This window comes from Triticum urartu, chromosome 2A (genome assembly GCF_056163025.1).
Source record: "Triticum urartu cultivar PI428250 chromosome 2A, HENAU_Tu73, whole genome shotgun sequence".
NCBI classification, from domain to species: domain Eukaryota; kingdom Viridiplantae; phylum Streptophyta; class Magnoliopsida; order Poales; family Poaceae; genus Triticum; species Triticum urartu.
The window spans coordinates 564,252,835-564,385,581 of NC_141874.1; the positions used below are offsets into that span (position 1 = coordinate 564,252,835).

General features: G+C 45.1%; 7 protein-coding genes and 3 pseudogenes across 13 annotated transcripts; 8 read left to right on the forward strand and 2 right to left on the reverse strand.

Annotated features, from left to right (window-relative positions):
- Positions 1-33,929: 33,929 nt before the first annotated feature.
- LOC147985922 (uncharacterized) lies at positions 33,930-35,162 on the reverse strand. The gene is made up of 3 exons (XM_087539960.1): positions 35,042-35,162; positions 34,677-34,964; positions 33,930-34,598 (listed from the first exon to the last, which is right to left on the reverse strand). The coding sequence occupies exons 1-3, from the start codon at positions 35,046-35,048 to the stop codon at positions 34,435-34,437; spliced, it is 459 nt and encodes a 152-aa protein (XP_087396086.1). The 5' UTR covers positions 35,049-35,162; the 3' UTR covers positions 33,930-34,434.
- Positions 35,163-39,498: 4,336 nt separating this feature from the next.
- Positions 39,499-43,626, forward strand: LOC125538761 (uncharacterized). 6 transcript variants are annotated; one of them, XR_015616946.1, is made up of 7 exons: positions 39,499-39,841; positions 39,968-40,308; positions 40,584-40,852; positions 40,957-40,996; positions 41,275-41,434; positions 42,228-43,026; positions 43,205-43,626. XR_015616946.1 is itself a non-coding variant. In XM_087544371.1 (4 exons), the coding sequence occupies exons 1-4, from the start codon at positions 40,248-40,250 to the stop codon at positions 41,346-41,348; spliced, it is 444 nt and encodes a 147-aa protein (XP_087400497.1). In that variant the 5' UTR covers positions 39,861-40,247; the 3' UTR covers positions 41,349-41,791. The 6 variants fall into 6 exon arrangements, 1 of the variants encoding a protein (XP_087400497.1); XR_015616947.1 differs by having other exon boundaries at positions 40,050-40,308; XR_015616945.1 differs by lacking the exon at positions 39,499-39,841 and having other exon boundaries at positions 39,861-40,308; positions 40,944-40,996.
- A 5,367-nt stretch (positions 43,627-48,993) lies between these two features.
- LOC125538756 (F-box/FBD/LRR-repeat protein At5g22660) lies at positions 48,994-51,401 on the forward strand. Of its 2 annotated transcripts, XM_048702045.2 has the most exons (3): positions 48,995-50,043; positions 50,131-50,277; positions 50,803-51,401. In XM_048702045.2, exons 1-3 carry the CDS (start codon positions 49,138-49,140, stop codon positions 51,130-51,132), a joined length of 1,383 nt encoding a protein of 460 aa, XP_048558002.1. In that variant the 5' UTR covers positions 48,995-49,137; the 3' UTR covers positions 51,133-51,401. The 2 variants fall into 2 exon arrangements, with proteins under 2 accessions (XP_048558000.1, XP_048558002.1); XM_048702043.2 differs by having other exon boundaries at positions 48,994-50,277.
- A 6,663-nt stretch (positions 51,402-58,064) lies between these two features.
- On the forward strand, positions 58,065-60,868 carry LOC125538759 (F-box protein At4g22280-like). Its single transcript, XM_048702047.2, has 5 exons — positions 58,065-58,359; positions 58,448-58,698; positions 58,785-59,714; positions 59,917-60,066; positions 60,236-60,868. The coding sequence occupies exons 2-5, from the start codon at positions 58,648-58,650 to the stop codon at positions 60,629-60,631; spliced, it is 1,527 nt and encodes a 508-aa protein (XP_048558004.2). The 5' UTR covers positions 58,065-58,359; positions 58,448-58,647; the 3' UTR covers positions 60,632-60,868.
- A 1,689-nt stretch (positions 60,869-62,557) lies between these two features.
- On the forward strand, positions 62,558-65,333 carry LOC147985923 (uncharacterized). Its single transcript, XM_087541799.1, has 2 exons — positions 62,558-63,537; positions 64,934-65,333. Exons 1-2 carry the CDS (start codon positions 62,558-62,560, stop codon positions 65,331-65,333), a joined length of 1,380 nt encoding a protein of 459 aa, XP_087397925.1.
- On the forward strand, positions 63,035-63,150 carry LOC125528923 (small nucleolar RNA Z247; annotated as a pseudogene).
- A 36,370-nt stretch (positions 65,334-101,703) lies between the features above and the next one.
- On the forward strand, positions 101,704-103,493 carry LOC147985924 (luminal-binding protein 8-like; annotated as a pseudogene).
- Positions 103,494-104,932: 1,439 nt separating this feature from the next.
- LOC147985925 (acyl-CoA-binding domain-containing protein 4-like) lies at positions 104,933-108,910 on the reverse strand. The gene is made up of 6 exons (XM_087544372.1): positions 108,393-108,910; positions 106,470-106,575; positions 106,265-106,368; positions 105,896-105,987; positions 105,724-105,821; positions 104,933-105,381 (listed from the first exon to the last, which is right to left on the reverse strand). Exons 1-6 carry the CDS (start codon positions 108,791-108,793, stop codon positions 105,214-105,216), a joined length of 969 nt encoding a protein of 322 aa, XP_087400498.1. The 5' UTR covers positions 108,794-108,910; the 3' UTR covers positions 104,933-105,213.
- Positions 108,911-109,621: 711 nt separating this feature from the next.
- On the forward strand, positions 109,622-111,162 carry LOC147985926 (uncharacterized; annotated as a pseudogene).
- A 761-nt stretch (positions 111,163-111,923) lies between these two features.
- Positions 111,924-112,790, forward strand: LOC147985927 (uncharacterized). Its single transcript, XM_087541800.1, has 2 exons — positions 111,924-112,530; positions 112,732-112,790. The coding sequence occupies exons 1-2, from the start codon at positions 111,924-111,926 to the stop codon at positions 112,788-112,790; spliced, it is 666 nt and encodes a 221-aa protein (XP_087397926.1).
- Positions 112,791-132,747: the final 19,957 nt, after the last annotated feature.

The window sequence follows — 132,747 nt, forward strand, 5'->3', positions numbered from 1 at the left end:
TAAACTTTCTGAGAGTATACAAAACTAGACTTTGACCAATGCTAATACGCGGACTTAAATAAAAACAGAGGGAGTACACATTTGTTTTCTTAGTTTGTACTGAATTAATCATTTGTTGTAATTGTGAAATAAATATATTAGGCTACTGACTTTGAATGTAATGGTCTATACAATTCAATAGTTACAATCACCGTTGAATTCCAAGATGTATACGAGGTCTATAGTACTTCACAATATGCTCAAACTCACATAATCCCAATTAAATGAGAATCTAAATGCATTTCATAGTTATTACTTTGTAGGATGCAACAAAACCAACCATAACTCTACACCAGCCATTATAAAAAGCAACATTTTGAACACATCCCAATGTGTGAATGAAACATGTAGAGAGAGCTTGCGAAGATGGATCAGATAGGGCGGGAAAGATTGTGTATGTGGACAAGAGAGTAGGAGACAAACCTAACGAGAGAGAGAGAGAGAGACACACACACACAGAGAGAGAGAGAGAGGAAGAAGTTAGGTCTGTGAGATAGATGAAGACATGTAATATACGTGAGATGTGTGTGCATCCGGATTCTGTAGACGTGGAAGGAGAAGAGACAACAGGTTTGATGAGAGAACTGGAAAAACATGGACGAGAGGGGAAGGATCTCGTGGGTTGGGGGATTGATAATTTTGTGCGGGAGAGAGAGGGGGAGGAGTCAGTCAGCCGTCATCACATCATCCTGCTTCCAAATGGCCCCGCATTCTCTAGTGCAGTGTGGTCGCCGGTCTTCGATCTCCTCGATGCCCTCTTTGAAGGTTGAGGTCTTGTGCATGCTGAGGTGTAGAGAAGCACAAGTGAGAGTGGTCGCCATATAGCCTTGGATGGGGATGAATTGTGTGCTCGGGGGAGGGGGAGTGTGTGTGCGGTGTGTGTGTGTCAAGTATTGAGAGAAATCAAACCTATGGAGAGAAATGTGTGTGTATGTGACGGAAAGCTACATGCTAAATAGGGTTTTCACGAAGAGATTGTGCGTGCGAGATAGAGAGCGATGTGCGGGCCATGAGGTGGGCAGGGGCCGGGTGAGGGTGTCAAAATGTGTGTGTTGATGCATGTGTTACATGCGATCGTGTGAGGGACGACGAATCAAGAGAGATGGTTTTTGTGTTACGGATGCTCCTCTCTCTCTCACACACACACACACAATCACAAATAGAAGACCATTCTCTCATGTATACACAACGTATCGGCATCTATCTATGTCTCACTCATGCATGATCATTTGCATATTCACACCTCTCTATGTCTCTATCACACGCACACCGTCTCCACATTGCCCTACCGCCACAACACACATATGGACGCATACACACGTTCTCTCTCAGTCACACACACAAAATAAGTATTAAAAAAACTAGGGCGCACCTAAAACGTCCAAATCCAAATAAAGACAAACTGGAGCTAAATTCAAATATATGGAAATATTGTAGCATCAAGAACTTTTCCAGGAAAAAAAGCTGAGTAATATTCGAGGATTGTTTTCACACACACAAAAAGGTTCGGTGGGTGCCCTTCGAGCGCGACACGGTGACGGACCGTTCGATCGACCGCGCGGCCGTGGTTCATGCGCTTGCATAGGATTCCGTATCATGGCTGTGGTAACTAATATAAGCAATGCCTCAGTCTAATGTTTACGTGTACCAGTACGGTTTTATTTTAAGTTTGACCAACCCTATATAAAACTAAACTAAGCTCCCATATGCGCACTCATCAATATGCCGCCGCCGTTGCGCATGCCGGCTCCCGCCTGCTTCGGCCATCCATTTCTCGCCCATCACCGCCGTGTCGCCGCCATCCTATACCATGAAGCCGAAGGCTCGCTCGCTCACGTCGTCTGCAGTCCCTCCTCGTGATGCCGCCGCGCTGCCAAGCACGCGAGCAGCTAGTGGAGCCGCGTCTATGCAGGCAGCATACGAAGAGGAGGACAAGCGCGTGCTCCAGCACGCCGGCGAGGAGGAACTAGTGTGTCATTGTCGTCTCCGCCTGCGCAGAGGAGGCGCGCATGGTGGCTGTCACGGCGGAAGCCGGTCGCGCCCGCGCCGAGCCCGCAAGCTGGGTGCGGACGCAGAATCTACCTTCGACACCTTGAATGCCACGTTGATCCTGCAATCTGAAGGAGCAATTTGGGTCAGTCGACTCTTACGAGCCGTTGGATGCAACATGGCTAGAAGGGCTTCTTCAACCTCCAAAATTTATGCACTGTTCATCTTCTTAGCCCGCCACACACCTAACCGCCTGCCACCGCCGCCCCGCCCTCCCCTGAACCTCCTGCTACCGCTATGCTCCCCTCACCCCCGCCATCCGTTTAACCCCGGGCATGATCCATTTTTTTCGGCGAACTACATTCCACACCCAACACTCATAAGATAGATCATGGGCACCCTGCCACCCTAATATAGATACTGGGGTAGCTTCTCTGCTGTCTTCTTCCTTCACTCCATTGAACTTCTTTGACAAATCGACTGACCCAAATTATACTACTAGTACGAACGTATTAAGTACAATAGGAACACGAAGATACGAGCAGTATTACCAACTGCAAGAAGAATAGTAGTAAGACATAGTACTAGTACTACTGTATTTACTAAAGAGTTCAAATAACGAGAAAGAACATAAAGTTCAATTAACGAGAAAGAACATAAACATAGTTCTATCGGGGGCTCAGCACAACACACCCTTGAAATAAAACTAAGCAACTAGTCCGTTTGACACTATAGTAGAACCAGAATGAGCGACGACACTGCCACCTTACTCGGAGTCCGAGTCCACGTCCTCGACTTTGTCCTCGTCCCTCTTCCTCTTCCTCTTCACCGTCGCTTCTTTGCTTGAACCGGACACTGGGCTCTGCTTCTTCATCCAACCCTTGTAGATATTTAAACAAAGGTAGGCATCCATTGCTGCATATAGTATGTGATCTTCATCTATTATCTTCGACTCCCATACATGATGAAACTCATGGTCAGGTTTCTTCAGTTTAGCGTATGAAGGATCAATCCTGGCTGCTGCCAGGTTCAGAATTGAAGGCAGAGAGGAGGACACCAGGCTTGCCTTCTAGAGATCGAAGGGCTAGCCTACAATGAGGCCTATCTGACCCAGGGCATCCCTGTCGTTCCTAAAGTCTACAGTAATGAATTTCACTCTTTCGTCCTTGAGGAAGTTCTTAAAATCCTGGCACTCAATGTCGGCATGGCATATGTGGTAGACCAAGCACACGTTATGTACGCAAACTTGGATCATGGCGGGCTTCTTCTTCTCTGCCTCCTTTAGATTCTTCTCCCTTTCCAGGACTGTGGTGTACTCAACATCTAGCCCATCGACCCACTCATCATTTGAGTTTTCGATCATGCTTCTGAAGCGAGCAAGGCATCCTTTCACCGTCGTGGATACACGGGTGTAGATGACGATGAACTCATCGCCGGTGATGGCTCTAACCTGGTACTCAGCGGCGACCATGGAGATTTGGGAGGCCATGGATTTTGGAGGGTTAGGAGAAGTTGAACTGGTGTAATGTGAAAGGACGGGACGACTGGGAGCGAACTATTGTAATGTAGAAGACGGGGACGAGTAGGGCGTGCGAACGGCGTGGGGTTGTTGGCTTGCCTGGTGGATAAACGGCTCAAGCCCCCAAAGAGTTCTAGAGTACAATGCGGGACCCACTACATGTCATGTCTACTAGACGCATATCATAGGCCTGGCGGTATAGTTTCTACCTGTTTGCACGCCATTCCGGCGCGTGGATGTAACTTCACTTAATTCTCTCAACCATTGCGCCTCCCATGAACTTCACCTCCCTCGCGCGGTCATGCCCTTTGAGACTTCGACCGGCTATAAATGAGCAATTTTTTGCCTACTCCGCATGCATGATACTCCCTCTGGTCTTTTTTACTTCCATCAACCGTTTGCAAAGTTTTTGACCAAATTTATACTAAAAATACCAATATCTACAATACTGATTATAATGAGTATAAAAACTACGTTTTATAATGAGTATAAAAATATTGATTTGACATTGTGAATGTTGATGTACATTTTTCTATAAGTTTGGTCAAAGTAGAGGTACATTGACTTCAGACAAAACTTAAATGCACAATGCAGACTAGTTCCTCCGTCCAGGTGCGTGCCATGTCCTATCTAGTCATCACAACAAGGTTAGCTATTAGATTATCACTACCTCCCTCCCCCTAAAGGGCTCGATTCAAAATTTTCACCTACTCTTACCAAGATAGAGGCGGTGGAATAGTTTTTGTAGTGGTTTCTAGAGTCTGGACTCCATCTTCAGGAACCTTCGCCGCCGCCGGCAAGAATGCAAGAGATGAACCAGAAAGAAAATGAGGCTGGAATGGGTAGTTCTGTATTTTATACAGTGGCAGAGGTGGGTAAATATCTGCCATACAGTACCTCCGGTGGCAAGGCCATGTCTCTATGCACACACATCTCAGTCGTTGGTTCCAAGTAGATCGAACGGCTCACATTGTCTAGAGGCAGACATACCATCACCACCAACTGAGATTTTTATAGGAGTGGTCATGCATGCATGTGGTGTAATTAATGCATCGGTTTACACAAATTTTTGAGAAAAATGAGGGTACTAATTAAGTACTTTTGCAAACTACGGAATTAATTCCACCATTCATCATCTACCTTGGTTGAAGAGATTTTGAAATTAAGCCCTATAAACCGGAAAGGAGGGAGTACCACATTACCACCACTATGGCCAACCTTAATCATCGCATGCAATAATTTAGTGCACCTTGAATCTAAACGCCTGCTTGACTCTCCTTCTCCCTCCAGCAGTCCCACCACTCCACACTGTGTGGAAAAAATATGCATGCATGACTCTCCTCCCCCGCGCTCGTCCAATCCGTTGTAACCAGCAATATTTCCACCCCTTCCCTCACCCGTAATTTACTCCAGCAAATATGCCCACGTAGCTGCTTCAGTTACTTAACTGTAGGTGCATTGGGTCACTGACATGTGGGCCCAACAGGCATCTGGCCCACATGTCAGTGACACAACTGGACCTGCAGTTAAGTTAGTGAAGCTTAGTCCATATATTACGTAGGTGTGCCATTGCTCGCTATAAATACTGCGCCTCCCACGGCATTCGGAAGAACGATCACGTTCATCGCTATCTCCTCCACCTCCCTCTCACGTCGACCACCATGGCATCCCCCTCCCAAGCCCTAGGTGCCCCTCGCTACACCGCGCGAACGGTCACGCGTCGCCCTTCCGTTCCTCGCCGCCACTAGTCGAGGAGGACGCGTCATCGTTCCATTCCTCGCCGCCACTAGTCGAGGAGGACGCGTCGGCGTTCCGCTCCTCGCCGCGACGCGTCGAGGTGGACGCGTCGGCATTCCCAATCTTGCCAGCACACGCGTCGGAGGACACGTCGGCTCCCCGCTACGAGGAGGACGCCGCGCCACCCGCCGAGCCCCCAGCCTTGAGGAGCTTTGGAAAGAAATGGATGTCGCCTTGTGGGAGGCTTTGCCTCCGGTAGAGCGCGCCGAAATAGAGGCAGAGAAGAAGGCCGAGGAAGAGAAGCATGCCACGGGGCAAGCTGCCTGGCAGGCCTATGTCGCGTTCGAGAGAGTCAGGCAATTGGCTCTTTGGCGGAAGGCTCGTGCGAGGGCCGTGAGGGTGGTGGAGGACGCCCGTGCCAAAGCCCTGAGTGCAGTCGGGCCCAAGCGCCTCATCTACACTTGGCGGTGGACCGGGTGCACACTTCCAGCGAGGAGGAGTACCTGTTGGCGTCGGATCACCACACCGGTGAGATCGCGCTCGCCTGCCGGCAAGCCACCAATCAGCACCTCACGAGTTGCGAGGCTGAGCAAGAGGTGTTGTGTCAGTGCGCTGGGAAATGGCCGCACACCAGGGCACTCGTGGCGCGCTGCAAGCGCTCCTGCGAGCGTCGTGGCTTTTATTAGGAATATAATTTAGTTTCGTATAAGGCGATCTCATTAGTTTTGGGACACAAATGATAAATCCCGAACGTTCGGGAATTATTAGCGTCCTTAATTAAGTATGTAAAAGGAAATTTTTGGAAACCTTGTGTATCCGTACACATTTTGTAAGTACGTGCATATGTCACATGCACTAACATTTTATCAGTTAAATCTTTGGTCAAAATTTAGCACAAATTACAATGGTGACGAATAAACCAGGACGAAGGTACTAGTAGTAGTTTAGAAGCCCAAATAAATGAGTAAGCCGCCTTAATGTTACTCTCCACTGTGACTAGTCTTATGGGAAAAGCCTAGGAAGATACGGCTTATTTTTTTAAGCTGCCAAAAGAACTGGCCCTGGGAGTGGTAGCTAGGGATACTAGGAGTAGTTGGGTTTTGTGATATGATGGCTTTACTGCCGTGCCACGAGCGGGGTGAGACTCGCGTGCAACGCCGCCCTCTACACTAGTACTACATCGGTCGTGGTTTATTAGCCCCCCATTGAATTTGACTGAATATTTAACTGACAAAATGTTAGTGCATGTCAACAAAAACTATATCGTTGGATTCATATTTGAACATAGTTTTCAATGATATAATTTTAGGTGACATGCATCAGCATTTATCGTACTATATATAATGTTAGTTCAATTTTTGGTCGTACTAATCTATAGTAAGGTGCCCGTGCGTTGCACGAAACAATGTGCATTGATCGGGGAGTTGTTTATTTTGACAAAGGATGTGGGGGTCATCTCATGTGTAACGGGTATCGATAGGTTTCTTCGAATATTATTTCATCTCTAGAGCTCACAAACATCCGGGTGAAATAGATAAAAAAAAACTATCTTTTGCAAACAGAAGCATTCAACTATTCAACCTGCATCCAAAACTTGTGAAGAAATAACACTTATTGTGCTTTACAAGAAATGATCTTTAAGAATTAGTTTTTGAGTATCGATTGTTATACATGTTGGCTATAGATGACATGGCACTTTCTTATAGTCAACAGTTGGCTATACTATTAAGTATTAACCATGCCCTTATACACCTAGACGGAGGGATTAAATCAGGATGACTTGGAAGGGGGCAGAGGAGATGTAAGAAATGGTTCATCATAAGTCTTTCACCAGTACTATAGTAAAAATTTCATACATGGAAGATTCTAGACTAAACCATAAATGGATACACTTTTTCATGCGCGATACTCCAATAGAGCAAGATCATGCATCGAAGTCTCCACATGCTTAGACAGCAGATTACATTGAGCGAAGACTAATAATCAACATTTAACTTGGTAATGCATATGTCCAGGTGAACCTCCTTGGACTCCCCGTGCACCGCGTTGGGGGCCAAATCATACCATGCATCTTCCATGTCCACAACGGCGGGAAGGTCCCAGCTCGGCACAGTCCTAGTCAGCTTGATGTAGCCAGTGTCGCTGCCCATGTACCTCCGAGGGGTAGTAACAGTGAGCATGCACCCGTACATCGGCCTCGTGTCAGTGTCAGCGGCGTCTCCCCTGACGCACACTACAGAGACGGGGCGGCGGCCTGCACGGGCCTCGCCGGTGCCCACGATCAAGATGAAGATGATGTTGTCCTCCTCCAAGACTAGCAGGCAGTGGTGATCCTCCAGCGACTCCGGCACGGTGAACGGGTAGCATGTCTCGTACTTGATGTTCTTCACCGCGGGCCAGTAGTGATAGACGGACGACTGCGTGAGGTGATGCACGAGGTCCATCGGCGAGCCCCAAAATGGCATCGGGCACTCATAACAGTAGACGAAGGGCTCTTGGAGGCATCGACCAGGCCGTCCATGAAACGGGAGTGGCTGTAGGGGACGGTGCGCCAGTTGAATATATGAGCAAGTTACTACGAGATTTAGTCTGAATAAGCACAAAATAAATCCTGACGGCTATAACAGAGATTAAACTAATCATGTGGACTAGCATAGTAGATGAACAGATCGAATCTAGGACACAGACTAGAAACATGAATTCTACCACGATTTCGAACAGGAAGGACAGAAACACATACGGTACAACGGGAGCAGCACCGTTGGCGTTGAGGTTGTCGCCCATGTCATTGAGGAAGAGGTTGCTGAGGTCGGGGAAGAAGTCGTCGTTGCCAGCAATCGCGAGAGTGCGCTCCCCAAATTTCAACAGTGCCCGCCGAATGGAGCGTAGATGGTACTCCTCCCTAGTCTCTATCTCTACTCTTATCTCTATCTCTACTACTCTTCTTTATTTCTTATAATATACTAGTAGCTGTCAAATCGAGTAGTACTGCACCGCCTGCTGCACGACCGATTGAACACGCCTCCTCGCCTCCATCAAACCCCTCGGTTAAACCCGCATGCATACCGAGAAACCTACTCTGTCCCGCGGGAGGAAATTTGTCGGTTGCCATTGGAGAATAATAGAGTCACGTCCAATCCATTTGAGTTAATTGCGTGTATGATTCTCCCTCTATAAAAAGTTAATTGCATCCTTAATCTTGTATTCTAAGTACTCTGTGGGTTCCACTGTCAGTACAATGTACATTACTTGCAGGGTGGCTACAGATTCGTACAGAAAGTTAGAAAGAAACGAATCCATCCTTAATCTTGTATTCTAAGTACTCTGTGGTTCCACTCCCACTACAATAGCGAAAGAAGTATATATGAAAATATATAATAAGCTACAGTTTAGGACAAAATTCGAACTTAGGCCATCCCGCTGCAAGCATGCGGCCCAGACCAGTACACCAGGTGTTCGTTGCGGATGATGTAGGAGATAAATCTTTATAGCAATGAGCCCGTCCGTTGCAATGGATCCAAAATAGAATAATACATATTCACAAGTTTGAAAGAAAACAATTTAGTTTTGATATGCATATCACTAAAAATATCTTATGTTTCACTCCAAATATATTCTTTGGGCTGTTTTGATGAGGTAAGGGAGGAATGTGGTTGGTTTCAAGATACTAAGGGGTTTTGTGTAAACTGGAGCAGAGAAGTGGGTATTGCTGCAAAAGGCCACAACTTACATCACAGCCGTTAGATGCAGATCTAATGGTCTGAAATGGTGGATGGAAGACACACCATCATCACCAACTGAGTCTTTTACATATCAGGAGTATAAGTATAAGTAATATAGGAGTAGGAGTAGAGGAAAAACCGAGTTGGTGATGATGGTGTGCCTGCCATCTTATAGTATAGACCGTTCGATCTATATCTGACAGATAGAAAGCAAACTATGACAATTTTACAAAAGATACCCACACCTCTCTCCACATTTACAGAGAAGGCCTTAGCTCGTTCATCCTTATCTCCCACAACCTCATTGCCAAGCAATTAAAAAGGAAGTGTCTGAAACAATCTGGCATGGTGGCCGCTGCCGGCGCCATCCATCCCCATGCCTCCGCCCAGTCCGACCACCAGTCACCACCACGCCCACTCCTCCTCACCTTATTTATCATCTTTCTCGAGATATCATTTTTTCGATGAAATGGTCGAGATACCATGTTTTCGAGAAAATTCTCGAGATATCATTAGTTTTTACACATGGGATTACTCCTGCATGGGTCAATCACAACAGGTGTATTGTAAAAAATGCATCTTGATGTTCTATGCAATGCATGTGCATCTTGCTATTTGTTTGCATATAATTCCAAACACCACGTAGAGACGGTCTTTGACCAATTTACAACTATGTTAGTATCATTGTTAGTGGTCAGTTGGTGCAAGTTATAGCCCCGGGTGTTTTAACCTTTTTTAGTAATGATATCTGGCGATTGTTCGCCACGAGCTCAATCATGGCGAGTCCCACATAACCGTCAGATTTCCATCCGACGTGGCCTGTTTTTAAGCCATAGTATTTGACAAAACCGCCACCCTTACACACATAATGTAACTGCGTCGCGGTCGTTTGTGTAGGATCGAAAGTATGTCTAGAGGGGGGTGATTAGACTACTTGACCAAATAAAAATCTAGCCTTTTCCCAATTCTAAGTCTTGGCAGATTTTAACAACTTAGCACAAGTCAAGTAATCAACCTACACATGCAATTCTAAGAGTATAGCAGCAAAATGTAAAACAATTGCATATGAAGGTAAAGGGAGGAGTTTGGAGGGAGCAAACGCAATGTAGACACGAAGATTTTTGGTGTGGTTCTGATAGGTGGTGCTATCGTGCATCCACATTGATGGAGACTTCAACCCACGAAGGGTAACGGTTGCGCGAGTCCATGGAGGGCTCCACCCACGAAGGGTCCACGAAGAAGCAACCTTGTCTATCCCACCATGTCCATTGCCCATGAAGGACTTTCCTCACTAGGGTAGATCCTCATGAAGTAGGCGATCTCCTTGCCTGTACAAACTCCTTGGTTCAACTCCACAATCTTGTCGGAGGCTCCCAAGTGACACCTAGCCAATCTAGGAGACACCACTCTCCAAAAGGTAATAGATGGTATGTTGATGATGAACTCCTTGCTCTTGTGCTTCAAATGATAGTCTCCCCAACACTCAGCTCTCTCTCATAGGATTGGATTTGGTGGAAAGAGGGTTTGAGTGGAAAGCAACTTGGGGAAGGCTAGAGATCAAGATTTATGTGGTTGGAATGGAATATCTTGACCTCAACACAAGTGTAGGTGGTTCTCTCTCAGAAAATGTATGTTGGAAGTGTAGGCATGTTCTGATGGCTCTCTCCATAAATGAAGAGTGGGTGGAGGAGTATATATAGCCTCCACACAAAATCTAACCGTTACACACAAATCACCGAACTCGGTGGGACCGAATCAGGAAACTCGGTCAGACCGATTTAGTTCGAAATGTGAACGTTAGGATTTTCGATGGGACCGACATGTCAACTCGGTGGGACCAATTCCATTAGGGTTAGGGCATAACGTAATCTCGGTGAGACCGATTACACAAACTCGGTGGGACCGATTTTGGTAATAGGCAAACAGAGAGTTGGTCAGGCAAACTCGGTGGACTGATTTGCTCATCTCGGTTAGACCGAAACGTTACGAAGGGAAACCGAGAGTTTGCATTGCAATCTCGGTGGGATCGATCGCTCATCTCGGTTGGATCTAAACATTATGAAGGGAAACAGAGAGGTTGCAATCCCATCTCGGTGAGACCGAGATCCCTATCGGTGAGACCGAAATGACTAGTGTTTGTGGTAGTGGCTATGTCAAGTGAACTCGGTGGCGCCGGGTAGGAAATTTCGGTGGGGCCGAGTTTGACTTTTGGTTTGGGACATATGTGGATATGAGAAAGTAGTTGAGGGTTTTGGAGCATATCACTAAGCATTTTGAGCAAGTAACTCATTAAGCAACACCTCATCCCCTTTTAATAGTATTGGCTTTTCCTATGGACTCAATGTGATCTTGGATCACTAAAAGTAAAATGTAGAGTCTTGAGCTTGAGCCAACATGTGTTCTTAGTATTTTGAGGGGTCCACTTTCTAATCCATGCCATGCCAAACATTGAGCTTTCCTGACATGTTTATCTTGAGATAACATTAGCTCAATGGGCTATATGTTGTTAGGAATTACCAAAACCACCCAAGGATAGTTGCACTTTCAATCTCCCCCTTCTTGGTAATTGATGACAACATATAGATCAAAGCTTTGACAGATGATAATAAGATTGAAAAACATCATCGCTTTGAGAAGTATGTGATAAGCAAGAGCTCAATGGGCTAAATTTGTGCATTATTTAAAATTTTCTTTTGAATGCAAATGCACAATCGATTAGGATCATGGGTTACTCTTCCATGTCACATACATCTAGGTGGAGCCCTCAAAATGATAGAAATTAAAAGCATGCACTCATCACCAAGCAAGTGAATGATCATATATGGATATAAAAGATAGTATCATCTAAACAAGCATTAAGATAGCAAATGATCAATGACATGATCACACAGGTATCTCACACAAGGACATAAAGTATCTCACACAATAAAAAGTTCAACCAAAGGCAAAGACGCAAAACACTCTCTCGAAGCCTATGATCTATACATATTCCTCCCCCTTTGGCAACAAGTTACCAAAAAATTCAAATATGCATAGTGCTATGTGTAAGTGCATCTAGTGCCACCCCTAGTTGGTTTTGGAGTATTGACGACAAACCTAGTTGAGGGACTAATGTGTTTGTGAGAATTGCAGGATAACACGGGTAGAAGTCCCTCATTGATTCGGTTTTCCTACCAGAGATGACCCCTAAAAATGTACGAAGACATTGAAGTCAATGGTGGTATATGAAGATATTCACATTGAAGACTATGACAAGAGAAGACACCACGTGAAGCCTATGGAACTCGAAGACTTAGATTTTTCGTAGTTCTCTTTCATTTTGTGTTGAGTCATAGGAACCACCGTACTGTTAAGTGGGGTCCAAGAGAACCAGTCAGAATGACTGAAGTGATGCCTAATTAAAAAAAAACTTATGTCTTCGAGTGAGGACTATGAGAGCTAATCTTTTCCAGAGTCGGACAAGTCAGCTTTGCTTGTAGCCCAAGCAAAGTTGCCGTGTGAGTTTGAAATCTGACCATTGGAACACGTGTCAGTTCCTTAGTGACCCAAGGTCATTTCGGACAAATCAGGTCGGGTTGCCAAGTGGCTATAAATAGCCCACCCCCTACAACCATAAACGGTTGGCTGCTCAGATTCAGTGCACGGCTTTTGTCGTTTGAGAGCAACCCACCTCGAAGCCTTTGAGAGAGAATACCTAGCGAGGATAAAGCCCTAACCACCCAGAGCCAGAGAGAATTGGGCATCACTTAAGTCTTCTTGTCTGAGTGATCTGAAGACTTATTACACTTGAGGACTGTGCATCCTCCAGCCGGTTAGGCGTCACGTTCTGAGCATCCAAGAGACATTGTGGATTGCCGGTGAACGAAGTCTGTGAAGGTTTGGGAGTCTACCTTGAAGACTTACCAGAGTGATTGGGCGAGGTCTGTGTGACCTTAGCTCAAGGAGAATACGGTGAGGACTGGGTGTCCTGAGCTGCGTGTTTAGGACTGGGTGTCCGAGATTGTGTGTCCTAAGGTTTAAATACCTAGCCGCTCCAACCAGACGTACAGTTGTCACAGCAACTGGAACTGGTCCAACAAATCATTGTGTTCAACGAGTCATTGGTTTCATCTTCACTTCCCTTTACTTACTGTTACTCGTTGTGAAGTCATTGCATGTTTGCTCTATCTTTTGTCTTCACTGAGTGACTGTGTGTTCTGTTTGGCTTCACAATATCTTCCTACCTGATCCTTACTACACTGCAACTATTTGTCATTGTGCTTTCACTCTATTGGATACTTGACCATGGCTTGCCTAGTGTAGTGTACCTTCCGCTGCATAGTAATAGGCATATCTCTACTGTTTGTCTTCATAACTTCCACGTTTTGAAGACTTTCATAAAAATCGCCTATTCACCCCCCCCCTCTAGTCGATATAACGCACTTTCAATTGGTATCAGAGCAAGGTGCTCCCTTGTTCTGTGTGATTCGGTTTAACCACCTGGAGTTTTAACTATGTCGACTGCATGGATAATTAAAGTCTCCGCTGCGTGCCCCGTCTTCGATGGAACTGAATATCCCTACTGGAAGAATAAGATGCGCATGTATCTTGAAGCCATTGACGTCGACCGATGGTATGTCATCGAGAACGGTGTTCCCAAGGTTGGAGAAGGTGGCACTGCTGCTGATGTCAAGAAGTTCACTCAACTGGGCTCTACTGCCAAGAATATCATCTGTGGTCATCTGACCAAAGGACAGTATGGCCATGTGAGTGCCTTGAAGACATCCAAGCTGGTCTGGGTCTGGCTCTCCAAGGTCAATGAAGGCATCTCAACCCAGAGAGATCAGAGAATCAGTGTCCTTCGCAACCTCTTCAACCGCTTCAAGCGAAATGACAATGAGAATGTCCAGCACACATTTGATCGACTCACTGACATCACAAATGAGCTTCAAGCCCTCGGCGCCACTAAGATCACCAAACATGAAGTCGTCAAGACGCTGCTGAGATCACTTGATAGTTCATTTGACATCCTAGCCCTGATGATTCAAGAACATCCTGATTTCAAGACACTCGATCCGTCTGACATACTTGAGAGGCTCAACACACATGAGTTTCAGCTTTCTGAGAAAAGAGATATCTACGGTCCAAACTATGGGCGAACTCGTGCCTTGAAGGCAAAAGTTGTTTCCTCATCTGAAGAAGAATCTGACAGCAGTTCTGATGATCCTGAAGACATTGGAAGGGAACTTGCAATGCTTGTGAAGAAGTTCCAAAAATTCACCAAGAAGAAAGGCTTCAGAAAGTCTTCACGATCAAGCTCAAGGAATGATGAAGCTTCTGCTCATGACTACAAGAAGAAAACATGCCACAAGTGCAAGAAAACTGGACACTTCATCTCTGAGTGTCCATAGTGGGAAAATGAGAACAGAAAGAAGAAGAAGAGCAAGGAATATGACTCTGATGACAAGAAGAAGAAGAAATACTCAAAGTCTTCTTCCAAGTCTTCCTCAAAGTCTTCATCACACAAGAAGAGCTCATCTGGCAAGGCACGTGCGTTTGTTGGCAAGGAAATGGATTCAGAGGAGGAGTCCGCTTCTGAGGAGGCAGAGGTGGAGTCTGAGGAGGAGTCTGATTCTGGCATTGCAAGTCTGGCTACAGCATACGTCGCCAAGTCCATCTTCAACACTGAAGACAATGACTTCATCACCGACACTGATGCAAATAACAAGGACTACTCCGCTCCTACCTACTGCTTCATGGCACGCGGTGCCAAGGTAAACACATGCACTACTCACTATCAAACATCTAGTGACGATGACTCTGATTGTGGTTCGAAACCCAGCTACAAAACACTTGCTAAAATTGCAACTGAACAACAGAAAGCTATGGAACATATTCAAAAACTGTTAGACAGAAGCGATGATCTGTTGGGTGCTAAAATGACTCGATCTGAATCCTTAATTGAAGACATAAAAAATCTTCACGTTAAGTATCAGGAACTTGAGAGTCGTCATGATACTCTCTCAACAACTCATGAAAAGCTTTCCTATGATTATCTTCAAAGGAAGCAAGATCTTGAGAAATTGAGGGCGGCTCATGAAGATCTTCAAAAGGAAAACGAGTCACTTCGCACCAAACAGATCAGTTCCGCTCAGGAAGGATTTGAACCACCATGTCTTAAATGCATTGAGCGTGATAATGCTGCTTCTGTTGCTGAATGTTCTACTTCTGCTGCTGTTGCAATATCTTCAACTGTTGATGTGGTAACTAACCCCTCTGCTGAGGACACCACTGCTATTGCTGATGAGAATGCTAGGTTGAAGACATTGCTTGAAACAGGGATGTACAAAAGTCTTAAAGGGCATCAGACATTATGTGATGTCCTCAAGAAGCAGATTCTGAACCGAAACCCTAGGAAAGAGGGTGTTGGGTTCGTAAGGAAAATGAATGCTGATGGCTCTTACTGGAAACCTGAGCAGTACCCCAAAACCACATGGGTTGCTGCAAAGGAACCTTCAGCAGATCCATCCAATCTATCTGGCTTCACTTGTGCTAACCCCATTATCATTGATGAATCCTTTGATGCAAACTATAAACTGTTTAAGAATCAGAATGGTGAAGTGTTTGCCAGGTACATTGGTACTAACTGAAGGAATGGACCGCCTATGAAGAAGATCTGGGTTCCGAAAAGGTGTCTGGAAAATCTTCCTGTGAATGTCTTCATGACACCTCGCATAAAGAAGACAAACCTCAGACCAAAGGCTTCATACAGACAGAGGACTCACCTGAGTCGCACTAATGCAAATGTTTTGCAGGGAAACCATACTCAGGAATATGAATATGAGAGCGGTTCAGCAAACCGCCATGTTCATATGACCAAGAACTATTCTGCCTATTCTTATGAGTACTATTGTCCGCCTACTAGACTATTTGCTAGGGCTCCAAAGCCAAAATTCTCAGATGCTGCACTTAGACTTATTGCTTCGAAGCCACCCTTGAAGATGTGGGTGGCTAAGAAAGCTTAACTCTCTTTTGCAGGGAAAGGTCTCCAGCAGAAAACCAAAGTCTTCTGACGCTATTGCTAGGGACCTTAAACATCTTGTAGGACGCAAGATCAAATGCCCGAATGGCATTACTATGTACTTCGTTCCTGAATCGCATGCTACTCTCCCTATTAGTCCTAATCTGGATCTAAGTTTTCATAACCCACTGGTTCGTCAAATGTTTTTGCTTCACAATTCTCTTCGTGAAGCCTATCCCCCTAACTGCACTGTAGGGTACGACACCAGCGTCTTCAGAATGGATTATTGACAGTGGGTGTACAAATCACATGACCGGCAAAAGAAGCCTTCTTATGGACTCAACCTTACGTCCATACGACAAGAGCCACATCACATTTGCTGACACTGGCAAAAGTAAGGTATTGGGTCTAGGTAGAGTTGCAATCTCAAGGGATCAACACATGGATAAAGTCATGCTTGTTGAATCCCTTGGCTTCAACTTAATGTCTGTCTCAATGCTTTGCGATTTGAACATGATCGTAATATTTGGAAAATATCGTTGCCTGGTACTAATGGAATCTGACAAGTCTCTAGTGTTTGAAGGATATCGGAAAGATGATTTGTATGTGGTAGATTTCTCAGCAGGGCCACAGCTTGCAGTATGTCTTCTGGCAAAAGCTTCAGAATGCTGGCTTTGGCATCGGAGGCTTGGGCATGCTGGCATGAGGAACCTCCACACCCTTGCAAAGAAGAAGCATGTCATAGGCATCGAAGGCGTCAAGTTCAAGAAAGATCACCTATGCGGTGCCTGTGAAGCAGGGAAGATGACAAGGGCCAATGTAGGATCGAAAGTATGTCTAGAAGGGGGGTGATTACACTACTTGACCAAATAAAAGCTTAACCTTTTCCCAATTTTAGTTCTTGGCAGTTTTTAGCTATCTTAGGACAAGTCAAGCAATCATTACACGATTCAAGCAAGCATGCAAAGAGTATATTGGCAGCGGAAAGTAAAGCATGCAACTTGCAAGAATATAAAGGGAAGGGTTTGGAGAATTCAAACGCTATTGGAGACACGGATGTTTTTCCCGTGGTTCGGATAGGTGGTGCTATCCTACATCCACGTTGATGGAGACTTCAACCCACGAAGGGTAACGGTTGCGCGAGTCCACGGAGGGCTCCACCCATGAAGGGTCCACGAAGAAGCAACCTTGTCTATCCCACCATGGCCATCGCCCACGAAGGACTTGCCTCACTAGCGGTAGATCTTCACGAAGTAGGCGATCTCCTTGCCCTTACAAACTCCTTGGTTCAACTCCACAATCTTGTCGGAGGCTCCCAAGTGACACCTAGCCAATCTAGGAGACACCACTCTCCAAGAAGTAACAAATGGTGTGTTGATGATGAACTCCTTGCTCTTGTGCTTCAAATGATAGTCTCCCCAACACTCAACTCACTTTCATAGGATTTGGATCTGGTGGAAAGAAGATTTGAGTGGAAAGCAACTTGGGGAAGGCTAGAGATCAAGATTCATATGGTGTGAATGGAATATCTTGGTCTCAACACATGAGTAGGTGGTTCTCTCTCAGAACATATGAGTTGGAATGGTGTATGTGTTCTGATTGCTCTCTCTCATAAGTGAGGAGGAGGTGGAGGGGTATATATAGCCTCCACACAAAATCCAACCGTTACATACAATTTACCAATCTCAGTGGGACCGAATCAGAGAACTCGGTCTGACCGAAATAGTAAACCTAGTGACCGTTAGGAATTTCGGTGGGACTGACATGCAACTCGGTAGGACCGATTCGGTTAGGGTTTTGGGCATACCGTAATCTCGGTGAGACCGATTGCACAAACTCGGTGAGACCAAGTTTGGCAATAAGCTAACCAGAGAGTTGGTCAAGTAAACTCGGTGGGACCGACTCGCTCTTTCGGTGAGACCGAAAAGTTACAAGAAGGAAACAGAGAGTTTGCTTTGCATTCTCGGTGGGACCGATTCGCTCTTTTGGTGAGACCGAAAAGTTATGAAAGGGAAACAGAGAGTTTGCAAGCCCATCTCGGTGAGACCGAGATCCTTATCGGTAGGACTGAATTGCTAGGGTTTGGCAGTGGCAAATGACAAGTGAAACTCGGTGGCGCCGGATTGAAAGAATCGGTATGACCGAGTTTGGCTTAGTGTTTAGGTCATTTGTGGCTATGGAAAAGTGGTTGAGGATTTTGGAGCATATCACCAAGCACATAAAGCAAGAGGCTCATTAAGCAACACCTCATCCCTCCTTGATAGTATTGGCTTTTCCTAAAGACTCAATGTGATCTTGGATCACTAAAATATAAAATTAAGAGTCTTGGACTTTTGAGCTTGAGCCAATTCTTTGTCCTTAGCATTTTGAGGGTTCCACTTTCACATCCATGCCATGCCAATCATTGGGCTTTCCTGAAATAATCATCTTGAAATACCATTAGCTCAATGAACTATATGTTGTTATGAATTACCAAAACCACCTAGGGATAGTTGCACTTTCAATCTCCCCCTTTTTGGTAATTGATGACAACATATAGATCAAAGCTTCGACAAATGATAATAAGCATGAAATATATCGTCGCTTTGAGAAGTATGTGATAAGTAAGAGCTCCCCCTAAATTTGTGCATATTTAAAATTTGCTTTGGACTGCAAATGCACAAAGAATTAGAATTATGGGTTACTCTTCCATGTCACATACATCTTGGTGGAGCGCTCAAAAAATGATAAGATTGAAATACATGCACTCATCACCAAGAATAGTGAATGATCACAAAAGATAGATAGAATGATAATATTTAAGCAACCATTAAGCAAACATTAAGTGTAGGTTATGATCAAACACATGATCATCGATGTCTCACAGGCATAAGGACGTAGTATCTCACACACAAGCAAACAAAGTTCGAAAAACCACCAAATAAAACAAGAGAGAATAAAAGCAACACTCTCTCTCGAAGCCTATGATCTATACATTTTCTCCCCCTTTGGCAACAAGTTACCAAAAAGTTCCTAGAAAATGCATAGTGCTAAGTCGACGCTCAGGCTTGATCTTCAGGTGGTGGTGGAGTCCGGAGCACTCCAAGGACGAAGCCTTCGGTAGACGTGGTCGGAGTTGAGGCTGAAGTGGATGCTGGAGCTGGTGGAACTGAGGCTGTGGCTGGTGCAGACGTTGTAGCTCTAGTGTCAGCAACTGGCTGTGCAGACGACCTCGGACCTCGTGGCACCCTGGCAAAAGCATCAGTCGTGGTCCTGCCTCTCCTCTCATTCATGTCATCCTGGAGCTGCTCCACGGCAGTCTGTATCTCTGTCACCTTGATGTCCAAGTCATAGAACCTCTGTTCCATGATCCTCTCTAAGCTCGCCTGGTTCTGAGTCAGGGTGGCTATACTCTGCTCAATCCGCAGGGTGGACGCAATCAGGTAACCAAGCTGCTCTTGTTTGGTTTTCAGGAAGTAATCAGATGCCTCCGCTTGAGTAGGCATCCTGGCAGCTTTCTCCTTCTTCGCCTTCTCCTTCTGAGCTTGTGCATGGGCTGAAGATGGTTCATTCTCAGTCATAACAACTTGATTATCTTCAAAATCTGGACGGATGGGCAGGTGTTCCTTATCCAATAAATATACGCCCGTGCCCATCTTGGAGTTGATGAGCTCCTGAATCTGAGGGGCATATCCACAGCTCCTCTTCTGATCTGCCGCAGTCCTTTTGATTGTTTCCACTATGAGGCTCATGACTTTGAATTTCTGAGGCACGTCAAAGACATGAAGCAAATTGATCGCGTGACCTCTGATCATCTTGTGATCTCCAGACTTGGGCAGAAGGGTGTGCCTAAGGATCCAGTTGATCGTAGGCAATCCTGATAGCAGATAATGCACTGAGCCAAACTTGAACGTGTCAAGTGCTTCATTCGGAATCTCCTTGTACATGTTGGACATAGAGTTATGGTCCATCTTTTTCTTGGCATAAATGTCCAAGTCATCTGCTTGCTCTTCTGGGGCATTGATCAACCTTGCCCATTCCTCAACAGTTGATTGGTACCTTGTACCTTCTGACATCCAAGTGATCCTGCCATCCGGGTAGAAGTGTGCTGTGGAGTAGAATTGCATGATTAGCTCCTCGTTCCACTTTGTGAGCTTCTGCCCAACAAAGTCTGCCACTCCACACGCACTAAAGCTGTCATATACTCCAGGGTAGTGTTCCTCATTTTCCTTCATGTAGGTCCAGTCGACCCATCTCATGTCACACACAATTGGCTTCTTGTCAAGCAAAACAGTCTCATAGAAATCCTACTGCTCCTTGGTATGAAACCTGTAGTCCACTGCAGTCCTTCTCCTAGAAGCATACGGATCTGCTTCTCTCCACTTTCTCAGCCCTGAGTCTCTCCTGAGCTTCATATCCTCAGCCACAGGATGAGCATCGTTGTGGTCTGGGATCTTGGGCTTGAGCTTTCTAAGGACATTCTCTTCCTCTTCCTCTGCAACTTCAGGCACTGGGGCCTTGTTCTTCTCAGTGGCTGGGATGCTTCTTGTGTTTCTCTTTGGTGCACTCTTAGGCTTAGATGCAGCCTTGGGTGCTTCCTTGGGCTTGGATGCAGCTCCCCCTGACCTTATGGCATCTCCCATAAGTTTTGCTGCCTTGGGTGCTGGTGCAGCAGCCTCTTCTTCTTCCTCCTCATCTTCCATGATGGAGGCCTTCCCAAGCACTCTGGCTACAGTCTTCTTCACTCTTTCTTTCCTCTTTTTGCCCTCAGCAATGGGCTCAATGGGAGCAGGCTTCTCAGTTGAAGCTCTAGCCTTTGACATGGGCTGCCTGCCTGCTGGCCTTTTGATTTTCAGCCCTGGCTTTGTGCCTTGAGCTGGCTCAACTCTCTTTGATGTGGCCTCTTCCTCTGCCACATAGTCTTCATCTTCAGAATCAGACGTTCTCTTCTTCCTTTGCCTAGTGGCAGCTTTAGGCAGGTTGCTGGGTGTGCTCCTGCTGCCATCATCTGAGGAACTTGAGGGGCTAGTGCCCTCACTCAACTGTACTTCCTGCTCTGAGAGATTCTGGCTGTCACTTTGGTCTGACATGATGCAAACTGACTGCTGACCCTGTGAACAGATTATAGATGAGATAGAGTGGATGAGCATCACAAAATGCAGAGATTTTTGCAAAAGAACAATTCAAAAACTTAGTTTTAGTTTCCCACTGAAATCATCTCGGATCTACCGATTTTCAAACTCGGTGACACCGAAGCAGTTTTGGAACCTAAACTAGTGAACTCGGTCAGACCGAGTCACAGTTCGGTGGCACCGAGACTGCTAGGGTTTCACAGAGTTCCAAAATCGGTCACACTGATAAGTAATTCTCGGTCAAACCGAGTTTTACTTGTGCAATGGCATAAGCCAAATCGGTGGGACCGAGTTTTTCAACTCGGTGGGTCCGAGATGGTTTCGGCGGAAACCTAACCCTAAAATTTTCGAATTAAACCTAATCTACGAGTTCATTGACTGGATAGTAGTTTATCAAACGTGGCAAGAATCATGAATATCACAATGTGCTAGGAATCGGATTGGAGAATAGCACAAAGATCGAGTCCATACCCTAGTTCGGTGGAGACTCGCTACAGCGGCAACGGCGGGGCAGAATTCCCGTTGACGGCGACGGAGACCAGCGACTGGAGGCGGCTGGCGGCGAGGAGGAAGATCCGGAGACCCAGGAGGCAGAGCGAGCTATGCGCGGGCGAAGAGGTTTTGGAGAAATTTCCAAAATTTTGCCCGTCATTATATATAGCCCGACCCTGTCGGCGTGACCGAGTGGAACAACTCGGTGGCACCGAGATGCATAACTGCGAGCAGTTACTGCAACTCGGTGTGACCGAAAAGTTCAAATCGGTTGCACCGAGATCGAAAACCTAGATCAACTTAATGATCTCGGTAGGACCGAAAGTATGGAATCGGTCAGACCGAGAATCACAAAGAGGTTTTGGAAGTTTAAGTCTATGAAGAATCGGGGACTCCGAGCGCTCCTCACACAGAGTGGTTCGAATCTGACTTGATCAAATTTTGTGATGCAGCATGAATAGAGTTTGAGACGAGAGAAGCATAGATAGCTAGAGGAGGTACTTAGGCATTCTTGTCCATCCACTTGGCAAAAGAAGATAAAGCCAAACAATCAAAACAACAAGTGGATGTCCTCGAATGAGTAAAATATGCAACCAACATGCTCACACAATAAGATGGCAAATGAAATATGTGGCAAAGCATGCACAACCAATTCTAGCATCTATCAAGCAATTTGCGATGACTAGGTCATCTATATATGAGTATATTGACTTAGGAGTCAAGTGAGAACACTTGATCGTAGGTCATACTCATCGTTTAAGCTCAAGTGGGGTTACCACTTTTACATAAAGCATTGTTGTATTCACATCTTTAGAGTTGCTTTAGCTCACGTCTTAGAGTAAAGCTCCCCCTAGATGTGATATCCCCCCTAAGAGGGATGAACTAACCTTGGGTTTTGTCGATGATGACTTCATGTAGATGTTGAAGATGTGGATGCTCAATGTTGATGTAGATCACTTGGAGCTATCCATTTGAGTGAATTGCACTTTCAATACCTACATGGGTTAGTCCCACAAGGAACAAACAAGGATATCCATAGACATAGAGTGATGCACACACAAGATGATGTCCATGAAAACTTAAGATTACCTTGTCCCTTGTCTTACCAACAAGAGGGTTTGTGACTCCTTGAACTAGTGCATGGTGTGGAAGTTGATTGCACTTGTTCTTGCCAAAATGATGAGAGTGAAATATGTTGGCGGAGTCACCCTCAAGAACTCTCTAGTTCTTCTTCTTTTGGATCCACACCATCTTGATGGGAATCCTTGGAGTTGTAGTCGTACTTGATGAAGTGGAACTTGACGTGGTCTTGGGAATCCACTTGACTAAGGTCTTAGGAGCTTCTTCAAATGCATCAATCTCCTCTTGAAGCTTGTCCTTGCCTTTTTGCTTGTAGTCTTGTGGTGGAAGATCATCTTGAGCTTGTGTCCCCTTGAAAGAAGTATCATACTTCTCTTGTTGAGGAACAAACTTTGTCTTGGGGTATTGATCTTCTTCCCATTCAACTCCATTGGCATTGAACTTTCGTTCAAAACCAACACCTTGATTCTTCCGGTGCATCCCTTGCTTGCGCACAATTTCCTCGAATTGCTTACTTCCGGCAAGGCTTTTATATACTCCTTTCTCTATAATCCCCTTCAATAAGCTATTTTCTTGCTCAAGTGTAACTTGGCTAAGAGAATCATTAGTGGAATCAAGAGAACTACTAGAAGCAACAATATTGGATTTAGCATGATCATTGTTACTACTAGAGGAAGAATCTTTCTTGTTCTTGTTACTAGACTTGACTTGAGGCATGTAAGTGGATAATAGTAAACGCTTGGCAACGTAAGAAGAACTTTTCTTGCGGAGATCATCATTGATTGCTTTTAAAAACTCATGCTCTTGCTCAAGATTGAGCTTTTCAAAGCGTAATTTCTCATGAGCTCTTAAAAGCTCTCGATGATCTTCGAAGATAGTTTCATGAGCTAACTTAAGAGTGTTTAGTTCTTTAGTTAGAGCCTCAATCTTCTTCTTATCATTGTCATTCGTTTTATCTTGATTAGCATGATTAATTGATGTTTCATCATAGTACTCATCACTAGAGTTGTCAACAAGCAAGTCATCATCACCTAACAAGTCATCTTCATCACTATTGAAGTCAACATACTCGGGGTGTGTTACGTTAGGACCTTTGGTCATGAAGCATCTTCCAATTCCTTCATTTGGTGAGTCAAATATGTCATAGGAGTTGGTTGACACAAGTGCTAGACCGGCAACACCTTCATCTTGAGTATCTTCGGAGTCGGAGTGATAACTTCTCTCGGAGTGGCTGTCGGAGTCGGAGCCGGATACCCATTCACCAACATGAGCTTGATGTCTTCGTTTTGTGTAGCTCCTTGATGATTTTTCCTTCCTTTCCGAATCCTTGCTTCTCCATGAGTATCTTCGTTCATAATGATCATCTCTACTCCTTCTCTCTCTTGGTGGTGATTCTTTGCTTCTTCTTTTTGGAGAATCTTCTCTTCTCTTGTAGGGAGCCGTACACTCATTGGAATAGTGTTCGGGTCTTCCACAATTATAGCAGTTTCGCTCTCGACTAGAAGATCTTTTGTCATTGTAGGACCTTGACTTGAAGCTTCTATCTTTGCTTCTACTCTTGTAGAACTTGTTGAAGTTCTTCACCATTAATCTCAATTCTTCATTGAAGTTTTGTTTCTCACTTGATGATGTGGGGACTTCACATGAGGCTTTGTAGGCACCACTTGATTTCTTGTGAAGTTCCTCTTTATCCTTGAGTGACATCTCATGAGCAACAATTCTTCCAATCACTTCCGTCGGTTTTGAGATCTTTGTAATTGGGCATCATTTGAATCGATGTGCACACGGTATCATATTTCCCATCCAAGGCTCTTAGGATCTTCTTGATGATGAATCTATCGGTCATCTCTTCACTTCCTAAGCCGGCAATCTCATTTGTGATGAGAGCAAGCCTAGAGTACATTTCGGCGACACCTTCACCATCCTTCATCTTGAACTTGTCAAATTGACTTTGGAGCACATCCAACTTGGATTCCTTGACGGAGTCGGTACCTTCGTGCATATCAATCAAAGTGTCCCAAATTTCCTTTGCATTCTCAAGGCGGCTGATCTTGTTGAATTCTTCGGGGAACAATCCGTTGAAGAGAATATCACAAGCTTGAGCATTGTATTGCAACATCTTCAACTCATCCGCGGTAGCTTCACGGTTTGGTTCTCTCCCATCAAAGAACTCACCTTGCAAACCAACACAAACAATAGCCCATACGGCGGGGTTATGTCCAAGAATATGCATTTTCATTTTATGCTTCCAACTAGCAAAATTAGTGCCATCTAAGTAAGGACCTCTACGGTGATAATTTCCCTCGCTAGACGCCATACTCTCCTAGGTTGTGAAACCAAGGCTATGATCACCAAAAGCTATGGAGATCAAGGCAAATGGAGACCAAAGCTCTGATACCACTTGTAGGATCGAAAGTATGTCTAGAGGGGGGTGATTAGACTACTTGACCAAATAAAAGCTTAACCTTTTCCCAATTTTAGTTCTTGGCAGTTTTTAGCTATCTTAGGACAAGTCAAGCAATCATTACACGATTCAAGCAAGCATGCAAAGAGTATATTGGCAGCGGAAAGTAAAGCATGCAACTTGCAAGAATATAAAGGGAAGGGTTTGGAGAATTCAAACGCTATTGGAGACACGGATGTTTTTCCCGTGGCTCGGATAGGTGGTGCTATCCTACATCCACGTTGATGGAGACTTCAACCCACGAAGGGTAACGGTTGCGCGAGTCCACGGAGGGCTCCACCCATGAAGGGTCCACGAAGAAGCAACCTTGTCTATCCCACCATGGCCATCGCCCACGAAGGACTTGCCTCACTAGCGGTAGATCTTCACGAAGTAGGCGATCTCCTTGCCCTTACAAACTCCTTGGTTCAACTCCACAATCTTGTCGGAGGCTCCCAAGTGACACCTAGCCAATCTAGGAGACACCACTCTCCAAGAAGTAACAAATGGTGTGTTGATGATGAACTCCTTGCTCTTGTGCTTCAAATGATAGTCTCCCCAACACTCAACTCACTTTCATAGGATTTGGATCTGGTGGAAAGAAGATTTGAGTGGAAAGCAACTTGGGGAAGGCTAGAGATCAAGATTCATATGGTGTGAATGGAATATCTTGGTCTCAACACATGAGTAGGTGGTTCTCTCTCAGAACATATGAGTTGGAATGGTGTATGTGTTCTGATTGCTCTCTCTCATAAGTGAGGAGGAGGTGGAGGGGTATATATAGCCTCCACACAAAATCCAACCGTTACATACAATTTACCAATCTCGGTGGGACCGAATCAGAGAACTCGGTCTGACCGAAATAGTAAACCTAGTGACCGTTAGGAATTTCGGTGGGACTGACATGCAACTCGGTAGGACCGATTCGGTTAGGGTTTTGGGCATACCCTAATCTCGGTGAGACCGATTGCACAAACTCGGTGAGACCGAGTTTGGCAATAAGCTAACCAGAGAGTTGGTCAAGTAAACTCGGTGGGACCGACTCGCTCTTTCGGTGAGATCGAAAAGTTACAAGAAGGAAACAGAGAGTTTGCTTTGCATTCTCGGTGGGACCGATTCGCTCTTTCGGTGAGACCGAAAAGTTACGAAAGGGAAACAGAGAGTTTGCAAGCCCATCTCGGTGAGACCGAGATCCTTATCGGTAGGACCGAATTGCTAGGGTTTGGCAGTGGCAAATGACAAGTGAAACTCGGTGGCGCCGGATTGAAAGAATCGGTATGACCGAGTTTGGCTTAGTGTTTAGGTCATTTGTGGCTATGGAAAAGTGGTTGAGGATTTTGGAGCATATCACCAAGCACATAAAGCAAGAGGCTCATTAAGCAACACCTCATCCCTCCTTGATAGTATTGGCTTTTCCTAAAGACTCAATGTGATCTTGGATCACTAAAATATAAAATGAAGAGTCTTGGACTTTTGAGCTTGAGCCAATTCTTTGTCCTTAGCATTTTGAGGGTTCCACTTTCACATCCATGCCATGCCAATCATTGAGATTTCTTGAAATAATCATCTTGAAATACCATTAGCTCAATGAACTATATGTTGTTATGAATTACCAAAACCACCTAGGGATAGTTGCACTTTCAGCCAAACATCCCTCGAAGACAATCATGACCACTACTCGACCCATCGAACTGCTTCACATGGATCTTTTTGGTCCCACTCACTACTCAACTTTTACCACTACTGCTTGCCTCTATGGCTTTGTCATAGTTGATGATTACTCTAGATACACTTGGGTGCACATAATCCTTTACAAGACTGAAGTGCAGGATGTCTTCAGACGCTTCGCCAATCGAGCTATGAACAATTACGGCGCCAAGATAAAGCACATCAGAAGTGACAATGGCACTGAATTCAAGAACACTGGACTTGATACATATCTTGATACCTTGGGCATCACACATGAATTCTCAGCCCCGTACACGCCACAGCAGAATGGCGTCGTCGAACGCAAGAACAGAACACTCATTGAGATGGCCAGAACGATGCTAGATGAATACAAGACTCCAAGAAAATTCTGGCCTGAAGCCATTGACACTGCATGCCATACAATCAATCGTGTTTATCTTCACAAGCTTCTGAACAAGACATCTTATGAACTCCTAAGTGGCAAGAAGCCAAATGTTAGTTACTTCAGAGTATTTGGCGCAAGGTGCTGGATCAAGGACCCACACCACACCTCAAAGTTTGCACCAAAAGCACATGAGGGTTTTATGCTTGGATATGGAAAGGATTCGCACTCCTACAGAGTCTTCAATCTCTTTCATTACAAAGTGGTTGAAACAGTGGATGTGCGGTTCGATGAGACTAATGGTTCACAAAGAGAGCAACTGCCAAATGTGCTAGATGAAGTTCCATCCAGTGAATCAATCAAGCTAATGGGAACTAGAGAGATTATACCTTCTGAAGCTCATCCTGAAGAAGAACTTATCATCTCAGCATCTGATCCACATGAAGACAATGCTCAGCCTGAAGACATTCCTCCCAACAACAACACAGATCAGCAAGAGCAAAGTCTTCGCCCTGTACATCCTCGTGTTGCCAATGAAGTGCAGATTGAGAGAATAATTGACAGCATCAATGCACCTGGTCCACTCACTCGTTCAAGGGCAACTCAGCTGGCAAATTTCTGTTGGCACTTCGCATTTGTCTCAATTACAGAACCCAAGAAAGTTGAAGAAGCCTTCATGGAACCTGAATGGATTCAAGCTATGCAAGAAGAGCTTCAACAGTTTGAGCTAAAAAATGTATGGGAACTGGTTAAGCATCCTGATCCACGGAAGCACAATGTAATAGGCACCAAATGGATATACCGCAACAAGAAAGATGAGCATGGTTAAATTGTCAGAAAGAAAGCTCGTCTCGTTGCTCAAGGATATACTCAAGTGGAAGGCATTGATTTCGATGAAACATTTGCTCCTGTGGCTAGACTTGAAGCCATACGTATACTGCTGGCCTATGCAAATCATCATAACATACTTCTATATCAAATGGATGTGAAGAGTGCCTTTCTCAATGGCAAGACTGAAGAAGAAGTGTATGTTGCACAACCGCCTGGGTTTGAAGATCCAAAACATCCTGACATGGTATACAAGCTCAACAAGGCACTGTATGGCCTCAAACAAGCCCGTCGGGCCTGGTATGACACACTCAAATATTTCCTGAAGAGCAAAGGCTTCATACCTGGTTCCCTAGACCCCACTCTCTTCACGAAGACATATGATGGTGAACTGTTTGTGTGCCAAATATATGTGGATGACATTATCTTCGGCTGCACCAATCAGAAGTACAGTGAAGAGTTTGGCTATATGATGCAAGAGCAATATCAGATGTCTATGATGGGGGAGCTGAAGTTCTTCCTCGGTCTTCAAATACGACAACAACGCAACGGCATCTTCATATCTCAAGAGAAGTATCTCAAAGAGTGCCTGAAGAAGTTTGGTATGCAAGACTGCAAAGGCTTCACAACACCAATGCCAGCCAAACATCATCTGGGTCCCGACGACAATGGTAAAGAGTTCGATCAAAAGGTATACCGCTCCATGATTGGTTCTTTGCTTTATTTATGTGCATCTAGGCCAGATATTATGCTTAGTGTTTGCATGTGTGCTCGATTTCAAGCGGCACCAAAGGAGTCGCATCACTTAGCTGTGAAGCGAATTCTTCGATATTTGGCTCACACCCCAACTCTAGGATTATGGTATCCAAAGGGCTCAGAGTTTGATCTGGTTGGATTCTCGGATGCTGATTATGCTGGTGACAGGCACATGCCACTTTCTGGGACGATCACTTGTATGTTGGTCTTCAAAGAAGCAGAACTGTGTATCCCTCTCCACTGCTGAATCAAAATACATTGCTGCTGGATCTTGCTGCGCTCAGCTTCTGTGGATGAAGCAAACTCTCAAGGACTATGGCATTCATCTGAAGCAAGTGCCACTTTACTGCGACAACGAAAGCGCCATCAAGATTGCCAACAACCCAGTTCAGCACTCGAAGACAAAGCACATAGAAATTCATCATCACTTTCTCAGAGATCATGTTGTGAAGGAAGATATTGATATCATACACGTCAACACTGAAGAGCAATTGGCAGATATCTTCACCAAGCCCTTGGATGAGAAGAGATTTTGCAAGTTACGGTGTGAGCTAAATATCCTGGAATCCTCAAATGTCCTGTGATCAGGCACACATCCTAACACTTATGCATATTGATGACTTAGATGTGCAACGCACGAAGTAACGTATATCTTCAATCAATGAAGACATACATTCTAAGTGTGAATACATTAATGTGTAATTTGGTTTCGGAGCGCCACGATAATTGTGCGTCGTGTCTGGGTCTAATACTTCCTATACGGTGGGTAACGCCACCACCAAACGTTCTATTTTGAAGTGTTTCACTCATGGCGTTACCTTGCAATGTCTTCACATTTGGTTTGGCTTCAATCTCAACATGTCTTCATGATTATCTTCACTATGTTGATTGTATATATATATATACTAGTGTTCTGTCCTCTACAGCATTCACTTATAGCTATGTCTTCTTGTTTGAATCTTTTGAACTAAGTGAATGTGATCGGACCCTAACCTCTCTATGCTTTCTATCTCAAATTCTATCTCTCCAAGTCATATGCATTCTATTGAAACTATCGAATGTCTTCTCTACGCCCTTGACAGTAGAAGACACAGAGACAACCTTTAAGTCCATTTTCAATGCTCATTCATCCACATGAAATCCGAAGAAGTAGGAACGACCACCCGACAATCCAGGCGTGCGTGGGACGTGGAACAAACCCCAAAATTCCGCATGATGGCCACGTGTTACTCAGATGCGAATCACCAGAGGCACCTGTGTAATAGCGCAGTGCCGCCCCTGTACCTATAAATACACACTCACAGCAGTCATTATCTCTTCTTCCACCCTCGCACGAACCCTAGCGCCACCGCTAGCCCTCGACGACACCGGCGATGAAGCGCTTCGCTGCCGCAACCTCTCTGACGCCGTCTTCACGCCGATCGCGGACATCGTCCTCTCCGCCGTCGCCGTAGGTGTCCTCCGTCGCCAAGTTAGGGCACGGAAGATTAAACTGCTCGGCAGTCGATTCATTTCTCGTCTCGGTGAAAAGGCGTTGCCTCTTTACCGAGATGAAGAAGTCTGACAAGTTCGAGTGGACTCCAGAAGCTGATGCAGCATTGGCAGAGCTCAAAGCTCTGCTCTCCACCCAGCCGGTCCTCGCTGCTCCAATCAGCAAAGAGCCTCTGCTGCTTTACATTGCAGCCACAGGACAAGTTGTCAGTACAGTACTTACGGTCGAGCGGGAAGAAGAAGGAAAGGCCTTCAGAGTTCAGCGCCCAGTTTATTATGTGTCTGAAGTTTTGACCCCTTCAAAACAAAGATATCCTCATTACCAGAAGCTTGTATATGGGATTTATATGACCACGAAGAAGGTTGCACATTACTTCTCTAACCACTCCATTACAGTCGTCAGCGACGCCCCACTGTCAGAGATTCTGCACAACAGAGATGCAACCGGTTGAGTGGCTAAGTGGGCGATTGAACTCCTTCCCTTAGATATCAAGTTTGAAGCAAAGAAGGCTATCAAGTCCCAAGCAATCGCAGATTTTGTCGCCGAGTGGATTGAACAGCAGCTTCCGACTCAAGTTCACTCGGAGCACTGGACCATGTTCTTCGATGGATCTAAGATGCTGAATGGTTCCGGTGCTGGGGTAGTATTAGTCTCCCCCCGTGGAGATAAGCTCAGATACGATCTCCAGATTCACTTCGATTCCTCCAATAATGAAGCAGAATATGAAGCACTTTTGTATGGGTTGCGCATGGCCATTTCACTCGGCGTCCGTCGCCTCATGGTCTATGGCGACTCAGATTTGGTGGTTAATCAAGTGATGAAGGAGTGGGACGTCAGAAGTCCGGCAATGACTGGTTATTGCAATGCAGTGAGAAAGTTAGAAAAGAAATTCGAGGGGTTAGAGCTTCATCACATCCCCCGACTGAAAAATCAGGCGGCTGACGATTTGGCAAAGATAGGCTCCAAGAGAGAAGCCATTCCCAGCAACGTGTTCCTGGAGCACATCCACTCGCCGTCAGTCCAAGAAGATCATTTTACAGAAAAAGCCCCGCAGCCGAAAAGTGCCACAGATCCGACTGAAGTCGAAGTCCCTGCTGTGGTCGACCTGATCATGGAAGTCTTGGCAATCACTCCCGACTGGACGATACCATACATCGCGTATATCCTAAGGAAAGAACTCCCAGAGGACGAGGAAGAGGCTCGACAGATCGTCCGCCGATCCAAGGCCTTCACAGTCATAAAGGGACAGTTGTACAGAGAAAGCGCGACTGGAATCGGTCAGAAGTGCATAACACTAGAAGAGGGTCAAGTAATCCTTGATGATATCCACTCGGGGACCTGTGGTCACCATGCGTCTTCTCGGACCATTGTGGCTAAAGCATACCGAGCGGGATTTTACTGGCCAAAGGCAAATGAAATGGCAAAGGAGATAGTCGACAAGTGTGGAGGGTGCCAGTTCTACTCCAACATGTCACACAAACCTGCATCAGCCCTGAAGACCATTCCGCTCGTCTGGCCCTTTGCTGTTTGGGGACTGGACATGGTTGGTCCACTGAGAACAGGCAGGAGCGGTTTCACACATGTGCTTGTGGCAGTCGACAAGTTTACCAAATGGATTGAAGCTAAGCCTATCAAGAATCTTGATGCTTGCACTGCTATCAGTTTCGTCAGGGGGCTAACATTCAGATATGGAGTCCTGCATAGCATCATCACTAACAATGGGTCAAACTTTGATTCAGACAAGTTCAGAGCTTTTTGCGCCTCTCAAGGCACACGAGTCGACTACGCATCGGTCGCCCATCCCCAGTCGAATGGACAAGCTGAGAGAGCAAATGGTCTGATTCTCAAAGGACTAAAGCCTCGACTGATGCGTGATCTCAAGCACGCGGCAGGTGCTTGGGTCGACGAACTTCCGTCGGTTCTTTGGGGATTGAGGACCACCCCGAACCGGTCGACTGGAAGAACTCCATTCTTTCTGGTTTATGGAGCTGAAGCAGTTCTGCCGAGTGATCTTCTTCACAACGCACCCCGAGTCGAACTTTATACCGAAGATGAAGCAGAACAAGCCCGGCAAGACGCAGTCGACCTCCTAGAATAAGAGAGGGAGATGGCCATGATCAGATCGACCATTTATCAGCAAGACTTGCGTCGATTCCACGCCAGAAATGTGAAGAGTCGAGCCTTCCAAGAAGGAGATTTGGTCCTCCGAGTGGATCAACAGAAACCACACAAGCTTGCTCCTACTTGGGAAGGCCCCTTCATCGTCACCAGAGTCCTCCACAATGGAGTGTATCACCTCTACAATGTTGATCGCCAGATCGACGAACCGCGAGCTTGGAATGCGGAACTGCTCCGCCCCTTTTACACCTGAGTTCTCCCTCAGACGAGATGTAATAAGAAAAACCTCTACAGTTCATTTTTATCAAAGACAAGAGTGTTCTAATAATTGTTGTCACTTTTATTTGCATACGAAATCCCCCAGTGGGTGACTTAGCTGCGAATCCATTTCGCCTAAGTTTGTGAAAAAAAATCCTACCGAGTGGCGAGCCAGACTCCCACTCGGGGGCTTAGCTGCAGCCCAGTGCTCGCCTAAGTGTTCAAAAATCCTACCGAGTGGCGAGCCAGACTCCCACTCGGGGGCTTAGCTGCAGCCCAGTGATCGCCTAAGTGTTTAAAAATCCTACTGAGTGGCGAGCCAGACTCCCACTCGGGGGCTTAGCTGCAGCCCAGTGCTCGCCTAAGTGTTCAAAAATCCTACCGAGTGGCGAGCCAGACTCCCACTCGGGGGCTTAGCTGCAGTCCAGTACTCGCCTAAGTTTGAAAAAATCCTACCGAGTGGAGAGCAAACCTCCCACTCGGGGGCTTAGCTGCAGCCCAGTGCTCGCCTAAGTGTTCAAAAATCCTACCGAGTGAGAGCAAACCTCCCACTCGGGGGCTTAGCTGCAGCCCAGTGCTCGCCTAAGTTTGAAAAAATCCTACCGAGTGGCGAGCCAGACTCCCACTCGGGGGCTTAGCTGTAGTCCAGTACTCGCCTAAGTTTGAAAAAATCCTACCGAGTGGAGAGCAAACCTCCCACTCGGGGGCTTAGCTGCAGCCCAGTGCTCGCCTAAGTGTTCAAAAATCCTACCGAGTGGCGAGCCAGACTCCCACTCGGGGGCTTAGCTGCAGTCCAGTACTCGCCTAAGTTTGAAAAAATCCTACCGAGTGGAGAGCAAACCTCCCACTCAGGGGCTTAGCTGCAGCCCAGTGCTCGCCTAAGTGTTCAAAAATCCTACCGAGTGGCGAGCAAACCTCCCACTCGGGGGCTTAGCTGCAGCCCAGTGCTCGCCTAAGTGTTTAAAAATCCTACCGAGTGGCGAGCCAGACTCCCACTCGGGGGCTTAGCTGCAGCCCAGTGCTCACCTAAGTGTTCAAAAATCCTACTGAGTGGCGAGCAAACCTCCCACTCGGGGGCTTAGCTGCAGCCCAGTGCTCGCCTAAGTGTTTAAAAATCCTACCGAGTGGCGAGCCAGACTCCCACTCGGGGGCTTAGCTGCAGCCCAGCGCTCGCCTAAGTACAGGACACAACCCAATCCGCAAGGACGACGAGGCGCAAGTCGACTGCTACCTCCTCCTTCGGAGTTACGCCACAAATACAAGGGTATTCCGAGTGAAGATCAAGTTCCACTCGACGGATCAAACCATGAAGATATTCAACGAGAAATCAAGTTCGGATAAAGCCTAAAGGTCCCAGACCTCAGATCAAAGTACTCGAGCCCTCGGCTCGGCAGAGTTTAACGGTTACAAATCCACTCGTCATTCCGAGGCAAATTTAAAGTGAAGCATAAAAGTTTTTCATTCCTCGGGTGGAGGACTGGAAGGGGCGACGAACTCGTCCAAGTCGATCCCGTCTGCAATAGGAGTGGCAGCAGCGATGAAAGTCTCCATGAAGTCTTGAAAGCTGTGCTTCCTAGTATTGGCAACTTGGATGGCGGCCAGCTTTTCTTCTCGCGCCTCCTTGCAATGGACGCGGACCAGAGACAGAGCGACATCAGCACCACATCTAGCAGAAGATTTCTTCCATTCCGCCACTCGACCCGGGACTTCATTCAATCAAGCCATCAGAGACTCGAGGTCGTTCTGAAGCGTCGTCCCAGGCCAGAGTGATGTGTCGATCTACGACACCGCAACCTTCAGTCGAGCAAGATAGTCAACAACACTGGTAACACGAGACTCCAATCGGAGCACGTTCATAGCAGCCTCATCCTTCACGAGAGAATTGGCGGGGTCCAAGCCTGGCTCCACTCGACTGGTTTCCTCTTCGAAGCTCTGGCAGAATTCTGCAAACACGATTCAAGAGTAAGACAGTGGCCCTACACAGGCTTGGTAACTGCAAGACAGTCGGGGCGAGTAACTACCTTCGAGCATGACGAACAGCTTCTTGGCGAGTCCACCGAGATAAGCCTCCAGATCGTTCCTCTTCCCCGCCAGCTCACCCGCCTTGTCGTGCAGAGCCACGTTGTCGTTCTTCAGTCGGCTGACCTCTTGATTGGCTACCTCGAGAGCAGCTTTCAGTCTGGAGTTCTCCTGCTCAAGAGTTCCGACCGAAGCCAGTTTCTCTTCAGCAAGCCTCGTTTTGTTCAAGACCTCCTTCTGTGCTTCTGCAAGATCTTGATCCTTCTTCTTCAGAGCTTCTTCCAGTTTATCTGCGGCACGTCGAGTGAAATCAACATCAAGAATGGACAAGAAAGAAAAGTCACTCGTCAAGAATGGAGAACCCCACCAGCCATACCTTTTGCTTCTTCTTGCGCCTTCTTCAAATTCTCTTGAGCAAGCTTCAAGTTAAGGTTGAGCTGGATCTGCTGATTCTCCAACTCGGTATAGCGAGCTACAAGTTTGCAGGATTTCTGTAAAAAAATCAGTCGACAGACATCCAAGATAAGTTGCTTCCGAGTAACTAAGAGACAATGATGGCGTTTCTAAGACTACAGCCGAATCAAAAACATTCGATAGTAGTCTCGGGGACTACACCCAGTGGGTGCACTCAGCGTGCCCCCACTGTAAAAAAAAGTCGACTGCCCGCAGTCGACCGGATACAGTTCCATTCGACATGGCCTGACCAGACTGAGTGAAGAAATACAGCTACAGCAACACAATATAAAGACTATAGTCGACTGCCAGCAGTCCACCGTAGTCTCGGGGACTACACCCAGTGGGTGCACTTAGTGTGCCCCCACTCGTCCAAGAATTGGCAGACACACCCAGTGGGTGTACAGATATAAAGATCTTCGAAAAAGATATTCTTCAAACAGCATATCGTAACAGACCAAGTGTTGAGTCGACTGACCTGGACGTTACTCTGAAGAGCCGAACTCGCGTCATAAGCTGCTTGGCTGGCCTCCCGAGCCACTTTCACTTGTTCCATCATGATCCCCGCTTGGCGTATAGCCTCTTTTGCGGCAGCTGCTTGGTCCTCAGGGACGGGGTACGCGGCAAAAAGCGAAGGCGGATCCGCAGTCGACGTCGAGGGCCGCACACTCGTCAGAGGAATGGCGAAAGTCACAGAAGCCCGAGTGGTTTCACCACCGTCTCGAGCTACGGCCTCTGGTGCCGGAGTGGATTGTGGGGTCTCACCAGCCGACGCTCTCCTGTTCCTTCTCACTCTTAGCGGCACGTCGTCGTCATCCGGGAGGTTGATAACATGAGGAGGAGCTACAAGAAAAAATTCAATCGACCAGAGTTGCAATAAATGTCCAGTCGACTCAAGGCAGAACATCAGTAATCGTACCAGGGTTGGAGGTAACAGCATCCTCCATCTCTTGATCGTCATCCTTGGCGGAGAGCTCAGAAGTAGCAGCACTGCAAATCTCGAAAGTCTGTCACTTGGTTCAATGAATCGACCAAGGATCTGTTCACGGTCGACAAAGGAAAACAAGCTTTATTATTACCCAGAGATGGTGGGGACAGTCATCTTCATCTTGGGCAGAGCCTTGGGTGGCTTGGACGGTGTCGCGCGTGGGTGCTTGGGAGCCTTCTCGGTCGGCGTAGGAGAAGAGGTCTGAGGGCGTTTCGACGACTGCCCAACAGGAGCAGTCGCCTTACCACGTTCCCGCGCTGGATCGTGTGTAAGCTTGGATCGCCTCTCTGGACGGGGGGGTTCGACCTCCTCCTCCTCCTCTTCGCTGGAGTCGACGTCGCCGTCTCCCTCTCCTTCGCCATCGGACTCCCACTCGCCTTGATCATCTCCACTCTCACCTCCGCTCGCCTCCCCTTCCTCAGTTGGCTCCTGTGCCCCGTTGGACGTTGAGTACATCTCAGTAGTTGCCTAGAAAACAACAGACAAGACAAAAGTCAATCAACCAATTCAAAGAAGACCAATGAAGAAAACAAGATCTCAGTCGGGGGCATAAAGTCAGACCTGGTCCACTTTGTATGTGTTGTCGAGTGGAGAAACCCTCCTGGCTCCTCGGGGGTTGTCTTTGTTTCCTGTGATGCTCGACAGCCACCCCTCCAACATCTCATCAGTGACCTCCTCCGGGTGGATCCGAGTGGTGTCTTCGAGGCCCGAGTACAGCCACATCGGGTGGTCACGAGCCTGGAGTGGTTGGATGCGCCTCCGAAGGAAGATCTCCAGCAAGTCCATGCCAGTCACGCCATCGCGGACAAGCTGAACCACTCGAAATCCGCGGGCTGCGAAACAACTCATCAAACAGAAGATCCCTCTCGCGCCGGCACTCGGTATTTCACAAGTAAGGAAATTCACTCGACGAGAGACCAAGAATGGATCAAGGTGACCAAAAGAAGTTGACAACGTCATCCGCGGCGATTGATCCAGTGCAAGACATTCATATGACGCTAAGAACCAGTCGGAAGGACCCCCAACTCCTTCCCCACTCGAACCTCGATCCATTCGGGGGCTAATGACGAAGCTATGTACCTAGGGTAGGGGCATGGACCTGTCCTAAGAGCCCTACCCAAGGACATCCCTAGAAGAAGTCACCTTTCAATCGACTTGAAGGTACCCACTCGACGGGTTCAAGACACTCGACCAAGAAGCTACCACTCGACCAAGAAGCCAACCACTCGACTGCCAGGAGATCTAAAGTCACTCCGCAGGCAAACGGTCGGCTATTAAGTAGTCTTTACGGTCATTATAGCACTTTATTGCCAGCGTTACCAGTAACGCCCCACCTTAATGTACATTGAACCCTTGGTAACGTGGGCTGGCCGGGGTCCTGGCGCACTCTATATAAGCCACCCCCCTCCTCCGAGACAAGGGTTCGCACCTCTGTTATTCACACGCCTATAATCCAATCGACCGCCTCCGGGCACCGAGACGTAGGGCTATTGCTTCCTCCGCGAAGGGCCTGAACTCGTACATCCTGGTGTGTTTACAACCTCTCCATAGCTGAGATCTAGCCTCTCCATACTCACCCCCCTACATCACTGTCAGAGTTAGAACCACGACACTATCCTTATACTCTGCTTAAGAATATATGCTACTTGTCTTGGCTATATTCTGCTTTCTTGTCTATTTTTCCATCCCTCTCTCTTCTATTAAACTAATAAGAACAGATGTTGCCTGATCTTATTGCCTATGATGCTGGTCTGAGGCCTCTCTGGGTTCTAAAGTTATTTTTGTGGCTCCAAGAACTCCTACAAATCCTGTGATGCATGACACAACCTTTCCGTGTGAATTTTTCTGTAACTGTACCTAACTGTACCTAACAGAAAAATTTACTTGAGAATCAACAACAATTTACAAGCCATGGCCATGGTCTCCACTCCCAAACCCTAACCCTATTTACAAGCCATTTTCTGTAACTGTACCTAACTGTCACCTGCGTGGTGGTGCCCTGCGCAACGGTCGTTGAGCTCGCGCAGTGTGGTGAGCTCGCCGGAGATGGATGGGCCCTGCACAGCGGCCGAGACTCAGAGCAGAGGTTGAGGGCAAGAGGAAGAAGAAGAAGAAGGAAGTGGAGGGGAGGGGCTCACCTACAGTCGAGGGAGTACACGGCGCCGGCCTGGCTGAGCTGAGGTAGGGCAGAGCAGCGCGCGGACGGCGGCGTCGCGTGGCCTGGCTGAGCTGGCGGTCGTCGTCTCCTCCTCCTCCTCGTCCTCCTCCTGGTCCTCCTCCTCCGGCTCGGGGCGCGGGGGCGGCGGCGCGGGGGAGCTACAGTGGTGGGGGCGTGGGGCGGCGGCGCGGGAGAGCTGCAGTGGTGGGGGGCGCGGGGGAGCTGCAGTGGTGGGGGCGCGGGGGCGTGGGGGAGCTGCAGTGGTGGGGGCGTGGGGGCGCGGGGGCGGGGGTCGGGGCGGCGGCGGCAGGGGACGGAGGGGACGGAGGGGGCGTGCAGGCGCGGCGGCGGCGTACGGTTGGGGCAGAGGGGGGCAAATTAGGCCGAGTGGGGAGGAAGGGAGGGAGGGGAATAGGTGGAGTGGGGAGAAGCTTGCTAATGGCGCACTCAGCAGCGGTGCGTCATTAGAATGTTTTTTTATTACAGTTCGAGCCCTCAGGTTATATTCCATCTAACCCAATCTACATCAGAACTTGCCCACTAGCCTGACTGGTCAGCACGCAGCACACACACTGGAGGTCCTGGGTTCGATTCCCAGGCTCCCCAATTTTTATTTTTATGCATTTAAAATGTTGTTTGATATTTACTTGTGTTTAAATATGTTCAAACTTGTTTAAATCATAACAGTAATATTTTTTATTAAAACAGTAATAATTTTTTAAAAAAATATGTTCAAATTTGTGTAGCGGGGGAGGGTGCGGTTGATCGTCGGCGGCGAGGGGGACGTCGATGTCCCATCAACACGGTTTTCAAAGACCCGGGGTCTCTATCTAGCTGGCGATACGTTGTGTCATCCATGCACCTTACGCATCCAGAAAATTCGTGGACTACCTGCCCCGCGAGATAACCGTAACCGAGATAGTCGTGTAGTAGTGGCGCACTGTGACACGGTGCGTCATTAGTTGTTTTGCAAAAAAAGAATAAAAAAACTTAGTAATGGCGCACTTCGGTCGGATGCACCATTAGTATGTATGTAAAAATGAAAAAAAAAGTTATCACTAGTGGCGCACCTTTTATCTGGTGCCATTAATGATGCATCACTAATGGCGCATCACCAACTGATGCGTCATTAGTATATAATAGTAACACACTACTTTATTAATGCGCCATTAGTGTCAATCCTATCTATAGCCCTTTTCCTACGTATCCATCCCTTCGACGCCTTCCTCTCCCTCAAGCCTCGACCTCGCCGGCAGTCCTCCTCCCGTCCCAAGTCCAGGAGACGCATGGGAACGGCGGCGGTGGCGAGGCGTCTCGCGCGCACGGACACCCCCACCCTACGCCCGCTCGTGCACGCTGCCCTGCGAGGTTTAAGGCATCACGCCTGCTGCGCTCCCTTGTGGCGATGATGTGGCTTACTGCTGCCATACAGCGCCTCATCGAGGAGTAGAGCAGCTGCCCCATGCCAGCCAAGATCTTCCAGATCCTCTCCACCTACCACCGTCATTGCAGGAGGACTTTAACGAGTGGTCACCAAGAAGCTGCCCCAAATCCTACAAAAGGCTCAGGTAAGAATACATACGTACATTAACCTCAATATCTACTTGATTAATTCAGTTATAACACTTTCCTTTTGAACCAATATATGCACTCCTCTTGCTAATTAAATTGTGTGGAAAATCTTACATGGGCAGTTTAATTGTGTGATTGCTGAGTGGTCCAGTGAGTAGTGCTTCTATAAGCAAGGGAATGATAGAATGATGCACGATTCTACAGGTTAGATGAGCCGCTGACAAAGACACACCTCTATTCTGAATTTTTACATGCGAAGATGGACCATCAGCTACGGAATATGTTGGCTAACCTCTCACAGGTTGCTAACAAATTTTTTCTTATTGTCATCTTGGTAATTGACATTGGTGGTATTGTCTTTTAGTTCAACAGAAAGTTGTTCAAGTGAAAATTCAGAGGAACATGTGGAACAAAAGACATGGTATAAAAAGGAAAGGAAAGACTAAACAGTACAATGATGCAGGTTCAGGTTTCATATGTTGTCTTCGCTGCCTCATGAATATGCTAGCATGGTTGTCTTCTGGATTATGCACATGTCTTTGTTTGCCATATACTCTCGACGCATTGTGTAGTATGTACTAATTCTAGGGAGACTGATCTCATATTGTTCACTCTTCAGAATTAGTATTTATAAGTTTTTGTGTGGTTTTAGCACCTCAGTTAAGAAATAAATATTAGCCTTCTCTAAAGAGGTTTGTTGCCTTGCTTTTTAACCTTTTCCCCTGTTCAAATTGTCAGATGATGGCTACAGATATGGACACCTGTATACATATGGGATGTTTCCTCTGTCAATGCCGTCCTTTAATCCAGTTAATGATGCTGAAGTTTTCAATGGCTTTGGCACCGCATACATATGGGATGTTTCCTCCGTCAATGGCTCAATGCTGTCCTTTAATCCAGTTAATGATGCTGAAGTTTTTAATGGCTTTGGCATGCAAAGCCATCCAAATGTGGAAAATAGATCTCTTGGTTGCAATGAGGGAGTTGTATATGAAGAAGCTCTACAGGTATATAATGTTACGAGTCACTGTAGAAATAGTATATGCTTAATTGCCTGGTTACTTTGATCGAAATCTAATTACTATGGATGATAAAGAGAACTTTTATGCAGCATATCAGTCAAGAAACAAAGGAAGAAGATATGTCTCAAGGTGCGTCGGGTCGGCGATGGGTCTCTATTAGGCATGAACTGAGCTATCAATAATTTGTATATGTTTAGTCTGTTAGTACAATTTGCCAGGTTATTTGGAAAAGGGAAACCAGTAGAAACAATTATAATTGATAAAAAATGCATGGTTGCATGTGCTTTCTCTTTACACTAAGCAATGGATAAATATTCCAGCTTTATTTTTCCTTTGGTATTTGGCTTTGTTTCTTGGTGGCTAATCTATAACTACCCAGTAGTAATGACTTTCTCTTTTTACATCAGCGGGATTTAATCGATGGAGTTCCGCTGCTAAAGGGCGTGAGAGGCAGTCCCATCATTGGAAGTTTACTGTTTGAATCACAGGGATCTGGGATTACACAAGCACATACTTTACTGAATTCTATAGTTCTATTCGTTGGCACATCGGTTGATCAGTTTTGAGGTAAAGCGAAGTTGTTATCTGAAAAATACTTACCTACTTTAAGAAGGTCCAAATAGAAAAAATGTTGGTTTTCAGGTATGCTAGCATTCAAATCTACTTCGGACACTAGATCACACATCAAAATTTTGATACCTGAAATGGTAGCTTCAGAAGAAGGGTATCAAAATAGATTCATGGTCTCTTTGCTTAGTTCTATGCTTCTCAAAATGCTTTAGTATATGCCCATAATATCATAGTACGAATTGTTCTATGAGCAGTTTCCTTTGTCTACCATCAGGGATAGTAATTCATTCGGTAATCTGATATGTATATGTTCTGCATTTCTGACTGAAATAATGGTAAGTTTGGCTTTGGCAATTGGTGTGTGTAGTTTTTTCAGTTGATATAATTTGATCATGCTGAAGGCAAGATATACATCATGGTTACTTCAGGTAGCTTAAAGGGTGTGGGTCAGTGTTAAATGTGAAATAGCTTCACCGGGCAAGTTGTTTCACTTCTTTACATTCAAGAGTTAAACCAGGGACGAAGCACAATCAGACACTCTGTTTTTGCAAAATATTTTCTACCTTCCTCTGTCGTTGAAGTGTATTGGCTTTCTTTCTTACAATACAAAACTGAAAAGTATTGTTTAATAAACTATAATCGAATTTTTCTAAGGTGGAGATGAGAAAAATTGTGAACAAGATAGAACACACTCACTATGGTACCTGTGTTTCGTAATCAAGGTCCTGAATTTAGCTTGACGAACTATCAATTCAAATAGATCATAGAACAATGGTTATAACTTTAGTAGGGCATTCTGTCCTGGAAATACAATTGTTGATAGATCTGCTTTCCTGCGATCAAGAGACAAAGAAAACTGGAACGAAGCAATCCTGTTACTGAATTTTCGTATATATACGTGCGTCATCCCTCAAGAGAACTCTTAGTCAGAGTCGAACTCTGCATCCTCTCCGCCTTCCCTAACCCCTCTCATAAATATCGTCTTCGGTGGCTTGGGGGAGAGGAGTGGAGTGGGGTTTGGATCCTGTGGATGCGGACGAGAGAAGCAAAACATTGATGCCGGTGGCAAGGGCCTTTTCGAGACTCCGAACGTGCTGCTTGACAGAGCCTGGACATGTGCAACGGAGGCTCGCCGCCGTCGGGATCCGGCCACCACGGGCTCCCAGCGTCAGATCCGTAGGTACCGGAACCAATCTTGCAGCCACCGTTGGTTTCTCTCGGAGCAAGTGCTACTATTGGGATCCGGCTACCACAAGCTCCCCAGGGTTGGATCCGTCTGTCCTGGAGCCGACCCTGCACCCTGTGCTCCTTTCTCTCGAAGCAAGCAAGCGATTGACGCAGCAGCGGCACGAGGGAGCGAGCTCTGCCTTGAGGTGCCACTGGGGCAGACAACCACGAGCTCCTCCACCACCATCTCCTCCCCTACCCGGGTTCATCTGCTCATCTGCACCGTCATGGCGGCTAGCATCAGTACCTCTATCCTCCACACCAGTTACGTCACACACCGATATCAATAGGGACTGTACCTTGCTTCCTTCCGACGCGTGGAGGCTGGCCTCCTCACCCATCCCGTACTGCACTGCTGCAAGGTCTGCATTGCTCAAAATTCTCTCTCTACACCTGCTCGCCCTTTATACCTATAGCATGGCATGCTAAAAGAACTTGATCAATTCCAAAAAATATTCAGTTTTTACATTACAAGTTGGTGTATGCCACATGTTAGATATTTTTCCTACAATAACCTAAACTTCCTTTTCATAATGGCAGGACAAACCAACCCAGGAGGAGGCAAATAATATAGTCAAGCAAATGCACATAGTACTATAGGGTCTGATCACTTCCTGTGTGTACATTGGTACTGAGTTCAGAATGCATGCCATCCAACTCATGCATCATATATAAGTGATGGCATGCTGTTGCTGAATTGTGAACCATACATCTACAAAGAAAATCATGGGAAACTTCCTTCCGTGTAAATTGTGTTTGTACAGATCAACTGCAGCTGTGTATGTATTGCTGAATATTTATGATATGCAGAGGGTTGTACACACATATTTTCAAGGGGAGTAAAAGGGCAGTTGTTGTCAACCTGCTTGTGCTCTATAACAGACTTGCTTACTAATCGTGTTGGAGGATGCCGATGCTGCCATAAACATGTCTATAATTTAATGACCATCCCAGCTCAAATCTTGTGCCTCCATTGATTTTGTTGTTTTTGCATAGCTTCTGAAGGTCAATGTAGCCAGTGAGTGTTCCCTCGAAATCAACGTCCTTCATATTAGCATCGTTGAAGGTTGGTCCTAACAAGACGGCGTTCTTAAAGATTGCAGCTTTGACATCAGCTTTTCAAAAAGAATTGAGAGCTTTCGGCTTTTCCAAAATTGGTAGCGTTCGTGAAGCTCGTGCCTGAAAGTATTTCGAAGAGAAGTGTCTATCTTCATGTTCATAATGAAACATGCTTTGAGCAAAGTTATATCTCAAAGGGTTTGTATTTGGGAGAAATCACAACAATACACTGTGGTGAGTAAAGAAGCATTTTATGTCTGCCTATGATCAATGTGAGGGTACATATGAAAGGGTCAGTATTTGAAAGCAATGAAAACAATGAACAAAGCAGTGTGGTATAAAACCAATTAACATGTGTAGTTATGTTTCTGTTACCTTTGAAACATGCACCACCAGCATAAGCCTTGAAAAATGACAACTTCTATCAAGTTAGCACCTTCAAACTTTGCGTCCAACATAAAAGCCGCAGGTAGAGTCTTGCCTTTCAGATTATCTTTATCGTTTGCGAAATTATAGAACCGGAGATGGTGCTACACACCTACACCCCAATTGCCTAACCAGCCGTGTTACCATAAAATCCAGCCTCACATCTCTTTGGATTGGTTGATGGTAGAGGCAACCTCCAACAACCATAGCAATCAGGGAATAATGTTACATCAGAAAATATTTTCTACTTGACAAACTCATGATCTTTCATATAGTAGCTTGGATGGTTAAATTGAAGCCAGAAATTGTTGCCCATCAACTTCAGGTACAACTGTTTTTCAATATTCAGTAGTCTGTATGCATGTTGGTTAAGAAACTTCAGGTTTGATATTTTGTTAGTACATCTCTCAACTGACTTGGCATATTCTATTAGTGTAATCCCATGTGATATTTTGTTCAACATATCCACAGAATCACACACTTCTGACTTATTTTCCTAAGCAGACGAGTTCTCTTTCAATATTACGTGACCAAGTGAAAATGGAACACAATTATACATTTTAATTGGACTCTAGCATTTGCTCAGTAGCGTTGTGCTACACTTACTGTATTCTAGTTGCAACGCACGGGCACTTTTCCTAGTGGAAACCTAATTCTCGGATTATTTGAAAAAAAGGAAAGCAAATGAAAAACGACCCTGGGTTGTCTCCTACAATGATTACGTGCTTTAATCAGCATCCAATCCAAAACAAAACAAGCGGAATAAATATGGAATTTATCTGGATTGGTGCGCCACCCATTCGACCTGCAGGATTTAGGGTTTAATCTTGCTGACCCATCTAGATAAAGCAATAAAGGGGCTTCCTGTTCTATACCCAAGCAAGTTGGGTTCATACATCTCTCCTCCGCGGAAAGTAGAACCCTAAAGTGATGATTCTCAGGTGCGTGCAAAAATCGAAAGCAGTAAAGCAACCTAAAAATGCAGTAAATGACAGGCATATGCATGTTTCGTGATTGGGTGTAATTTTCCCTCTCTTTTCAGGTTCCAACTTAATTACAGTGCTTATCACATGCATCTTCAATCTAAACCTAATCCATCTATCGTAGTGCATCAGGGTGTCTTGGTCTTCATGATCCGTAGGGCTCGCGAGTTTAGGTGATGAAGAAAGCAGAAAGCGTCTCAAAAAGTAGAAGGTGCGAGGAGAAGGAGGTGATGTGTCGCAGATCGAGCAGCCGACGAGGAGACGATTGATCATGGCGATGAGACGAGGGTTATGTCCATGCGCTGCTCGTCAATTGGTGAGCCGGTTGGCGTTATGGAGCATATGGTTGCATATCCCTTGCTGTCAATGTCCGACGTCCCCCTCCGGCGTGGTTGAGAGACAAGGTGTTTTCGGTTCCTCTGTCGAGGTCACCGAGCATACTCTTGTAGGGATCCAATTCGATGCACGGATTGTCTTCGATCTGGCCACATCGCCCGCTTCTGCCGTGCTGAGAAGCCTTTCCATGCTTCGCCGCTCCAATGTCCTGCTCCACCACCTGCATCCACCGATGATGTCTCCATGACAGATGTGCAGTTCCAACCTATCTCGACTGAGCAAGTTGGGTTGGCGGAGGAGACCGAGCTGCTTCGCATTAAGCTTCGTGACTGCCTAGTGCGAGCCGGGAGTGTTTTGGGGAGGGCGGAGGCCGCTCTCGCCAAACTAGAAGTCGTGCCGGATGTGTCTTCGCTGCCTGAGCTTCAGATTGGGGTTGTGCCCGATGTGTCCTTGTTGCCCGAGATTCAGGTTGGTTATGTCGATGGGGAAGCGTGCATGTATGGAGATCTCTCCCCTCGTGCTACATCCTGTCGGTTGTCGTTGCCTGCCGTGCCGATTGCTTCTGGGAGTGAAGTTGTTGTCGAGGTCGTGGCTCCGGTGCTGCAGATTATGCCTGAGCTCTAGAAGGTTTGTGGGGAGCCTACTTCGCCTATTTCGATGGTGCTTCCTAAGGAGATGGGGCCGCTTGGAGGGAACTTGGTGATGTCGATTGCGACCTCTCCGCCGTTGTTGGAGCCCATTCAAACTCTCAACTTTGTGGACTGTGGAGGTTTGGATGCTACTATTGCTCTCTCACCTGAGGTTGTTGGCCAGGTGGCGTCTGCGGGTGATGAGGTAGGTGCTTTGGCACCTAATTCTGAGGTGACGAAGCCCATCCAGTCGCCCATCTTTGACCGCTTGCTCGCCTCCTTGGAGGTAGCTTCTCCTGGGTCTGGCAAGACAATTGCTTGCCTCCTAGCAGAGGAGGTTTCTACGGGCAAAATAAAGAAGGTGAAGAAGGCTTTCAGGACCATAGGCAAGAAGAGTGGTGTCATTGTTAAGGCGTCAGCGGGAGCTTAATGGAGGATACTCAGTCCCATTGTGCTCCATCTCCGTGGATTTGGTGGCGTTCGATGTATGCAACATTGGTTCTGTTGGAGGTTTCTTTGAGGCATAGAAGTGTGAGGGTTTATGGTTGTTACATGTTATGTGTATTTGTTAGGTTGATCATGGGGTTATGGAGTTTGCTTCTTAGCGAGTAGTCCGCATGTGGTCTATATGTATCGGTTTTCGCCCGGTTTTCCGTTAATTAACTGGGCAATTCTCTTCTTCTTAATTAATCGATGATGCAAATCTTTTGCCTCCGTTTCGGAAAAAAAAAGCTCTCAATGGAACCTTCTGCCCAGGTTTCACCGGTTTTGGGTAGGTTTGTGCAGTGTTTCCTTCTTCTTTTCTGGGTTTTCCTCCATTATTATTATTTTTACTATTTCCACATTCATTTTTTTCTTTTAGAAATAGATATTGAACATTCATACGAATACATGTTGTACATTTTCAAAAAAACGCACTGAATAATTTTTAAATAGAAAGTAAACATTTTAAACATAACTTGAACTGTTTTTTAATGTATTTGAAGCATGCACACATTAGTTCTGTGTAAAAGCATTTTTTAATTATATGAATATTCTTTGTTTGCTACGAACACTTTTATAAAATTGTGGGGAAAAAATTTACATTTCACAAAAAAAATGTACAGACAAATTTTTTACATTTTCATTATTTGAAGTACCATGAACAAAAAATTTACCATGTTAATATTTTGGAAATATCAAAAACACTTTTCTGAATGGTAGGAACATTTTTAAAAATGAGCGAATATTTTTCTAAATTTGATGAATTTTTTTAATATGTGGTGAACATTTCTAAAAATTAAAGTAAAGTAACTTTGGAAATATAAAAAGGTAAAGAAAAACCTAAAGGGATAAAATGGACGTAGCACTGTTGAACCGGCCCTACATGCTCTCCTGGAAGCGGGGCGAGCATCTACGCAGTATGAAGGAAAAGGATGTGATCAATTTGGAGACAACAATGAAGAATATGAAGCTTAAGGGTGTGTTCTGATCTCCTCCAGTTTCTAACTCTACCACCTTCAAAATAGATTTTGACCCGAACACTTTTACTGCAAGAAGCTAACTTCTCAAAGCTGAGCCAAATCGCACTTCAAAAACTTGGAGCTCGGTCGGCCTAGCTCCACCCATTGTAAAATCAGAAGTTCGCCCTATTTACAATGAGTTGCCACCGCCAAATATAACTATTCGCTGCTCCCTCTTTGAAATATCGCTACATGAGCGATCCCCAACGAATCGCCAACCCTCTCCCCTCTCGAATAGATGCACTTGGCCTGAATTGGGCTGCCTCCAGCCGCCCCAATATGTGCCAAACAGGGCGAAGCCCTCTCAGCTGGCCTGTAGTGCGACAAGAAGCTGTCTATCGAAGCAGAGCGATTTTGGATCACTAGCTGAAGTTAGAAGCCATAAAGGAAGCTGGACTTATGAAGTTTTGTGAAGTTAAAGGAGTTCAGAACACACCTTAAAAAATAGGGAGCTTGATGATGTGTTCGCAGGTGAGGAGGTGTTCTCGAAGTTGTCAAAAGCGGCAAGGTGCCTTATGTATTTACTTACATATAAAAATATGAAATTTATTAATAAACAGATCACAATCATGTGCACGCGTCAAATATTTTGAAGTATTGACACTTGAAATTTATGTTGGAAACTCCAAATTCCCAATTTCAGTCGAACCTAGGGCCCAGAAGGCATAGTCCTGCACTTTTCACCCAATCTAGCAAGAGGTATAAAGTAACTTTTCAAAAGCTGAAAAAATAGTACATTTAGGTTATAGCATAAGAATGTAACTAAAGTGTTGATCCAAAAATGTTATTATTAGGTATAAGCAATTCTCCGCGTGTTAGCAAAATCAGCATGGTTGTCTGCTTGTTTTTTTTTTTTTTTTGAAAGCCGACCAAGCTTGCCGCCTGGTAAGTCAGCACATATCCATTTTTCACACACCATTATAATTTGTACCAAAAATCATAATATTAGTTTTGTTTTGCATGAAAAATACATTATTTTTGAAATATTCAGTCTTTTCATGTATTCTCTTCGTCCGAAAATACTTGTTCGAAGAATGAATATATCTAGATATATTTTAGTTTTAGATACATTTATTTGTATCCATTTCCATGACACTTATTTCTGGACGGAGAAGTACAAGATGCAAAATCGCATAGTGTGGTGGTGATACCTTCTCTCGAAATAAATGAATGAAATTTACTCCTCCCATCCCATGAGAAAAAGAAGCACCTTTTGTGAGAGCCTCATCTGCCTCCTCGCGTCTCTCTCCATCCAGCCGCCGCCGGCGAGAGAGACCACCGAATTCAGACTCACCATCACAGATCCAACGCATTCACCATCCTATCAACCACCGAATCCAAGCTGACTATCCATTTCAGCGGCGCGCCCGAGGGGAATCGAGGAGGCGGAGCTCCCCGTCCCTTCCAGATCGACGGCTGCAGGCGGGGGCTGGGGAGCGGAGCGCCGGAGGAGCCGCCACCTCGAAGCAGGAGGCCGCCGCCCGGGCGCATATCGCTCGATTGGTCCTAGCTAGGGTTTCAGTCAGTCGGCCGGGACCATGGAGTCGCCGCCGCCCAAGCGCAACTTCGGCGACGGCGGCGAGGACGGAATCAGCGCGCTCCCCGACCACCTCCTCCTCGACATCCTCGAGCGCCTCGACCTGCGCGAGGCGGTCCGCGCCGGCGCGCTCTCCACGCGGTGGCGGCACCTCCCCGGCCACCTCTCGCGCGTGCACCTCGACGTCGCTCACTTCCGCGGCGCCACGCCGCTCGAGGTCATGGACGCGTTCACGGGCGCGGCGCGGGCCTTGCTGACTCGGGTGCCTCCCGCCGAGGGTGGTCCCCTCAAGGTGCTCGTCCTGAGCTTCTACACGTCTTCCCCTCACCTGAGCTCCATAGGCCGCCTCATCGAGGACATTGTGAGCTTGGGCCACACCCAATGCCTTGAGTTTTGCATATCCCCGCCGGGCACTAACCCGCTGGGCAGCAACATTGAGATTGGGCAGGAGTTCATGGCCTTCTCCCGCGCCTACCCAGTTGCCTTCTCGTGGCTCACGACGCTTACGCTCGAATATCATGCTTTTGGAAATTCCGACATCACTGACCTCATTAGCACTTGCGGTAGGCTCAGGCACCTCAGCTTGAGATTCTGCAGACTGCTTGATCTGCACTCCACGCTCAGGATCGATGTGCCGTGCTCTGAGCTCCAGGAGCTTGAGTTCATCGGCCTTTTGTGCACACGGATCGAGCTCGTCTCTGTCCCCAAGCTTAGACAAGTGGAGTGCAAATGTTGGCTCTTCAATAACCCTCCAGTGCGCTTTGGCTACGTTCCTGAGCTTCGCGGTTTAGTACTCGCTTCTAAAGCCAAGGCATGGCAAGAGCCATTCGCGCTCAGCGAATGCCTGTCAACGAGTGCTGGTGCCAGGAACCTGTCAACACTGACTCTCTGTTTTGGGTACCAAATGGTAAACTTAAATATAAATCTTCTGCATCTTCATACCATGTGTTCTTCTCTACCAGTTTCAGTTGTGCATGTGATGTTCTTGCTGCAGATTTGGGTTCAGCCAGAACCTCCGAAGCAGCGCATTGCTATATTCAGAAACCTGACCTCTGTGCGTCTTTTCGGTATCTTCTGTGAGTGTGATCTGAGCTGGACTCTGTTTATCCTTGAAGCTGCACCTGCCCTACATGATTTGGCAGTAAGGGTTACTTAACCTTCTTTCTAATTTAGTCCACATCTTAGCATGTACTTCACTCATTCTACATTTTTATCATGATATGTTTTTCGGATATTCAGCATTTAAAACGTACCAACAAGTTAATCTAATTTCCAACCACTCACCAACTTATCACAAATACTATAAGTAGTGCATACAAGCCGCATTGTAATTTTGCAGCGAGACAATGTTCATGCAAGGCAAAAAAAAAGTTGGATCGTGTCTCATGTTAGAGTAATCGTCTTATATTTCATATTACGAAGAATCTTGGTTAAAAGAAATAAGAGGATAATATGGTTGTAATTACAATGGAACCCCAGAAGCATATTCATGTGCCATACTTACAATTTAATTCATGCAAATTCCTTGAAAAGTGTATAGGGGTGTCAAAAACGCTCTTATATTATGTGACGGAGTATTTAATTACAACTGTTGTCACCTTGTCCTTATGGGTTGGTGGCAGTTTAATTAACATGTGTTATTTACTTTCTATATCATTGCTTGAAGTTGTCTCGACATTCATGTGTCAAGACGCCCGAGAACAGTGCCGAGAAGACCAACGTGGTGTGGGAGCCATCCAAGGATTTGAAGCACCTGAACTTGAAGGTGCTGCAGATCTTCGGGTGCGAGGATGAAGACAAGGTGACAAACTATATAAGGCTTGTCATGGAACGAGCTGTGGGGCTTTTGATAATTCGGTTGTATGGTGAAAACCCATGCACATACTGCGATGCCAGCAACCTTGAAAGATCCAAGGCACAAAAGGCTGGCAGGCATCGGATTAAGGAGCAACTCACACATGGATCATCCTCATCTGTGGAGATAATTATCTGTTGACGGATATGGTCAGGGAATGCTAGTAGTCTCGTAATGCTCGCAGGCTTGCAGCAGCTTGAGCAATGACTGTAAGAGGCGCAGCCAGTTGTAATTCTAATTTTAGTTATTGGTAACCTGAGGATACTTGCTCGGTGTGGACCTCGCAATTCTAATTTCTGGTTATTGGTGGCCTGGGAACACTTGATCGCACTGTGGCTAACTTAAAATGTGTGTACTTGAATCTGGATGCATGTTTTTCTCTTTCAGTTTACCAAGTAATTCCGTACCTACTATATGTTGTTTTTTTACATGCCTTATTTTTGGGAACTTTGCTTCCTGAAGTTATAAATACCTTTGCGGATATGCTGTTTTGTACTTGGCGGACTGATCAATCAAAACCAGATGATTCCAACACCAAGGTCCACTTTTTACCAATTTCTAAGAAGGAAGCTTCAGAACAAGCAAATACTTTGAAACTGATTTGGTTGGGGTGCGCCGGCCTAGGCAGTAGTGCATAGGCGACACATGAGAGGCCTAATAGCAAGCTAGTGTGGTGACCCCTCCCTCATAAAAAATAAATTTAATATTGTTGTGGGCATGTAGAGCAGCAGTTGAATTGCCGTTTCATGAAGTATCCCTTCTTGCCCTTGCCCTTCTTGAAACTAGTGGTTTCACCAACCATTAACAATTGATGCTCCTTGATTTCTATTTTTGTGGTGTCAAACATCGCAAATATCTCAAGGATCATCATATATGTCCCTGATATATTATAGTTCATCACGAAGCTCTAGCAGCTTGGTGGTAATGACTTCGGAGAAACATCACTATCTCATCTGGAAGATCAACTCCCACTTGATTCAAATGATTGTTGTATTTAGACAATCTGAGCACAAGCTCAACAATTGAGCTTTTCTCCCTTAGTTTGTAGGTTAAGAAAATCATCGGAGGTCTTATACCTCTTGACGTGGGCACGAGCCTGAAATCCCAATTTCAGCCCTCGAAACATCTCATATGTTTCGCGATGTTTCAAGACGTCTTCGGTGCCTCAACTCTAAACCGTTTAACTGAACTATCACGTAGTTATCAAATGCGTATGTCAGATGTTCGCAACATCCACAGACGACGTTCGAGGTTCAGCACACTGAGCGGTGCATTAAGGACATAAGCCTTTTAAGAAGCAATGAGGACAATCCTCAGTTTACGGACCTAGTCCGCATAATTGCTACTATCAACTTTCAACTAAATTTTCTCCAGGAACATAACTAAACAGTAGAACTGAAGCGCGAGCTACGACATAATTTGCAAAGATCTTTTGACTATGTTCAGGATAATTAAGTTCATCTTATGAACTCCCACTCAGATAGATATCCCTCTAGTCATCTAAGTGATTACATGATCCGAGTCAACTAGGTCGTGTCCGATCATCACGTGAGACGGACTGGTCAACATCGGTGAACATCTTCATGTTGATCGTATCTTCTATACGACTCATGCTCGACCTTTCGGTCTTCTGTGTTCCGAGGCCATGTCTGTACATGCTAGGCTCGTCAAGTCAACCTAAGTGTTTGCATGTGTTCCGAGGCCATGTCTGTACATGCTAGACTCGTCAACACCCGTTGTATTCGAACGTAAGAATCTATCACACCCGATCATCACGTGGTGCTTCGAAACGACGAACTTTCGCAACGGTGCACAGTTAGGGAGAACACTTTCTTGAAATTTTTAAAGAGGGATCATCTTATTTACTACCGTCGTTCTAAGCAAATAAGATGTATAAACATGATAAACATCACATGCAATCAAATGGTGACATGATATGGCCAATATCATATTGCTCCTTTTGATCTCCATCTTCGGGGCTCCATGATCATCATCGTCACCGGCATGACACCATGATCTCCATCATCATGATCCTCATCATCGTGTCTTCATGAAGTTGTCTCGCCAACTATTACTTCTACTACTACAGCTAACGGTTAGCAATAAAGTAAAGTAATTACATGACGTTTATGTTGACACGCAGGTCATAAATAAATAAAGACAACTCCTATGGCTCCTGCCGGTTGTCATATTCATCGACATGCAAGTCGTGATTCCTATTACAAGAACATGATCAATCTCATACATCACATATCATTCATCACATTCTTCTTGGCCATATCACATCACATAGCATACCCTGCAAAAACAAGTTAGACGTCCTCTAATTGTTGTTTGCATGTTTTACGTGGCTGCTATGGGTTTCTAGCAAGAACGTTTCTTACCTACACAAAACCACAACGTGATATGCCAATTGCTCTTTACCCTTCATAAGGACCCTGTTCATCGAATTCGATCCGACTAAAGTGGGAGAGACAGACACCCGCCAGCCACCTTATGCAACTAGTGCATGTCAGTCGGTGGAACCGGTCTCACGTAAGCGTACGTGTAAGGTTGGTCCGGGCCGCTTCATCCCACAATGCCGCCGAATCAAGATTGGACTAGTAACGGTAAGCATATTGAACAAAATCAACGCTCACAACTACTTTATGTTCTACTCATGCATAGTAACTACGCATAGACCTAGCTCATGATGCCACTGTTGGGGAACGTAGCAGAAATTCAAAATTTTCCTACGTATCACCAAGATCAATCTATGGAGAAATCAGCAACGAGGGGAAGGAGAATGCATCTACATACCCTTGTAGATCGCTAAGCGGAAGCGTTCAAGAGAACGGGGTTGATGGAGTCGTACACGTCGTGATCCAAATCACCGAAGATCCTAGTGCCGAACGGACGGCACCTCCGTGTTCAACACACGTACAGCCCGGTGACGTCTCCTACGCCTTGATCCAGCAAGGGGAGAAGGAGAGGTTGAGGAAGACTCCATCCAGCAGCAGCATGACGGCGTGGTGGTGGTGGAGGAGCGTGGTACTCCAGCAGGGCTTCGCCAAGCACCGCAAGAGACGAGGAGAAAGAGAGGTAGGGCTGCGCCAACTAGAGGAGAGGAACTCATATCCATTGAGCAGCCCCTAGGCCTCATATATATAGGGGAAGGGGAGGAGGGTGCGCCCCCTCTAGGGTTCCCACCCCTAGGGGGGCGGCAGCCCTAGATGGGAAAAGGGGGGGCGGCCAAGAGGGGAGAGGGGGGCGCCCCTTAGGGTGGGCCTTAGGGCCCATCTAAGCCTAGGGTTTCCCCTTCTCCTCCTTTTGCTGCGCCTTGGGCCTTTGTGGGAGGTGCACCAGCCCACTCAAGGGCTGGTCCCTTACCACTCTTGGCCCATGCAAGCCTCCGGGGCTGGTGGCCCCACTTGGTGGACCCCCGGGACCCTCCCGGTGGTCCCGGTACGTTACCGATAAACCCCGAAACTTTTCCGGTGACCAAAACAGGACTTCCCATATATAAATCTTTACCTCCGGACCATTCCGGAACTCCTCGTGACGTCCGGGATCTCATCCGGGACTCCGAACAACATTTGGTAACCACATACAAACTTCCTTTATAACCCTAGCGTCATCGAACCTTAAGTGTGTAGACCCTACGGGTTCGGGAACCATGCAGACATGACCGAGACGTTCTCCGGTCAATAACCAACAGCGGGATCTGGATACCCATGTTGGCTCCCACATGCTCCACGATGATCTCATCGGATGAACCACGATGTCAAGGACTTAATCAATCCCGTATACAATTCCCTTTGTCTATCGGTACGATACTTGCCCGAGATTCGATCGTCGGTATCCCGATACCTTGTTCAATCTCGTTACCGACAAGTCTCTTTACTCGTTCCGTAACACATCATCCCGTGATCAACTCCTTGATCACATTGTGCACACTATGATGATGTCCTACCGAGTGGGCCCAGAGATACCTCTCCGTCACACAGAGTGACAAATCCCAGTCTCGATTCGTGCCAACCCAACAGACACTTTCGGAGATACCTGTAGTGTACCTTTATAGCCACCCAGTTACGTTGTGACGTTTGGCACACCCAAAGTATTCCTACGGTATCCGGGAGTTGCACAATCTCATGGTCTAAGGAAATGATACTTGACATTATAAAAGCTTTAGCGAACGAACTACACGATCTTTGTGCTAGGCTTAGGATTGGGTCTTGTCCATCACATCATTCTCCTAATGATGTGATCCCGTTATCAACGACATCCAATGTCCATGGTCAGGAAACCGTAACCATCTATTGATCAACGAGCTAGTCAACTAGAGGCTTACTAGGGACATGGTGTTGTCTATGTATCCACACATGTATCCGAGTTTCCTATCAATACAATTCTAGCATGGATAATAAACGATTATCATGAACAAGGAAATATAATAATAATCAATTTATTATTGCCTCTAGGGCATATTTCCAACAGATACTAGGGCCATTATAGAAGAAATGGAAATTGCAATAGGAAAAGAAAATGAAAGGAAAGAATTAGCTAGAGAAGGGAAAAGAAAGAAAAGGGAAGGGAAGGGAAGGGAAGAAGTGGCCAGAGAAAGGAAAAGAATGTAGTCAAGAGGGGACAAAGAGGCCCTTATGTCATGTAGTTAGGTGCTCCTTGTGTATGTCTTGTGTCAAGAGGGGACAAAGATGCCCTTATGTCATGCCCTTGTGTATGCCTTGTCTAATCCTTGTATATAAACTCCTTATTGGAATTTATTGGAATTTGGGTTATTTGGAATTTGAATTATTTGAATTGATTTGGATTAATTTTAGTTATTTGAATTAATTTAAAGTATTTGGATTTATTTGAATAATTTGGATTAAAACTGAATTTGTGCTAACTTACTTTGCAATTTAGGACAATATGGATCTGATCAACAATAGAAAAATAGAACATGTATTGTCAATACAGGTTTGGACTTGTACTCCAAATGAAGCAAAACTCTTGCAATTTTTCAGTTTCAATTTTCCTGCGAAGCAAGTGCCCTGTTTTACAGACTGTCAAAAAGTCATAGTACTCCAAATTAACTTCTGCTTAGTGCTAGAGCAGGTCTTCTAAGCTAAGATCCTAATTAACTTCTAAGTACCTACACATCATAAGATAGTAGTGGTGGTAATCCTTCTGCTAAATGCTAGAGCAGATCTTCTCAGCTAACAAAAGAATATGAGGTTTGCATGGTTTGTATGGTGGCTCCAGTAATAAAACTGTAGATATCTACTGATGATGGTATCTCCTTGGGGCCCAGTGGTTCACAATATCACTTCTGCTAGTATTTTCAAGATTCAGTGCCATCAAAAACAGAATCAATGATGGCATGGCATGCTTGATGTGATGTAACTAATCTTTGCGCCATAATCTTTGCCATTTTAGAAATGCACTAATTAAATTTCTAAAATGAAGCTATAGATATACAGTGTCCTGTTCTGACAGTAGCTAGGTACTGTAGATATGATAGCTGAACCTTCTAATGTAATGCTGGTACAATGGCACGCCGTCGAACACGCCAGACCTCCCCATCAGCCGGGATCAGGCCGGTGCCCATCACAAACTCCAGTATCTCCGCAAGGATACCCTGCACCCACCATGATCAAACAAGTACTGAATCAAACATGCATCCTGCTGATTTCTGAAGCCTTCTGAAACATTTCTCTACTGTTCGGAAATGACTAGAACCAAACCTTGGAATAAGCCTTGGAGTTGTCCCTCAGGATATGCTTAGCTACATCCGGATCAGAGACGATAAGGAAAGACTGGAGGAAGCAGATGAAAAAGAAGGCGCAGAGCATTAGCAACATGGCAGCTTTCAGAAGACTGAAATTTTGGGGGCAATTGGGTTAATGGCGAGCTCACCTTGGGCCCGAAGTTGAGGCGGAAGACGCCGCCGTAGGTGAGGAAGAGGTCGTAGAGCGGCAGGAAGAAGGCCTCCCCGGCGACGGATGCCAGCGACCCGACCGCCTGCGGCAGCTCCGGCCCCCTGCGCTCGCCGCCCGCTACCTTGGTGAGCAGCCCGGCCGCGAGCTTCCCCGGCGGGCCGAGCTTGGCCAGCCTCGCCGCGACGGGCGCGAGCCATCCGAACAGAAGAATTCAAGCACCGCGCATGATCCAATCAGCACCGGAGCTGCACGAGGGGAAAGAAATGCGGAGAGAGGATAAGGGATTGGCCGGGGAAGTGACTGACCCGGGCCCCTGGGCGGTGAACGAGGTGGTCGAGGTCCACGAGGGCGTAGCGCACGGCGTACTCGAAGGCGTGCCCCGCCGGCCGCCGGCGCGAGTGCCGGACGCGGCCCTCGTACAGCCGCACGGTGCCGGCGCTATCAGGGGCAGCAAAAGCAGCTGAAAATCAGCTCCGTGAAGGCGAAACTCTTGACGTTGGCCGACTGGAGGATCTCGCCCTCGCTCCGTGGCGTCGACGGCACCGTCGTCGTTGACGGCAAGGACGACACCTGGCTGCTCGTCGGCCTTTAGGTTGTTATTGGTGGTCCGGATCCGGCGCCTCCGGGCTCTTCGACGGCAGTTCCGGCGCAGCCGGAGCAGAGCGCGGCGGTAACTGGGGAAATCGAAGATCTTTTTGAGGAAGGGGGGAGTTTGGGGAGGCAGGCGGGCGGCAGCTGCGGCAGCGGAGCAGGAGGCAGTTGCGGCGGGAGAGCGGGGGAGCAGGGGGGCTGCGGTGGCGGGGAGTAGGGCGGCTGCGGCGGCGGGGAGCAGGGAAGCTGCAGCGGCGGAGAGCAGCGCAGCTGCTGCTTCTGTCGGAGGAGGATGACGAGGAGCGCGGGTTTGGTCGGGAGAAGCTAGAGGGTTTTTTTTGTAAAAATGCCGTCGCGACATGTTTTTCGGGACGGAGGGAGTAGATGTTAGTACAAAGTTGAGTCTCCGAGCCACCTTTTTATTCGCTTAACGGAGGGAGTATCTGCGAGCCACCTTTTTATTCGCTTAACCGGCGCTCTCGAGTTCAGGTAGGAGCAATCGTGGGCCTGGCAACGCGACCGATTTGGGACAGCAGTCGGTCGACCGACCGTGTAGTACCTTTACCTCTTTTTTCGGCTCCCTCTTTCCCCTTTCCCTGCCCTCCCTGCTCTCGCTCCTTGTATTCCTCCCAACGCGACGCGGCGGATCTACCTACAGCTGCCGCCGTCGCCGTGCCGATTCTACCTTAGCCTCAATCCAACCTCTCGGGGGCGCGCACCGCCGCCGGCGAAACAATCGCCGCCTCCATCGCCGTTCCCCTTTCTTCCTCGGCCGCCGGCCGCCGGGACATCCAGCTGCCCCGTCCAGTGTTTGGCCATTGGGTCTCCTTCCATACTTCCTTCCTCTGAGCCTGAGGTACGCGCAGCTAGGTCGTTTCTTCTCATGCACTACAGCTTCAATACTCTTTGTTGTTGGACTTAAATCTATCGATCAATCCCGCTAGGTCGGACATACATCTAGATCCGCCGCCCCTGTATTTGTATTACCATGGAGACTGTACATGAATCATGGCGGTGGCACGACGGCTACTGCTTGCACGGTTCCATCTCGGAGTAACAGGACCTAATCGCCTCCGGGTTCCAATTCGTGTTCTAGTCGGACCTCCTCCGCCCTCCCTTCCAGTAAAGACGGCAGCTTTGCCTCATGACATCCACGGTTCAGAGCTTATTATTATCGTCCATGGAGCAGAATAATGTGCGTAAGCTCTTGCTAGCTTCTCTTCTTTTGGGGTTTCAATTCAAATCAAATACGTATTCACGTATGATCTTGTTTTGTCGCAGAAGCCACAAGACGAAGATAGGCTGGGTGCCCTGACTGACGACATCCTGCTCTCCATCTTGGGGAGTGTGGACCTTGCGACGGCCGCAAGGACCAGCGCTCTGTCGACGCGCTGGAGGAGCCTGCCATGGCTGCTCCCCGACCTTAACCTCCATGTTAGGGATTTCCTGCCCGCCCCATGCCCAGATTACCCTGTTGCTGCTGGGCAGCAGATATATTTTTATTCTCAAATACCAGCGCAACACATAGATGAAGCAATGGCATCACTGACAAGAGCTGCTAGGAGTTTCTTGCGCATCAAAGGCAGCAGCAGAGTCTCCAGAACGTCCCTTGAGATCTACCTGATTGGCAATTACTCGCATGATATTGGCCCGCTGGTCCGTGACGCCATTGACAACGGCATGATAAAAGAACTGGACCTCACCATTGCGGACGACAAGGATTACGATTGCAAAGGTGGAGACATGCTACGGAAAGCACGGGACGTGGACGGGTTCTTCAGCGCCTATCCTAATATACTTCCTTGCCTCACAAGGCTCCAGCTTTACAACCTGCGCTTTGCTGAGAGGGATATACATAACGTCTTATTTGATTGCTGCAAGCAGCTGCAGCACCTTAGTCTGGAACACTGTGATGTCGGCGACTGCTCGGTGTGGCAGGTAGACGCGCCGAATTCGGTTCTCAGGGTTCTTGAAGTCCGCTATTCCTACTTGAAGAGGCTTGAGGTGCTCTGCCTTCCCAAACTAGAGCTGCTCAGTTGGGAGGCGTGGATGCACTGTGAGCCCCCCTTGCATTTTGGTTATGTCCCGTCCCTTAAGGAGTTATTCCTTGTGTGTGGTGCAGACCTTGAGCACTCGGGGTTTAGTTTAAGCCAGCTTTTAGATGGTGCCACCGAAATTCATACCCTGACCTTAAATTTCCAAGGAGAAAAGGTAATTTCGTACCATTTCAGTATAGATTGTGCGACGTGCTTCTAATTTCATCACTGGGAATTTTGAAGTTACAGGGTTAATTAGGAGCGTATGCTCCTTTTTTATTTTTTTGCTGTTTCATGTCTTGATCAAGATATTTGCTTACCTTTATTATTGCTAGGAATGTTTCGTTGATTTCTTCCTTGATTTGTCTGTTGACCAGCTTTGGATCCTGCCGGAAAGCAAGCAACTCCGGGCCGCATTCAGCAACCTAAGGAAGCTGTCTATTCATGGCATATATGTTGAGTTTGACCTGTTATGGACAATAAATCTCCTTGAAGCTGCTCCGAGTGTTGAGATATTTGATATTGAGGTACTAATTTTACTTATTCCTTTCTCTCGATTGTTAGTTGAATAGATTTATGTATTTCCTTCCTGGTTATTGATATCATCGCTTGATAGATTTCAGAATAGAATCTCCTGGGAATACTAGCTACTATATGTACTTTATGTAATTATTAGGTCTTGGTTCTTGGATACAGGTGTTTGAACATCCATGTCTGGTACTATATTGGGAGCGCGTTGGCATTCAAAGAGTGAAACCTTCTTGGAAGGTGGCTGGGTTCACAAGCTGTAACAAGTGGAAACTCAGAGAGCTTCATGTGACCAACTTTAGTCCCCTCATGGAGCAACATATGTTATTTGTACGTGAGGTGATGGATCGAGCACCAAACTTGAAAACTGTTATTTTGAAAGAAGATGATGAACCATGCAAGGATTGCGAGGCAATGGACGCACTGCCTAATCTGGTAGGAGGCTTGTTTCCAAGGACCAAAAATGAGCAAGAAACAATAGCCCAGCAACTTAGGGACAACATGGTTGGCTCGTCCTCGGTGAAGATAATTTTCAAAAGTATTGTTTCAACGGTGGTTTTCTGAACTTGTATGTACGTTGAATGCAAGTGCAAGTAGTAAGCGAGAATGTAGTATACAGGCTTTCTATTGTGGGGTTTGCTCTATTTTTTCTAATGTTTAAATTTAGCGTTCATGTAAACGCTAATGCACCAACATTAGCAGTTGCATCAATTCATTTTTAGGCGAGGCGGTTCCAGCAAGTTTGTATTATCTAGGACACCAGCTCATTTATTATTATTATCTAGTACACGGAAAACCTAAGAGTTGATGAATTGGTGTGACAATAAGCTGTTAGAATAATGCAGCATTATCTTAATGAAATAACATTGGAATGGAATTTTTGTCGTTGCAGCGTGTGGGATAATGAAAACCATCTTGTATCCTTTGCTAATGTTGAGCAACTGTAATGCCCATTTCAGTAGCTCAGCACTCAACAGTGTCATAAACCCAACAAGCACAAATTTCAGTTTCTTCCTTTGAGCGAAATGTCTTTGACAAACACAAATTTTACGTTTCCTGTCTTTGACAGTATGTATGTGCGTGACAAGTGTGCATGCAACTCAGCAATTTTTAAAAAATAATCTGCCATTTTTTTTTGAACAAAAATAACTTTATTCCTCATATAATAGCCATGTCATTTACAATATGTGGAAGAATAAAGTCAGGGGGATTGGAGTCCCAAAATTGAGATAAACCAAGACTAAAGCAATGCTTTGCTAAACAATCAGCAAAAAGATTGGCTTCCCTTCCGCAATGAACAAAGCTGACATTTGAAAAGTCCATCGCCAATAGACTAGTCTCGGTGATGATTGGCACATCGGGACCCATGTAAGCATCAAGGTCTGAAACTGCCTCCAATGCATTTAAACTATCTGATTCAATGATTAAATTGGAGCACCCGATATTTGAAGCTAGAATAAGGCCATACCGAATAGCCTTTATCTCTGCCGAAACCACTGATGCTACATGAACCATAGGCCATGTTGCCGCTGCGATAAAATTACTCGGTCATTTCTCGCCACAGCTCCGCAAGCTCCTGCCAAGGTCTCCGCCTGAAATGATGTGAAAATTAATGTAATCTGCCATTTTTTTAGTTGAGGATAAGAAATGTTGTTAGCAGAGTAACTTGATTTTTAAAAATTGACGGCGCTAGGCGTTGACTAGCTGAAGCGCTCATTGAATCGGTCGCCTCCGACATTGGATCCATGTGTAACGGACGCCCTAGATGGCTCACTGTGACCCGAGGCTTGGGAACATGACTCGTGTCGAAACTTGTCGGCGTCCCAAACATTTTCTAACTGTTTGCTATTTGCCCTATGTTGCAGTGGCGCCCTTATAGCACCCAGTGGTCATCGCATAGCACTCCCGGAGCCCTCTCACGCTAGTCATAGTGGGGAGTAACTTAGAGTAGTAACATACATATGTTACTACTCTATGTTACTACCTCTATAGTGGGTAGTGTCATATGTGTGGTAACATAGGTGTCTTCATTTATTACTTTGTAGACTCATTTTGCATTGAAAACCGCTATGTGATGGTAACATATTATGTTACTCTATTTGCCTCTCTCCTCATTAACTACTTGCCACCTCACCATTTTTGCTTATGTGGCATCTATGTTACTACCTATGTTACTCCCACTACGACCAGCCTCACTGTGTGGGGGCAACTTACTGTTGGACTTCTTGTAACTGAATCTAGCGTCCGTTTCTGAACCTTTCATATGGTGTAGTACACCAACGATCGGTCTCCTCTGTAACGCCATAATGGGGGCTCTTCCCATCTATATCAACACGCAACCAGGACCTGAGAAGGTATCCCGTTTCCTGCAATTCCACATGGAATCAGAGCCACCTCTTCCGAGGTCTAGCGATCTGATCTAGCCAAACACACACACCAAAAACCTGATCGCTGGTCAAGATCATCGATCGATTCCCTCCCTCCTTCCCCATGGTGACCTCCTCTTCAACACTGGCGGCGCTTCTGGGATCTCCTCCCTCGGAGAAACTCTCTCAGGAAAATCACATCTACTGGAAGATGCAGGTTCTTCCTGCCTTTCGCGGTGCTCGAGTCATGGGGCTACTTGATGGTTCCGATTCAGCACCTGCAAAAACATTGGAGGTTGAGGCTGAAAGCACGAGGACCACTGTGTCGAATCCGGCCTACGAAGCCTGGATTGAGAGGGATCAACAAGTCGTGAGCTATCTCACAAAATCAATAAGTAAGGATGTTCTTGCTCAATTTTTTGCGTTAGAACATGCTGTTGAAATCTGGGCTGCAATTGAAGCCTCGTTTGCCTCACAATCCAAGGCACGCATCAATATGTTGCGTGGAGAACTTGTGAATACAAAGAAGCGTGATATGCCTGCAGATAAATATATTGCTTTGATGAAAAGTTTTGCTTCAGAACTTGCTGCAGCTGGTCGGCTAATTGATGATGATGAACTGAAGGAGTATATCCTTGGTGGTCTTGATGGAGAATATAACTCTGTGGTTGCCTCTATTAACGCTGTTCCTACCACCACTCTTGCTGATGTTTGTGCACAGCTTACGGCATATGATTACAGGCAGCAAATGCTTGCCGAGTCAGATCAAACCGTTGGGGGTTTTCAGTCTTCCGCTAATGCTGCTACACGAGGACGTTCCTCCAATAATAATTATCGTCAAAAATCTCGTGGTGGATATGGGCAATACCGTGGTCGTCCGCAGCAGACACATCCAACACATGGTCGTAATCCACAGAGAGGTGGTCATGGTCGTGGTCGTGGCCATGGTCGCATACCTTCTCCTCGCCAGGATATTACATGTCAGATATGCAAAAAATATGGGCACCCATCACGTGATTGTTGGTGGAGGTATTCTGACAATGGTGATGATGATGACTCTCACTCGGATGACAAGGGTGCACATCTTGAAGTGGATACAAACTGGTATGTTGCTACAGGAGCAACAAATCACGTCACCGGAGAATTACACAAATTGACCACTCGGGAAAATTACAGTGGACGTGATCAAGTCCATACGGCAAATGGAAATGGTATGGCAATGACACGTGTTGGTCATTCTACTTTGCACACCCCTCATAATTCTATTTCTCTTAACAATATTTTGCATGTTCCTAGTGCATCCAAAAAATCTTTTATCTTCTCATCAACTTGCCTTAGACAACAATATATTTCTTGAAATTCATCCTTTCTTCTTTTTGATCAAGGATCAGGTCACGAGGGACAGACTGTTTAAAGGTCCTTGCCATGGTGGTCTCTACCCGATTATGCCCTTCTTCACGAGGTCTCCCAAGTGTGCCTTCATCACCATCAAACCCACTTCATCCATATGGCATAATCGTCTAGGGCATCCATCCTATTTTATTGTTCAACAAGTACTTCGGAAGAATAAACTCCCTTATGATCCACAAATAAATCCTTATGTATGTGATCCATGTCAGCAAGCTAAAAGCCATTAGTTTCCCTATCCCATCTCTACTAGTGTGTCTACTGTTCCATTGGAACAAATATTCTCTGATGTATGGGGTCCTGCTCCAGCTTCTGTTGGGAAACACTTATATTATGTGAGCTTTATTGATGATTTTAGAAAATTTACTTGGATATATTTGCTTAAGAAGCGTTCTGATGTTTATCAGGTCTTTCTTAATTTCCAATAACTTGTTGAACGGAAATTTGGTCGAAAAATAATTACCATGCAAACTGGTTGGGGTGGTGAATACGAAAAACTCAATGCCTTCTTCCAAAAAGTTGGCATTACACATCATGTGTCTTGTCCTCACGCCCATCAACAAAATGGTTCAGCTGAACATAAACATCGACACATTGTTGAGGTTGGCCTTGCCTTACTTTCTCATGCATGAATGCCTCTTAAATTTTGGGATGAAGCCTTTCTCACCGCCACATATCTCATTAATTTGCTCCCTACCAAGATACTCAATCACATGAGTCCTACGGAAGTACTACTCCATGTCAAACCCAACTATGAATCTCTTCGTGTGTTTGGTGTGCATGTTGGCCAAACCTTCGCCCTTATAACAAACAAAAACTCTCGTTTCGCTCCAAGCGATGTGTTTTCTTAGGCTACAGTCCTCGACATAAAGGGGTCAAATGTCTTGATATATCCAGTGGTCGTGTCTACATCTCACGTGATGTTGTGTTTGATGAGAATGTTTTTCCCTTTGCTCTTCTTCATCCTAATGCTGGTTCACGTCTTCGTGAGGAAATCCTTTTATTACCTCATAATAGTCCATCCGATAATGAGGGGGTGCACACTAATAATGACCACATGTTTGTTGTTCCTATTGTTGCTAACCATCCACAGGTCACAATGTCTGAGGCATCCGCTGATACAAATACAGAAGAAACCAGTGAGGAAAATACAGGAAATGATCAAACAAACTCAGAAATTGACCAAGAGTTGGGTGCATCTAGCATTTTTCAGCCTCCTGACGATCCTCATGATGATTCTGCTCTGGATTCTGCCTCAGATCAGGAGCAAACATTCTCCCTGCAGCAGACTGGTGTGTCTAGCGATGCCACGTCGCGTCACCCGGCATCCAATGCGCCGACTGCGTCCGCTCGCCCATGTGTTCCTCTGCGCGCGAATCAAGTGTCTCCATGTCATCAGACAGGACACCTCAGGGTTCTCCCTCCTCCGGATCTTCTACATCACGTGGTGGCCACACTGCTACACCCGGATCCCTTGCTCCAAGCCGATCTGATTCAGTGTCTGACAACAGTAGCCCAACAGGATCTTCTGCGCCACCGAGCCCTGCAACGCCTCTTGTTGCTACACAAGATCTTCCTATTGCTGCTCGCACCCGTCTACAAAAAAGGTATACGCCAACCAAGAATTTTTACCGATGGTACTGTTCGTTATGGAATGCTTACTGTTACAGGAGTACCACAAAATCTTTCTGAGGCAATTCGTGATAAAAATTGGCATCATGCTATGAAAGAAGAATATCAGGCACTTATGCATAACAAAACTTGGCACCTTGTACCCCCTAGTTCTAACAAGAACTTGATTGATTGCAAATGGGTCTACCGCATCAATAAAAAGTCAGATGGTAGTTGACAGGTATAAAGCCCGCCTTGTTGCAAAAGGTTTCAAAGAACGTTATGGTATTGACTATGAGGAAACTTTTAGTCCTATTGTCAAAGCAGCTACTATCCTTCTTGTGTTGGCTATTTCAATCTCTCGTGGTTGGAGCTTACGACAGCTAGACGTGAAGAACACGTTCTTACATGGTGTTCTGGAAGAGGAAGTCTATATGGAACAACCTCCTGGTTTTGAAGATCCTCAAGCTCCACATCATGTTTGCAGACTTGACAAAGCTCTCTATGGTTTAAAACAAGCTCCTCGTGCATGGTACTCTCGGCTTAGCTCTAAACTTCACAGTCTTGGCTTTATATCATCCAAAGCAGATACATCCTTGTTTCTCTACAACAAGTCAGGCATCACTATTTTTATGTTGATATATGTGGATGATATTATTGTGACCAGTTCCTCAGACCAGGCAATCTCTGCTCTACTAAAAGATTTAAGCCAAGATTTTTCTCTCAAAGATATAGGTGATCTTCACTTCTTTTTGGGCATGGAAGTTAAGAAAGTTCATGGTACATTGGTCTTAACACAAGAAAAATATGCCGCTGACTTGCTTAATAGAGTGGGCATGAATAATTGTACACCATGTCCTACACCATTATCTTCTTCAGAAAAATTGTCACTTACAGATGGCACACCTCTTGGTCCTGATGGTACTACACACTATAGAAGTATTATTGGTGCTTTGCAATATTTAACCCTCACACGGCCTGATCTATCTTTTCAGTCAATAAAGTTTGTTAATTTCTTCATGCACCTACAACAACTCATTGGACAACAGCCAAAAGAATTTTGAGATATGTTAAGGGTACCTTGTCAGTTGGCCTCACATTTGAAAAGGCCCCTTCTATTCTTCTTAGTGCCTTCTCTGATGCGGATTGGGCAGGATGTCTTGATGACCGATGCTCTACAGGTGGTTTTGCTATATTTTTTGGTCCTAACCTCATTTCTTGGAGTGCTCGCAAGCAAGCAACAGTATCTCGATCTAGTACTGAAGCAGAATATAAAGCTCTGGCTAATGCCACCACTGAGCTAATTTGGGTGGAGGCCTTACTCAAAGAACTTGGTGTTCCCCTCAAAGAAAGACCTTGTCTATGGTGCGACAACCTTGGTGCTACATACTTGTCTGCAAATCCAATATTTCATGCCCGCACCAAACACATTGAGATTGATTTTCATTTTGTCCGTGAGAGGGTTGCCAACAAATTGCTAGATATTCGTTTTATCTCTAGCAAAGATCAAATTGTAGATGGTTTTACCAAGGCGTTACCTGTTCCGCAACTTTATGAGTTTAGGCGTAATCTAAACCTTTCCAAAGTTTAGATTAAGGGGGGGTGTTGGACTTCTTGTAACTAAACCTAGCGTCCGTTTCTGAACCTTTCGTATGGTGTAGTACACCAACGACCGGTCTCCTCTGTAACGCCACGATGGGGGATCTTCCCATCTATATTAACATGCATCCGGGACCTGAGAAGGTATCCCGTTTCCTGCAATTCCACACATACAACGCTCGACGGCGGCCCCCTTGCAACACCTCACATCCGGTCTCCCTACACTCCATTTGCTGCTCGCAGGATATATCTCGGTAGAGGGATAACCCGAGAAGGTAGGAGAGCCGCGTGGAGAGGGTTGGGATGTTGTGCGTGGCAACAAGGTGGGACGGGGAAGCACAATTGGAGCTCCATGTCAGGAACGGCGGCAACGGCGTTCAGGGCCCCGTGTGTGCTGAACCAATGGATGTCGGGGGCGTGGGGAAAGAGAATGGCGGCCAAAGAGGATAAGGAGGGTTGATTGTTTTCTTCGCCAATAGAAAGGGCACGTGGCAGGCACTTGTGGTAGCGGATCTCTGTAGAGGGATGGGTTGAGGTGGTAGGAGAGACGCGGGGAGAGGGTTGGGGTGCGGTGCATGGAAACAAGGTGGAATGGGGCAACGTGATTAGAGCTCCATGTCGAGAACGTCGGCGTGGCATAGATCTCGGTGTGTGATGAATCGATGGGTGTGGGAGGCATGGATAAAGAGAACGCCGAGTGAAGAGGATGATTGCTTGTTTTCTTTGCCAATAGAAAAGGGCACGAGGCAGGCGTTTGTGGTAGCGGATGGGTTGAGGTGGTAGGAGACGCGGGGAGAGGGTTGGGGTGCGGTGCATGGAAACAAGGTGGAATGGGGCAACGTGTTTGGAGCTCCATGTCGGGAACGTCAGCCCGGGACTCCGAACAAACTTCGGTCATCAAATCACATAACTCATAATACAAATTGTCATCGAACGTTAAGCGTGCGGACCCTACGGGTTCGAGAACTATGTAGACATGACCAAGACACATCTCCGGTCAATAACCAATAGCGGAACCTGGATGCTCATATTGGCTCCTACATATTATACGAAGATCTTTATCGATCAAACCGCATAACAACATACGTTGTTCCCTTTGTCATCGGTATGTGATACGACTCCAACGTATCTATAATTTTTGATTGTTCCATGCTATTATATTATCCATCTTAGATGTTTTATATGCATTTATATGCTGTTTTATACGATTTTTGGGACTAACCAATTAACCTAGAGCCCAGTGCCAGTTTCTGTTTTTTCCTTAGTTTTGAGTTTTACCGAAAAGGAATACCAAACGGAGTCCAATTGACGTGCCAATTTTAGATGATTTTTTATGTACCAAAAGAAGCCCCCGGAGAAAAAGAGTTGGGCCAGAAGAGTCCCGGGCCATCCACGAGGATGGAGGGCGCGCCCCCCTATCTCGTGGATGACTCGGAGACCCCCCTGACGTGAGACCGACGCCAAAAATTCCTATAAATACAGAAACCCCCAGAAAGAGACCTAGATCGGGAGTTCCGCTACTGCAAGCCTCTATAGCCACCAAAAACCAATCGGGACCCTGTTCCGGCACCCTGCCGGAGAGGGAATCCATCATCGCTGGCCATCTTCATCATCCCGGCGCTCTCCATGACGAGGAAGGAGTAGTTCACCCTCGGGGCTGAGGTTATGTACCAGTAGCTATGTATTTGATCTCTCTCTCTCTCTCTCTCTCGTGTTCTTGATGTGGCACGATCTTGATGTATCGCGAGCTTTGCTATTATAGTTGGATCTTATGATGTTTCTCCCCCTCTACTCTTTTGTAATGGATTGAGTTTTCCCTTTGAAGTTATCTTATCGGATTGAGTCTTTAAGGATTTGAGAACACTTGATGTATGTCTTGCATGTGCTTATCTGTGGTGACAATGGGATATTCACGTGATCTACTTGATGTATGTTTTGGTGATCAACTTGCGGGTTCAGTGACCTTGTGAACTTATGCATAGGGGTTGGCACACGTTTTCGTCTTGACTCTCCGGTAGAAACTTTGGGGCACTCTTTGAAGTTCTTTGTGTTGGTTGAATAGATGAATCTGAGATTGTGTGATGCATATCGTATAATCATACCCACGGATACTTGAGGTGACATTGGAGTATCTAGGTGACATTAGGGCTTTGGTTGATTTGTGTCTTAAGGTGTTATTCTAGTACGAACTCTAGGATAGATCGAACGGAAAGAATAGCTTCATGTTATTTTACTACGGACTCTTGAATAGATCGATCAGAAAGGATAACTTTGAGGTGGTTTCGTACCCTACAATAATCTCTTCGTTTGTTCTTCGCTATTAGTGACTTTGGAGTGACTCTTTGTTGCATGTTGAGGGATAGTTATATGATCCAGTTATGTTATTATTGTTGAGAGAACTTGCACTAGTGAAAGTATGAACCCTAGGCCTTGTTTCGAAGCATTGCAATACCGTTTACGCTCACTTTTACCACTTGTTACCTTGCTTTTTTTATATTTTCAATTTACAAAAACCTATATCTACCATCCATATTGCACTTGTATCACCATCTCTTCACCGAACTAGTGCACCTATACAATTTACCATTGTATTGGGTGTGTTGGGGACACAAGAGATTCTTTGTTATTTGGTTGCAGGGTTGCTTGAGAGAGACCATCTTCATCCTACGCCTCCCACGGATTGATAAACCTTAGGTCATCCACTTGAGGGAAATTTGCTACTGTCCTACAAACCTCTGCACTTGGAGGCCCAACAACGTCTACAAGAAGAAGGTTGTGTAGTAGACATCAGTATGTTACTTGCCCGAGATTCGATCGTCGGTATCATCATACCTAGTTCAATCTCATTACCGACAAGTCTCTTTACTCGTTCCGTAATGCATCATCTCGCAGCTAACTCATTAGTCACATTGCTTGCAAGGCTTATAGTGATGTGCATTACCGAGAGGTCCCAGAGATACCTCTCCGATACACGGAGTGACAAATTCTAATCTTGATCTATGCCAACTCAACTAACACCTTCAGATACACCTGTAGAGCATCTTTATAATCACCCAGTTACGTTGTGACGTTTGATAGCACACAAGGTGTTCCTCCGGTATTCGGGAGTTGCATAATCTCATAGTCCGAGGAACATGTATAAGTCATGAAGAAACTAGTAGCAATGAAACTGTAACGATCATAATTCTAAGCTAACGAATGGGTATTGTCCATCACATCATTCTCCTAATGATGTGATCTCGTTCATCAAATGACAACACATGTCTATGGTTAGGAAACATAACCATCTTTGATAAACGAGCTAGTCAAGTAGAGGCATACTAGGGACACTTATGTTTTGTCTATGTATTCACACATGTACTAAGTTTCCGGTTAATACAATTCTAGCATGAATAATAAACATTTATCATGATATAAGGAAATAAATAATAACTTTATTATTGCCTCTAGGGCATATTTCCTTCAGTCTCCCACTTGCACTAGAGTCAATAATCTTGATCACATCACCATGTGATTAACACCAATAGTTCACATCACCATGTGACCAACACCCAAAGGGTTTACTAGAATCAATAATCTAGTTCACATCGCTATGTGATTAACACCCAAAGAGTACTTAGGCGTGATCATGTTTTGCTTGTGAGAGAAGTATAGTCAACGGGTCTGCCATATTCAGATCCGTATGTATTTTGCAAATTTCTATGTCTACAATGCTCTGCACAGAGCTACTTTAGCTAATTGCTCCGACGTTCAATATGTATCCAGATTGAGACTTAGACTCATCTAGATCAGTGTCAAAGCTTGCATCAACGTAACACTTTACGATGAACCTTTTTTGTCATTCCATAATCGAGAAACATATCATTATTCCACTAAGGATAATTTTGACCGTTGTCTAGTGATCCACTCCTGGATCACTATTGTACCCTCTTGCCAAACTTATGGTGAGGTACACAATAGGTCTGGTACACAACATAGCATACTTTATAGAACCTATGACTGAGGCATAGGGAATGACTTTCATTCTCTTTCTATTTTCTGCCGTGGTCGGGGTTTGAGTCTTACTCAACTTCACACCTTGCAACACAGGCAAGAACTCCTTCTTTGACTGTTCCATTTTGAACTACTTCAAAATCTTGTCAAGGTATGTACTCATTGAAAAATCTTATCAAGCGTCTTGGTCTATCTCTACAGATCTTGATGCTCAATGTGTAAGTAGCGTCACCGAGGTCTTTCTTTGAAAAACTCCTTTCAAACACTCCTTTATGCTTTCCAGAAAATTCTACATCATTTACGATCAACAATATGTCACTCACATATACTTATCAGAAAGGCTGTAGTGCTCCCACTCACTTTCTTGTAAATACAGGCTTCACTGCAAGTCTGTATAAAACTATATGCTTTGATCAACTCATCAAAGCGTATATTCCAACTCCGAGATGCTTGCACTAGTCCATAGAAGGATCGCTGGAGCTTGCACACTTTGTTAGCACCTTTAGGATTGAGAAAACCTTTTGGTTGCATCTTATGCAACTCTTCTTTTAATAAATCCATTAAGGAATACAGTTTTAACGTCCATTTGCCAGATTTCATACAATGTGGCAATTGCTAATGTGATTCAGACAGACTTTAAGCATCGATACGAGGGAGAAAATCTCATCATAGTCAACACCTTGAACTTGTCAAAAACCTTTTGCGACAATTCGAGCTTTGTAGATAGTAACACTACTATCAGCATCCGTCTTCCTCTTGAAGATCCATTTACTCTCAATGGCTTGCAGATCATCGGGCAAGTCAATCAAAGTCCATACTTTGTTCTCATACATGGATCCTATCTTAGATTTCATGGCCTCAAGCCATTTCATGGAATCTGGGCTCATCATCGCTTGCTCATAGTTCATAGGTTCGTCATGGTCTAGTAACATGACTTCCAGAACAGGATTACCGTACCACTCTGGTGTGGAACATACTCTGGTTGACCTACGAGATTTGGTAGTAACTTGATCCGAAGTTTCATGATCATCATCATTAACTTCCTCACTAATTGGTGTAGGCATCACTGGAACTGATTTCTGTGATGAACTACTTTCCAATTCGGAAGAAGGTACAATTACCTCATCAAGTTCTACTTTCCTCCCACTCACTTCTTTCGAGAGAAACTCCTTCTCTAGAAAGGATCCATTCTTAGCAACGAATATCTTGCCTTTGGATCTATGATAGAAGGTGTACCGAACAGTCTCCTTTGGGTATCCTATGAAGACACATTTCTCCGATTTGGGTTCGAGCTTATCACGTTGAAGCATTTTCACATAAGCATCGCAGCCCCAAACTTTAAGAAACGACAACTTAGGTTTCTTGCTAAACCACGGTTCATACGGTGTCGTCTCAATGGATTTAGATGGTGCCTTATTTAAGGTGAATGCAGCTGTCTCCAATGCATAACCGCAAAACGATAGTGGTAAATCGGTAAGAGACATCATAGATTGTACTATATCTAATAAATTACGGTCACGACGTTCGGACACACCATTACGCTGTGGTGTTCCGGGTGGCGTGAGTTGCGAAACTATTCCGCACTGTTTTAAATGAAGACCAAACTCGTAAGTCAAATATTCTCCTCCACGATCAGATCGTAGAAATTTTATTTTCTTGTTATGATGATTTTCCACTTCACTCTGAAATTCTTTGAACTTTTCAAAAGTTTCAGACTTATGTTTCATCAAGTAGATATATCCATATCTGCTCAAATCATCTGTGAAGGTCAGAAAATAACGATACCCGCCGTGAGCCTCAACAGTCATCGGACCGCATACATCAGTATGTATTATTTCCAAAAAGTCAGCTGCTCGCTCCATTGTTCCGGAGAACGGAGTCTTAGTCATCTTGCCCATGAGGCATGGTTCGCAAGCATCAAGTGATTCCAAAAGCCCATCAGCATGAGTTTCTTCATGCGCTTTACACCAATATGACCTAAACGGTAGTGCCACAAATAAGTTGCACTATCATTATTAACCTTGCATCTTTTGGCTTCAATATTATGAATATGTGTATCACTACGATCGAGATTCAATAAACCATTTATATTAAGTGTATGACCATAGAAGGTTTCATTCATGTAAACAAAACAACAATTATTCTTTGACTTAAATGAATAGCCGTATTGCAATAAATAGGATCCAATCATATTCATGCTCAACACAAACACCAAATAACATTTATTTTAGGTTCAACACTAATCCCGAAGGTAAAAGGAGTGTGCGATGGTGATCTTATCAACCTTGGAATCATTTCCAATACACATCGTCACCTCGTCCTTAACTAGTATATGTTTATCTTACAACTCCTGTTTTTGTGTTACTACTCTTAGCAACTGAACCAGTATCAAATACCGAGGGGTTGCTATAAACACTAGTAAAGTACACATCAATAACATGTATATCAAATTTAGCTTTGTTCACTTTGCCATCCTTCTTATCCACTAAGTATCTAGGGTAGTTCCACTTCCAGTGACCATTTCCTTTGTAGTAGAAGCACCTAGTTTCAGGCTTGGGTCTAGCTTTGGGTTTCTTCAAGGGAGTGGCAACTTGCTTGCCATTCTTATTGAAGTTCCCTTTCTTTTCCTTTCCCCTTTTACTTGAAACTAGTGGTCTTGTCAACCATCAACACTTGATGCTTTTTCTTGATTTCTACCATCGCCGATTTCAGCATCGCGAAGAGCTCGGGAATCGTTTTCGGCATCCCTTGCATATTATAGTTCATCACGAAGTTCTAGTAGCTTGGTGATAGTGACTAGAGAACGCTATCAATCACTATATTATCTGGAAGATTAACTCCCACTTGATTCAAGCGATTGTAGTACCCAGACAATCTGAGCACATGCTCACTGGTTGAGCTATTCTCCTCCATCTTGTAGGCAAAGTACCGTCAGAGGTCTCATACATCTCGACACGGGCATGAGTCTGAAATACTAATTTCAACTCTTGGAACATCTCATATGCTCCATGATGTTCAAAATGTTTTTGAAGTCCCGGTTTTAAGTCGTAAAGCATGGTGCACTAAACTATCAAGTAGTCATCATATCGAGCTTGCCAAACATTCATAACGTTTGCATATACTCCTACAATAGGTCTGTCACCTAGCGATGCATCAAGGACATAATTCTTCTGTGCATCAATGAGGATAATCCTCAGATCACGGACCTAGTTCGCAACATTGCTACTATCATTTTTCAACTTAGTTTTCTCTAGGAACATATGAAAAATAAAACAGGGGAGCTATACGCGAGCTATTGATCTACACCATAGATATGCAAATACTATCAGGACTAAGTTCATGATAAATTAAGGTTCAATTAATCATATTACTTAAGAACTCCCACTTAGATAGACATCCCTCGAGTCATCTAAATGATCACGTGATCCAAATCAACTAAACCATGTCCGATCATCACGTGAGATGGAGTAGTTTTCAATGGTGAACATCACTATGTTGATCATATCTACTATATGATTCATGCTCGACCTTTCGGTCTCAATGTTCCGAGGCCATATCTGCATATGCTAGGCTCGTCAAGTTTAACCCAAGTATTCTGCGTGTGCAAAACTGGCTTGCACCCGTTGTATGTGAACGTAGAGCTTATCACACCCGATCATCACGTGGTGTCTCGGCACGGCGAACTGTAGCAATGGTGCATACTCAGGGAGAACACTTATACCTTGAAATTTAGTGAGAGATCATCTTATAATGCTACCGCCGTACTAAGCAAAATAAGATGCATAAAGGATAAACATCACATGCAATCAATATAAGTGATATGATATGGCCACCATCATCTTGTGCCTTTGATCTCCATCTCCAAAGCACCGTCATGATCACCATCTTCACCGGCTTCACACCTTGATCTCCACCGTAGCATCGTTGTCGTCTCGCCAACTATTGCTTCTACGACTATCGCTACCGCTTAGTGATAAAGTAAAGCAATTACATGGTGATTGCATTTCATACAATAAAGCGACAACCATAAGGCTCCTGTCAGTTTCCAATAACTTTTACAAAACATGATCATCTCATACAACAATTTATATATCATCACGTCTTGACCATATCACATCACAGCAAGCCCTGCAAAAACAAGTTAGACGTCTTCTACTTTGTTGTTGCAATTTTTACGTGGCTGCTACGGGCTTAGCAGGAACCGTTCTTACCTACGCATCAAAACCACAACGAATTTTCGTCAAGTGTGCTGTTTTAACCTTCAACAAGGACCGGGCGTAGTCAAACTTGATTCACTAAAGTTGGAGAAACAGGCACCCACTAGCCAACTGTGTGTGAAGCACGTCGGTAGAACCAGTCTCATGAACGCGGTCATGTAATGTCGGTCTGGGCCGCTTCATCTAACAATACCGCCGAATCAAAGTATGACATGTTGGTAAGCAGTATGACTATTATCGCCCACAACTCTTTGTGTTCTACTCGTGCATATAACATCTATGCATAGACCTGGCTCGGATGCCACTGTTGGGGAACGCAGTATTTCAAAATATTTCCTACGATCACGCAAGATCTATCTAGGACATGCATAGCAACGAGCGGGGAGAGGTGTCCACGTACTGTCGTAGAATGAAAGCAGAAGCGTTTAGTAACGCGGTTGATGTAGTCGAACGTCTTCACGATCCAACCGATCCAAGTACCGAACGTACGGCACCTCCGTGTTTAGCACACGTTCAGCACGATGACGTCCCTCGAGCTCTTGATCCAGTTGAGGACGAGGGAGAGTTCCGTCTGCACGATGGCGTGGCGACGGTGATGATGAAGTTACCGGCGCAGGGCTTCGCCTAAGCACTACTACGATATGACCGAGGTGTTAACTATGGAGGGGGGCGCCGCACACGGCTAGGAACAATTGATGTGTGTTCTAGGGGTGCCCTCCCCACGTATATAAAGGAGGGAGAGGGAGGGAGGCAAATTGAGTGGACGTGAGGGCGGAAGAAAGACATTATTACTCCACTGCGCGCATGCGAGTAGTTAAATCATGGGTTGCTAGTAGTACTTCCATTGGTCTCCTTCATATTTTGTGCCAATTTTTGATAGTAACATAATATTTACGCATTTGAGCAGTGTAGTACTTGAAATTTATGTTCCGCTAAACTCATCGGGAGCCGTTTCGGGCCTCGAAACCAAAACCATCAATTAATCTTTACCTTGTTCCCATCACATTCGAAAGCCTGCTCACACCTACTAGTACGTACCAAACCTGAACGTGTTCCCACTATGCAGGTATTAGTGCTAGTGCTAGTACTTAGGTTATAAAAAGGGGAACTACCTAACCAAAAATTACTCTACCTTTCCTCCTCATAAGTGCTTCTTCTTCGTCCGTCGTTGCCATGGCCGGTGAGCAGAGCTCTAGGTCGAGAACTACTCGAAACAAGGGAGCAGCAACCAAGGCTGCGAAAAAAAGAGGGCTCGCCGCCACGCAGAGACCTCGAAAGATCTCTCACGGGCAGGCGATGGCTCCCAGGAGCGCCCTAGCCGCGGAGGCGAAAATGCCGAGCCGGCGGAGCTGGAGTCGTTATCCCTCGACGGCATGCCCGATCAGCTCAATAAGCAGAAGGAGTTCATCCAAGGCTTGATGGAGTTGCTGAAGGAGAGCCTCGACGACATGCCCGCTGAGCTCAATCAGTGGGTGGAGTTGACCGCCGGCTTGGTGATGCTGCTGAAGAAGAGCATTGCCTCGGAGAAGAAGGCGACCGGCGAAATCCTGCGACTTCGGGAGGACAATGCGAAGCTCTGCCATGAGATCGACCTGTTGAAGGAGAAGAACGCCGGCTGGAAGAAGCTGCATGAGAATAGTAGTTCCTCGATGAAGATGCTGCAGGCCCTCGTCATGGAATAGAAGAAAGAGTTGGCGAAGCTCCGCATCGAGCACCCGGCTGCTGCCAAGGTACGTAATATGGCCGTGGAGCAGATGATGAAGGCTCGCGTCGAGAAATGCCGCGTCATGGACACAATGATGAAGATGGCGGAGGAGACGCGCAAGGAGATGGAGGTCGTGGAGGCGATGAAGAAGCAGTTACGACTCCGCGGTGAATTAGATCATTTGGGGTGATAATCTTCCTTCTTCTTTTGCTCCTATGTTTGATCTTTTGCTTCGGGTGTTTCACCGCACGTGTCACGTTCTCTGCAAGGCATGAATAGAACAATGGTTTTTTTGAGGGAATGAATAGAACAATGCTAACAATGAGATGACTAGCAAATTAGATCATTTTTATCGCCATATGGCACTGGGCTGCCGTGTTTCGTGTTCCTCCGTCATAGTACTACTCCAGTGGAAAACTTGAGTATACCGCGCGGTTCTTTGCTCCTCCTCGATCAGGTCGTCGGCGCATTTATACGAGCAGTCAAATCACAAGGACCCGCCTTCCAGCAGTAATGAGCCGTCAAATCACAAAGGCCCTCGCCTCTTGTGAAACCGACCAAGCTAGACTGCCCTGCCCTCTAGCCTTTTAAAAAATGTATACTTTTGTACAACGGTAGTATCGATGGACTGCGCCATGGAGCAAAACTTGAAATTTTAAAAAAAAGGTGGTACATATAGAGAGCACTCGTCGCCAAATTATGCATATAGTACTATTAAAAAGGCTAGTCACAATAATGGTGTCTAGCACAACCCACCCCTCAAATAAAACTATGAGGGTGCTTGGATACGTTTTATTCCCATGACTAAAAGTAGTGGGACTAAAACATGCTAGCCTCACCAATGCTTGGATCCAAATACTAAAAAGGCTAAAATCAAGTTAATGAACATTTATTATCCTCCAAACCCTCCAATCCAGAACTCGCATGTGTTAAAGGAGAGGAGTTAAATGAGTAGAGAGAGGACTAATCCACATTTTAGTAGGGGTACCCCTGACTAAAAAAATTTAGTCTCAAGACTAGTTTTAGCCCCTCTTTAGTCAGGGGTGCTTGGAACTTTAGCCTCTTAAAGAGACTATTTTCAGTCAGACTAAAATAAGTCCCTTGGATCCAAGCACCCTCTAAGCATCCTGGAATTCTTTGACAAAACTAAGCACCCTGAAATTCTTTGACAACTAAACTGCTGGCTATATGATGTTGGCCATATATATTGTACGTATATAATGTGAAGAAACGAGGGTATTACTATACCAACTAAAAGATGAAATGTAAGAAATACCAGTATGTATGTACTGAAGAGTTAAAGTAACGAGAAGAAACATAACATAGTTCTGCTGGGGGCTCAGCACAACACACCCCTCAAATTAAATTAAGCACACCTGAAATTAAACTTTGCAACTATTCCGGTAGACACTGCATTAGAACCACCATGAGCAACGACACTGCCACCTTACTCGGAGTCCTCGTCCACGTCCTCGACTTCGTCCTTGTCCCTCTTCCTCTTGGCCGATACTTCTTTGCTTGAACCGCACACTTGGCTGTTGCTCTTCATCCAACCCTTGTAGATATTGAAGCAAAGGTAGCCATCCATTGCAGCGTAGTGGATGTGGTCTATATCTAGTACATTCCGCTGCCATGCATGACGATGAAACGTGTATGGAGGTTTCTCCAGTTTACCGTACGAAGGATGAACCATGGCTCCTGCCAGGGTCAGCATTGAAGGCTGACGAGAGGGCACCAGCCGATTCTTTTGGAGGTCGAAGGGGTTGCCTACAACGAGGCCGATCCGACCCAGGACTTCTTCATCATTCTTAAAGTCTACAGTAACGAATTTCACTGTTTTGTCCTTGAGGAAGTTCTTAAAATCCTGGCACTCAACGTCGGCATGGCATATGTGGTAGACCAAGCAAACGTTGTGTACGCAAACCTGGATCACGGCGGGCTTCTTCCTCTCTTCGTCCTTTAGATCCTTCTCTCGTCCAAGGACTGTGGTGTACTCAACATCTAGCCCAGCGACCCACTCATCATCTGAGTTTTCGAACATGCGTCTGAAGCGAGAAAGGCATCCTTTCACCGCCGCGGAAGAACGGGTGTAGATGACGTTGAACTCATCGCCGGTGATGGTTCTAACCTTGTACTCACCGCCGATCGTGGAGATTTGGGACGCCATGGATTTGGGAGGAGGGTTAGGATTAGTGGAACTGCCGTAATGTGAATGGATGGTATGACTAGGAGCGAACCGCCGTAGTATTGAAGGACGTGCGGGGACGAGTAGGAGCGAACTACCAGCGTGCGAACGGCAGGGTAGTGGCTTTCCATTCTCCCATGATACGGGCTTCCGAGAGCCCTTGGATCTGAGATCGAACGGTTGCATGGCGTGATTCTAGACCTATGGGTGAATATCCTATCCTGGAGGGTTATTCTGCAAATTTTTAGCAACTTAGCATGCGACCGTTTGATCTCAGATCCAAGGGCTGCCAGCAGCCCGTATCATGGTCGCGCCTACCACGACCGTCGCGTCGCTCGCGCGGTCGCGCCCTTGGAGATTTAACACGGTGCATTAGGCTATCTGATGTTGGCATGTCATACATAGTCATCACTTAGTCACTCATACTACAACAAGGTTGGCTATAAGTGTATTTTTTTACTCCTCTCTATCTCTTTCTTCGTACTCCCTCCGTCCCATAATATAAGAACGTTGTTGACACTAGTGTAGTGCCAAAAACGTTCCTATATTATGGGACACAGGGAGTACTAGTATTTATTGCATTTGCCAAGGAGTGCACTCTTCCAATGAAATGGTGTTGCTAAGTTTGCTTCATTTAATTAGCTATAGACTCAAAATTGTCTTTTCACCTAGGTACACGCGCTTAGCACTGTTTCTTCCTTGGGTCACCAAACTAGTCTCTCTCTTCTTGATTAACTTGCCACATCAGACTTTATGCCTATGTGGCAAGCTTAAGCACCTATAGGAGCAAGTAAAAGTAAGTACAATAGTGCGCTTTACATGGCATTTTTGCATATGTGGAGGAAAGAGAGGCAAGGAAAAAGTGGAGAAGTGGGCTCTCATGCAAGAGCCAGCCTCTACTACATGGTGAAGCATTGGGAGAGGCACCTGTATGGAGGTGGTCAGGAATCTGGGAGACTCACGCCGGTCATAGCGCCGCAGTTAAAATGATAATGGCAAGTCAAATCACGGGGCCCCACCTGTCCAGCAGTAACTCGCTGTCAAATCACACAGCCCTACGTTTGCAGCAGCCTACTCCCTCGTCTTCTCGCGTCTCTGTCGAACCGACTAGGCGGAACTGCCCCGCCGCCTACCGCGCAGGAAAAGCCCCGCCCTCGACTTTTAAATAGTATACAGTATACTAATTTTGTATCCATGGATTGTGCCCGCGCCATGGAGCAAAGCGTCTAGAAAACGGAGGAGAGACGGTGGTCTTGCAATAGAGAAGAGGGAGAGGTGAGACAGTGGTTTTGGATTGGAGATGATGGAGAGGAGAGGAGGTGGTTTTGCAATGGAGAAGATCAGAAGAGGGAGAGGCGAGATGGTGGTTTTGGAATGGAGATGATGGAGAGGAGAGGAGGTGGTTTTGCAATGGAGAAGAGGGAGAGGAGCGTGCGGCAGCAATTTAGGATTGGACGAGAGGGCCGGGGCGCTGTGACTGGATCAAAATCAAAATCAATTTACCCTTCAATTAATAAAGCGACCCCACATTAACTAGTCTCCCTTTTATTCTGGGTCATAATTGACCATGATTTTCGCACATAAAATATATGTTATACGTTGCAAAAATAATATAATTTGAAAGTACATTCAGGTACGAACCAAACGATACAATTTTTGATGACATGCATTCACATTTTGCTTGTCAAATACAGTACGTGGTCAAACTTTGACCCAAAATACGCAAAACAACAAAAAAATTACTTCCAAGACCAGCGCCGCTCTTCCGCTCTTCTCCTCTTAAACCACCGCCACTCCTCTCCTGTTCCAATCTAAATGCAGCGCCGCTCCTCTCCTCTTCCATTTCAAAACCACCGCCCCTCCTCTCCTGTTCCAGTCCAAAACCAACGTCTCTCCTCTCCCGTTCTAATCCAAAACCAGCGCTGCTCCTCTCCTCTTCCATTCAAAAACCACCGCCGACGAGTGAAGGTGCTGTGGAGAAGTAGATCGATGGAGGAGTACAATCGATACGTGAGGATCGCAGACGGCGACCCTATGAAGCTAGCTAGGATGTTGGAGATACAGTCTTGGTTTGACAACAAGGACCAACTAGCGGCGACGGCGACATCCATGGCCAAATATCTGCAACAGAGCAAAAAGGCAGCGATACTCCCAGAGGGAGTCACGCCGGAGTACATAGAGCTACTCCTCTGGGCCATGGAGCAAACAGATTCACCAAATCCGATCGTGAGGGAGTGGTGGTGGGAGTATCGATTCCAGATGGAGCATCCACCAGAGATTGAAGGATCGAGCATCTACAGGGTGCCGTTTGTGAGGGTGTCCTGCCAGAGCGAGCCGGTGGAGTCTTCGTCGACCGAACCCAACTGCAAGAGGAGAAAAGCAGTTGGCCCAATGACGCTTCCCCGCCATCGTCTCCCTCGCCATTCACATCGTCTCACGGGGCGGCTTTCTGCCGCCGAGGAATAGGAGGGGGCTGCCCCCCCCCAGCACAATAGTCGGGCAGGTTGTGAATTGTCAGGAGGAGCTTAGGGTTGTCAGTATTTGCAGGTTGTGAATTGTGTTTTGTGTTGTGTATTTTGAGAGTACTTTCAGATATGAATGTCTTTTGAATTTTAGATTTGCAGTATTGAGCATATGAAGTATTTTATGAATTCTAGAGATCTATTTTTAGCACTTAAAAAAATGTAGTTTCATAGGAGTATAAAAGTGCAGACAATGTGATTCTCAGAGAAGAAACTGCAAGTTTCAGTTTCAGATAAGAAACTACAAGTTCAGTTTCAGATAAGAAACTGCAACTTTCAGAGGCAAAGCATTTATATTTTTTTTGACCGTAAACAGTAGGAAAGGCTCCTACTGTGTTAATATATTAAAATAATGTACTGTACAGCGGTATATTTACATGGGGAGGGAAGGGGGCTTGTCAACTTTGTGACAAGTAAAAGGGAGAAAGCTAATTCAAGAGGGGGTAACTATAAGGTGTTTACAAAATTCAACACAAAGGCCCTACGGTCTTCCTTGACTCTATATTGAAGCAGCTCAAAGTCCCTCTTGAATCTTTCCAGCCAGGAGCGGAGAGATGGGTTTATGGCTCTGAAATGTTTGTTATTCCTCTCTTTCCAAATACTCCATGCTGCCACCATGAATCTCTCCATAAACATTGGGGTAGCATTGCGGTTTTTCTGAGCCGTAATAGCTTGAAGGCGGCCAGGGAAGGGTTCCCAATGAATAGCGAGTTTATCCCAACAGCGTTTGCTGAAGGAGCACGTGAAGATCATGTGTTCAATAGTTTCTTCGATGTTGCGTCCACACAGGAGGCAGTCATGATCATCTCCGATGTTATAGTGTCTTCTTTTGAGCATACTCCGAGTATTCAGCCTATCATGGAAAAGGAGCCAAGCAAAAACCTTCAATTTCATCGTGCACTTTGATTTCCATATCCATCCGAAGACCTGGTGAGGTTGGATGTCCCTGAAGAAGAAGCGATAGTAATCTGTATATTTGAAAGTAGTTTTGGCCCAAATGTAATGCCAAACATCTGTGGTCGCCGTGGAAGGCTGGATTTCTGCCGCAACTATTTGCAAATCTCTGATCTCTGCATGTGCTTGGGGGGAAAGAGGGAGATGGAACGTTTCTCCCAGAGACGTGGTCCGCAAGAAATCCTTGACAGAAATATCCTCGTTCAAAGCGTAGGAGAATGCACGGGGGTGTGAATCTTGAAGAATATTATTGGCCCAGAGATCCTTCCAAAACAGCACCGTTGTGCCACAGACAATATTGACCTTGGATATCCCCCTAAATATAGGAGTGAGCTTGAGAATATCTTTCCACCAAAATGATCCGACTGGCTCGCATGCATGTGGAATTTTTTGTGGATAGTACGAACCCCAAATGAGTTGGACCCAAGGAATGTCCATCTTGTTATAGAATTTGTGCAAAAATTTGAGAAGCAGGGCGTCGTTTTGTACACGTAGGTTGAGAACTCCAAGGCCCCCTTTATTTTTGGGCTTGCAAACCATGTCCCAAGCAGCCAAGGAATTACATTTGTCCCCTTGGTCAGTTTTCTTGATCCATAGACATCGTCTCCTTATCTTATCCAGTATCCCAATGAGTTTTGGTGGCAGGTGCAGCGTGAACATGGCATAGATGAGAAGGGAAGTCACAGTGGAGTTTAGCAGAGTCAGCTTCCCAGCGTGGGACATAAGGGATAAAGTGGAATACAAACTTCTTTCCACCGATCTGACAAGGGGCATAAAATCTTGTAGAGTCGGCCAAGACGTGCCCAAAGGGAGTCCAAGGTAAGTGAATGGCATGGTCCCAATATTACAATCGAAGATCGAGGCCATTTGGGCAGCAAGCTCGGGTTCCAAGTTGATGGGAATGAGCGTAGATTTGTGGTAATTTATTTTTAGGCCAATGGATTGAGCATACTTGTTGAGGATATTAACACGGCCTTTTCAAATAGGGTTAACATCATGTTGGAAGTTTTATTCATGGTCAAAAATGGAACTACCAGCCAGTTAACATCATGCTGATCAACATTCATGCATAGCACATCTTCATATGATGCACAGTCAAAATGCCCACACAATGTTGAGTGTGCGAAACACAGAGAAAACGAGGGACAAAGTTTTGGCAAGTGTTGGACGTGGTTTTGGGCTGCCCCGTCTAGGCTTTCATTTTTAACATGCGCAACCCATGACCTCGGATGGGAGGTCCATAGGCCTGTTTGGATTTTCTTAGAGCCGTCATGTATCGACCGGCCTATGGACCTCCCATCCGAGGTTTTATTTTTGGCAGCCCAATTTATGTATTTTTTTTTTGAAGAAAACGCAGAGGTCTGTTCTATTTTTCTATATAAGAATAGGAACACCAGGTCCAACTTATGTTTCCCTTCTAACTATATTATATATATTTAAATTATTTTATATGTTGACTGTTTAGTTCACATACTCCCTCCTTTTCGGTTTATAGGGCTTATCTCAAAATTTTAGTTTTTCCATTTTATAAGGCTCAATTTGGTTGTTTTCCATCACATGTTCAGATTCCAAGGTGCATTAAATCATTGCATGCAAGTATTAAGAGAAAATTGCAATTTATGCATTGATAAACATAATTTTTTGAGGAAAACAAGTGCATTAATTAGGTGCTTTTGCAAACTACAAAAAGTATTCCACCATTCATCATCTACCTTGGTTGGTGAGATTTTTGAATTGAGCCCTATAAATCGAAAAGGAGGGAGTAATTGGCAAATAGATGACCGCTCTCGCGATCCCCTTCGCCCCCGCCACCACCTCCACCCTCGCCGCCGCCCCCGCCACTACCTCCACCCTCGCCGCCGCCCCCGCCACTACCTCCACCCTCGCCGCCGCCATAGATCTCGCCGCCACCCCCCGCCTCCTGACTCCGGGCACGCCTGCCCCCCTCAGCAAGTCCGCTCGCGCGCCCCATGGAGTCGCTGGCCATATCCACGGGGGAATGGCTGGAAGACAGGCACATGTACAAGATGCATCTCCCACATGTCTACAAAGCCTTCCCGCGGATGCTCCAGCCGCTCGACTTCGTCGCGCCGGTGGTGCTGCGGGAGACTTGAGGGAGGAGATGGAGGGAGCGGGCGATGCGGATCCGCGACGACGCTCTCTCCTGGACCCAGTGCACGCGCGAATGTAGGGAAGTAGAGGAGGAAGCTGCGAGGGAGGAAGCCGAGGAGGGACCAAATCAGTTCTCTCACTCGCGCAGGTATGCTCGGATGTGCAAGGATCATGTGGATTGGGAGCTGCTGAATCTAGCCCTACGGATCTACTTCGAAGGAGATTTCTCAGAGAAGCACAGGATGCCCCACCCCAGTGAGCCACCGATTGCGTTCGTTCGATGGGCGAAAGGAGAAGTGAATTCAGGAGATCCACGCCGTGCTGCAAGATGGGAATGCTTGACTGGACTCCTGCCCACCAGCACGCCACCGGAGCCGGAGCAGGTGGATCCCCTACCTTACCTCTCCCCCAAACCTGTAGAAGATTGAAATTAGGCTTGCAATCTGCTTCAATTGAGCTGTCTGGTGGTTGTTTCTGCTTCCTGAGAGACAACATCTGGCTGGAGGATGAGAAGGAACCAGGAACTCCGATGAATTTCCCCTATCACAATGGGGGGGAGCGCCGGTTGGGCAGTGGTACGGCCCATCTCCGCCCCAAATGGGGGCACAATCTGGGCAGGCTCCTGTAATTGACCAAGATCAATCTGCTGATGGTTCTGACTCTCAGATCAGTGGGAAATCTCAAGGCAAGAATCAGCAAAAGAAGAGATAGGACATCCAGAAAACTGCTCCTGCCCCTGCTTCGGGCCTTATGGCATACTCTGAGGTGATCTGCTACAACTTTGGGGAACCAGGGCATCATTTGGATAAATGTGTCAAGCCCAAGAATTGTTTTATTTGCAAAATGGTTACCCATAAAGTTGAGAATTTCCCTGTCAGAAGGAAAACCCACAGTTCTGCTAGATATGTTGGAAGTGCTGCTCCAGGATTATGTCCACCATTGACAGAATTTTCTGTGACACAGAATTAGATAGTTTCTTTCCCCTTTCTAGTTGTAGAGCTCTGCCCAGATGTGGTAGTGACCACACTCCTTTGCTCTGGGACTCTGGTCTTAACCAAACTCCAAAGAGCAATAGTTTTAAATTTGAAAAGTGGTTGTTGGTTAGAGAAGATTTTACTGAGCTAGTCAGGAAAATCTGGAATGAGCCTACTCGGAGCAACTGCCCCCTAGAAAATTGGCAGATCAAAATCAGGAGATTTAGAAGAACTACCAAAGGGTGGAACTCCAATGAGGAAGCTAATCTTAGAAGATACAAAAGGCTTCTCCTCCTTGAGTTTGATTCTCTAGATATTAAGGCAGAAACCACTGACCTCTCTGAGGCTGAGACTAATAGATTAAACTTTGTCCATGGAGAGCTCAAGAAAATTTGGCTTCAAGAAGAAATCAAAGCCAAACAAAGGTCTAGAGATAGGAACATTAAGGAGGGTGATAAAAATACTGCTTACTTCCATCCAGTAGCTAACCAGAGGAGGAGGAAAACCCTCATTCACTCCCTTGATGGCCCTAATGGCCCTGTTACTGAGGTAGATGAGATGCTGAAAGTGGCTAGTGACTTCTATAAAGACCTGTTTAAGAAAGAAAACCCTTCTGGGTTCTCTCTACAAAACAATTTTTTCTCTGCTTCTGAAAAAGTCTCTCCTGCTGAAAATGAGCTGCTAGAAGCCCCTTTTTCAGAGACAGAGGTGAAGGAAACCATTTTTAGCTCTTATCCTGATGGGGCTCCTGGTCCTGATGGGATTCCCTTCTTGTTCTACCAGCATTTTTGGGACTTGGTGAAAAATGATCTCTTAGATCTTTTCCAAGCCTTTCATAGAGGAGAGTTGGATCCAGCAACTTACTCATGGGGGGTCTGTTGGGGTCAAGTTAAATAACTATGGAAGTGATTTTTTCCTTGCTGGTAAAGGCCTTAGGCAAGGTGACCCCATCTCCCCGCTTTTGTTTAATTTAGTAGTGGACGTTCTTACTAAAATGCTGAGCAAAGCTGCTGATCATAGTCTGATTGCAGGGCTCTGTCCTGAGGTCTGCCCTGGTGGCATCATCTGCCTTCAATATGCAGATGATACCATCCTTTTCTTAGACAATGACTCCACACATGCTAGCAATCTGAAAACTGTTCTAACCTGTTTTGAACAAGTCTCAGGCATGAGAATCAACTACTCTAAAAGTGAACTCATCCCTATCAACATGGATGATCAGGAGTTAGCTGACTTCCTCTCTATTCTAGTCTGTAATAAAGGTAACTTCCCCATTAAGTACCTAGGTATCCCTCTCCACTATGATAAACTAAGGAGAGAGGATATCCAACCCCTTCTGGATAAAATCATTAAAAGGATTGCTGGGCGGAGGGGCAAACTTCTCTCTTACAAAGGTAGATTGATCCTCATACAAGCTTGTTTGGCTAGCATTCTAGTGTATCTCCTCTCCTTCTTCAAGTTCCCTAAATGGGCAGTGAACCTCATCAATTCTCAGATGTCTCATTACTTGTGGAATGATTTTGAGGGAAATAGGAAGCTACACCTTGCTAATTGGGCCCTAGTCTCTATGAAAAAAGATTTTGGAGGCCTAGGCATACCTAACCTCCAAGAAATTAACATCTGTCTTCTAGGGTCTTGGATTAAAAGGTTCTATGAGGAAGACCTGAAACCCTGGAAGCTTCTTATTGCCCATAAATACCTAGGAAATAAACCTAATATTTTTGTCCCTTCCTCCAACCCTAAGACCTCTAGATTCTGGAAAGGATTAAAATCTATTATGCATGCTGTGAAATTTGGCTACAGATGGAACATAGGGGATGAGAGCAGAACCAGGTTCTAGGAAGATACTTGGTTTGGCACATCCCCCCTAGCAGTCCAATTTTGACCTATTTACTCTGTCTGCAATGAGCTTAACAAAAGTGTCAATGAAGTTTGGGATGGTCAATGCCTAAAACTCTCTTTTAGAAGGAACTTTAGTGATAGTCTCATGGAACAATGGTTCCAGTGGGAGGAAATTGCCAAAAGCATTACCTTTACTGACGAGCCGGATGCCCTGATTTGGCAGCTGGACAATAAGGGGAAGTATTCATCCAGCTCCCTCTGTCATGTTATCAACTTTAGAGGGGTTCAACCCTTGTTTATCCCTACTGTCTGGAAATTGAGAGTTCCCCCTAAAATTCATGTATTTCTCTGGCTTCTCTCCAAAAACAAATTGATGACTAGGGATAACCTTAGGAAGAGACACATCATCAAACCCCTTGATTGTGTTTACTGCTTGGAACAAGAGTCTTGTTCTCACCTATTTTTTGAATGTATAGTTGCTAAACATCTCTGGGCCCACATTGAGGAATATTTCTCTAGTCAGATTGGCTCATCCTTCGAATCTGTCGCTAGATTCTGGATTGCTACCAATAGTGCTCAATTTTAAACACTGTTAGCTCAGCTGTCCTTTGGTGCCTCTGGAAATATAGAAATTCTATGATTTTCAGTAACACCTCCTGGATTTCCATTCCGCAGGTCTTGAGGTTGATCAGGAACATGGTGAGGAACTGGGCGATTCTCTCCTCCGGATCAGACAAGGACAAGTTGATGAGCTTCGTGGAAATCCTAACAAGATCCCTCCAGAAACCGTTGGCGATCACTTGTGGCTGAACAAGGCTCGACCTGCTCTGGGGCTGGACCCGTGGGCTCGTCTCAAGATCTCTGATGAAGATGGTGGGGACCTGGCGCCGAAAAAGAGGGACATCCACCATGCTACGCCTTCCAGCCCGGTGTCTCCGCTTGCTTACTGGTCGCCGCAGACTGACATGGCCCCTCGGCTGAAGACCATGAAGGCTTCGCTGGACCCTCCTTGTGTCATTTGAGTGCTCTATTCGCTCTGCCTTTGGCACCGCTCGGGTGATTTGTGTTATTAAGAGAACTTGTTCATCCACCCCCCCTAGTTTGTAGCTTTTCTACCTTTGCTTTCGAACTACTCTTTGAGCTGCTGTATCAGAATATGTTATGGTTTCGTTCTCAGCAATGGAACCAGGGAGATGCTCCTTGTTTTTCTAAAAAAAATTATATGTTATTATATATTATTTTTATTGTCATCATATATTTAACAGATACTTACATATGTAAGAAAACAATATCCCACATCTTATTAACTTATAAAAATAATTTCTTAACAAATAAAATCCTGGATTGTTTTGGCACGAAAATCCTAGTGATTGTGTACAAAAGCTTGGTAAGATTTAAGGACGAATGTAATAATATCACTTATTATTTAAATATATTTATAATAAAATGCTCAGCCCCTTTTTATTTTTTGATAACATTGCTGGCCCAACCCAACATTATAATTAGAATCAGCCCAACAAAATCGTGTATTTTGAGAAAGTGCAAATGGACTGTAATTTTTTAGGAAATAAAATAAACGGGCCGCATGGATGCTACATTATTTGTTCACCCAGCCCAGCTAATGGCTGTAATTCAAAAAAAATATCAAATTGACTGTAAATTCTACCGCGCAAAAAAAAGACTGTAAATTCTGAAAAAATGGGTTGAATACGTGCCACATTTTTGGAGGCTGAAATGTGGGCCAATAGGTCGAAGCCAATGCACGTCGTTGTCAATTTAGTCAACAAATGATTCTGACATGTTAGCCGTTGGAGTTACATCCAACGACCGGCATCCATCTTCAATATCTCGTCTTCTTCCCCCAGCGCCACCGGGACCACCTCCCGCCTCCTGCTGCTAGCAGCTCTGCTTAGCACGCTTCGCTATGAAGCGCTACTCCACCGTTGGCCAGGCCGTCCCTCCACACCTCCACACCTCCTGTTCTTCTCCACCGACTGCCGAACCACACCGCACTAGAACCAGTTAACCCTCGTACACCTCTCTGTCTGCGACTCTACTCCCGCGTCTTCCCATCTCCGGCTCGTTGTTATCCGGGGCCTCGCCGTAGTCCACCACCTTGGATGCGCTCGGCACGGCGTGGTCAACATGGTCAACGAACGACACCATCGGAAGTAGACTGTGCGTGGAGAGGCTGACAGCTGGGTCCATGGCCACACACAAGGAAATGCCTCCTTATTACGCACAAAATAATGATTCCTCCACCTGACATCTGGGACCCACTGGAAGGGCCTCTATATTTCGCGAAAATAACGTGCCCCCCGCTGACATGTCGGACTCACCAGCTATCTTCGCACGCAAGGAAGTGCCTCCTTATTACGCACAAAAAATGAATATTCCCCTGCCAGCTGGAACCCAGCATAGTGGGAGGCTGACTTGTGGACCTACCAAGTTGAAGGGGACGGAGGGCTTTGTTAACTTAGTCAATATGAACGATTCTAGCTCCTGTTACCGTACGATGTTCATCCAACGGCCGTAGTGCTTCTTCAACATGTGGTCTTCTTGCTCCATCCGCCCAAACCAGCGCCGGTCTTGCCGCGTGCTCCTGCCTCCCGTGGCCGGCTGTGATGCCGCGGAGGCCTCACCGCCCCCTACTACTCCCACCGCTGGCCAGGCCATCCCTCTACTCACCCACACCCCCTGTTATTCTACGGCGACAGCAGCCTCACACCGCAGCCGAACCAGTGAACCCTCTTACTCCTCTTCGCGTGGACATCCACTGCTGCGGCTTCCCCGGATCCGAGTCGTCCCCTTCCTAGTCCTCGCCGTCGTCCACCGCCCTGGTGCTCTCGGCGCGGCGTGGTCAACGTGGTCAACGACTGACTTCCATCGGAAGAGTACTGTACATGGAGAGGCTGATAGCTGGGTCCAGGCGGCCGCAAGGAAGTGCCTCCTTATTACGCCCAAAACAATTATTCCTCCACCTGATAGCAGGGACCCACCGGACGGGCCACATTATTTCGCGAAAAAAATGTTTCCCCCCTGACTGCTGGGACCCACTAGACGGGCCAGCGTATTTCGCGAAAAAAACATTCCCCCCGCTGTCAGCTCGGACCCACCGGAAGTGCCTCCTTATTACGCACAAAAAAAATGAATACTCCCCCTGCTAGCTGGGACCCACCATGGTGGGAGGCTAACTTGTTGGCCTACTAAGTTGACTGGGACGGGGGCCTTTGTCAACTTTAGTCAATATGAACGATTCTAGCACGAGTGACCGTACGATGTCCATCCAACGGTCGTAGTGCTTCTTCAACCTCTGGTCTTCTTGCTCCAGCCGCCCAAAGCAGCGCCGGTCGTGCCGCATGCTCCTACCTCCCGTGGGTGGCTATGCTGCCGCGGAGGCCTCACCGCCCCTACTATTCCCACCGCTGGTCAGGTCCTACGGCGACGGCAGCCTCACACCGCAGCCGAACCAGTGAACCCTCGTACTCCTCTCCGCGCGGGCTTCCACTATCGCGTCTTCCCCAGCTCCCCGTCGTCCCCTTCCTAGGCCTCGCCATCGTCCACCGCCCTGCTGCTCTCGGCGCGGCGTGGTCAACATGGTCAAGGAACGACTTCCATCGGACGTGGACTGTACGTGGAGAGGCTGACAGCTGGGTCCACGGCTGCAGCAAAGAAGTGCCTCCTTATTACGCGGAAAATAATGATTCCTCCACCTGACAGTTGGGACCCACCAGACGGGCCACTGTATTTCGAGAAAAAAATGTTTCCCCCTGACTGTTGGGACCCACCAGCTACATCTTCGCACGCAGGGAAGTGCCTGACAGTCGGGACCCACCTGGTCAAAGCGTATGTAGCGTTGTCATTCTGGTCGCGAACGTGTACGTACATATACACTGGTCGATGTAGAGGCGCGCACGTAGCATGTACACGTACGTACATCGGGCAGGGTGCAAGAAAGAAAATACGGCCACGTATGTGTACATACGGGCGGGGTCTCAAACGCCTACTCGCGCATACGTACAGCCAGGGCTCGTGTACATGGCTGGGTCGGAATGGAGAAATAGCGTTGTCGTCGTGTTCATGGGGAGGCAACGGAATGCGTGGTCGTGTTCATCGGGAGGGCTTGGACGGAACAGGCGATGGAAACGAGGCCTGACATACCGCAGAACGAAGGAAACAGCCTTGTGTTCGACCAGCCATGTTCGAAACGGGATCTTGTTCATCGGGAGGGGTCTGACGTACCGCAAAACGGAGGAAACGGACCTCCTACGGTCGAAACGGGGGTCCTGTTCATCGGGAGGGGTGTGGCGTACCGCAAAACGGAGGAAATGGACTTGTGTTGGAGCGCTACGGTCGAAACGGGGTCCTGTTCATCGGGAGGGGTGTGGCGTACCGCAAAACGGGACTCCACGGGATACTGTTCATCTCCACCGTCGAACCCCTCCAGCCTCCACGGGCTACTGTTCATCCACCGTCGACCTCCTCCAGCCTCCACCTGCGACTGTTCATCCACGGGCTCCTATTCATCCAGCCTCCACCGCACGCTACTCCACCGGCTACTCTTCAACCAGCCCTCTCCACGGGCTCCTGTTCAACCACCCCTCCACGGGCTACTATTCATCCTGCCCTCCACGGGGTGGTCCTGTTCATCCAGCCCTCCACCGGGTCCTGTTCATCCAGCCCCAACCGGCTCGATCGATCGCGGTACTGTTCATCCAGAGGCAACACCACAGGATCCTGTTCATCCACCCCCATCGGGAATTGTTCATCCAAACCCCCCCGCAATGCTCACTGTTCATCCAGAGGCAGCATCGATCGGCTTCAGTTAGCAGCAGTAGCGAAGGAATCACTCGATCGAGTTCAGTTAACAGCCATCGATCGATCGCTCGGGTTCAGTAACGCGTAGCCTACAGTGCAATCGCTCGGGTTCAGTTAGATCCCAACCCCTCGCTTGGGTTTAGTTAGAGCCCAACGCCTCGCACACACGCGCGTACGTATGAGAGAAACGCGCATCACTCGGCCCCCGACCACCCACTGTAATCGGGGACTCCCCGATATTTTCCCTGCCCTCGCTTCTACCACGGTTTTTTCCGTCATGGACGGCCCAAAGAATGTCATGCAGCTGCGTCTCCGGCCCGCCCAGGATGAAAAGCCCATTTTATGTCATGATTTTTTGTCATAGAAGTAGGAGCCCACCGCATCTATGATGATACCAGGTTTTGTCACAATTATCGTCATAGAAGTGTCATATGTATGACAGAAAAAAATTTGTTCGGCCCAAAATGTCACAGATGTGTCTTTTTTTGTAGTGTAAGGGCATTAGTCCCACTCTATGTCAGCACAAAATTAATATGGAGCCCGATGCTAAACCAGTTGTTGATCATCAACGACGGTTAAATCCTAAGATGAAAGAAGTGGTAAGAAATGAAATACTAAAGCTTCTGGAGGCAGGTATAATTTATCCTTTTGCTGATAGTAGATGGGTAAGTCCCGTTCATTGTGTCCCTAAGAAGGGATGTATTACTGTTGTTCCTAATGATAAGAATGAATTGATTCCACAAAGAATTGTTACAGGCTATAGAATGGTAATTGATTTTCGCAAATTAAACAAAGCTACTAGAAAAGATCATTAAACTCTACCTTTTATTGATCAAATGCTAGAAAGACTGTCCAAACATACACATTTCTACTTTCTAGATGGTTATTCTGTTTTTTCTCAAATACATGTGTCTAAACAAGATCAAGAAAAAACCACTTTTACTTGCCCTTTCGGTACTTTTGCCTATAGACGTATGCCTTTTGGTTTATGCAATGCATGTGCTACCTTTCAAAGATGTATGACTGCTATATTCTCTGACTTTTGTGAAAAGATTGTTGAGGTTTTCATGGATGATTTCTCCATTTACGAAACTTCTTTTGATGATTGCTTAAGCAACCTTGATCGAGTTTTGCAGAGATGTGAATAAACTAATCTTGTCTTGAATTGGGAGAAGTGTCACTTTATGGTTTGAAGGTATTGTCTTGGGGCATAAAATTTCTGAAAGAGGTATTGAAGTTGATAAAGCTAAAGTAGATGCTATTGAAAAGATGTCATGTCCTAAAGATATCAAAGGTATAAGAAGTTTCCTTGGTCATGCTGGTTTCTATAGGAGGTTTATCAAATACTTCTCTAAAATTTCTAGGCCTCTCACTAATCTCTTGCAAAAAGATGTTCCTTTTGTTTTTGATGATGATTGTGTAGAAGCATTTGAAATACTTAAGAAAGCCTTGATTTCTGCACCTATTGTTTAGCCACCTGATTGGAATTTACCCTTTGAAATTATGTGCGATGCTAGTGATTATGTTGTTGGTGCTGTTCTAGGGCAAATAGTTGATAAGAAATTGAAAGTTATTCATTATGCTAGTAAAACTCTAGATAGTGCCCAGAGAAATTATGCTACTACTGAAAACGAATTTTTAGCAGTTGTTTTTGCTTGTGATAAGTTCAGATCTTATATTGTTGATTCCAAAGTAACTGTTCACACTGATCATGCTGCTATTAAATACCTTATGGAAAAGAAAGGTGCTAAGCCTAGACTTATTAGATGGGTTCTCTTGTACAAGAATTTGATTTGCATATTATTGATAGAAAGGGAGCTGACAACCCTGTTGCAGATAACTTATCTAGGTTAGAAAATGTTCTTGATGACCCACTACCTATTGATGATAGCTTTCCTGATGAGCAATTAGCTGTCGTAAATGCTTCTCGTAATACTCCATGGTAGGCTGATTATGCTAATTACATTGTTGCTAAGTTTATACCACCTAGTTTCACATACCAGCAAAAGAAAAAGTTTTTCTATTATTTAAGACATTACTTTTGGGATGACCCACATCTTTATAAAGGAGTAGATGGTGTTATTAGACGTTGTGTACCTGAGCATGAACAGGAACAGATCGTACGCAAGTGTCACTTCGAGGCCTATGGAGGACACCACACGGGAGATAGAACTGCACACAAGGTATTACAATCTGGTTTTTATTGGCCTACTCTCTTCAAGGATGCTCGTAAGTTTGTCTTGTCTTGTGATGAATACCAGAGGATTGGCAATATTAGTAGACGTCAGGAAATGCCTATGAATTATTCACTTGTTATTGAACCATTTGATGTTTGGGGCTTTGATTATATGGGACCTTTTCCTTCCTCTAATGGGTATACATATATTTTAGTTGCTGTTTATTACGTTACTAAGTGGGTAGAAGCTATTCCAACTAGTAGGGCTGATTATAACACTTTTATTAAGATGCTTTTAGAAGTTATTTTCCGAGGTTTGGAGTCCCTAGATATTTAATGACTGATGGTGGTTCACATTTTATTCATGGTGCTTTCCGTAAAATGCTTGCTAAATATGATGTCAACCATAGAATTGCATCTCCTTATCATCCTGAGTCTAGCGGGCAAGTAGAATTGAGCAATAGAGAGATTAAATTGATTTTGCAAAAGACTGTTAATAGATCTAGAAAGAATTGGTCTAAGAAACTTGATGATGCATTATGGTCTTATAGAACTGCTTATAAAATCCTATGGGTATGTCTCCGTATAAAATGCTCTATGGAAAAGCATGTCACTTACCTCTTGAACTAGAACATAAAGCTTATTGGGCAATCAAAGAGCTCATCTATGATTTCAAACTTGTCGGTGAGAAGAGGTTATTTGACATAAGCTCGCTTGATGAATGAAGAACCCAAGCCTATGAGAATGCCAAGTTGTTTAAAGAAAATTTAAAAGATGGCATGACAAAAGGATACAAAAGCGTGAGTTTAATGTAGGTGATCATATTTTCCTATACAACTCTCGTTTAAGATTTTTTTGCAGGAAAGCTTCTCTCTAAATGGGAAGGTCCTTACATTATCGAGGAGGTTTATCGTTCTGGTGCCATCAAGATCAACAACGCCGAAGGCACATATCCAAAGGTGGTAAACGGTCAAAGAATCAAGCACTATATCTCAGGTACTCCCATAAATATTGAGACCAATATAATTAATACCATAACACCGGAGGAGCACATAAGGGACACTTTCCAGAACGTTTCAGACTCCGAAAAGGAATATGTATGTGGAACGGTAAGTAAACCGACTCCAAAATGTTTCCAATGGCATTTTTTCTCCGTTTTGGAATATTTAGAAAATTAGGAAAATTAAAAGTAGTCCGAAGAGTGCATGAGGAAGCGGCAAGGCAGGAGGGTGCACCCTACCCCCTTGGGCGTGCCCCTGTACCTTGCCGCCACCTCGTGTGCCCTCCGGACTCCGTTTTCTTGCACAATACTTCTTTTGGTCGGTAAAAATTCATTATATAATCTCCCGAAGGTTTTGACCAGCGTACCACAACAATATCTTCTGTTTTTTGTGTTGAGTTGTTTCTGCAGCAGATTTAGAGCAAGATGTCTTCGCAAGAGTCGGTCGGGGGAGAGTCGTGTCTCTCATCCGACACCAGACCCAAGAGCAAACAGCGAAGCTGACCACTTCGGGTAACCAACGGAGGAAGAGATGGAGGCTGACTTGAAAAGGGTGGATGCCATGGAGGATCAAGATGTTACCTCTCGTCTTCAATCTGGATTCATGCTGGAGGAACTTTAGAGCTCAGCGATACCAAATTCGGTCATCCCTCCCAATGCTAGATTTCTCTCTTATGAAAATATGATAAAGAGTGTTGCTTTTCCCCCGCAGCTATGAAACATCCATGGGTGATTGGAGCTCTAGCCGTCACGGGTAAACTTCGCAAGGAAATAATGGATCTTAAGCAGCAAAATAATAAGCTCGAGGGAGAATCGCATCCTAAGGGGCATCATCGCCAAGAATATCACATCACCACCTCCGAAGAAAGAGACCTAAAAACATGGGTATGGGCACTCCCCTTGGCAACTGCCAAGCTTGGGGGAGGTGCCCCGGTATCGTATCACCATCACACCTTTACCTTTATCGTTTTTCTTAGTTCTATCCTTTTGGTTATATCTTGATCTAGTAGAATAAAGTTTTTAGTACGATCTATCTTTGAGTTTTGTTTCGAGGTCTATCTATGTAATCGGGTCCATGAGTTATATAATAAAGAGTAGTTTTGAGTTGAGGGCTTTCCTTTCTTGCTATGATCTTGAGGGAATAAAATAAGAGAAAGAATAAAAAGAAATAAAAAGATCATATAATGATCTTATGGAGAGTGATCACTTCACATATAAAGAGTATGATGAATAAAAGTTATTGAGAGTTGACAAACATAGTTTTAGTCATTGTTGCAATTAATAGGAAGTAATAAAGAAAGAGAGGCTTCACATATAAATATACTATCCTTGACATCTTTTGTAATCGTGAGCACTCATTAAAATATGACATGCCAAAAGGTTGATGTTGGACAAGGAAGACAACATAATGGGTTATATTTTCTTATACCCGAATAGAAGTTATATTGTTATGGATCCTCCAACATGTTGAGCTTGCCTTCCTCTCTTATGCTAGCCAAATCCTTTGCACCAAGTAGAGATACTACTTGTGCTTCCAAACATCCCTTAAACCAGTTTTGCCATGCGATTCCATCATACCTACCTATGGATTGAGTAAGATCCTTCAAGTAAGTTGTCATCGGCGCAAGCAATAAAAATTCCTCTCTAAATATGTATGATCTATTAGTGTGAAGAAAATAAGCTTTATACGAACTTGTGATATGGAAGAAATAAAAGTGACAGACTGCATAATAAAGTTCTTTATCACAAGCAGCAATATACAGTGACGTTCTTTTGCATTAAGATTTTGTGCATCCAACCATAAAAGCGCATGACAACCTCTGCTTCCCTCTGCGAAGGGCCTATATTTGATCTTCTAGCCTTATAGAAGAGTCATGGTGATCTTCACCTTTCCTTTTTACACCTTTTCTTTTTGGAAAGCACTATGTGTTGGAGAAAGATCCAGATATATGTATCCACTAGGATGTAGGTTATCAAAAGTATTATTGTTGACATTACCCTTGAGGTAAAAGGTTGGGAGGCGAAACTATAAGCCCCTATCTTTCTCTGTGTCTGACTGAAACTTTGGACTCATAAGTATCGCGTGAATGTTAGCAATTGTGAAATATTCAATGATAGTTGAGTATGTGGACTTGCTGAAAAGCTCTTGTATTGACTCTTTCCGATGTTATGATTAATTGAAATTGCCTCAATTACTGAGATCATAGTTTGTTAGTTTTCAATGAAGTTTCTGATTCATACTTTACCTTGTGAACGAGTGGTTACTTTGGCATAACAAATTATATGACAATATATGTTGCTGTTCTAAAGATGATCATGATGCCCTCATGTCCGAATTTTATTTTATCGACACCTCTATCTCTAAACATGTGGACATATTTTTCGATTTCGGCTTTCGCTTTGCAAGTTCTAAGCTTGGGGGAGTTGATACGTCCATTTTGCATCATGCTTTTATAATGATATTTATTGCATTATGGGTTGTTATTACACATTATGGCACAATACTTATGCCCTTTCTCTCTTATTTTACAAGGTTTACACAAAGAGGGAGAATGCCGGCAGCTGGAATTCTGGACTAGAAAAGGAGCAAATCTGAGAAACCAATTCTGCACAACTCCAAAAGTCCTGAAACTTCATGGAGAATTATTTTGGAATATATAAAAAATATTGGGCGAAGAAAGTACCAGAGGGGACCCACAAGGAAACCACAAGGGTGGGGGCGCACCCTACCCCCCTAGGGGCGCCCCCTACCTTGCCGCCCACCTGGCAGGCCCCCGGTGCTCATCTTGTGCTATATGAAGGGTTCTACCTGGAAAAAATCAAGAGGAAGCTTTCGGGACAAAGCGCCGCCGTCTCGAGGCGGAACTTGGGCAGAACCAATCTAGGGCTTCGGCGAAGCTGTTCTGCCAGGGAAACTTCCCTACCAAAGGGGGAAATCGAAGCCATCGTCATCACCAACGATCCTCTCATCGAGAGGGGGTCAATCTCCATCAACATCTTCACCAGCACCATCTCCTCTCAAACCGTAGTTCATCTCTTGTATCCGATCTTTGTCTCAAAACGTCAGATTGGTACATGTGGGTTGCTAGTAGTGTTGATTATTCCTTCTAGTTGATGCTAGTTGGTTTATTCAGTGGAAGATTATGTTCAGATCCTTAATGCTATTCAATACTCCTCTGATTATGAACATGAATATGCTTTGTGAGTAGTTACGTTTGTTCTGAGGACAAGGGAGAAGTCTTGTTATAAGTAATCATGTGAATTTGGTATTCGTTCGATATTTTGATGAGATGTATGTTGTCTCTCCTCTAGTGGTGTTATGTGAACATCGACTATATGACACTTCACCATTGTTTGGGCCTAGGGGAAGGCATTGGGAAGTAATAAGTAGATGATGGGTTGCTAGAGTGACAGAAGCTTAAACCCTAGTTTATGCGTTGCTTCGTAAGGAGCTGATTTGGATCCATATGTTTCATGCTATGGTTAGATTTATCTTAATTCTTCTTTCATAGTTGCGGATGCTTGCGAGAGAGGTTAATCATAAGTGGGAGGCTTGTCCAAGAAAGGGCAGCACCCAAGCACCGGTCCACCCACATATCAAATTATCAAAGTAACGAACGTGAATCATATGAGCATGATGAAAACTAACTTGACAGTAATTCCCATGTGTCCTCGGGAGCGCTTTACTTTATATAAGATTTCTTCGAGGCTTGTACTTTGCTACAAAAAGGATTGGGCCACCTTGCTGCACCCTAGTTACTTTTTTTACTTGTTACCCGTTATAAATTATCTTATCACACAACTATCTGTTACTGATAATTTCAGTGCTTGCAGAGAATACCTTGTTGAAAACCGCTTGTCATTTCCTTCTGCTCCTCGTTGGGTTCGACACTCTTACTTATCGAAAGGAATACGATAGATCCCCTATACTTGTGGGTCATCAGAGAGCTACCTTATGCCACCTTGAGCAAAGATGAAACGGGGCTACACCAAGAGCATGAAGACACCACAACACAATGATCGCCATTGGAGGGAACTGAACAAGCACATCAACGGGGAGTTGATGTTCGGGCACCACATGGAAAGGGTGTGCAAGGGGAGCGATCGTCGTTGTGTAGTTTAAATATATCTGACATCATGTAGGGGGAGCCTCCCACACATGTGCAGTGCATCACTTTAAATTCACATGGCTCCATCCACGATGGTTAGGGTTTGGTTGAAATGAATTTCAAATGTAACTTGACTTACTTGATTTGAGTTTGAAATTCATTTTTAAGTTTTGAATTTGGTTTCAAAATGATTTCACATGTCAATGGTTTTGGTTTCAAACTAGATTCTAGTTTGAATTTGAATTAGGTTTGACATATGAGTTCATATTTGAATTTGAGTTGAATTGAAATGGTTTGAGTTAGGGTTTCAATAATATAAGTTTCATTTGAATTCACACTCAAGGTTTGATTGAAGTTTCATTAAATTTGAAATAAGGATTTAAACTTATTTGGATTTAGGTTAGGTTCGAATTTAAATTTGAATTGAAATTTGAAAAGTTTGACTCAAGTCTAAGTGAATTCACATCTGGTCCAGGTTGGTTCAAGAATTCATTTGCAAAATATTTCATTTAATTTGAATTAGCAAAACGAACTATATGTCCCATTTAATTTGAATTTAATTAAAATTAGATTTGAATTTCCTAAATTTTTTTATTATGTCATACGTTATTTCCTAAATTTGAATTTTGTTTTTGAAATATAAAGTAAAATGAATTATCTAAATTAGTTTAAGATTAACAAGTTATAACCTCAATTAACTTTGAATTTTCTGAATTGAGTATTGTAGAACTTTATTTGAATTTCTATTTTAAATTATTTAAATTTGAATTGCAGTAGGTTTATTTAAAAAATATTTCACTATAATTATTCTGCAAATGATCATTTAATTTGAATTTATAGTTTGCAAGTTAAACCCTATTTAAGTTTGAAATGATTCTGTTTGAATTTGAATTTTAAAATATTGTAAAGTGGATTTTTATTGTTTTGGCAGAAACATTTTTTTATAAGTGTCATTTTTCAAAAATATTCATTCAATTTGGATTAACAGAAAATGTTATGATGATTTGAAGTTTCATGGGCTTTTCTGCAAAACTGCAATTTACCCCTCTCTCTCTGACTTATAGCCCCCCTCTCTCACACTGAGAGCATGTATAATACGGTGACATAGGCGGTTGTAAGACTTTAAATATTATATTTTTACTGAGTTGGAGGAGAGAGAAGACAAGCGGGTTGTAGATTTGCGGCAGAGTATAGCACATGCTCTAAGAAGCTTTGTGAGAGTGTAAGATGGGTCATATGGTAATAACGTAGTACTTTTTTATAGCTAACTACTATACATGTTGGGATGACATGGCAACATGTTATAGCTAGGGAACAACGAGGTGCGGAGAAGGGCCGGGGACGAGCAGATCCGGGCGGTGGCGGCCATGCATAGCTTGGCGGCGGTGGTGGAGTCCAGAGACGGGCGAGCCCGATCCCTTCCATGGAGCTTCGGGCCGGTACCGGTGACCTTGCAGGGGTGGCGCGGCTAGATGCAAAGGCGCGGCGAGTGGAACGAGAGAAAGAGAGGGAGCGGCCGTGGGGTACCTCGGCTGCGCGGTAGTGTGGCTTGGGGATGGCGGCGCTCGACGAGGCCACGCTGGTGCTCCGCGGTGGCCATGGCAGCTTCAAGCGGTGGTTTGTGCGCTGACTACTTGTTGCGGTCCAGGGAATGCAACAAGAGCCTAGTTGCGCAAAACGTGGGCGCGGAGCGGGTTGCTCTCGTCCGTGTGATGAACAGACGATCCAACGGACACGGTACCGGCGGACGGTCGCGCACGATCGGTCGGCTGAAGGTATTGCATGAAGGATATATTGATGTTGATTTGATATTGTAGACGCGTCAAGCGCGTCATGGACCACTTCATCCGGCTCATCAAGCGGGAGCACGACGTCGACATCTTCGGCGACGCGCGCGCGCTCGGGAAGCTCCGCCGCGAGTGCGAGCGCGCCAAGCGGGCGCTCAACACCCAGCTCCAGGTCCACGTGGAGATCGAGTCGCTGGCCGACGGTGTCGACCTGTCGGAGCCACTCACCTGGGCCCGCTTCGAGGAGCTCAACGCCGACCTCTTCCGCAAGGCCATGGTGCCCGTGAAGAAGGCCATGGCAGACGCCGGGCTGGCCAAGGGCGACATCGACGAGGTGGTGCTGGTCGGCGGCAGCACCAGGATCCCCAAGGTGCAGCAGCTCCTCCGCGACTACTTCGGCGGCAAGGAGCCCCACAAGGGCGTCAACCCCGACGAGGCCGTCGCCTATGGCGCGGCCGTGCAGGGCGGCATCGTGCGCGGCGACGCCAAGAAGGTTGTGGTGCTGGACGTGACGCCGTTGACGCTCGGCATCGAGACGGCTGGCGGCGTGATGGCGAGCGTGATCCCCCGAAATACGCCGATCCCGACCAAGAGAACCAAGAAATGGCACTGGTAGTCCGAGAACTTGCGCTGCGGGTGCACTTAAGTCATGGTACTTGTAAACTGGAAAAACCCGTCATAGAACTTGCATTGCGGGTGCAGATAGGTCACATATGCCATCTAAACCGGCCAGCTGTCCTATTTTCGAGAAAAACCCGCCATAGAACTTGCATTGCGGGTGCAGATAGGTCACATTTCAAAATTTTCGTTCCTGGACATTTTTTAAAGTCACGAATCACAAATATTTTTAATAAATATTTTTTTATTTATCATCCGAGAACATTTTTTTAAAGTCACGTATCACAAACATTTTTTTAAATGTTCACCACTTAAAACAAATGTTCGCAAATCACAAATATTTTTCAAATTTATCGTTGTCAACCTTTTTTTAATGCCATGAATAAATAGTTTTCAAATTAATCATTCACGAACATTTTTAAATTTATCATTCAAAAACATTTTCAAATTTTTCGTTCCTGAACTTTTTTTAAAGTCACTAATCACAAATATTTTTAATTTATTGTTCGCAAACATTTTTTTAAAGTCACGGATCATGAATATATTTTTTGAAACGTTCGCGAACATTTTTTTAAAGTCGTGAACAAATAATTTTCAAATTTATCGTTCATGAACATTTTTTTAAAGTCACGAATCACATATATTTTTAAAGTCGTGAACAAATTTATCGCGCTTAATCGTTAGAGGGAGAAAACCGGGCAGCTGGCCGGTTCAAATGATCTGTGTGACCTATCTGTACCCGTAATGCAAGTTCTATGACGGATTTTTTCGGTTTGCAAGTACCGTGACTTAAGTGCATCCACAGCGCAAGTTTTCGGACCGCCGGTGCCATCTACTCCTACGAGGACAGGCAGACGACGGTGACCATCACGGTGTTCGAGGGCGAGCGGAGCATGACAAAGGACGGGCAAGTTCGACCTCACCGGGATCGCGCCCGCGCCGAGGGGCACGCCGCAGATCGAGGTGACCCTGGAGGTGGATGTGAACGGCATCCTGCACGTCGGGGCGGCGGACAAGGGCACCGGCCGGTCGGAGAAGATCGAGATCAGCAGTGCCGGTCGTAGCATCAGCCAGGAGGAGATCGAGCGCATGGTGCAAGAGGCGGAGGAGTTCGCCGAGGAGGACAGGAAGGTGAGGGACAAGGTGGACGCGCGAAACAAGCTGGAGGCATACGTTTACAGTGCCCGGACGACAGCCGACAGCGAGCTGGGGGCCAAGATGGACGGCGCCGACAGGGAGAGGGTCAGGGAGGCGGCCAGGGAGGCCGGCGAGTGGCTCGAGGCCAACCCGGACGCTGACCAGGACGGCTACGCGAAGAAGCTCAAGGAGCTGGAGGATGTCTGCAGCCCAGCCTTCGCCGCCGCTTACGGGAACACTGGCGGTGGCCATGACGACGCCGCCGAGGAAGACGATGAACACGACGAGCTCTAGGATTCTACAGTTCAGTACTAGTAGCTACAGTAGATTTTTTTTCTTCTTAAAGCTTTAGTAAGATTAGGATTGAATTACGTATGCCCCGACTAACGAACGCCCATAGTCATGTTTATTGTTTGTCTGGTTTATTAATACATCATGCATTGTTTGGCTAGACAATTTTGGAAAATAATTTTACAAGAACAAATTCAATTTTCCAGATGGTGTTTGTCAGATTCAGTAGATGCAATGGCGGTGTTTTGCACACTACCTTGTTGGATTGCTTGGAGTTTTCTCGTACTTGATCTTTGGGGTGAAAACTCATAATTGGGCCTTTGTTGGTTGGATCTAATGACGGCGACGCTTATGAGTTGTTCCCTTTCAAATGCATTGCTATTGAACAATATTTATCGTAGTCCTGAGATGGTTGGTATCGATGGTAATTGTATTTGTCGATCACTTCGGGGCTCTTATTTTCCTTTTTGTTTCTACGCCAGAAATAATTTCGGTCTTGTATGATTTCACTATTTGCAGGCGTGTTTTTTTGTGTGTGTTGGTATTCGTTGTATGCATCTTAATTGTGCAAAGGCCGGTGTACTCTTTTATGTTTGTATATTCGCTTGATGCATTACGAGTCAATAAAGCATGCTTTATTAAAATAAATGTAGGAGCAGGGGTGAAATAAATATGAGTAATGCTACATCTACGGATGTCCTAGTCGGAGGAGATTTTCCCAGACAAGGACCGTTCGAGCATCTCTAGCAAATCTCATAAAAGGCCTGAAACTGTAAAAAAAAACACCATTTTGTGGTTTTGGGCCGAAAAAAAAACAGATCCTGCAAAACGGTCGGCACTGGAAAAAAAATTATTGAGCTCCCCGTAAAAAACCCATCGTACCCAAGATGTCTAGTTTTTTAGTTAGATTTTTGGGGTGAACTGAAAAGCCGACGACGGTTGGCCGGAGGGAAATTTCAGCCCAACCATCACCAGACTGGCGCCAGACTCGCCGGAGCCCCGGCGAAATTCCACCAAGGTGCTCCGATTCTGGCCAAATCCCCTCCAATTTCCGGTGGTCAACCCCGATTCCAACCGATTTTGGTCAATTGCGGCGTAAGAGCAGGAGCTCAGGGAGGCGGACGCCATTGACGGGCAGCGGCGACACGTTCTCCCAGCGGAAGACGGCTGCTCGCACAGGCGCCACGGCGTTAGTACATGGCCGGGCGCGCGAACCAGTTCGACGTGAACACAACCACTAGCCACGTGCATCCACCGCTAGTCGGGCTCGTCGAGATGGAGGTCGCTGGGTCTGGCAAACACCTCCCCCTGCAGGTCAGGGCATACCGTCGCATTTCACAGGATCTGGTGTTCTACCAGAGCTCCCGCGATACCGTAAAATCGTTTTGCAGTATACCTTAATCTGTTTTTGCAGTACCGACTTTTAAGGGATCCGCTAGAGATGCTCTTAAGATGTATGCATATTGACAGTATGAGGCCACAAGACCTGAATCCTGACACTGATATGTTTCCTGCCAAACAGTTGGCCTGCAGCACAAACACACTAAAAGCAAAACACTACTACAAGATGTCTACCCTGCGCTGAGTTACCTTTTGACAGTGTATTCGATGAGGTTGGTAAAACGGCTCATCCGATTCAGCTAATCAAGCACGGTGTGTATAGTTTCTCGGCACTAGTAGTAGTAGCAGCAGGCGTCAACGTATCATCGGGTTCATTGTGCCATCAGTTTGCCGGCTTCATGAAAGGCCAGGCCGAGGAGCACAAGTCCTGGGCGGTGTTCCCATCGGCGTCCTTGATCTGGAGATCGGCGTGGTGCTTGACGAGCAGTTCGGCGATGTCCTCCCTCTCGCAGAGGACGGCGTAGTGGAGCGCGGTCTGCCCTTCGTTGTCCTGGACATGGAGAGACAAGGGTTCAGTGTCTGAAGGTCGCAAAAGGTTTGCTTCTGCACACTGCAGCTGTACGATATTGATACTAAATTGGGTCTAACGTAGTAGATGAACTGAACCGACTGTTTAAGCAGTTAGCTAGCTGGTTGAATGTTGCAGGCTGACAGCTTGCCGACATGTAACAAATATCCGACATTTTGTCGGTTTGGTACAGCTTGTGATGCAAGCCCCACTAAAAATACTTGGTCAGAGTTACCACAAGTTTCTTTTGTTCAAATACACTCACCAAACTGCCTAGAAATTTCAAAATGCAGTGAATAAAGGGTACACGACAAATTCAGATACCTGAGCATTCACGTCTGCATTTGAGTTGACAAGAACCTCGACAGCATCTAGATGACCCCGGTCCACAGCCCAGTGCAACGGAGTTCTCTCTTCGCTATCTGAAACCAAAGTATGTCTAAATGAGTCATTGCTACATAGAGAACAGAAAGATGGATGTTCTACAAACACAAACCTCTTATGTTGATTTGTACACCTGCAGCCAGATGCTTTTTAACGTCATCAATTGCACCTTCCCTTGCAGAAACATGGATGTCACCAAGTTCTCTGCAGGTACAAACCAGTTCATTGTAATCCTAGAAACACTAGTTCAGGCAAAGTACTAAATGGATTATATGAATAAATACAACTTTTTTGCAGCATGATGGAGACAAACTAGCTGCATACCAAATAATGAATCATCTCACTTTTATTTGCTATGTTCTATCAGTTAGCAAAAGAAATAAACTATACAGCATTAGGTGAACTTGGCTACACACCATCAAGGCGGCATTAATGCACAGGGAGGAGGTGTAAGGTGTGTCCTTGTTGTAGAAAGACTTACGATTCATTTCCTTGATCTTCCTCGTACATTAAACTGCTAAATACAGGTCCCATTGGTCCCTTCGAACCTGATGCAGACATTGTGGTTTCCCCATCTTTCTTTTTCTGGAATCATGTCAAACAGATTATATCAAACAGAGCAAACACTGTGATGTACATTCCTATAAAAATGGTAAAGAATATGTGGCCATAGGTGGAATTATAAAACTTGCTGAGCCATCAGACCAGTTAGGGAATATCTCATCAACAATTGTTATGTACTCCTCCATAGCTTCTTCTGTTGGCATAGCACCCAATTTATTCCAAGCATTCCTAGCAAACAAGTGCTCAATCAACAAAGGTACTTGGTAAACTGTATTGACTTTCCAAACTGAGAAAAACACATACAGGTCTACTGCTAATATATGTTCAATGCAAACAGTAAACGTCTGAGCTCTGGTACCCATATTGGAATATCCAGAGTAACAAAGAGCATCTTCAAAGTGAAAATTCTAAGGCCTACACAACTATTCAGCATTATCACAAGTGACATTCCTGGACATAGGTCATGGATGCTCAGGCAAAATTAGCACAAACAAATAACACAAGCATTCAATCCATTGGTGAAGCCAAGCAAGCACCCAGGGACAATTACCAAATGGAGAAACACAGACAGAGCGAAAGCTTAAAGGTCTAAGGTTGATACATGTTTCACTATGAAAAATAGATGTCTTAGTTCCAGTGCTCATATATGAAAATCCAGAGCACTAAAGGGCATTACCAAAATGAAAAACTCTAAGCCCTACACGACTATGCAGCCTGATCACAAACGGCATTCTTGGTCCTCTTGGATATAGATCAGTTGCGTTGAATATAAGCACTTTGATGTTCAGGTTAAAGTAGCACTAACAGTCAATGGAACACGCAAGCAATTGACGGAGCCCATAAAAAACCTAGAGACAATTTACCAATTTATCATACATGTAACTGAACCTAGGGAACCCATAAACTAGCACGAGGAGGCTTGCTTGTGCACCAAACCTACTGAGCCAGTGGACCAGCTCTCGGTCTTAACAAGAACTATAGCTAGGAAGCTAGCACCAGATGCACTTGGGGATATACTAGTTATGCACTTCACATCCGGATGGCAATTACCTAGTAATATAGGCTAAAATTACCTAGTAAGTGCTCAATCAATAAGGTACTAGGTAAACTGAATTGACTTTCCAAATTGAGAAGCGCAGACAGAGCATAAGCAAAGAGGTCAACTGCTAATATGTATTCAATGCAAATAGTAGACGTCTAAGTTCTGGTGCTCATATTGGAACATCCAGAGCACCAAAGGCATCTTCAAAGTGAAAATTCTTACCCCTACACAACTATTCGGCATAATCAGAATTCAAAAGTAACATTCTCGATATAGATCATGGATGTTCAGGGGAAAGTATCACAAACAGATAATGCAAACAACCAATCAATCGGTGAAGCCAATCAAGAACCTAGATACAGTTACCAAATTGCGAAGCACAGGCAGAGCAAAACCGAAAAGGTCTATTGCTAATACATGTTCACTGTGAAATAATAGATGCCTGAGTTCCGATGCTCATATATGAAAATCCAAAGCAGCAAAGGGCATCATCATCAAAGTGAAACTCTTAAGCCCTCATAATTATGCAGCCATGATCACAAATGATATTACTGGATTTAGATCAGTTGCAATAAATGTAAGTACTTGGATGCTCATGTTAAAAGTAAAGTATCAAGAGCAGGCAATGCAAACACACAATCAATTGGCGAAACCCATCGACAACCTAGAGATAAATCCTGTACACCAAACCTAGAGAACCATTGGACCAATTCTAAGTATTTATCAACAACTCTAGCTAGGATTTAGCAAAAGTTGAACTTGGGGATATATACTAATCATGAACAATCTCTCGTGGTCGGTCCGACTCAGAAATCACACCAAAGTTCACATCCCATCGGCAGTCCCCGTAGCAACACAAGCTAAATTTAGACATGGATCATATCCAACCCACCTCATAACCCCTATCGGCTATCCCCTAGAAAATATAAGGCTAAACCCAACTGTGGCAGAAGGTGGATCCAGATTCCAAGGAATCGAGCGAGGCAAGGGGGGCGGAACCTACCACTTGGCGCGGGCCTTGAGCTTGAGGGCGGAGGGCTGCGGCGCGGTGCAGGGCCCCTCGGTGGCGATCTTGTAGAGGCCATAGAGGCGGAGCTGCGCCTGCTCGGGGACGCCGGCGGCGGAGGCGGCGACGAAGGCGGAGGCGGCGCTGAAGTCCTCGTCGAGCTCCGTGCTCTCCACGCCCTCCCAGTCGCCGTCGCTGTCGCTGTCGCCGTCGCCGCCGTCGAGCGCGGGGGCGGCGGCGTCCGGGGAGGAGGAGGGGGCGGGGGCGGGGGCGGAGCGGGTGATCCGGAGGTTGTCCTCCTTGAAGGCGAGGACGACGGAGATGAGCTTGGCGACGAGGAAGGCGAAGATGAGCCCGATGACCGCCGACTGGTACAGCTCCTGCCAGTCGCCGCCCATGGCCGCCGGCGAGGCGCGAATCTCAGATGCCGCTGGCCGGGGTGAGAGAGCACGAGAGGGGGAGGGGACGAGCTCAACTCGTGGTTTTTCCTGAAGTCAATTTGGTTTGGTTTACGACTTTACGGCAAAGGCAAAAGTAGCGCTTAACCCCACACAACCGTATTCGTATGGAATTAAGGTAATCACGTACGCCGAGTTTGTTTAGAAAAACAGTTTTACTGAGTCTAAGTCTATTCGGATTTCGTTATCCCTCTGTAATATCAAAAACGCTCTTATATTATGTTGGTGATCCTTATATTGCAAAAATAGGATAGCTAGAGGTCTTATGTGTAAAGTTGCAACTCTGTAAATATCCTATACAGGAGAGTGAATCTAGAGTTTTGCTATTCCCGACCAAAACTTTCAGAGTACTCTTCCCCTCTCCTCCCTTCTTCTCCTCCAAACTCTAATCTTGGAGAGGATCCAGTGAATGTGAATCTACATGGCATCAGAGCTTTGGCAAGATCCATCCCGGTGACGCTCGTGTGGACATTGCTGGGCATTCGGGAGGTGAAGGCAGCGGGATTGAGACCCAGTACGGGGTGGGGAGTCGAATCGGGGCTACCTGAAGAAGGTTGCGGGGGTCCCTGGACCAGAGAAAAGAGGAGCATAAGGTAGGAGGTTGTTGTTGTTTCGATTTGGAGAAATAGGGGACTGCTGCTGCAGATTTGGGGAGGAAGAAGAGAGATTGAGGGCTGCTGTTGTGTGGTCTCTAGTAGAGAGCAACAGAGAGTTTGTAAAGAAGAGAGATTGAGCACTGCTGCTGCTGAGTGTGGAGGAATTGAAGATATGGCAGGCAATGGTAGTGCTCCAGGGGCAGTCACAGCAGGGGAGCTTGCTGCTGTCTTGCATGCCATGGATGAGAAATATCAGGTGTTGTTTGATGCGATTAGCAAGCAAGCAGGGAACTCAAGATCAGAAGTGGAGGCAAAAGAGGAGATACATCCTTTGCAAATTCCCCATGTAAAATTAGAAGGACCAGAAAATTATGTGAGCTGGGCAGAGCATGCAGAGACCATCTTGGTTTCCAGGAAGCTTGAAGCTTACATTCTAGGCACGGTGGAGAAGTCTATGGATGAGAGTTCCAAAGAAGGTTAGAAGTGGAAGATGACAAATGCACTAGTGAGGGTGTGGTTATTGAGCTCTCTATCACCTCAGATTGCTAAACAAGTCGAAAGGATTAAAGAAGCTTCTGAAATTTGGAGGTTATTGAAAGGGACATTCTCAGGAGTAGTAAACGAAATGCTTGCTTGTAAGATTCAGAAGGAGTTACAAGATTTGTGCCAAGGCGAGAAGACGGTGGTTGACTATGTTTCTGAACTAAAACGACTTTGGAGCGATTTGGATTATTATGATCCAATCGAGATGGAGTGTGGAAAATGTATTGAAAATACAACAAATGGACAGAGAGAACGCGTGTTAGGGATTTTCTGAATGGACTTAATCCCAAATTTGAGAATAGGAGGGCAGCACTTTATGGCAGTGGCAAGTTACCTCCTTTGGAGCAAGCGATATTTGCAATCATTAGTGAGGAGACACGCCTGAAATTGGAGGTTGGAGGACCATCTATGCAGGGCATAGCACAGAGGCGTTCAGCCCTTCTTGTCACAGAAAATGCAAATAACCGGCGGTTTGGGTTGAACACGTCCGAACGTTTCTTTGAGTGTGGCCAGCCAGGGCATATAAGATCATCTTGTCATCAATTATTTGGGGGTGGACGTGGAAGAGGTCAAAACTGGCGCGGCAAAGGTCGTGGACGGGGGTTTGATGGGCGGTATTGGTCGTGGTCGTGCCACAAGCAGGGCAAATGCCTTAGTTATGGTAGATGAACACTCTCAAAATGTGAACGTGGAAATGAGCACGGATGACTGGGAGAAGTGGCAGCAATTTAAAGGGTTGAGGTTAGGTGATAAGCAAACTACTGAAGCGCCCACAACACCATCCTCTGCCGCATCTGCAAATTTTAGTGGTAACATTCCTAATGCTCATACTTCTAATTTTCGTGATGCACCATGGTTAATAGATTCTGGTGCATCTAGACATATGGCTGGTTCACACAAGAAATTTACTAATTATGTCCGTGAATTGAGAGGGCAAAGTGTAAAGTTGGTTGATGGTTCCACACAAACTATTATGGGTTCAGGGACACTCATGTGTAACTCTAATATGCCCATCTCATCTGTGCTACATGCTCCTTCATTTCCAATTAACCTTCTGTCTATAAGTTGCATTACAAGTGAGCTGAATTGTGTTGTCATCTTTTTCCCATCATGGTGTTTAATTCAGGAACTTGGGACTGGAAGAAGACTTGGGACAGGGAGCATGCATGATGGATTGTATTATTTGGATGATAATACATCACCGGCTATCGCTGCTGCTCTATCCTCTTCACCACTTGAAGAATTTATGCTACAACACCGAAGACTTGGGCATATATCTTTTGTTATTCTGGGTCAGCTTTATCCTAATCTCTTTAATAAAGTTAGAAAGGAGGACTTGGTATGTGATGCTTGCCTATATGGAAAGCAAATCCGGAGCACTTATATTCTATCTGATCATAGAAGTGATGTCCCACTTCAGACAATACACTCTGATGTGTGGGGTCCTAGTGGAGTAGTGTCTATCAATGGATATCGTTATTTCGTTACCTTTATTGACTGTTGTACTAGGACCACTTGGGTGTATGTGTTGAGGAACAAAAATGATGTATTTTAGTGCTTTAGAGATTTTCATAATATGATTATGACTCAGTATGATGCATGTGTTAAGGTATTTAGGACTGATAATGGCACGGAGTATATAAATAGGGAGTTTGATGGTTATTTGTCGAGCTTTGGAATAATGCATCAGACTACCTGTCCGGTTACCTCTGAGTAGAATGACTTAGCTGAGAGAAAGAATAGGCATTTGTTAGAGGTAACCCGCTGTATGATGATGGCTATGAATGTTCCTATGTTCTTATGGAATGAGGCAGTAATGACAGCAGCATACCTAATTAATAGAATGCCATAGAGTCCTTGGGTAAAATACGCCAATAGAGTGTTTAACATGCAAGACTTCTTATGTTGTTCCGCCAAAGGTGTTCGAGTGTATGTGTTTTGTGAAAGATTACAGGCCATCTGTTGGAAAGTTAGATCCAAGGGCTTTGAAGTGTGTGTTTGTGGGGTATTCTGGGAAACAAAAAGGCTATAAGTGTTGGTGCCCATCAGAAAACCGAATGTTCGTGAGCATGGATGTAATCTTCAGGGAACACATACCATTTTATGGAGAACCTATAGATTTAACTGATGTATTTCCTGATCTGTTTCCTAGTGATGTTTCAGACCCGGGCAACAAGGCAGGGGGAGAAAAAGGAGAAGAGAGCAACTCTACGCCATCAAAGCAAGTGGTGGTTGGAGCAATACCACTTGAGGATGGGAATGATGATAGAGATGTTGATCTTAGAGGAGGACAAGAGCAGATGCAAGGGGAGCAACAAGATACATCAGCTGAGGCTATACGGTGGTCAAGGCCGAATGAAGAACAAAATATACAGGTATATACACGAAGACGTAAACCTGAGGAAGAACAAGTGCAAGGGGAGGAAATCAGTTTAGGGGAGGATGATTCAGAAGCAAAAATTCAATCCGGCATGCATGATTCAAGTTCACAACCATCAACTTCACCTCATACTCCATTACCATTCTCCACAAGCGATGGTACACCTCCTCTCACTTATGATGACTTAGATGTTCATATTGCTCATAGAAAGCAACCTCGCACTACTACTGGAAAATTGCCCTCTAAATTTGCCCCATATGATATCTCCAATTATGTTTCATACTCTTCTGTCGGGCCCCTATATAAGTCATTTTATAGCTTCCTTGCATTCCGTTGTACCTATACCACGTGACTGGTAGGAAGCGAAGCAATATCCAGAATGGAGGGCAGCAATGTTGGAAGAAATGGCAGCTCTTGATAAGAACCAAACATGGGTACTTACTTATCTACCTGTAGATAAGATAGTTGTGGGTTGTAAGTGGGTATTTACAATTAAGCAAGCTCCAAACGGTAAGGTGGAAAGATATAAGGCTAGACTAGTGGCAAAAGGGTATAGTCAAACTTATGGGGTGGATTATGGTGAAACGTTTGCTCTGGTAGCAAAATTGAGTACTGTCAGGACTTTAATGTCGATAGCTGCAAATCATAAGTGGAAATTGTTTCAGATGGATGCTAAAAATGCTTTTCTTCACGGAGATCTGCAAGAGGAGGTTTATATGGAAATTCCTCCTGGGTTTAGTAGCCAGGAAACAGAGGGTAAAGTGTGTCGGTTAAGAAAATCCCTCTACGGACTGAAACAGTCTCCTAGGGCATGGTTTGGAAGGTTCCAGAAGGAAATATGTTCCATGGGGTATCGGCAAAGCAATGTAGATCATACCCTGTTCTTTAAATGTCAGCATGATCAAATCACTATTCTTCTTGTTCATGTAGATGACATTGTGATTACAGGCAACAATGAGGTGGAGATATCTCACTTGAATAAGATGCTAGCAAAGTCATTTGAAGTCAAGGACATGGGATATCTTCACTACTTCTTGGGCATTGAAGTTGCATATGGCCCAAAAGGTATTTATCTCTCACAAAGAAAATATGTGCTTGATTTACTTGAGGAGACGGGTATGCTAGGATGTAAACCTGCAGTTACTCCAATAAAACAGAATTATCGAATCATGGCAGATGGTGGTGATCCCGTTGATAGGCACCAATACCAGAGGCTAGTTGGGCGATTAATCTATCTATCACATACAAGACCTGATATTGCGTATGCTGTTAGTGTCGTAAGTAGATATATGCATGACCCAAGGACTAGCCACTTAGATGTTGTGAATAGAATTCTGAGATACTTAAAGAGTTATCCTGGGAAAGGAATCTTGTTCTCTAATCATGGACATCTGAGGGTAGAGGGTTACACCGATGCGGACTTGGCTGGATGCTTAGATGATAGACGTTCAACTTCGGGCTACTGCATGTTTGTGGGAGGAAATATGGTTAGTTGGAGAAGCAAGAAGCAGAGTGTCGTGGCTCGCTCGACAGCAGAAGTTGAATTTAGGTCCATGGCTTCGGGTTTGTGTGAACTAATGTGGTCGAAAACATTACTAACTGAGTTGCAGCTATGGACTGGTGCATCTATTCAGGTTTATTGTGATAATCAAGCCACAGTTAACATAGTGAATAACCCAGTTTATCATGATAGAACTAAACATATTGAGATAGATAGGCACTTCATCCGAGAGAAATTAGATGAAGGGCTATTCCAAATTAGTTATGTTAAGTCTGTAGATCAGCTTGTAGATGTATTAACAAAAGGAATAGGTGTTGTATCATTTATGAGGATTTGTAACAATATGGGGCTTATTGACATCTTTGCCCCATCTTGAGGGGGAGTGTTGGTGGTCCTTGTGTTGCAAAAGTAGGATAGCTAGAGGTCTTATGTGTAAAGTTGCAACTCTATAAATATCCTATACAGGAGAGTGAATCTAGAGTTTTGCTATTCCCGACCAAAACTTCCAGAGTACTCTTCCCCTCTTCTCCCCTCGTGTCCTCCAAACTCTAATCTTGGAGAGGATCCAGTGAGTGTGAATCAACATATTATAAAATGGAGGGAGTATGTCACTGATAACCCACAAGTATAGGGGATCAATTGTAGCCTCTTTCGATAAGTAAGAGTGTCGAACCCAACGAGGAGCTAAAGGTAGAACAAATATTCCCTCAAGTTCTATCGACCACCGATACAACTCTACGCACACTTGACGTTCGCTTTACCAGAAACAAGTATGAAACTAGAAGTACTTTGTAGGTGTTTTTGGATAGGTTTGCAAGAAAGTAAAGAGCGAGTAAATAAAAGCTAGGGACTGTTTAGATGAAGACACAACTAATTTAGTTTTAGTAGAGATCTTTTGTCAACAAGAAAGTTATTTGTCCCAAGGCAATCAATAACTAGACCGGTAATCATTATTGCAATTTTATTTGAGGTAGAGGCATAAGCTAACATACTTTCTCTACTTGGATCATATGCACTTATGATTGGAACTCTAGCAAGCATCCGCAACTACTAAAGATTCATTAAGGTAAAACCCAACCATAGCATTAAAGTATCAAGTCCTCTTTATCCCATACGCAAACAACCTACTTACTCGGGTCTGTGCTTCTGTCACTCACGCCACCCACCATAAGCAAATCATGAACATATTGCAAACCCTACAGCGGGGATCCCTCACGCTTGCGTGACACAGAGAGCACCATAGGACAGCACCAATAATAAAACATGCAACTCAAACCAATCTTGATCATAAAATAGCCCGTAGGACAAAACAGATCTACTCAAACATCATAGGATAGCCATACATCATTGGGAAACAATATATAGCGTTGAGCACCATGTTTAAGTAGAGATTACATCGGGTAAGAGAGAGGTTACACCGCTACATAGAGGGGGGAAGAGTTGGTGATGATGGCAGTGAAGTTGTTGGTGAAGATGACGGTGATGATGATGGCCCCGGCAGCGCTCCGGCGCCACCGGAAGCAAGGGGGAGAGGGCCCCCCTTCTTCTTCTTGTTCCTTGACCTCCTCCCTAGATGGGAGAAGGGTTTCCCCTCTGGTCCTTGGCTCCCATGGCGTGGGAGGGGCGAGAGCCCCTCCGAGATTGGATCTATCTCTCTGTCTCTCTCTGGTTCTGCGTTCTGTTCTGGCTCTGTTTCACCGTTTCGTGTATATATGGAGATCCGTAACTCCGATTGCCCTCAAACCTTCGCCGTGATTTTTTTTCCGAAAATTAGCTTTCTTGCGGCAAAAGAAGAGCGTCAACCGCCTTACAGGTGGGTCACGAGGGTCAGGGGCGCGCCCTAGGGGGGGGGCGCCCCCCTACCTCGTGCCCACCTCGGACACTGGTTCGCGTTGATTTTTCCTTCAGATTTTCCAAATATTCTGAAAAGTACTTCCGTCCGTTTTTATCCCGTTTGGACTCCGTTTGATATGGATATTCTGCGAAACCAAAAACATGCAACAGACAGGAACTGGCACTGGGCACTGGATCAATATGGTAGTCCCAAAAATAGTATAAAAAGTTGCCAAAAAGTATATGAAAGTTGAATAATATTGGCATGGAACAATCAAAAATTATAGATACGACGGAGACGTATCAATATCCCCAAGTTTAATTCCTGCTCGTCCTCGAGTAGGTAAATGATAAAAAGATAATTTTTGATGTGGAATGCTACCTAGCATAATCTTGATCATATGTCTAATCATGGCATGAATATTAAGACACGAGTGATTCAAAGCAATAATCTATCCTTTGACATAAAAATAATAACACTTCAAGCATACCAACCAAGCAATTATGTCTTATTGAAATAACATAGCCAAAGAAAGATCATCCCTACAAAATCATATAGTCTGGCTATGCTCCATCTTCACCACACAAAGCATTCACATCATGCACAACCCCGATGACAAGCCAAGCAATTGTTTCATACTTTTGACGTTTCTCAAACCTTTTCAACTTTCACGCAATACATGAGCGTGAGCCATGGATATAACACTATAGGTGGAATAGAATATGATGATGGGGGTTATGTGGAGAAGACAAAAAGGAGAAAGTCTCACATCAACTAGGCGTATCAACGGGCTATGGAGATGCCCATTAATAGATATCAATGTGAGGAGTAGGGATTGCCATGCAACGGATGCACTAGAGCTATAAGTATATGAAAGCTCAAACTGAAACTAAGTGGGTGTGCATCCAACTTGCTTGCTCATGAAGACCTAGAGCATTTGAGGAAGCCCATCGTTGGAATATACAAGCCAAGTTCTATAATAAAAATTCCCACTAGTATATGAAAGTGATAACTCAAGAGACTCTCTATATGAAGAACATGGTGCTACTTTGAAGCACAAGTGTGGTAAAAGGATAGTAACATTGCCCCTTCTCTCTTTTTCTCTCGTTTTTTCTTTTTTTTCTTTTTTGGGCCTTCTCTTTTTTTGCCTTTCTCTTTTTTTTCGTCCGGAGTCTCATTCCGACTTGTGGGGGAATCATAGTCTCCATCATCCTTTCCTCACTGGGGCAATGCTTTAATAATGATGATCATCACACTTTTATTTACTTACAACTTAATATTACAACTCGATATCTAGAACAAAGATATGACTCTATATGAATGCCCCCGGCGGTGTACGGGATGTGCAATGATCTAGCGTAGCAATGACATCAAAAAACGGACAAGCCATGAAAACATCATGCTAGCTATCTTACGTTCATGCAAAGCAATATGACGATAAATGCTCAAGTCATGTATATGATGATGATGGAAGTTGCATGGCAATATATCTCGGAATGGCTATGGAAATGCCATGATAGGTAGGTATGGTGGCTGTTTTGAGGAAGATATAAGGAGGTTTATGTGTGACAGAGCATATCATATCACGGGGTTTGGATGCACCGGCGAAGTTTGCACCAACTCTCGAGGTGAGAAAGGGCAATGCACGGTACCGAAGAGGCTAGCAATGATGAGAGTGCGTATAATCCATGGACTCAACATTAGTCATAAAGAACTCACATACTTATTGCAAAAATCTATTAGTTATCGAAACAAAGTACTACGCGCATGCTCCTAGGGGGATAGATTGGTAGGAAAAGACCATCGCTCTTCCCCGACCGCCACTCATAAGGAAGACAATCAATAAACACCTCATGCTCTGACTTCGTTACATAACGGTTCACCATATGTGCATGCTACGGGACTTGCAAACCTCAACACAAGTATTTCTCAATTTCACAATTACTCAACTAGCACGACTCTAGTATCACCACCTTTATATCGCAAAACTATTGCAAGGAATCAAACATATCATATTCAGTGATCTACAAGTTTTATGTAGGATTTTATGACTAACCATGTGAATGACCATTTCTGTCATCTCTCTAAATAGATATAAGTGAAGCAAGAGAGTTTAGTTCTTTCTACAAAAGATATTCCCAAGCTCTAACAAATATAAGTGAAGCAAAAGAGCATTCTACAAATGGCGGTTGTCTATGTAAAGAGAAACAGGCAATCCAAGCTTCAAATGATATAAGTGAAGCACATGAAGCATTCTATAAAGCCATACTCAAAAGATATAAGTGAAGTGCAAAGAGCATTCTATAAATCAACCAAGGACCATCTCATACCAGCATGGTGCATAAAAGAAAAGTGAAAACTAAAGCAAAAGACGCTCCAAGATTGCACATATCGTATGAACGAAACGAATCCGAAAACATACCGATATTTGTTGAAGAAAGAGGGGATGCCTTCCCAGCATCCCCAAGCTTAGACGCTTGAGTCTCCTTGAATATTTACTTGGGGTGCCTCGGGCATCCCCAAGCTTGAGCTCTTGCCTCTCTTCCTTCTTCTCACATCGAAACCTTCTCAATCATCGAACACTTCATCCACACAAAACTTCAACAGAAAACTCGGTAAGATCCGTTAGTATAATAAAGCAAATCACTACTCTAAATACTGGTGCAAACCAATTCATATTTTGTTTTTGCATTGTGTCTACTGTAATATAACTTTTTCATGGCTTAATCCACTGATATAATTTGATAGTTTCATCAAAACAAGCAAACTATGCATCAAAAACAAAATCTGTCTAAAACAGAACAGTCTGTAGCAATCTGAACATTCACCGTACTTCTGATACTTGAAACATTCTGCCAAAATTAGGAAAACTAAACAATTTGTACAACAATACAGTGAAAAAAGAATCAGAACCATTTGACGTTCCAGTAAAAAATTAAAAATCACGCACTACAGCCAAAGTTTCTGTCCTGCACCATACAAACCAACAAGCATTGTAAACATCCTAAAGGCAAACCTTGGCACATTATTTTTATAATACAATGAAATTGTACAAGGGGATAATTATTTTTATTGAAAAGTTTCTGTAATCAAGATTCACAAAGTTTCCGTGAGCATGAACAAAGTTCAAGGCTAGCTCCCACTTCAACAATGCTTGTCTTTCTCACTTTCGCTTTCCTTTTTGAAAAAGTTTTGGGTTCCCCTCTTTATTTTTTTTGTTTTTAAACTATATGAAAGCACTCAACAGAAATAAATGACTCTCTAAAACTTCCGGGTTGTCTCCCTGGCAGCGTTTTCTTTAAAGCCATTAAGCTAGGCATATTGTGCTCAAGTAATGGATCCACCCGGATCCCAAGGTATATCAAAGCCAATTTTAATTAACAATGATTTGTAATTTAGTAATGAGCACAAGGCAACATATATCATGCAACAACGAAGTCTAACTCTCTTCCTATGCATCGACATGTCATAAAAGAACAGTTCATGCACACAAAGTAAAGGCCAATACATAGTATAAGTAGTTCCTTGCAATTCTATCGTATTGGAAAAATAAAGAGGCGAAGATGTAGTCCCTCTCTCATAATAATTGCAAGTAGGAGCAGAACGCACATGCATATTATATCTATCAAAATCATCATGTGCAACGGTAAAAGGCAATCCATCAATATAATCCTTAATAAGTGCAAACTTCTCCGATATAGTATAATTGGGAGAATTCAAAAAGATAATAGGACTATCATACGTGGGTGCAATAGCAACAATTTCATGTTTAACATAAGGAACTATAGCAAGTTCATCTCCATAAGCATAATTCATATTGGCATCTTGGCCACAAGCATAGCAAGCATCATCAAAAAGGGATATTTCAAAAGAATCAATGGGATCATAGCAATCATCCTTCGGTAAGCACGAAGGGGAATTAAATAATGTATGAGTTGAAGAGTTACTCTCATTAGAAGGTGGGCACGGGTGATCATCCGCTCTTCCTCCTTTTGTTCTTCGCTCTCCTCCTCATCTTTTTCATCCAATGAGCTCACAGTTTCATCAACTTCTTCTTCCATAGATTTCTGCAAAATATTAGTCTCTTCTTGGACAGCCGAGACTTTCTCAATAAGTGCATTAATATAGGCATTATATTCATAATTATCATAACAATATTTAAGGATAGCTAAATTTTCAGATCTATAACAAGCATCATCAAAATCCTCAAACTCTTTAAACATGGATTCAATTTCATAAGCACCCATAAAAGCAACAAATTCTTCTATTTGTTTCACATCATAGTAATCGTATATACCATTAGCATAAGAAGCTAAGGTTTCATTATCATTAAATTTGCATGAAAAGGGAAGGTGTGGAGCATTCATCCTAGAGCAACAAGTATAATCATATTCCGAGCATAGTTGTCTAGCATACCACTTCAAGATATAAATTTGATCCCATAATAGTTTCCCTTTTTGAGTTAAGCAATAATCCCTAAAGTATTCACGTTGATCCAACGTTACTCTCATTACCAAATTGAATGAGGTTTTCTCAGGATTATCAAAGTGGTACATAATATTTTTCACATATTGAGCATCAAGGGTTTTAGGAGGTTCCTCATCTCCATGAGTAGCAAGTACACCTAATTTTTTCGTATTTCGTGTTCCATATCCATAACTAAAGATAAAGAACAACTAAGAACAGAAAATAAAAATTACTTAGTGATAAAGCAAACAAGCACACACGAGAATATTCACCCCACGCTATTGCTCCCCAGCAACGGCGCCAGAAAAAGGTCTTGATAACCCACAAGTATAGGGGATCAATTGTAGCCTCTTTCGATAAGTAAGAGTGTCGAACCCAACGAGGAGCTAAAGGTAGAACAAATATTCCCTCAAGTTCTATCGACCACCGATACAACTCTACGCACACTTGACGTTCGCTTTACCGAAAACAAGTATGAAACTAGAAGTACTTTGTAGGTGTTTTTGGATAGGTTTGCAAGAAAGTAAAGAGCGAGTAAATAAAAGCTAGGGGATGTTTAGATGAAGACACAACTAAATTAGTTTTAGTATAGAGCTTTTGGCAACAAGAAATTTATTTGTCCCTAGGCAATCGATAACTAGACCGGTAATCATTATTGCAATTTTATTTGAGGGAGAGGCATAATCTAACATACTTTCTCTACTTGCATCATATGCACTTATGACTGGAACTCTAGCAAGCATCCACAACTACTAAAGATTCATTAAGGTAAAACCCAACCATAGCATTAAAGTATCAAGTCCTCTTTATCCCATACGCAAACAACCTACTTACTCGGGTCTATGCTTCTGTCACTCACGCCACCCACCATAAGCAAATCATGAACATATTGCAAACCCTACAACAGGGATCCCTCACGCTTGCGTGACACGGAGAGCACCATAGGACAGCACCAATAATAAAACATGCAACTCAAACCAATCTTGATCATCAAATAGCCCGTAGGACAAAACAGATCTACTCAAACATCATAGGATAGCCATACATCATTGGGAAATAATATATAATGTTGAGCACCATGTTTAAGTAGAGATTACAGCGGGTAAGAGAGAGGTTACACCGCTGCATAGAGGGGGGAAGAGTTGGTGATGATGGCGGTGAAGTTGTTGGTGAAGATGACGGTGATGATGATGGCCCCGGCAGCGCTCCGGCGCCACCGGAAGCAAGAGGGAGAGGGCCGCCCCCTTCTTCTTCTTCTTCTTCTTCCTTGACCTCCTCCCTTGATGGGAGAAGGGTTTCCCCTCTGGTCCTTGGCTCCCATGGCGTGGGAGGGGCGAGAGCCCCTCCGAGATTGGATCTATCTCTCTGTCTCTCTCTGGTTCTGCATTCTGTTCTGGCTCTGTTTCACTGTTTCGTGTATATATGGAGATCCGTAACCCCGATTGCCCTCAAACCTTCGTCGTGATTTTTTTTCTTCCGAAAATTAGCTTTCTTGCGGCAAAAGAAGAGCGTCAACCGCCTTACAGGTGGGTCACGAGGGTCAGGGGCGCGCCCTAGGGGGGGCGCCCCCTACCTCGTGCCCACCTCGGATACTGGTTCGCGTTGATTTTTCCACCAGATTTTCCAAATATTCTGAAAAGTACCTCCGTCCGTTTTTATCCTGTTTGATATGGATATTCTGCGAAACCAAAAACATGCAACAGAAAGGAACTGGCACTGGACACTGGATCAATATGTTAGTCCCAAAAATAGTATAAAAAGTTGCCAAAAAGTATATGAAAGTTGAATAATATTGGTATGGAGCAATCAAAAATTATAGATACGACTAGGGGTGGGCATAAAAACCGACCAACCGAACGCCGAACCGATGCTGAAACCGAAAAAACCGAATTTTCGGTTTTTGCTATTGCTACAGTAGATTTCGGTTTTTCCTATTAATAACCGAATTAAAATTCTTCGGTTCGGTAGGAAACCGTACAACCGAACGGAAAACCGAAGCACGAGGATCCAGCCCTCCAGGCAAGTACAAGGCTCCCTCGCGTCACGCGTCTGGCTCACGTCGGCACATCGCGTCCCAACCCGCCAGTCGCTCGTCTCCACACGCACGTGTCTTGGCCAATGTGCGACCTTTTTTTGCGCACAGACGACAGACCCAAGTGCGTGCAAAGCCAGCTTTTTTTTTTGAGACAATCTTGCGAAGCTTTTATTTAAGTCGTCACAATGTTTACAGGGACGAAAGATAAATCACCTGGGTTGCTCAACCACACACGGCGGCCTACCCCAAGTGAGAGAGCATGCTTCGCTAGATTGTGAGCCTCGACATTCGAGCTCCTAAACTCATGGGTAAAAAGACAGGAAATAAAAGACTTTGATCGATCTACAATCTCTCTAATTATAGCACCGTATGACGCTGCACTCCTTTGCCTGATGTCGTCAACAACTACCTTGCAGTCTGAGGCTACTGAAATTCTGCGCTCGTAAAGATCGTCCGCCAAGGCTAGTGATTCCCTTATTGCCAACGCCTCCAGCGTCGCAGGGTCATCTAAGCCGTGGAAGGTGATTGTAGAAGCTCCCAGGAAGATCCCCTGCCTGTCCCGGCAAACTGCAGCAACCGCACCAACCGGCCTGGTCCTCATAAGCGCAGCATCCACATTGATCTTGCAATTCCCTTCTTGTGGCGGTATCCACCTTGCCGGCCTAGGCTGAACCACCCTAGGCTGACCCGACGGTTTTGCCACCACCTGAAGGTCACTAATGAAGCCAGCGATGAAACCATTCATTGCATATGGCGTTTGGTGTATCCCCTCATGGATCAATTTCCTCCTGGAACTCCAGATTGCCCATAACGTGACCCCGAGTCTGGTGAAATCTGCATGCGATAAAGTGTTGTTCAAAGTAAACAGCCATGTTTTGGCGCAGGCATTATCGCATGTGCTCATTTGCTCGACCAGGTGTTCCGGTGCCAAGGACCAGACACTTCTCGACAACGCGCAGTCGAGCAAGGCGTGCCTCCAGGAATCTTCCGCCCGCACAGCTGGCATGCTGGCGAAGTTGCCATATGACGATGGTGGAGGATATCATATGTGGGAATAGACTCTCTCGCCAAACGCCACAGGAACACACAGATCTTGTTCAGTACTTCTGTCTTCCAGAGAGACGACCAGCTGGCGTGCAAAGCCAGCTGACTAGAGCCTTCTGTGTCATAAGCCTGGGCCTCCACATAAATTGCAAGGCCCAAATGCGTCGGTGGAATGTGCAGGGAAAGAAACTGTCTTAGTTTTAGTACCACATCGAGTAGATACGCTCGATGGGATGAGGTGCTCACTGATATAAGAGGTCGCGGGTGCTCTGTATACACACGCTAGCTATTTGCAACCCATTGCTCGGTAGAAAACTGAAAACCGAACCGAATTTTCGGTTAACCGAAATTTCGGTTTGCTGTTTTGAGTGGCTATTTTCGGGTTTTAGTTTTGCTAACCGAATTTGACGAAAAACCGAACGGTATAAACCAAATTTTTGGTTTCTACCGAAGTTGATTGAGACCTAATCACATCCTTAGAGAAAATCATCATTCCACCAACCCTACTCCCTACTAAAAATTAGTCAGAAAAAGCTGTAAAACACAACCTATTGTCTTCTCAAAAGAATCTTAACCACTCTCAATATCATGGTACCCTAGCAGTTTTAACCGTCGAATCATAGTTCCCAACCTAAGGTAATTTCATTTTCATTGTGTTTATCGCGTGTCTTGTTAATTTCTTCGGTTGCGAAATAAACTGTTTTATAGTGGGTTATATCACCATTCCTTTATAGTGGCCAAAATGGGTTGCGGAATAATTGTTCTCCTCCTTTTGATATGGTAGCCTTTCCTCCGGCATTGGCCGAGTTGTGGGGTTTGTGTCATGTCGATCTATGTTGTGGATCACGTGGCGTGGCCAACCATGGCAAGACTTTTCTTCAACATTTCGGTGCTCATGTTGATTTGGAACCCAGGTCGCGTGGTCTGGTCAACCTTGACATAACTTTTGCACTCAGTGTATTTGTGATACGGATTTTAGTTTTCAGGAGTAATGACAATTGATCCTCTCCTTGCCTATCTTGGGATGATGCCCTGACACATGTGCATAGACATGTTTTCTTGTTCCGCCTCATCTGGCAGACTCTTCTGTGTTGAGTTTCATCGACCTTGTGACCTATTTTCAGTCGGAGCAGAAAATCAAGACTTTTGGTGTGCTGCAAATGAAGATGTTTCATGTGTTGCTTGATTGTTGTGAGACTTGTGTGGAAATTACTCTACACATGTCTTAGATACTCTTGTAATTCGTTAGATAACTGGGTGTTTTTGCATGGTTTATCAATTTGATAATGTTGTTGTAGTGAGAACAAGGAGTGATTACGGTGACCTGATTGTACGGGGTTGAAACAAAGAGTAGCGTGAGTGTGTACAACCTTATAGCGAAGGTTGTTGTATATTGACAAGATGACATAATAATTTTTGTAATAAGTTTAACATCTAAAACAAAGAAACACTCAAAATTAGAAAAAATGAAGAACGGATAAAAATAAATGCATCAATATAAAGAAAACCAACGACTGTCAAAATAATAAGAAATTTAATATATGGAAACAATCTAGAAACATAATTAAAGCACATAAATCGAGCCTCTCATATCCATTGACAAATAATTACATGTGGACTTAGCGTAATACTAATAACTTATATGTTGATTAACTTTTTATGTGCTTAATTCAACTCAGATCAATAACAACAAAGTCCATGGTTTAATTTTGCTCCTTGAACTTCTTGACTAGGCTTGACCTCCCAGATAACGAAATGAAAAATGCGTATGAAGGTGGAAGAACAAAACATGAAGGATCTCCGGCGACTCTTCTTCTCTGGATCTCTTCTTTCTCTGTTCTGGTGGAGTGGTGACGGCTAGGTCTCACTGATGCGTATCGTTCCTTCACTGAAGTTGTTCCGGTAGATGAGGGGAAGCCCTTGGCGCCTCGTACGACCGCTCATATGAGCACGGTTAGCCGTCTTGCGCTCGGTTTGCGCCTGGTGATGAATCTCTCAACATGGAAGTTGCTCCATTTGGCTTGAGTTGGAGTGTTCTTCCATTGTTTCCTTCCATAAATGATTTTTCCTTCCAAACAGTGGAAAAATGAGTTTCTTCTCTCTCGAAGGATTAGCGTTAGAAATAACCGAGAAAAAAATGAAAACCCAATGAAAACAAGTTAAAACCCCTTATAAAAAGTCACAAATTCTCGAGCCATCATTATCCTCCATGGGACATTTCAGGAGATGCACCATAAGAACTTGACTGGGGTAGGATTTACTTTGAAAAGGCTTAAGATAAACTCAAATGATTATTTCTCCAACAGATCCTGAGAATGAAAGGTTTCTTCGAGAAATGGTGTGAGTTGATCCAAAAAATCATGACTCGGGGTAGTGTGGCTATCAAAGTCAATGGTGACTTAGGCCAGGGTGACCTTCTACCTTCAATGTTTTTTAACATTGTCGCTGACATGTTGGCTATTTTGATCGAACGCTCCAAATAGGATGGTCAACTTGGAGGAGTAGTGCCACACCTTGTGGATGAGGCCTCTCTATCTTGCAATATGTCGATGATACATTTTTTATGGAATATGACCTGGACAGGGCTATCAATCTAAAACTCTTACTTTCAGCTTCTGAGCAAATTTCAGGTTTCAAAATCAACTTCCCATATAAAGTGGGGTATTTTGTTTCGGAGAAGCCAAAGAGGTAGCTGAAAAATACATTGACATGTCTTGTTATGCACAAGGTTAATTATCGATTAAATATTTGGAAATTTTGATTCATTGTCGGCGTCTCACTTATAATGCGGAGTGGAAACATGTCGAAGAGCACTTAGAGAAATGGTCGAGTAGTTGGAAAGACAAGTTGCTTTCCGTTGGAGGATGACTGGTTTGATCAATTCTATTCTCACGAAAATGATTCTATGCATGCTCTCATTTTTTCAACTTTCAAAAAGGGTCCTACAAAGACTGGATTATTTCACATCTAGATTCTGTTGGCAAGTAGATATTGAACAGACGAAGTATAAGCTAACCAAATGGAGCGTGGAAAGGGGCGGATACCTTCCCACCCATCCAGGCTCAATGCATGTTACTTGCAATTTGGGTTTGTTGCACCCATTATATCGTAAGGGCCTCCCTTGTAGTTTTTCTGTCAAAAAAAATCAGATGGAGCATGGTTTGTCGACCAAAAGACTAGGGAGGTTTAGGCATTCAGGACCTCCATGTCAAAAATGATGTCTTACTTAGTAAACGTCTGTTTAGGCTACTTAGTGAGAATGGTGTTTGGCAAATCCTGTTGCGCAATAAATATCTAGACCCCAAAAATGCGTCTTAGGCATATTGGAAGCCCAAGGATTCACATTTTTAGGTTGGTCTGATGGCGGCAAAGAAATATCTTTCTGCTCTGGATTATTCACGTTAATGGACGGCTCAGAGATACGTTTTTTGGGAGAAAAAGTTGCTAGGAAATGTCGCTCTCCGGGAACAGTATGCAATGTTGTACCGAATTGTATGTGATAAGAATGATACTTTTGCCCATGTACTTGGCTCCTCCCCACCGAATGTTTCATTTAGTCTGGATCAATTGTCCCTTGTCTTATGCCATGGCAACATTTTTATCTTGTTTGGATTCGATCAGCTTGACACAATAACATGATGTGTTTTGCTGAAATTTAACTACATCTAGGTCCTTCATAGTTGACTCAAGCACTTAGAGATTTTAGTGGATAATCTCTCCCTAATAATAAAGCACGGATTGAGTCTCCGGATTCACCGTCACAATACGCTTTCTTCACATGTCATAATATGCTTTTACGATTTATATAGATAAAATTGTAATATAAACAAGGTTGTACTAATTGAATCGGTACGAAAGAAAATAAAAACGCAGCCACGCTCTGCCTCGCGGCGCTCCGCCCCGCCCAACCCACCGTTCCCTCCAGCCAGGCCCCGCGCGCCGCTGGCCGACTCCTGCCTCCCAATCCCATCTCCTACCCACCCGGGGCTTTCTTCGCCGTTCACAGCTCCCCTCCACCGACTGGCCGCGACCTCGCTGGAGGCAGAGGATGGGAGGGTGCGGAGCTGGCATCCGCCTCACGGAGATCGAGCGGACCGATCTGCGTGCCGGCGACCTCGCGGGAGGCAGAGGATGGGATGGCGTGCTGCGCTCGAGACGAGCGGGCTCGAGTAAGGGGACCGGAGGTTGGCGCCGGTGGGCTCGTGGACGGGGATGGAGAGGGCAGGTGCCAATCCGGCGTGACAAGAAAGCTGTTGCGGCGCCGGCCGACCAGCTTCGTCTCCGCGATTCCATGGACGGCGGTGGCGTCATCGCGGGGGCGGCCTGCCGGGAGGGCGAGTGGCTGCGCGCGTAGGCCGTGGCGATGATGCCGCGGGTTGACAGGACCAGATATGAAGCAAACACACAAATTCACTCGAACTAGCCCCGATTCGATTAAAGTTCAGAACAAGTAACAGGTACAAGTATAGATCGAGGATCGATCCCAATTTCTACAGAGTAATCTAGGGTTCTAGAGCTACGCTAGGGAGTACAACTTGTAGAATGGGGAAAGATGCCGATGGATGGCTTGGAGGAGAGGATAAGTAGCCGCGGTGGTGCCTCGCACGTGCTCTGCTTCTGTCTGTAGGTGTCCTAGCTGTTGACGGCAACGGCGTGACGAGGAACAGGAGACCGTTGGAGACGAGCACTGTTGATCATCACTTAACGCCTTCAATCTTGGCCGTCCATCTCCCATATGAGTAACGCTTCGTCCTCGCTACATATTTCTTCAGTTAAGGTGTTCAGTTCGTCAGTTAACTGCGCTTGAGTTGCAGGGTCCTGACAATTGCCCTCCCCAGAAGACGATCCTTGCCCTCGAGGATCCTTTTGTGGAAACCATGCTCGGATGGTCGCGTTGAAGAAGTCCGGGAAGGTGAACTTGATGAAGTCAGCGTCTTCCCAAGTAGCTTCTTCCGGAGACATATTCAGCCATTGAACGAGCCACTGTGTGACTAGTTTGGGAGGACGAGGAACTGCACGTGTTTCCAAAACCATGATTGGAGCCACCTTGATCTTGCCAGAGGCGTCCACAAGTGGTAATCCTGGAGCAGGGACAACTGTAGGTTCAATATGGCGCTTGAGCTGACTCACATGAAACACATTATGTATTTGTGCACTGTCAGGCAACAGTAACTTGTAAGCAGAGTTTCCAATCCTTTGTATTATGCGAAAAGGTCCATAGAATTTTGTGGCTAACTTCAATCCAGTTCTAATGCCAAAAGCAGCTAATCGATATGGCTGCATTTTGAGATACACCATCTCTCCTGCTGTAAAGTGTCTTTCTGTTCGTTTTGCATCAGCATATTTCTTCATTCGCTGTTGGGCAACTAGCAGGTTCTGTTTTAGTTGCTGCTGCATAACTTCCCTCTGTTGCAAGAATGACTGAGCATCTGTGTCACTAGGTCCAGGGATTGAAACCTCTCCAAAGAGTGGGGGAGGGAAACCATACAAGCACTGGAATGGTGTATACTTTGTTGCTGTGTGATAAGAAGTATTGAACCACCACTCTGCCATGGACAGCCAGGAGCACCATTTCTTTGGTTCTTGAAAGGCCATAATTCTGAGATAAGCTTCTAAGCACTGGTTCACCCTCTCAGTTTGGCCATCAGACTGGGGGTGGTGAGCTGTGCTCATTTTGAGTTTCACTCCCAGAGATTTGAACAAGGCTTGCCAAAAATTACTAGTGAAAATGGTGTCTCTGTCAGTAACCATAGACACTGGAAGACCATGTAATTTGAACACATTGTCAATGAATGCTTGCAGCACATGAGTTACAGTAAATGGATGAGATAGTGCAATGAAGTGTGAGTATTTTGTAAATCTGTCTACTACCACCAATATCACATCCTTGCCCTGAGACTTTGGTAATCCCTCCACAAAGTCCATGGAAATGTGTCTCCAAGCCATATCTGGAATAGGTAGTGGATCAAGCAGTCCAGGGTAGTGACAGTGTTCTCCCTTAGCTCTCTGGCACACTGGGCATTGCTGGATGAATTTCTCAGTGTGTTGTTTAAGGTTTGGCCAATAGAAAATCCTCTTAATTCTGTGGTAAGTGGCCCTTACTCCTGAGTGTCCCCTAATAGGAGAGGAGTGGAAAGTGGAAAGCAGTTTCTGTTGGAATTCAGGGGCAGATCCTATGTAGATCCTATTCTTGTATCTCAATACACCTGCTGTATATGTATAAAGGGGCAAGGATTGACTGCCTGCAGTAAGTTGCTCAATGAGGTGTTTGCATTTGTCATCTGCCTTATAAGAATCTTCAATTTGATCTGTCCAGCTGGGTACTGCTATTGATATAGACATTGCTTGAGGCCTCCTGGATAATGCATCAGCTGCTTTGTTCTCTTTCCCTTTCTTGTACTCAATGGTGTAAGTGAATTCCAGTAGTTTTAGCATTAACTTGTGCTGAATTCCTTCTGATATCCTTTGTTCAGTGATGTATTTCAGACTCTAATGGTCTGTCTTAATGATTAGAGATGATCCCAGGAAGTAATGTCTCCATTTTCTTAAGGATTCCAGGATAGCTACTGCCTTTTTTCATATGTAGATAGAGCAGCTGCCTTTGGCCCCAAGGATTTGCTATAATAAGCAATTGGACTATGTTTCTGCATGAGGACAGCTCCAATGCCAGCTCTAGAAGCATCACACTCTAACTCAAAAGGGATAGAAAAGTCAGGTAGTGCTAGGACAGGAGCATGAGTCAAACTGTATTTCAACTTGTTGAAAGCTGCAGTTTGTATTTCTGTCCACAAAAAGGAGTCCTTCTTTAATAGATCATGCAGTGGTCTGCAGATCATGCCATAATTCCTGATAAACCTCCTATAGTATCCAGCTAGGCCCAAAAAACTTCTTAATTCAGTGATATTAGAAGGTGTGGACCATTGCTGCACAGCAGTGATTTTCTCAGGATCTGTTGCCACTCCCTGAGCAGATATGACATGTCCAAGGTATTCCACTTTGGAAGTTCCAAAAGTACACTTGGATTTGTTGAGAAGTAGGTTATTTTCCTTTAATATGTCCAGGACCATTTCCAAGTGCTTTTTATGTTCTGCTTTGGTTTTGCTGAATATCAGAATATCATCAAAGAAAACCAAAACAAATTTTCTCAGATAAGGGCCAAAAAGCTTGTTCATAAGAGCTTGAAATGTTGCAGGTGCATTTGTCAATCCAAAGGGCATCACCAAAAATTCATAGTGCCCTGAGTAAGTTCTGAATGCTGTTTTGTGCACATCTTCAGCTTTCATTCTAATCTGATGGTACCCAGATTTTAAGTCCAGTTTACTAAAAACCGCTGCTCCTTGAAGTTCATCTAGTAAATCTTCAATCACTGGTATAGGAAACTTGTTTTTAATTGTTTGTGCATTTAACTTCCTGTAATCTATGCACAATCTCCAAGTTCCTCCTTTTTTCCTGACTAATATGGCTGGTGATGCATAAGGACTCAAGCTATGCTGGATTATGTGTCTGGCGAGCAAGAGTTTGATTTGTTGTTCCATTTCATCTTTTTGCAAATGGGGCACCCTGTAAGGTCTCATATTAGGGGGTGTGGAGTTTTCCTTGAGAGGTATTGAGTGATCACAATCTCTTGGAGGAGGCAAAACAGTAGGTTCTTTGAACAGTTCATGATATTGTTCCAAAACTTGCAGTATGTCTTCTGGTGTTTCTTGTGCAGCTTGGAATTCTTTGCCAACAGTTGACATGAAGTGAAGGCTCATAGTAAAACCCACTGCTCCTTTAGAACACATTTGTTCCAATTTCTCTGCTAAAATTATTTTAGGAACAACAGTAGTTGTGTAATCAGGGAATGTGACAGGTGTAAGCTTGTATTTGGTCATTGTGACTGTTCTAGTTTCAAAGTCCATTGCTATGGGGTTGTGTTGTTTTAGCATGTCACAACCTAGAACCACATCATATCCTTGCAGTTCCAACACTGTGAAGTCATTTGAAAATGTTTCATTGCAGATTTTGAAGCTGGTGTTGGGGGCATGAGCACCTGAAGTTAATGAACCCCCACCTGCTACTGTCACTCTCCTAGTAGGAGTATTTATCAGGTGGCAGTGAGCTTTCAAAGCAAACTTCATATCAATGAAGGTGTTAGTACTGCCAGTGTCCAGTAAAGCTACCCCTTGTCTGCTTCCCACCAGGATATGTACTGCTAGAGTAGAGGAGGAAGCATTTCCTGAAATTGCTTGTGCAGAAATATGCATGCACTGATTATCAGACTCATTCCATTGACCTTCAGCTGTGAGCACTGCCAGCTGTGCTTCTTCTTCAGGTGTGACTTCTTCAGTATTCTCAAGACCAGCTATAGCATGTACAGAAGGTGCCTGTTTGCATTTATGGCCGGGCACCCAGGGTGCATTACATCTCCAACAAACTCCTGGTTTTTTTGTTGCTGGAGCTGCTGGTGGTATTTGCAAATTAGGAGCTGGTGGTATAGGATGTTTCTGTTGTCCAGGATGGGCTTGCAGTCGTTCTTGTTGGTTCATGTAAGATTGGTACTTTGCTTGCAGTCCACTCTCATAGTCCCTTGCTAACCAGTAAGCCTGATTAAGGGTGTTAGGTCTCTGTGGCCTCAAGTTGCATCTGATGCTGGGCTTTAATCCGTTGACAAAACTGACAACATAGTATTGCTCCTGCAAGTAGGGGTGTTCAGCTCGTACAATGGCCATGATTTCTTCAAACTTGTCAGTGTATGCAGCAACTGCCAGTGTGTTTTGTTTGAGGCTATGAAATTTCTCCAATATTTCATAGATACTATGATCAGCAAATCTGTCACAGATCCTTCTGCAGAATTCCTCCGAAATTGTTTTTGTATTTTCCAGTTGAGCACTCCTAACCCAATTGTCTGCTCTTCCAGTGAAATAAGTCAGGGCCAAATCGACTTTACATTCATCAGGAGTTTGAGCCAGTTGGAGGTATTTAGTGACCTGTCGGATCCAACCCAGAGGGTTTTCTCCATTGAAGCAGGGGAAGTCCAATTTAGGCCCCTTGGATATACTCTTCAAAAACTGAGCAGCACGGTCAGACTGATATTGTGTAGTGTGGCTTGCCTACAACTGCACTGTTGGATTAGTACTGCTGTTCTGAATTTGTGTTTGCTGGAGACGTTGTTCAACTCGTGGCTCCCCTTGATCTTGCTGTTGCTGTTGATTTTGGTTCTGCAGAGTTGTCACCGATGCTATAACAGAGGATTCAGGGGCGGGTGGGTCGGGTTTTTCAGACCGCATGGTACGCAAGATGGAAAAGATTTCTTGCTGAACTTCTGCGTTCTTCTCCACTAGTAACTCAACCTTTCCCAATTGCTTCTCCAGGGACTCGACAGAAAGCAACCTGGTGTTGACTTGATCGATCTGATCTTGGATCTTGTCTTGCTTGTGACTCAAAACGCCCACTTCCTCACGAAGTGTGTCGAGTTCTTCAGCAATCTCGTCCATGTGTTTAGTTCGGGTAGG

Coding starts and splice junctions, on each gene's coding strand:
- LOC147985922 (XM_087539960.1), bottom strand. Junction 34,599..34,676: donor GCTGTTCGTCATGCTCGAAG/GTAGTTACTCGC, acceptor TCGTGTTTGCAG/AATTCTGCCAGAGCTTCGAA.
- LOC125538761 (XM_087544371.1), top strand. CDS start 40,248: ATGTGGAACAAAAGACATGGTATAAAAAGGAAAGGAAAGACTAAACAG. Junction 40,309..40,583: donor TAAACAGTACAATGATGCAG/GTTCAGGTTTCA, acceptor TCAAATTGTCAG/ATGATGGCTACAGATATGGA. Junction 40,997..41,274: donor GGAAGAAGATATGTCTCAAG/GTGCGTCGGGTC, acceptor TTTTTACATCAG/CGGGATTTAATCGATGGAGT.
- LOC125538756 (XM_048702043.2), top strand. CDS start 49,138: ATGGAGTCGCCGCCGCCCAAGCGCAACTTCGGCGACGGCGGCGAGGAC. Junction 50,278..50,802: donor CTGCCCTACATGATTTGGCA/GTAAGGGTTACT, acceptor CATTGCTTGAAG/TTGTCTCGACATTCATGTGT.
- LOC125538759 (XM_048702047.2), top strand. CDS start 58,648: ATGACATCCACGGTTCAGAGCTTATTATTATCGTCCATGGAGCAGAAT. Junction 58,699..58,784: donor CGTCCATGGAGCAGAATAAT/GTGCGTAAGCTC, acceptor GTTTTGTCGCAG/AAGCCACAAGACGAAGATAG. Junction 60,067..60,235: donor TTGAGATATTTGATATTGAG/GTACTAATTTTA, acceptor TCTTGGATACAG/GTGTTTGAACATCCATGTCT.
- LOC147985923 (XM_087541799.1), top strand. CDS start 62,558: ATGGTGACCTCCTCTTCAACACTGGCGGCGCTTCTGGGATCTCCTCCC. Junction 63,538..64,933: donor CTTGAAGTGGATACAAACTG/GTATGTTGCTAC, acceptor AACCATCCACAG/GTCACAATGTCTGAGGCATC.
- LOC147985925 (XM_087544372.1), bottom strand. CDS start 108,793: ATGGGCGGCGACTGGCAGGAGCTGTACCAGTCGGCGGTCATCGGGCTC. Junction 106,369..106,469: donor GGTCTGATGGCTCAGCAAGT/TTTATAATTCCA, acceptor ACATGATTCCAG/AAAAAGAAAGATGGGGAAAC. Junction 105,988..106,264: donor GAAGATCAAGGAAATGAATC/GTAAGTCTTTCT, acceptor TTGTACCTGCAG/AGAACTTGGTGACATCCATG.
- LOC147985927 (XM_087541800.1), top strand. CDS start 111,924: ATGTGTTTTGTGAAAGATTACAGGCCATCTGTTGGAAAGTTAGATCCA. Junction 112,531..112,731: donor ACCATTCTCCACAAGCGATG/GTACACCTCCTC, acceptor CGTGACTGGTAG/GAAGCGAAGCAATATCCAGA.